Source organism: Conger conger, chromosome 5 (assembly GCF_963514075.1).
Source record: "Conger conger chromosome 5, fConCon1.1, whole genome shotgun sequence".
NCBI lineage: Eukaryota > Metazoa > Chordata > Actinopteri > Anguilliformes > Congridae > Conger > Conger conger.
Window position 1 is genome coordinate 52,759,091 of NC_083764.1, and position 143,747 is coordinate 52,902,837.

The 143,747-nt window shown below is 44.2% G+C and overlaps 4 protein-coding genes across 19 annotated transcripts; all 4 read left to right on the forward strand.

Annotated features, from left to right (window-relative positions):
• Positions 1-7,053: 7,053 nt before the first annotated feature.
• LOC133128189 (TRAF2 and NCK-interacting protein kinase-like) lies at positions 7,054-111,684 on the forward strand. 11 transcript variants are annotated; one of them, XM_061241521.1, is made up of 34 exons: positions 7,054-7,423; positions 24,355-24,420; positions 53,273-53,329; positions 55,785-55,910; positions 62,241-62,351; positions 62,800-62,890; positions 64,797-64,927; positions 68,430-68,484; positions 72,350-72,428; positions 72,830-73,005; positions 73,827-73,893; positions 74,554-74,752; positions 78,535-78,651; positions 81,971-82,057; positions 84,666-84,878; positions 85,302-85,577; positions 89,689-89,853; positions 90,897-91,142; positions 92,128-92,234; positions 92,729-92,955; positions 93,891-93,988; positions 96,725-96,748; positions 99,503-99,681; positions 99,794-99,905; positions 100,286-100,447; positions 100,910-101,015; positions 101,521-101,691; positions 102,068-102,211; positions 102,434-102,568; positions 103,485-103,585; positions 104,432-104,581; positions 104,951-105,110; positions 107,809-107,948; positions 108,354-111,684. In XM_061241521.1, the coding sequence occupies exons 1-34, from the start codon at positions 7,367-7,369 to the stop codon at positions 108,435-108,437; spliced, it is 4,419 nt and encodes a 1,472-aa protein (XP_061097505.1). In that variant the 5' UTR covers positions 7,054-7,366; the 3' UTR covers positions 108,438-111,684. The 11 variants fall into 11 exon arrangements, with proteins under 11 accessions (XP_061097505.1, XP_061097507.1, XP_061097506.1 ...); XM_061241523.1 differs by having other exon boundaries at positions 92,729-92,880; XM_061241522.1 differs by lacking the exon at positions 96,725-96,748.
• A 178-nt stretch (positions 111,685-111,862) lies between these two features.
• On the forward strand, positions 111,863-121,637 carry slc2a2 (solute carrier family 2 member 2). 2 transcript variants are annotated; one of them, XM_061241533.1, is made up of 12 exons: positions 111,875-111,973; positions 112,142-112,320; positions 113,645-113,740; positions 114,157-114,347; positions 116,233-116,357; positions 116,515-116,630; positions 117,265-117,427; positions 118,183-118,370; positions 118,481-118,585; positions 119,965-120,066; positions 120,503-120,706; positions 120,906-121,637. In XM_061241533.1, the coding sequence occupies exons 2-12, from the start codon at positions 112,306-112,308 to the stop codon at positions 121,098-121,100; spliced, it is 1,500 nt and encodes a 499-aa protein (XP_061097517.1). In that variant the 5' UTR covers positions 111,875-111,973; positions 112,142-112,305; the 3' UTR covers positions 121,101-121,637. The 2 variants fall into 2 exon arrangements, with proteins under 2 accessions (XP_061097516.1, XP_061097517.1); XM_061241532.1 differs by having other exon boundaries at positions 111,863-112,320.
• A 4,733-nt stretch (positions 121,638-126,370) lies between these two features.
• LOC133129793 (eukaryotic translation initiation factor 5A-1-like) lies at positions 126,371-136,869 on the forward strand. 5 transcript variants are annotated; one of them, XM_061244099.1, is made up of 5 exons: positions 126,371-126,567; positions 127,965-128,153; positions 128,296-128,400; positions 129,041-129,243; positions 129,481-130,131. In XM_061244099.1, exons 1-5 carry the CDS (start codon positions 126,559-126,561, stop codon positions 130,025-130,027), a joined length of 1,053 nt encoding a protein of 350 aa, XP_061100083.1. In that variant the 5' UTR covers positions 126,371-126,558; the 3' UTR covers positions 130,028-130,131. The 5 variants fall into 5 exon arrangements, with proteins under 5 accessions (XP_061100083.1, XP_061100086.1, XP_061100088.1 ...); XM_061244102.1 differs by lacking the exon at positions 129,481-130,131 and adding an exon at positions 130,153-130,287 and having other exon boundaries at positions 126,412-126,567; XM_061244104.1 differs by lacking the exons at positions 129,041-129,243; positions 129,481-130,131 and adding exons at positions 130,153-130,287; positions 131,872-136,869 and having other exon boundaries at positions 126,544-126,567.
• A 3,738-nt stretch (positions 136,870-140,607) lies between these two features.
• On the forward strand, positions 140,608-142,342 carry rpl22l1 (ribosomal protein L22-like 1). Its single transcript, XM_061244107.1, has 4 exons — positions 140,608-140,661; positions 141,359-141,463; positions 141,751-141,872; positions 142,090-142,342. The coding sequence occupies exons 1-4, from the start codon at positions 140,653-140,655 to the stop codon at positions 142,232-142,234; spliced, it is 381 nt and encodes a 126-aa protein (XP_061100091.1). The 5' UTR covers positions 140,608-140,652; the 3' UTR covers positions 142,235-142,342.
• The last annotated feature ends 1,405 nt before the right edge of the window (positions 142,343-143,747 follow it).

Here is a 143,747-nt window from a genome sequence, read left to right on the forward strand (position 1 = left end):
GTCAGAGAGAACTGAGCCACACTACCTTTGAAATGCTTTCAGCCCTATACCCTGCAAGTGACAACACAGCGCTAAATTTCTCTGCACAGTTCAGACATTCTCAGCACAAAGATACGCCTATGCTTATAATTACTGTACTGCCGGTTGCCAGAGAGATGGCAAATTCAGAGGGGAAATAAGGAAATTAATTAGGATTTGTAAAAAATATTGTGACTGCACATTTGCAAATATGAGAGTTTCGTCTGTGTGAAATTCATTACGACAAGAAACTTTCAGCTGAGGGATACTTTTTTTGTAAAGAAATCAACATATTACAACCCTACAAGCCTACGTTGGTCTTTAATTGCTAGGCACCAAAACTGACGCTGCTACCCTGAGTCCCAAAACAACTGACACCATTTCATGCTTCACGGCAGCAGGGGATGTTGTGTTTTGTACATTGTGCAAACGTCACCCCTCGAGAGAACAAGAGCCTCGCCGAGATGGCAGCCTTTTTTTAGAACGATCCCAGCCTAATTCAGCTTGCAAGACATGGAGGGCCGTTTGGGAATGTAACCGTTGTAGGTCAGATGGTGTTAATGGAGCCAAATAAATATGTTCAACCTAGACATTAAGGGGAAGTGTATGAACAGTACAAAAAAAATGTTTTTGCCCTAAGAGTGATGCAATTTTCACACCATCCCTTGAAACATGCCATGGTCACCCCAGTCTAGACAGATCTCCCATACAGTATCTCTACTGAGGCTGGCTCAGGCAGGGACCTTGGTGTCTGCTGCCTGGCCTCCATGTGTCCTACCGGGATGTACACAGGCGCACCCGAGGCTGGTCTGCAGCCATTCTTCTCTATCACCGAGGAATACACTGAGAGGCAAGCAAGGGTGGGGGCAGCTTGTCTGGGAAGAATAAATGCATTCATACTGTATGCTATGTACAGTGGCTGGCCTTCATGGAAATGACCTGAGGGCAATAGCCTGGAATTGCATGCTGTGTTGCAGTGCTGTGGAATTTGTGACTAGACTGCATATTGGACTGAAACAAATTAAACATAGAAATGGGCTGATTAAAATGAGGCAAATGAGACTGTGTAGTTTATTAAGAACTCGCTGTCAGTAGTTATTAGGTGGGTGCCTTCGTTGCAAGCAATGGTTGGGTTATTTTTCTATCGCCTGCGCATGGTATAACCATTCACCATTACAGTTATGTCAAAACAGAAGCTATGTGCCAGGTGATATTGCATCAGCTCTTCAATGACCGTTTACATTTTTTCAAGATTATAACACAGTACTTCATTATTAGGCTTATTTTGTCTGCATAACGCTATTGTAACAAGTTATTGAGTTACTGTCACCGTCCTGTCAGCTTAAACCAGTCTAACCATTCTCCTGTGACCTGTGTCATTACCAAGGCATTTTCACCAACAAAACTGCCTCTCACTGGATTTATTTTGCTCTGGAGAGTGTTGTGTATGAGAATACCAGGAGCTCAGTAATTTCTGAGATATACTCAAACCGTCCTGTCCGGCACCAACAATCATTCTACATTTAAGGACACTTGGGTCACATTTCTTCCCCATACTCACGTTTGTTCTGAACAACAAATGAACCATGTCAGCATGCATTTATGCATTGAGTTGCTGCCACATGATTTGGCTGATTAGACATTTGCATTAACAAGCTCTTCTGGTCTTCCAAATAAAGTAGTCACTGAGTATATATGCTAAGTTAGGACTTAACATATATACACTGGCACCGGCTTTATTTCATCACATTCCTTCCTTCGGCTATTGTTCGTAGAGAGCAGTTCCCTCTGGGAAGCAGAAAATGTGAAATCCGTGAGAAGAGGCTAGAGGGCATGCAGACAAGATGAATGCAAGCGAACACACTCACAGAGCTCTCCAGATAGCGGCTTCTTCCAAAATGAATCAATAAATAAAGGAATGCAGCACTTTGTAATCTATTTCAGTGGGGCAGAGAGAGAGACAGAGAGTGAGAGAGAGAGGGGGGGCAATAACATTAGATGGTGGGTAAAGACTGGGACAGAGCTGTTTAGTCTCACTCATAAGACTTTTTACACATTCCTACTGTCCTCAAGGGGTTTGAAAGGGAAACTGCCCCGTCCGGACACATGAAAACAAATCCTTATTCTGTCCCTGTGAAATGATGCATTGTGTATGCATGTTCATGTGCAGTGGTGCAGAGGTCTCACAGTGTATGTGTGTGTGTGTGTGTGTGCGTGCGTGTGTGTGCATGTTTAATTTATTATCATGGTCATTCCCATACTGAAAAGGCATTCTTGTTGCCACCACAAGTGCTATTTGTCTCTATCCTGTTCCCTGTTGATTCATCTCTCAAGTCTCATTTCTTTGACTGTATTCCACTCCCTCTGGCTTGCGGAATATTTTATGCCCCTCTGATGCATGCATTATAGAAGAGAGGCATTGCTGAAACCATTATGTAGGCTACTGTAGCACAAACTACATCTCGCCCAAGTCCTGCACTATTAAACCCCAGGCTCTGGTGACATTTGCTGGCACAGAACAGATGAATCGCATAAGGATGTTCTAACTGTTCTTTTTCTCGCATGTATTTTTAATAAGTTGCATTTGATTGTTTGTGAGAGCAGCAGGATCAGTAGCCAAGACGTGCTGGAATTCAGCCTGTGACACGTGTCGTCACGTTGCTTCCCTGGAATTAGGAAGCATTGAGCTCGTGGTTTGTTTTTCATAATCAGAGGAGAATCAGCCCTTCCCTCAGGTAACTTCCTTGGAACTTCAAACTTCGCTGGAAAGGATCCACCACCCACATAAGATCATTCCTTGGAAGGGTTTGTGTTGTGACAATGATAAAAATAATCCTTCCTCGTCCTGCAACCTTTTCAATTCAATTGAAATTTGAATTTGATTTGTCTTGTGCTTTTTACAGTGTTACAAAGGTGCTTCACAGACATAGAAAAAGGGAAAATATAGTAATGCTGAACTTGAAAACCCCAAAAATGCAGTGAGTGAGGCAAAAAATAAATAAATAAATAAAACTTCCCCAGTGGTATGAAATCTCAGGATGAATATACACTCAGTGAGCACTTTATTAGGTATTTATTAGACTTAATTTTTAGACTCATGAACTCTTCTGTTGCTGTAGCCTATCCACTTAGAGGTTTGACATGTTTTGGGTTCAGAGATTCTCTTCTGCATACCACTGTTATAATATGTGTTACTGTCAGCTTTGACCAGTCTAGCCTTTCTCCTCAGAACTCTCTCATTAACAATGCGTTTCTGCCTACAGAACTGTTGTGTGTGAAAATCCCAGAAGATCAGCACTTACAGATATACTCAAACCAGCCTGTCTGGCACCAATAATCATGCCACGGTCTAAATCACTGAGATCACATTTTTTCCCCATTCTGATGGTTGATTTAAACATTAACAGAAGCTCCTGACTGCCACATGATTGGCAGATGTGATAATCGCATAAATAAGTAGGCGTACAGGTGTTCCTAATAATGTGCTCAGTGAGTGTACAGTAAGGGGAGGCCCACCCTCCTCTGACCCGGTGTCAGTAGCTAAAGAAAAGCTAAGTAAGGTAATATCCAGGTATCAGTGGAGAATCAGTGCAAATTGACCATCGCTGCACAGGCTGTAGCTTGAAGTATGAACTAACTAGATAATAGATACAACCAATGGTTGGGTATTTACCATTGTCCGTGCTAGTATTAACTGCGGCTGGCAGCCCAGCCCAGAGAAGCACAGTTTTAGTTGGCAGATTTCTTCTCATTGCACAAGAACAACCTCTCTGGTGAAATGGACAGCTGCAGTGACTGCACAGCTTGACTGCACAGTGTCCAGAATGGATGTGATGGCTGTCAGCCTGCAGTCCGGAAGATAACATAAGCTTGTCCAAATTGACAGGACCCATTAGATGTGCCAGCAAATTTCATTGTTGGGCATTCCAAATTAGGAATTGAGAAGAAAAACAGGCTTTAAAAATGTTAGTCGTTATATTGGTTGTTTGAAAAATAAAACATGGTATACATTTTACTTTTTAAATAATATATATATTACCCTGGCCTGGATAGCAGGAGATAAGAGTCCTTCAGCTCAATGAAAGGATCTGACTTTACCTCTTCAGATTCTGCACTCCGCACCTTTGTAGTTTTGTTGTTGTTGCAGTCTTGCTTGATGGTAGCTATCGCTACTATTTTTGTGATGAATTATGAGTCTACAGTCAATTACTTTATTTCAATCCGCCAGCCATTTTGTATCACAGAAGGTAATCAGAGATCATCTGACCCATATTTTTTAATGAGATCCTTGGCTTGTTGTTGACTATATTGACTTGCTCTCACCAAATACAGTAGATTCACATATGCTCCTGACATCAACCAACCCCTGGGCGTTTATGCTCACACTGGCAACCCACACTCAGTCTCTGTGCTATGCACATCCCAGCTGTCGCAGCTGTTGGCAGCATGCTGACTCTGCTGGACCATTTGTACATGCTGAGGTCTGAGCTTTATACAAGATTCTGTCCTGCTTGAACAACAATGTATTGTGTAGGACCAAGAGCAGAGGGCCGTGCACACACACACACACACACACACACACACACACGCGCGCGCGCATCATGGATGTGCCTTTTGTTGTGAATGTTTGTCACCATTTAAAAAATCTTAAGTAGGGTACTGCATGCTTGTGTTTGAGCTTTGACTCCTCAGCTCTTCGTTAATTGGACTGAGCTCCCTGGGTTCTCATGTCAATTTCTGTGAAAACTGTGTAACTAAATAAAACCGTTGATAAGAAACACCTGACCTCAAATTACGTTAAAACCGCTTCATTGCGATCTAGAATCTCTCTGGTTTTTTGCGATTCTTTGCAGTCCATTCTTTTGCTGCTCCTTTACCCTTCACCACTAGATGGCGCTTGCCAATGTTTCGCAATTAAAAATTACTTTTTCTGTTGTTTTAACTATTTTGGACGGCTGCTTCCTTCGGAATTACATAACACGAACAGAATTTGCAGCTCCCTTGTTGCTTCACCTCATCATGGTGAGAATGAGGATCGTCATCTGTTCCCATGCCGTGGGACAGGTGTAGCGAACTGGAGGAAAGCTGCCAGACATGCACAGAAAAACAAGGCACTTAGTTTGAACAAAACAGGAGGAAGATTTTAACGGGAGTCTTACTGAACAGGTGCTTTTGCACGGCTGCTCCAAGGTTTACACTAGGCAATACATTGCATAAAGCCTTAAAATGTTTTCTGCTTCTTCTAGCTTCATCTAACACTATACATATAATACAAATGATGTGTTGAATGTGATGCACACAACAGTTAACTGGAAAACAAATTAACAGGTAACTCAAGTTCTGTTGATTTTGGTGAGGTTAAATTCACCATGGATAAAAAATGACTCATTAATAATGTCCCTTCAACTTCAAGTAATTATATGAGGGAGAGACCGGTTTAGTGGCACATTGTGTATCTTATACCTTGTGTCCTAAATAGCACTGTTGTTATTGAATAAAATAAATGCTTCATATTTCTGTTTTCCTGTTTATCACTGCATCTTTGCGGATCGACTTCATTAGGGCTTCAATTATGTATTTAGGTATGTGACACATGAAGCCCCAATATATTATTATATTGTATATGTTTTGTTTTACTGTTTCTTTCTGAAAAACAGTTATTTTTATGCAGCTATTGTACATTTTGGTTTGAGCTGAGTCAGAATCAGTGATTGCTGATTTAGATGACTGAAGCTAACCTAAGGCTTAATAAAGCCAAGCCTAATAATAGTTTAATAAAGTGCTGTCTTTGAGCTTATGTGGACAACCCCTCACTTAATTGTTAATCTTATGAGGATAGTGCTTTGGGATTTACCTGGAATAAATCACACTGGCACATGGTGAATGAATTGCATTTTGGATGAGAGAGAGATAGAGAGAGCGAGAGAGAGACTAAATGACCACATGACTCCAGTTGCTGTTCCTGTCAAAGCCACCTCCCGTGGGAGCAGTTATTAAACCTTACACTCTTTTCTTCTTCTGCGGGAGGGTTGAAAAGTGATAGTACATGTCACACTTAGCACTAAGCAGTGACAATCTGTCTATCTGGACTCATAATGAAAATGAATATGAATCAGAGGGGATCTATCATCCAATATTTCCACAATGGGCCTTAAAGAGAGTGCATACGACTAGAGGTGTAAACACACAAGCTCTGGGTTGATTCGTAGATTGTTTCTAAAAAACAGATTAATTCTAAAAAAGGGGAAATAATTTTGCAAATAAATACATTTCTCTCATCCGGATGTCAATGTCAGAATTTTGTATAAAACCACATCTGAGCATAAACAATCCCATATCATTTTGGAAGATTGTAAAATTAAGAGTAAGCCATTTTCATAGTCTCAAACATTATTGGCAGGTTGTTCTAGATTAAAAAAAAATGTCTATTTGATTTAATACCCTACGTTTAATATTTAATAATTACCCGACTTCAAGATCCTTTTTTGTCAAGTCGAGTCCTTGTTCCAACACGAAGATAATCTTCTTCTATTGATAAGTATTCTGAATCTTTGGCGTTTGATATGACTGGTCCTGTTGAACCTGTATAATGAGCAGGTAGGCTTCACAAATCTCTAAAGTTAATGATGGGAGAAAGATAGAAATCCATTGTCTCATTTTTAAAAATTGCATTCTATCGCAATCACATTTCCTGGGTAAAAATTGTTCAATATCTGTCCCAAGATAAAATTTAGTTTTTTGGAGGGGTTCACTTTGGAGAAATGTGTTCTTAGATTTTGTTCGTTTTTTAAGCGCCCATTACCTGACTAATCGAGAATATTAACGCTGAACGTTGAAATGTTTATTTATCGAGACTTAATATCACGCACAATGCCCAGCCTACAACTTCGTTCTCGGGAATTTCCACAAGGTCCCACCGTCTGAACGCACAGAGGCGAGGGTTATGGGAGTTTCTGTTGGCATGTGCCCGCCCCTCGCCATAACCACTCCCTGAAAACTCTGATTGACACTATTTTGCAGATCTGTTATGTGTGAGTGTGTGTGCTTGAGATGCCCTAAGTCATCCTAGCATACGCTTAGTCCAAGCGGGATGTATACGATGCAAAACATGTTCTTCCAACATGCATCAATGAAACACCGTTAGCATCGCAGTGCAGTTGCATTTTATTGACATTGTCAGATATCGAGAGGGATTTTCTTTTATTGTCTCTCAGACCTCACATACACCATTCGGTGGGATTTGTTACTACCGAGGAGATCCAGACCACTGGCCAAAGGGATTCTGGTCTGGTCTATCTTTTTTGTGTCTAGCTATTTCTTTTATACCGTATCTATTTGTAAACTAAACATGGCGAGCGACTCACCGGCTCGAAGTCTGGATGAAATAGACCTCTCTGCACTGAGGGTAAGTTGAGACGAGAAGCCGACAAAATAATTGTCCGTGATCTTTTTTGCCTGACTCTTAGTGAGGAGAAAGAAAATGGGGCTGATGTGTGAATGCTGTGCACCTGACCAAGCTCGTGCTACACACTCCGACCCAGATACACGCGCCGAACGAGCTGCTGGCAAAAAACGTAGCCTAGGCTAAATATAGGCTATCGATTAATTTGTGTTAATGATAAAAATAAATCACTGCACACTTTTTCAAAAAAAGTATTTTTGATTTTTTTTTTGCTTTCTAAGTCTGGTAATTTTATTATTTTATCCATTTAAGAACACAAACTCCGGCAACGAAATTTATGTTTATGTTCCTATCATAGCCAACATTAACAATCTATTGATCAATAGAAACTGTAGCTGTCTAATTGTATTGTAAGCGGTTGCTTCCTACGGGGCAGGTTTAAGTTATTTTTTTAACTGCTGAATTGAATTAAATTCGATGCCGTTAAAAAAGCTACAGTTTTTAATCTGTCAGTTCCCAAACCTGTATTAGAATATTATAATGGTTCCTGTTGTTTTCCCACTCTAAGGAGGTAATTGTCTGACCGGCTGTGCTACTGTTCGTGCATCAGCGCGGTCCGTCCAATGCGCTGGCAAGCAAAGTCGAATTGCAGGCTACGTTTGTTATCATACTCATTATTATTTTTTAAAACGAATTCCATGATGCATACTTGCAAATGAATGGAGCTACAGTAGTCATCTTGTGAATGTAATATGTGCTGTATTATTAACCCATTGTTAAGACTCATACTTTAAATTGTGATGAAATTTCACGTCGCAGTCCTCCGACCACGTTTTTGTATTTCTTTTTTATTTGAAATGTGAAATTTTGCACGTTTACACATACGGAGGATTTGTGTAACCTCTCTGCTTTTCCACATCACCGATGCCCGTACTGTACTGTACCAATCTGTTAGGAAGTGCGGTTCTTTTGTTTGCACAGTGTGAAAAGACTCCTCCGTATTGCTGTGCAATTCACTGTCAAATCTTTGATGGGATTCTGATCTGCAGCTTGATGCATAGCTCACCCCTGGCGGCAACGAGTGAGGTTTACTGTATGGCAGTTCTCTATGACAGACGGTCCTGGTAACTTATTGGTCTTATTCAGAACAGCAACATTAAGGCTAATGCAACAGTAGGCCAATCGCGTCTCGTTGATGTGGGTACATTGTGACGTGATGAGATTAAAAAAGTTCAATGTTTGATTCTTGTAATTGACACGCGCACACGATTTATTTACGAGATTTGGTTGAGTGCTGTATTTAATCAAATTAGAGTAAAAAATGTTTTCTGATGCAATAACGTTTTTTCATTTTATTCAATGTCACATGTATTGCAGTGTTTCCTTAGGCAGTAAGAACAATTTTAGACAATTTAAAGGATGGATTCAAGGATTTTAGTGGCTTTGATGTGGGATTGAAGAGGTGTAACATGTTTTGTTACTGTAGGTACATACTGCAGTCGTAATGGTGATTAAAGACATTACCATTCTAAGTATAAATTTAGGTTTGTTTATGTGTTCGTGTCTGTACAGACAAAGATAGAAAATCTGAAGATGTCTGATGGTGTTGTTTTCAGTATCGGGGAACCTGTGTGACTGGGTTTTCGGGGCTGTGTGTGGTTTCTGTAAGTTTGAGGGACAGTTGTGCTCATGCTACATCTACATGTACACATTTGGCAGTTGGGATTCTTACCCGACCACGTGAGTTAGGAGGAACGTCTGTCCCCTTGAGCGGTGTAGCCCTTTCTACGCCAATTACCTCTTAGTTGTGCAGTTTTCCTTAATAGGCTAAGGTGATCTAAGTGAGTGAAAATGATGTGACAAATCGAAGGAGGGCACAAGATTACCACTTGATAACCCTGCGGTTTTCTTCTTCTTATTTTTTGCAGCCTCTTTATTTTCTTTCTAGTGGAAACTGACGTTAAGGAACACGCTGTGTCCCTCCCAGGTCCCTTAACCTTCACTGAAATGTACTGCGGCAGATGTCTGCGATGTTGCCTGCGATTGGTGCTCGAGACATACTCGTCTAGGGAATGTAGGTGCACTGCACCGCCTGTCTTTGTCCCACCATGCACTTTACGCTCAGTCTCTCCTGTGAGCGGAGTACGTCTATTGACATCCGAAAGCCAATCCGACTTGCGATGAGGGAACAGAGATGTGCCCTGACCTTGCTCTGTTTTGCTTACATCACTGAGCCAACATAGATATCGGGACTTTTTGGATGCAGCACCTGATAACCCTCCAAGGAATCTTTCCATCAAGCAGGGCTTTGTGTGTATTATTCTCTCAGACAGAACTCTCGAGTTTGGGCACGACTGTTTTTGTGTCCCAATCTGCATTTGTAATTAGGGCCTCTGTCTGAATGTAGACCATGTTGTTTTTCATGTCGTACACGAGAAACAACACAGTAGTGCTGTACTACACAGTACATGGCTTCAGCAACAAGATGAGCTGTTCTGTAGATACCAGTTGTGTTACGGAACAGCTCCTTGTCCGCACCCTGAAATGGTTCCCACTAGTCCTACCTCAGTGACCAGCAAGTCAAGGCATTGGATGATTTGTCAAACTCTGGTCACTCAGGGGCATGGTAATGAAAGTGGGCTTCCAGGCTTTGTCTGATTCTTTTTAGAGGGAAATCCCAGTTTGGTTTTTTTAATTTGTGTTTTTGAATGGCCCATTATACATGTATATTAATCAGAGCTTTCATGTTCATGTCTGTTCCATTTTTCATGTTCTGTTTTCTATGAATTTCTGCCATAAATAATACATTCTGCTCTGGGGTGCATGCAGCCTGTTTCAGATTGCCTACATAAACATTGCCTCATGCTGGGCGAGTCTTCGTATATTTTTGTGTTTGCATGCTGGTTTTGTGTGGTTCTGTCCCTGGGAAGGTGTGTGCGTGTATGCGTGCGTGTGTGTGCGAGACCCTGTGCGTGCGTGTTTGTGTTTGCAAGTGCGTGCGTGCGTGCGTGCGTGTGTGTGCGTGCAACTGCCTGTGCGTATGTGTGCGTGTGCGTGCCTGTGCATGTGTACACGTGCGTGCGTGTGCATGCGTGCGAGTGCCTGTGTGTGTATGTGTGTGCGTGCAAGTGTGCGTGTCTGCGTTTGTGCATGTGCGTGCCTGTGCCCGTGCGTGTGCGTGTGTGTGCGTGTGCGTGTGTGTGTGCGCGTGTGTGTGCGTGGGTGTGCGTGTGCTTGTGCGTGTGTGTGTGTGCGCGCTTGTGGTCAGCCAACTGTGTTCCCAGTATCCTTAAACGCACACGGGGAAAATAGGTCACCCAGAAGCGGAGCGCGTACTCATGGCAGCATAGAGGGGCACACTGGCACAGCACACTCCCTGCCCACAGCGCAGATGCGTCATTTACGGACACACTGTCTGGTGCCTGCCTCTGGGGAGGCTGGGGCTCTGTCTGAGCTGGGACGTGCGCTTCAATGTTCGACCGTTCTGCCGTTCCAACATTGGATTTTATACTAATCAATCCGTGTTACATTTACTCCTTCTAAAACAAAGCATTGGATTAAGCTCATTCTGTTTCAGTGTAAAAATGACCTGAATTCACACTCTCAGCCTGGATAATTAATAATACCAATTAATTATCTATTATGTGCAGGGTACTTAGGCTGTACTTTATGAATATTGATGAGACAGAATTAAGAAAATGTAAGATTTTTGGAAAAAGAAATAATTTTCTGGCTCCAAGTAATAGACTGATCTTATGGCTGAATGGTCTGATAATCAGTGTGTTCTTTTTGGCTCACATTTTCACATACGGCTGGGGTATCATTGAGGACATCGTTTCGTTTTTCCGCAGTACAGCTAACGCTACTCTCCATCCAGTGCAGACTTTTAATTTGGGTCAAATTTGTGACTGTAGCATGATGTAATACAAATTACTCTGACTGTTGCCTCTCCAGCTGACCCTATGAATGACGTTTTGGCCACACCAACATGACAAAAGACATGTTTGTACAAGCCATTGGGTGATCAGCAAAAACGGTTCAGCAAAATGTGCCTCCAGACATAGGTTAGTGAAACTGCTGTCCCCTCGCTGAAATTGATATTTACAGGGATAAGCTGCTCATGTTGGAGTGGCAAAGACGCAGTGCAGAGTTTAGCAGTGTTTTGTTTATGGTTTATGGATATTAATGTCACGATAAGAGCAGAGCGAGGGCCTCGATTATGGTCTGTTGTGGGGAGGTTGACTTTTGTCCATTCTCAGAAATCCTAGAGCTGGGATTCACAACTCCGGTCCTTGAGGGCCGGTCTGCGTACTGGTTTTTGTTCAAACCAATTGCTTTGTTTTTACTTTGCTGACAGCTCTATAAATTACACTGGTTCAAGCCTGTATTTGAGTACAGTAAAGTCATTAGGATACACTTGCAGTCTGCAGCTGTAGCCAGTAGCTACTCATACACATGTCAGATAATATGATAGAGTCAACTACATAATTAAGACCAGAGATCTGAAATTCCTGAAACGGATTGGCCCTGTCCTAGAGGCTCGAAGTGTTCGCTTGGTGGTACGCGGTGGTCCACGGTGGTCTTGGCGGCTATTTCGAGCTTGGGCAGGTACCAGCGCAGAGCTGGGCAGAGACTGTAGGCACGGTCGTGGGAAAGAAAAAAAACAAATCCTCGAATCGATAAGAGGCGCGCCGCTTGATGAAATATGAAGTCGCTTCTCATCTCAGATGAGAGCGATTCTGATTTTCAGGGGTTAGCGAATGCAAGCTCAAGCAGCGTGTCCAATTGTTTAGTCAATTATCAGCTTGGTTGAAGAAGTGGTCTTGCGTGGTCGCCTAGTTATGTAACTGGGAAATTTAATGAAAATGGCAAGTTGCCCTGTGTGGAAAGGACAATTGTAGTTACACTGACTGGGCCCCTCTGCATTTTCTTTTGTTCTGTTTATCAATTTTGTAGAAAGCAGCTTGGATAAAACAGGTCAAGCAGAAGCAAAGAGGACAAGCATTTGGGAGCATGCATTTTTAGTGTCATTGCATAGGCTACTGTATGCTTGAGTTCACCTGTATAATGTGCATCAATGACTAGGTTATGTGTGAAATTGCATCGATAAGCTGTAGCTCTATGTCTGTGTGCATGTATATGGGAATGTATGTGTGTGTGTGTGCGCGTGTTTGCCCTTTTAGATTCTCTCAGGTCTGAACACCACTGCTGTAGGGCAAGAGAACATAAATGCATTTCTCTTAGAACCAAGGCCCTCAGCCCTATGCTTTGACCCTATACCATTGGCTGTATTGTGTGTGTGTCTGTGTGTGAACATACGTGTGTGTGTGTGTGTGTGTGTGTGTGTGTGTGTGTGTAGATTTGTGTCCATCCGCTACTCAGTATTCTGTATTTGTGATTGTTAGCTTGTGTGTGTCTGTTAGTCCTGCCTGACTCTGCATCCATAAGTGGATGTGTTTGTGCATGTATGATTGGACCTCTATCTTAACCTGTGTGTAGCCTGTGTCAGGGCAGTCCCTTGTGCGTGTTGTGTTGTGTTGTGTTGCGTGGGAGAGGGGTAGCGTGACTGGGGCAGGGCACGGGATTGGCACGAGCCTCGTCCAGGTTCTCTCTCCTCGCTGATAACAAGAGATCGGCCGTTAGCTTCCCCCGCTGATCCCATCTCCCATTCATCATCCTCGCGGGCCAGGGACCGGTGACAGCCTTTCAGCCGCGTCTGCCAGGGCCGAACCTGCGAGACGCAACAGCTCGTCGCTCTGCTTGGGGCCTCCCCTCCGCTCCGCGCCCTCGTTTCAGCCTATCGAGCGTGACCCACCCCCCCACCCCCCCAGCCTACCCACGTGTACCAGGCGTCTCCCCCGACTTTCACAGCAGACCAGCTGAGCGCTCGACACCTCCGCGCTAACGGACAGAAGGTCCGCACTGCGCTCCGGAGGAAGTCCCGGCGACCGCGTCGCCTGCCGCAGTCAGCTGAGGGACGTGTCACTTCCCTCGGCCGCTGCGGGTTATCTCCGACCCCGCTTGTTCTCCCTCCCCGCTCGTACGGCGCCTCTCCCACGGCGATGCCCTTCTGCGGATTCGGTCTCCTCTGAAGCTTAAGTGAGCGTGTAGTGGATTGGTGTTTGCAGCCCTGTTCTGAGGTGTGACTTCAGCAACGGTAACGCTCAAAACCCCCACATTTATTTAATTTATCCATGGATTAAATATTGCTGTCTTACGGTGAATGTAACATATCTTACAGTTTAGTCCTTGTGACGGTCTGTGCAAGGTTATTACAGCCATTTCATTGACTGAATTTGATTTCCTTTGATGACTGTTTTGTTGACCCTCTCTGAAAGATGTTCTAGTATATACAGGATCCCCTGATGCCTCAGTTGGGAAAAGAGATGAGGTCAAGTACTGCTGTTGAGCTATGAGATCGCTCATTTCTTGGGTCAGTTTTAAGAATACCTTCTTCATTTTAAAAAAACATGAAGAACAGCCAAGTTCTGTTCTTTTTGACAAGCACAAGAAGTGCGCAGAATCTATGAAAAATAACTTAAAACATGGAAGTAGCACATTATTTATCAACATGATTATTTTTCACCTGCCCCAGTGTGAGTGAATTCAGCGATTCTGTATTCACAGACTGAACTGGAGTTTCATTCAGTGCTTTGAGCTGAATGCAAAACAAAAACCCAAACTGAGCAATGAAAATATTTGATCTTGGGAGCCATTGAAAGAAACCCCCCAATAAATGAAGAGACGCTTAAGTGCAGTTTTCTATATTTTGCGCCTTGAAAATGTACTTTTGAAGCCACAGCCATTTCAGTTGTCAACTGAAAGATTGTCTTTACAGCTCCAATTACCGCACTTTCCAAAATCTCAGGCAGATATGATACGGGCAGAGCAAACTATAGCATTACAGATGCAGACGGGGTAGTGTTTTTTGTTCCAATCTTGTTGTTGGATGGATGGAGGGAGGGAGGGGAAGGAAGAGAGGGAGATAAAGGTTCTGTTGGTATCACCTTCTGAAGTATGGTCAGGGTCAGCTGTTATCAGGATTGTTTTGCATTAACAACAGGCATGCTGGTCATTGTATCATTAAACAAAAATGAGTCACCAGTTACCAGCTGACTGATCCTTTATTACTGGCTTGAATCTCTGATGTTTGTCTCATTAAAACAACTAAAGTGCAACTAATTTTAAGTTAATGCTCATCTGTCTTTTTTTGTTAAACTCTAATGAGAAATAATTTGTGTGAATGAATTATTTTATTGTTCTTGAAATTATTAAATGTGGAGTGCACTCGGGCACTGACATAAAGCAACACCATTAGGTGCCCGGAGCTGCTGGTTGTAAATAACCGTTGGCTTATTACGCTTGTTAATTGCGATTCAGGAGTCAGGAGCAGGTTCAGGAGAGTTATCGGTTTATCTGTGGCTGAGCAGTGAAGCGGGCCACACACTGCGCTCTGCAGCTCCACGAAGGAACGAAGGGAGGTACGGGAACGTTCTGTCACAGAAAGACACGCTGAAACCTATTTTGACCCATTTCCTGCTCCCGGGGGCTGCGTCTGGCAAGGCGGAGAAGGCGGACTGTACAGAACGGACTGAATTTGCCCCACAGTACTCCCGCACCCCCCCTCCTCCCATTTTGCCTGGGGCAGACAGTGATTGACCCACTTCCTGTGCATGGAAAAGAGTGCGGTTGAGATTTTGTCCTCGTCTGTCGCCTAATTTGATGAATGGAGAAGGGTAGCTGCCCCAAGCCTGAGTCGGCCTGTCCTTAAAGACCGCTTTGGAGCTTGTCCATCTAAGCCGCGTAGTGATACGTTTAAGTCCAGCCTCGTGTTATAAACTACTCCCCCGTCAGCAGCCATTTTGATTTTAATGCGCATACGATTGCAGGGACTGTCATAGTGAAAAAATGTCTTTCAGCCACAGAGGATTGTGGGTATCGGGTACCCGTCTCACAGGCTAGATTTTCCGAACATGGTGGTTCCTACTGAAGGCGAAACTGCAGTATGTTCTTCTGGCAAGTTCATCTTCAGACCTCTCATCTGACACAGTTTCACAATGACATTTATCAACTACAATAGTTGTGGTGACATCTTGTATGAAAGTGCATCTGCATACTTTTGATTGTGATATGTGTATATGGTAAATACTTCATTACAAATAAGTTCATCAGACAGGTGCACTCTATCTGCGGTAGACTGCGGTGGATGTTTCACTGTAGATTCTCTTCTCCAACTATAGCTGTCTATATTTTTTCAGTGGATATTGTAGAGGATTATATTAATTCTGTTTTGTTTTCTATTTCTTGGTGTCACCTTGGATGATAAAGTCTTGTCATTTTTTTGTAAATCCCTGGAGTCACATGATGGATAAAGCTATACGTCGTTCCTTATTTTTCAGATTATTGCATCAAAGAAGGAGGCATATCTTGGTGTCCTGGCAGGGAACATTGTCATTTTATCAGTCACCCCAGTGTGTGTGTGTGTGTGTGTGTGTGTGTGTGTGTGTGTGTGTGTGTGTGTGTGTGTGTGTGTGTGTGTGTGTGTGTGTGTGTGTGTGTGTGTGTGTGTGTGTGTGTGTGTGTGTGTGTGTGTGTGTGTGTGTGTGTGTGTGTGTGTGTACAGACTCAATAATGGAGAGGGTGTCTGCCAAAACGGAGTGAGACCAAACTGAATTTCAGAAATAGCTGCCTTGTACAACAGTGACACTTTTCCTTTGTCCATTAAAGTGAAACGCATAGGTTAATTCAAGTACTTCTGCCTCAGTGTCTATGCCTATATCTCTTTGTGTAAGATTGAATGCAGTACATTTCCAATGTACCCTAACCTTTGTGTGTCTGTTGATAGAATGATAAAGTAGGCCTACAGTGTATGGTGGTATACCTGAACTGTGGTACTTGAAATTAAATAAAGAGTAAGGAATATGTGAAAGGAACGTTGTTAGCGTTCACCTACACAATGACTCTGAGCTCTGCCTCTTGCCAGGGAAGACATACGGTAACCGCGCGGTTGCGTTGTAGAAACAGCTGCGGCTCTAATCAATCCCGGCTTTGATTTATTTACGGAGCCTCTTTCTGGAGGGGGGTCTGACTTCTTCCCCCTTTCGTTCTATTCTGTTGCTCGTTACCAGCGTTAACCAGTGTCTGCAGTCGCCTTGATACAGAGGGCGCTCTCCAAATATATGCGTGATTTTACATCGTGACGTCTGAGGGTCTGTTGCTTCACGCAGTACTATATGAACCCATGAACCCCCACCGCCCCCGTTCCCTGGTCCAGTCTTCCTAATAAGCCCAAACTCGTAGCCAGTGTTGGGGGGAAATCCCCTTTTATTGGGGAATTTTGTAAGTTTTGTGGAATAATGGGAGAAACCTGGCATGCATGAAATTTATTGAGGAACATAATTTTTATTAAGGATTCAGTTAATAAATAAGGGAAAATGAAGCACTCTTAAAATTGAAAATCTACTCGTTTATATTCCAAAAAATGAATTTCTGCCACTGACACAGATAGAGTGTATATTCCGGTACATATTTCTGCCAGATCCTTCCTGCACAGCGTATTTTACTACCGTAATAAAAATAATTGCTTGCTGCTTTCGCAGTGTGTCGAGCTACTGTGGAAAATCAGCTTCAGATATGGGGGTGTGCCAATAATGTTAACGAAAAGTTTAGGCCCACATTTCCCCAAATTATTTTTCATCACTCCAAACCCCCCAGCAATTACATGTCAGAAAATTGAATACTCTGTGTAGCCAGCAGACCTGGGTGAAATATGTAATTGTTTTGCATTCAAATACCTTTTCTACGTTGGCTCATTTGCTCCAGGCAAGATCAATGAAACACAGAAAAGTATTTGAATCCTGAACAATTCCGTATTTGACCCAGGTCTGGTAGCCAGTGCCATTTTAACTCCACTGACTTCAGCTGCTCCTGTTACGTATACTGTTACGTATACGGACTCATGGCAGCCCTGAGCTGAGGCAGTTATCACGGATGGCATGGAGCATTGACTGTACAGATCACACCTTCAATGGACAGCGGCCAGGTTGTTCTCAGTAGGTTTTATTGTGGACGGTTGAGGTGAGGGATGGTTCTCACCCGGTCATTCCTCTGACATCGTGTTGGGATGGTCCCCTCTTCTTATTCTAATTCAGGGGTCACCAAGCCTGTTCCTGGAGATCAACTGTCCACCAACCTCATTCGAGAAGTAAAGATTAGTAGAATCAGGTGTGCCAAATTTGGGTTGCCATGAAAACCTAGGACGGTGGATCTCCAGGAACAGGGCTGGTGACCACTGTTCTACTGGGAGCGAGGCAACATCAGAAACTGAGAACAAGACAAATTCAAAATCTTTCCAATCTGATCTGTTGGATTGGCCTGCTGTCCATTTAGAAGATGGAGCCAGGGCAAACCTTTTTGTAACTGCAAAAATAGCTGCATTCCAGAAAAATAATGCAAGGGCTTTGGACACCAGTCATTCTGGAGCAGGAACTGGCGAAGGTGTTTGCTCAAGACAGGCCATCATTAAAATGTGCCCCAGCTGGCAAATGGATAAATTCCTGTCCTGCCCGGCTGCCAGTAATCACAGTGCCGCTGTGGTCCTCCTGTGTTTGGCGCAGGCCTTGAAAGCATACCAAGGACTGAAGCTCATTACGAGGAGGCAGATAAAAGGCATGACGTTGCTTCCTTGTAACCAGATGAAAGGTGGTTTTGATACATGGGATTAAGTTGCTAAGTCCACTGTGGAATGTTATCGGAAACTAGACCCTGTCTCTGACTTGCTGTATACCGTGCTGTGTATGAGAAAGCATGCCCAGAAACGGTCGAGTCAGAAACGAAACGCGCATAATGTATTGCGCATTGCGCATTTATGCACTCATGCATTTATGCAGTCCTGTCGGTCTGTGTTTCTGTTTGCGTAAGACCGAAAGGAAAACCTTGCCGTCAGTATACTCTCCTTCTGTGAAAGAGGGATGGAGCCCTAATGTGCGCACATGCGCGCACACACACACACACACACACACACGCACACACGGACACACTCACACAAAGCCATCTCTATAAAATCCATTCTTCAATCCAGGCTATAAAGAATGAATGAGTATAGTGATATTTTTATCCCTGAGCCTTTGGGTCATTATTGGAACTAGGGCATCGCCAATGCCATTACGCCTCCTGTAATCCCGGCCTAGCCATGCCAGCTGAGCTCTGTGATTACTGACCCCCCCCCCCCCTCTCTCCAGCTCTGCTGTAATATTGGGGGACCTGGCCAGAGACCCGCCCCCCCCACACACGCAGGGAAACATCCAGCTGACATTAGTATTGGACGAAGGGTTCAGTTTGGGGTGCTGTAGTCTTTATTAGCAGGCTACCATTTTCTTTGTGTTTGGAGAAGCTCTCGTAGCTTTCGTAGGGATTAGTTTATGTCAGCTTTTATATTGGATCTTGAAGTGAAGACACAGCAGGAGTGGGGGCTGGAATGTCAGCGGAGGCAAATGTCATGCAAGGATGGCTAATGGTGGCTTCTTTTGAGCCTTCACTGTATTTGACCAGCTGATTCTGCTGAATATAGCGAGAAAGCCAATCACAGAGCATTTGTGACTGGGTAAGGAACAAAAAGGGTGTAGACCTTTTGAATATTTTGCCCAGAACACACACCAACCAGAACATATAACACGGCACCTTTAAAGGTACAATAGGTAAGATTTTCATGTTAAAGCATTGCTATATGACCATTGTAAATCCCTTCCTATCATTGAAAAAGGCTCACTGACATATTGACTCACCCTCTGCCTGTGTCTATAGTCCTTAAATTCGGGTTTCAAAATATACACTTGACGAACTGACACTCAAAACATTGTATAGCTGTACAATGATTCAGGCTTGTTGGTTGAAAATTGTTTCTAATTGACAAAGCCAATGGCGTGGAGGGGGGGTTTCAACGCCATCACGTTCACAGAGAAGGCGGAGGGAAAGACAGTGTTGTGTTTGTTGCTGCAATTCCTCTCTTGATCGTTAGAAGTCCTTTTAAAATTACCTATTGTACCTTCCGTTTCCCATGCTGAGGGCTAAGAAAAACACCACTACCCTCAGCTGCCCCAGGTTTGGCGAGGTCCCGCCTTGCACCAGCCGGTGAAGGTTGACACGGCAGGTCTCTGTCTTTGCGGCGTTTACCACGTCTGAGGCGTCGAGACACCAACGTGCATTTCTAAGCCTCCATTAGCCTGAGCGCGGTGGTGTTGTTCTGCCTGACAGCTGGAGCAGAGGGCCTCGCGCCAGGCAGCCCGCGTGCAGAGGACACGCATCACTCGCTCTCTTACAACAGCACGTCCCGTTAACACGGGGGGCCGCGGCGGAAAACACGGCTCCTCTGACAGCCCCGACAGACTCGACAAGAGAGAGGCACGACACGGCCAGGAGAGAGGCAGACGCAAGAGAAGAAGAGAGGGAAAGACAAGGGGCTCATTCCAACCTTTTCTTTTTTTCCTTTTTCTTGCTCCTGACCTGGAAATCGATCGATGTCGGCCATCTTTCAGGACATTCCAACACGTTAAATGTTTCTCCGAGGAGCTAGAAGTAGAAGAACTTAGGAATCTTTTTTTTCCTTTGAGCACAGAAACATCAGCGCATCCTTTGCGGACGTTTTTATTTTTTCGGAAAGCCCGACCTATGGATTCACCTCTCCCCATCTGTCATGCCTTTAACTGGCGTGGTATCGTCCTGATGTTTGAAGGAGCAAGGACATTCCATTTGCCTGATTCATGTTTTCTCTATTTATTTTTCTTGCCTTTTCCTAGCCTATCCTGATGGGTGGTGCTGGGAGTAGAAAAAAGAGCAAGAAAAAGAAAAGGAAGAGAAAAATAAGCGATTGGAATGGGGACCAGAGAGGACTGAGATTTATACATACTGCATTTATACACACACAGACTGCATATACGTGCATTGAAAGCGGGAATGAAGAGGTGGTGTGTACAAGATTAACAGAGATATGGACTCATGGAAAAAGGTACTTCAGTGTCTAAGCGTCCGCATGTCTGTTCTGCATGGGCAGCAGGTCTTTTGGAAGCATACCTGCCCTCACGGCCATTTTGTCCCGCCCGGCAGTCAAAGGCTGCAGGCCTGTCGCCTCAATGGCGTCAGGCCACGATGCTAACTTCAGCAGGGGAGCACCTGACGCGGCAGCTGGTTTTAAAGCCTGGTGTAGGACAAGCAGGCTGCACCATCCTCCTCGTTTACCATCGGCTCAGACAGCCGCCTAAACGCTTTTTACTTTCATTGACACTTTCCTGACTGTGCGATTGAATTTTGTAGTTCAATTCAAGTTAGAGTAGGAAGAATTTGCTACACTTCTGCCAGTGTTTTTTTTTTTTTTTTTTTCTTCCAGGCCCCAATAGCATCCTACATCATTTTTATTTAGTTTTTATTCTCTCAAAATAGGCCAGCCCCTCTTGTGAATCCTGGAGCACAGTCCATGAGAGTGGGGTTGAGTTTTATGAGGGCCAGTTTGACAATTGGACCAAAGGGAGAGTGAAAGTGACTCTGCTCCTTGGAGATGTGAATGGCAGCAACTGTTGGAACGTAGCAGTGCCTGAGGTGGCCGGAATCCAGAGAACTGTTTCCACCATATTGTCTCTGTGTGAGTGCTTTGGAACTTCAGTCATTTGGCACCTTGTACAGTATTCTGTGTTTCGGAATGGCATGCTGTGGTCCTGGTCCCTGTTTTGAAATGTTGCAGTGTTAAAGTGTTACTCCTAATCTTTTCTGCCTTGTCTTTATACATTAGTGTACATTCAAAAAATGTTGTTGCTCATTAACATTTGCATAAATGTGGGCTCTGAGCACTCGGCTACATGTGACCTGCTCTATCAAAATCAGTCGTATTGACCCAGAAACATATTTTAAGTTTTAGAAACAAATCAAAGGAGGAGAATGTAAGCTTTCTAATGATACCAAATCATATCATATATCTCTACTCCAGATGTCTTGGGAGTTCATTTTGAGTGCCACCAAACCTTGTTTTTGAGAAAAATGGCTTCAAAGTTTCTTTGTGAGAGGCTGGGACACTCAGCTAACAAAACTCTGGGGTTATAACTTGTTATCTTCTGTATTAACCTATATTAAAACTATATTTTCACTCTGAACATGTATTCTTTTGACATTAAGACATACAAACCATAAAAGCAAATACATTAACATGAAACCACGAACGCAGCTAATGTGGTTGTTTGTGACTGGTGAATGGTGACAACCTGTCTAGCCTCCAAACAATGCACAACTTGTTACTTTCACTTTGACGTTTTACGTTTCAAAGCTTAAAACTATATTTTTACTGCCATTAAGACATGCAGATTATAAAAGCCAAGATATAGTTCTACAAAAAAAAACCTAAAACTTCCCAAAATAAATTTGCCGTTGTGATAGAAAGGGTCAAATATTGTAGATACCTACGATGTCTCGGTTTCAACCATAGAATATGAATTTATTCCATTTTTAGCAGATTGCACAAATCTGATGCTAGCGAGTGATAGTGGCATAATGATGAGCTTCAAAATGAATCTGGGGACTGGAGGAACCAGGAACTGGGTCGAGTACACTTGGGTTCAACAAAAAGTTTTAACATGCCTCAATATTTCAGCAAAGTTTAAACGACTTTGATGCTTTGGTGACCACATGATAAGATGATTTGAAGGCAGACTGGGGTCGGAGGAGTACTTGGAGTACTTGGATTCATGGAGACACTTGAACTGGTCATAAGCTGGTCAAGCTGGATATGAGCTGGTCAACCAGCATGGCCACGCTGTCATAAGGCTGGTCTAGCTGGGTATGAGCTGGTCAACCAGCTAGTGCTGGTTGCTTGTCTGAGCTGGTAGCCTTTTCTAAACCTGTAGCTTGGGCTGTTTTTTTTCAGCATGGTGGTTCCCTGCTTGTCAATGAGTAAACCTACTAAGATGTAATGTAAAGAACATACTAAATGTCCACCTTTCATTACTTTTTCAGTCATTGCTGTTGTTGTGGAGCTAAACCCACTCCACTGAATAAATAGGCTATATTGTGTTCTTCTGTTCAGTCAGTAGGTCTGTAAATGTACTTAGCTCAAGAATAGAGACTGCGTGCATGTGAGCTCTGTCTCCGGAGCCTACAGGAGATAAGCTGGTGCATGTCTTTCAGCTGGATTCTGGGATATCCCATTTAGCAGAATACCGTGAGTGTTTAAAAACAGGAATCCCAGTGGCACTTAAGCTGCACTCTCATTTGCTTTAAAAATTGCTGCACTTTGCATTTCTCAGAGAGAAACATCAACCCAGGCCCCGTTTTGAATGTCACTGGAAATGTGCTGTTCCTCTTAGTTTGATTAAGCCAGTCTGATGAGTGTTCACTCGTCGTTTGATTACATTTTGGCTTACTTTGCTAGTTCTATTTCTCCATTTCTGCAGAATATTGTGGTACGGGGGTCTCCTGCTATGAATTTGAAATATGAATAAAATGTGGTGATATGACAAATGCTGCTTTATGGTTGAATGTATTTTAAGAAGGTTTATGGTCTTCAGTGCATGTTGTAGTATGTAGTTATAAATGAGTAATTAATATAAGATTAATGCTGTCTTACTTGATGTTTTGGGTTTAGAGAGCTTGTTTACAAAATGTGCCTGCAGTTGCACTTTTATTTATGTTAAAATGCTGCTTATACAATGCATATTGTAATGCACAAAATATTTCATAAATGTTTTGTTTTGTTTTCTCCAGTTAGCGTGTTTTGTGTGGTGTGGGTGTACCAAAACAACTTCTGGAATACTAAATTGTATTGACAGTAACTGCTGTCTTCATTGCACTGCTGCTGTGTACAGTTCAAGTTCACATGGTAGAATTCTGGACTCATATGCTGCTCTTACTTTATTCATGTTATGCATGAGCCATGAGCTCCTAGGAGATTTTATTCCAGTGAACTACAGATAAGATCAAACCTGCATGGAGACTGTTGATAAGGAGTTTGCTTTCCTCCATTCTGTGTCTCTCTAAGCGCTGATAAATCTCCTTCAGAAGGGGTTGATTAGGTTACAGTGGAGCACTGCAGTCCCCAGTAAGCGTGGCCTGTTGCCCCTTCGTGGAGATCTAGCTAATGGGCACACCTGAACGCATTTCATGACAAGACCCATTTTTGTGGAATGCGGTCAGACCGGAAATAGGCTACTAACGTTAAAACTATTTGACTAACTCTAATCTGGACAGACACAGCTGCCTGTCTTAACGTCCCAAGGGAAGTCTGAGAAGTGTTGAGCGACAAAAGGTAATTGTCAATAAGTGTTGCAAAACATTCAGAATGGCAGTTCATCTCGTTTATAATTGCAGCAACTCTGTTTAGATTGAATGTCAGGCCAACACTTGACAAATTTTGATGAGTGTATTGTGTGGAAAAAGTGAGGGAGTAGAGCACAATGTCTCAGCCTGCCGCTATCCTGTACATTTTAAACACAGTGTGGTTGGGTAGGCAACATATAATATGGTACTCTGCTTGGAACAATATATCTCAAGATAGTCTGGCAGTTGTACATTTTTCTAATCTAAGGTTTTCTACTGTAAGGCATTAGCTGTGACGACTTGGTGTAAACTCGGAGAAAGTAGGGCCCCCGGGATCTGTTTACAGTGAGCATAATCAAATCTTATTTTGCATGACATCGCTACCAAGCATTAGTCTAACATGCCAGTGGATTATCAGTGGAGCAAGGAACAGTTTGGACATTCATTTTAAACCCCCGCTCACCCCCACCCCACCGCTATGGTATCACATGAATGCTTTGAATTACTGTATGTGCTGTTATTATACTGAGTGCACTGTGCATTTTCATTTGGAGGAAGTTTACCCTGTTTTGCTTCTGTTGGTGTGTGATGCCCTGATGCCCTATTCTCACCACACATTTCCCTTTGTCCCTGTCTCTCAGGATCCTGCTGGGATATTTGAGCTGGTGGAGCTGGTGGGAAATGGGACATACGGACAGGTGTACAAGGTAAGCCGCCTCTCTCCCGCCGTTGTTCCTCTAGACCTCAAAACCGCATTCTGGCTAGAAGCTTAACAATGTCCTTCCAGGATGCTCTCCGCTCACTGGCGGTGTTCCTGGTCCCTCAGATCCGGGATCGCTGCCACTTTCAAAGTCAGCCCCCCCTTTGGAAATGAGCTGGGGGTTCTGGGCATCAAAGCTTCCGGAACATCCTAGGGTTTCTCACCACCTGCCCCTGCCTCCAAACCCCCCCCCCTTTCTAAACTATCCCATGCCCTAACACCACTGAAAAAGTTTACTCTGGGTAAATTTCCCTATCAAAGACGATGATTTTATCGAGTTGACATGCAAAGGGATTCTGACCATAAGCTTGAAACCGTTCACACCCAAGGGGGCTTCACTCCTCTTTGTTGTTCAAAAAGAAAAAAAAAGAAAAAGTTGTACTCCTCACCTCTGCTAGCCTGTCCTCATGGGGGCCCCACTTCAAAATTATCGTGCCGCAGTCGTCTTCAATATATTGACTCCTGCATCCCACACTGTGCGTTTTCCCCAAACAGCTGTACAGTTCTTAAATGCACACCGTTTTTATAATTTGTCCAGGGAAAGCTTATCAGATCCCTCCCATGAATAATAATATGTAAAAAAAAAAACGGGGAAAAAAAACCTGCCTAAATATTAGTTATTTGCCTTTTTAAATTTAAGTCACGATCGCCAAATGCTTAATAGACACTTTTTTTTTGTGCTTGCGTGTGATTAGAATCTGCCCATTATGAGGAGGCAGGCAGACACAATTAAAAAACCAGGGGGAATCCAGGGTGCTGGGTGCTCAGGCCGAAGGAGTGTTTAGCCGGGGTGAATTTACACGCCTTAATATGGGGAAGAGACTCGGTAGGTTTTTCCGTCCCCGTTTACGCAGCAGAGGCCTCAGAAGTCGCAAAGCAGCTTTTGTTCCGTTCCTGCGGGATCCAGACATTCTTCAATTTCATTTTGTTCAGACAAAACGGGAGGGGGGGGGGGGTGGGAGCGATGGGGGGGGGGGGGGGGCCCAAGCTGCCAGCCTGCCAGAGGAGCTGTTAGATAGGCTGAAAATGAACTCTTTAGTGTGAATAATGTGATAAGGGAGCCTCTGATGTCTTGTCCCTCTGTCTCAAAGCTTGTTGCGGTGGGGAGGGGTCAGATAGAGCGCTTTCAGTTATTCTGATTCCTGCTCTGCCACCTCACCCCCCGCCCCCTTCGCTCGTTATCACACTTTTCTCATTAAGACCCTTTGTCTCTGTTCTCTCTGTAGATACCGTAGCCACCAGTGGTGTCGCTGGTGGGAACAGGTTGTCTGGAACCTATTTATTTAGTCTACAAAAAGCGATACTGGTAATTGCATGCCTTTTGGTCGTTCCCCGAATAGGGTGTTAGCCTGGTGGCCCTGCTTGTCCAGTGAAATGGGACTAGTTAGTGCAGTCCTAGCGGTGTATGCCAGTTTGGGTAATTACATTTCTTCATCAATTAAGGTTATTAAAAACGTGTTAAAGTTTAACCGTAATTGTATTTCCTATCAACACATTGCGAGATTGTAAATTGTCCTTCAGTCGACATTAATAATCAAGAACAATCAGGGGCGTACTTTTAGTTTTAAAAGGTGGGGGGGCTTTATTTTAAGTTTACGGGGGGCAATGGCAGACAGGACATGTTGTTCCCCATTCCTCCCCCCTACAAATTGCTCCTATGAAAACAATTGCTAGCTTACAATTCAGGGCTTGCAACTGTGGTCGGACCAAGGTTGAAAATCCCTGTCCTGCAACTAACTGCTCCACGTCCTTGTCACCGTTGTTGTTCAGTTGGGGTTAACAGTGGCATCCAGCCAGCATTTAATAAGCCGGCGTTGTCTTGGCTGCATTGCTTTACCTCTCGGAGTATTCAGGAGACGTGGAGGGGCAGAGACACTGTAAGGAGGACACAACGCTGAAATACAGAGCGATCGGTCTCGCCACTTCACCTCAACCTTCAGCACAGCCTTGTCCCAGGGTGCCCTTCCCATTGACAGGACCCGCAGTGCGCCTTTTTAAGAAATTTATAATCTCCCAATCTTGCCTGATGTATCCCAGGCCGCTATTAACGAAACGAGGCGCTAACCGGTTCTGTAATTATTCATGACAGCCGGGACGTTGCGCGGCTCCGAGCGGGATTGATCGGGCGGGACGTACCGGATGATTAAGGGAAAGGGACGTTCTCAGGTTATTTACTGCCGGCCCGTAGCTCTGCAAGTGAAACACGGGGAGCGGGGCTGGCAGGGTGATGGGCGAGAAACTGACAGCAGAACAGCGGGTCCTTCCAGTCTGGTGTCAGGTCGGTTGAACGGGTCACCGATGCCGTCCTTCTGATCACACCTCTCTGAACGCGGCTGCCAATGAGATTTGCAGTTCACGGGCGAAGGGCCAGGGAAATGATAGGGTTTAGCAATGTAGTCACGACAGCCTTAGACCTGTGCTACCCACCTTGCGTAGTGGCCCAGTGGTATGACTTTGACTACACTCACTCCGTATTTGTGTCTAAGCCCTGTCCCTTAATTTGCTGTTGCTAGATTCAAATGATCCACAGAGCTCTAAGTGCATGTGGGGAGACTGGCTGAAGTAGATGCATGGTTTAATTGGCACCAGCTTTTGTGGACTTGTGGAACTGGCTAGAATGCACACATGGTTTGGTTAGCACTAGTGAACATGTGGAATGGTTCCTGCTGCCGGTAGTTAAGTCGTGCTAAGAGGAACAGCCTTTAATTTTGCCTTCAGTATCCACTCTGAGCAGGTATCATATGTTCCTTGAAAATCCCCAAATTTTTCATATTCAAACCAAGGACATTTTTGAAAGTCAAAGAATTCTGATAGAGGAACGTTTAGCTAAGTGTGAATGGTAATCCTCTTTAAATGCTTCATATCCATGCTTTAGGCTAAAGTATGCACTGACTAAGCTGACCCCAGATCAGAATATTCTATGCAATGACCATGAATTTGGGGGAATGACAAGATGGCAAGAATGGCAAGAGACACAGAGACAGAGATGCAGCGGAATGAGAATGGAGTCCTTCATCTCTCTTATCCAAGCAACAAAACCACCGTTAATCAAATTATACCTGGAGAATGAAAGGAGATCATCACAAATGTGGTTAATTTGACTCAAATAAAACAGAAATTTCAAAGGAACCTCAGGCTCGTCTCTGAAACAATTACCTTGATTTAACATAAATATCTTAATTGGAGTTTGTTTTTACGCATTTAGGAACAAAGCCTTGGGAAATTGGTTGGGTATGTTGTGTTCTCAAGTTCAAATAGTCTTATCGTCAAATAGTATGAGGTACACTGAACTAAATAATCTTACTGAGTGCTATTTTATAAAGGAACCACCCTCAAGGTGGTTTTTGATCACCTAATACAACCCCTCGCACTGAGATACATTGCTCCCTAAATCATTCACCTTATAAAATGTCTTTCTTTGTGATAACTCTGCGGGTTTTTTTACAAGGTCATGCTCGGTTTTTTCTTGTTACTAATGTTATTACAGTTCCCTCTCCAGCGAGGGCTTCAGAATAGGAGAGGGACGTGGTTTCTGTAGAAACTGCTCAGTGACGATATTGTGGTCCACAAAAGAGCGGTGTGGTTTTGAAGTTATTTTAGATGACATTGACCCATTTTCCTGCTGTGTCACTGAGCGAAAGTACTTCACATTCTGTGCACTGTGGGACAAATTGAGCTGCATAATGTGGACTTAATTCTGTCATTTCATCGCACCCCATCTCTTTTGTTGTTTAATATCACAATATTATTTCCTTTAGACCTTGTCAGATGTTTTCACCAATTCCACTATGATTAATTCATCAGAAATGTCATTTTTCATTTACATTCCCAAGCACATATACAGCCATTAAGAAAATCCTCTCTGGATGCTGGTTTAATTGTGGAGCGACTGACTGATGCATAGTATTTCCCCAGAAAGAAACTACACCAGTCAGTTGTAAAACCAATGTTGTTCAAATCACAGGATTATCTTGCAAGTGAATTAGGCCTACAGCTATTAGAACTCCCATAAAGTGGAACAGACTCCCAAATTCACATTTCTCTGTCTTGGTGGAGCCGCCACGGTGCCTGTGTGAGAGATGGCTTCCACGCAACATAGCCCCGAGTCTGCAGCAATGTTATCGCAGCATTGCATCGGAGCAGCAGGCTTTCGAGAATGGAATGTGTTCTGCCTCCCGCTGTTGTGCACAGAGATGCTTGAATGCACCAAGAGCGATACACTGGGCGGCCTGTAGCATAGTGGTTAAGGTAAATGACTGGGACACACAAGGTTGGTGGTTCGATCCCAGGCGTAGCCACAATAAGATCCGCACAGTCGTTGGGCCCTTGAGCAAGGCCCTTAACCCTGCATTGCCCCAGGGGAGGATTGTCTCCTGCTTAGTCTAATCAACTGTACATATACTGCCAAATGCCATAATGTAATGTAATGATACCGTTTGGCTAGACATGTTCACCTCGGCGAAGTGATAGAAAATGCTAGAAAGTCAGGCTCGTTCATACCTCACATCAGAAAAGGTGAAATTCATCATAAGTGATGTGTTTTAAGGCCCGGACACACCAAACCGACGGTCGGCCGAGTCTTTCCGGTGTGTCCCGCATGCCGACACTCCGTCGGCGTGTTTTGGAGGGCTCCGACGCCGATTCAACATGTTGAATCGGCGTCGGAGCCCCCGGAGCCGTCGATGAGAGAGAGCTCTCTGATTGGCTGTCCAGCTAGCGAATCAGTGCACGAGAAGAGAAACGGAAGCGACGAAAGCAAGCCATTCCAAAGTTACTATCACTACCAGACATAATTTTCGATTAGTATTACTAAATAGCGAGAGAACAAGGAAATTGCTGCAAACTGTTTGTTGCAAGCGAGACAATGGCTGCTTCTAGGTCCAACGCAATGCAAACGCATTTCCCGGTCTTCCGGTTTCCATTTTTTGAAAGACAAATACAGACTACCGCCACCTGCTGGTGTGGAGAGTTATTACCTCTCACGCAGGCACAGAACGTACGTGCAACTCGGCCGTCGGCGGACCGTCATTGCGGTGTGTTCGGCACAGCCAACATTAACGACGCGAGGCGATCTTTGTCGGCGCTCCGCGGCCGACCGTTGGTTTGGTGTGTCCGGGCCTTTAGGAGCAAGGATAGGCTACTTTGCATGCAGTGTCTATGAAATTTGAGGCTCATGTAATGGCAGTTTACCCATTGCACAAGCTGCACTATAGAAAACATGTAGAAAGGCCTAGGAAATACAATGCATTTCAACAGTCATGTGTCTTGAAAAACGGTCATATGATCAAGTACAATGCTGACATCGTGTCTGTCTGTTAAGGGAGATGTAACGTGCAGGCCGCCTTTGCCTATAAGGGGTTAAGACCACCACCACCCACCCACTCTTAATTATTCCTTTATTTGGGTGGAATGCGGAGCACGTGGTGCCGTGTAATGACTACCCACGGACGGCACAGCAGCGCCTCGTGTCCCCGCGGTTTCACATGAGCTTCACAACGTTTCCCAGATTCCACACGTGAGGTAATAATCACCTAGGATCTGCCCCACCTTGTGGCAACAGGGGAGTTGATCAAGTCTGAGCATGTCCTGGGCAAGAACAACATGCAAATACACCAGGGGTTCCCAAACTGTGGGTCGCTCGATTTCAGGATTGGGTCACCAGAAAAATGTGAGAGAGACGCACGTTCAACATTTTTTATATCGCCTTGATGATTTCATGGAAATTCTTAAAATAGAGAAACATTGTTCAACATAAATTATTGATCCTTTTTTCCTCTCTTTCTCTGAATATTTGATGCAGTCTCCACGTTGAAGGCCCCTTTTGCAAAAGTGATGCGATCATAGAGGGAGTGTCCCCTGGGATGTGACAGACCAAGGCCTTGTGGGCCCCCACTGTCTTACTGTAAAACGCCTACCACCAGAGCGTTTTACAAAGCTTCTTATTTTGCCATAGTATTTCACATATGACTGTTCAAGTTGACTAGTTGTTGCATTCATGTGTATTCAGAAAATGCATTCACATTTTGTGTACATGTACATGTGCGTGTGTGTACTGTAGGTGCACATATCTGTGTGTGTGTCTTCACAGCACTGCAGACGTTGGTTAAACAAAGCAGATAACCTGAATAGACTACACAACAAATCATCCCTGTTTGCGCTGCCACTAAAGCAATTAAATTGTCCCCTTGCTTCCCGCCTCCTGTTAAATTTACTTGCCTTTTGTTTGCTAAATCACTGAAATGTCTACCTGGCTGAAGTAACAGAAAGAAAATGCCTCGCCAAAGATTTCTCGAATGCTTGAGGAAGAGCAATTGTCCATAGGCCTACCGACTGGTTTTATCAACACTGTTTTTGAGCTGAGACAGTCACGCATGTATTCTGGTTCTTTCGGCAAGGCAAATCACCTACAGTGGCAGCAAAACAGACTGAAGCCAACATGGAAAGCCAGTCCCAAATTGGTTTGATATTATGGAGCCTACGACTGGGAGTACATTGAGTAGACACCGGTTGTCGTCGTACAGATTTGTATTTATTAGAACAGTTTTTAATTTCATCTGAGCCCCGGGCCCAAGAGTAACGATATTTGGGAGGGGAGTGGAATGGCAGGCAAGTTGACATTTTAATCGGTCACAACACCGCGGAGGAACAATGATTTCGGCTGTGCCCTTGAATCTGAAAAATGCGGCTCCCCAGCTTCTGAACTTTTGTGTCATGACGAATCCTTAGCATCATCATGGACAGAGCATTGCATTTAGTCAGCAGCATAATCAATTTTTCAAATTAGCTTGTTTACGTTTGCTCAGGGTTTAGGTATCTTGCCCTGCAGGAAAATCTGTTTTTTGGATCGGTGCGTCACAATTACAGTTGTTATGAAACACGAATAACAGCTTTAGCCTCAAAATCAGTTTCAGGTTTTCTGGCAAGAGCCAGTAATTGCTTGAAAACAAGCCTAAGGGACATGGGAATGTGGTGAATGTACAGTACACGTGGCCTTACATAACCTGACTTTATAATTTATCAAAATGTCAGACTTTTGACCTTTTGAGTTTTTATTGAATTTCTATCAGAGAATTGAAATAACACATTCTAGCAGCAGCAATAGGGACCAATATCTTGACATCAAAGGAAGATGTCTAATCTTTTTTTTTCTTTTTTTTTTTCTAAGCCCTGGTTTTCACTTGTAACAGTTTTGTGGATTGTATGCCGTAGATTTCAGATATGGAGCAAAATGTTGATCATGGGTCTAAGAGAGTAGCCCTGTGGTTCTCACACGGTGGGTGAGGAATCACCCTGGTGGACTATGGGAGGGGTGGAGGTGGCTCGTGAAATACACGACACAAATAACTAATGCCACTTTCCAATGACATTCACATTGGTGAAATTAGTCAGTGCACAGTCCACAGTCAGATATTTTAAAATCTGTTCAAAGCATTGTAGTCCTATATTTGAATCTATATGTTAGGCTGTATTTTGTCGAGTGGGTCACTGAAATTGTTGGGCCGGTTAGGGAACCACTAGTCTTAACTTGTGCCTTTGTAGAGTCGGTGTTGGCTTTATTAAGGCTGCTGTGTCCTCACTTGAGCCCAGGCTGAGGCATTTGGGAGAAAAAAAAAAATAGAACGTTCTGGAAAGTCGCCCATCCTCCATTCTTTTTTTTTCACGTCAGCCGCTTGGACTTTTTTAGCAGGTAAACGGCTGTCTGCACAAAAGCACAGCTTTTTGTGGGGAAAATGGCTCCCCCCCCTGCTGTGGTCTCTCAGTTGAGCTGCTGAGACGAAGATGACTTGCCGCCTCCATTTCAATGCCACCGAATACATTTGTGGGAGAAAGTATCTGTTCCACAGTAATAGCGTTCCTGCTCTTATTACAGCCAAGGGTTCTGTTGGTTACTGCAGCCATCTTGTTCGCCCCTGGATAAATATACCTGCGTCTCATGCATCTGTGACTGGCTCGCTCCTGCTGTTCCTGAGCTGAAGTGTAGCAGTGTTCCATGCCAGTATTGTAATCAATGATGAACCCCCTACCTGCCCAGTCTGTGCCTGTCATAAACAGTACTTATTTTCATCCTTTGGTGCCACATTTCTTTCTGTTAGATCTGTGATATGATAAGTCATGCAAACAGTTTATGCAGCATCATCGTTTGCACTATTTTCTTTTATCCGGCGTATTTATTGTACAGTAAAACCTTTCCAGTACGCATGCTTCTGTCTCTCGCATTTCACATTCTCGCCAGAAAGGTCAAACCCTAAAAACACAACGTTTTTGAAGCGTAATCATGGTACGTGTTAGATTAACTCTCAAAGCAGATTTATCTGCTAATCCAAAAGGTATGCAGGGTCGTTTGCATGCTTTCTTCGCAACACGTCCAGTTCATGTAAGCCTTTAAGCCCCCTAAAATGCCTGAAGTGTTGTTTTTTTCCCACGGAGCAACAAGCATCCCCTTCCTACCGGGCCAGTTCCCTTCTCTTGTGGGAACCAAAGCTTAGATCACAGTGTTTTGTCACTACGATCAATCTGCCAGGCTGTAGTAATCTCATTAGCACACGTTTTAGGAGCAGTCCATAAACAAAGCGGAGATTAAGACTGCTTTCTATCAACTCGTAATACTGTGTGTATATGTAGGAACTGGGGGCCTGGCCGACTGTTCCTCCTTTCTCCCTTTGGTGGGTGACAGTTGTGTAGTGTGACCAGCTGCGCCTGGCTTTGGTGAATGGTGAATCCATCCCATTTCAGTCTTTGTTGGGGAAAACAGTTCAGCTTTCTTCCACACTGCTCCATATTATTATCAGGGAAAACCTGTCCAAATTTAACTTTAGGAATGGCATGATTACCAGCTTATTTATGGCAAAAATTTTGTATGGATGTGGTTTTCCTCTTTAAGGTCACTGAACATCCAGCTCGTTTGAATCAATCATTTACAGTACAAACGTTCATTAGTCTCGATCTGTATATTGAGCTAAAGGTCTTTTGGTCACATTTGTGTTGTGCAACTAAATGGGCATGTGCAACACAGACTTTACATGTTTATTTAATATATTTTGAAGCAAGCACACGGAAGGACGCGGCAAGGAGGAAGAATACATTCATGTCACAGGTTGTAACTCACAAAGACGAACGACACGCTAGTTGACACGGTCGCCATGGTGACCGGACGATGAGCTGAAGGGACTGGAGGGACACAAGGCTTCTCGCTCCCGGTCCTTTTCCGGCCCCGGATTCCCTCCACGTGGCACGGCGTTTCCATGGTTTTTTGGCAGTGGCGCCCCGCCTGAATGATTCCTTGGGATCGAGTCCATTCGGTCTCCCTTAGCCGAGGGCGCTTTGCAAAGCTTTGTCCTGAAGCGGGGCAGAGGTGCCTCTGGGCTGGAATGTGCAGTAAATCAGTATTTTTTAATGGACTGCGCAGACTCGATTTATTCACTTTGAAAGGCCATAAAACACCCGGCCCTAGACTCCTCCCCTGGAAGATAATAATCCAGCCTGCACCAGCATAGTCCTGAGCCAGCCCACCGCTGTAGTTTTCTGCCAACCCGGAGATCACAGTGTGAAAAGGATCGCTGTAAAGATGATGCATGTGATCGATAGGTATTAATGATACGCTACTGAAAGGTGGTTGGGATGGTAGTGATGGTGATGATGTCACACTGATGATGATAGAGGTGGTGGTATAGGAGACTTGGGAAAATTGGGTTTTGCCATATTCCCTCAGGTCACTGGGTTTATGGTTGAACTGAATCCAGGGATTTGCTTGGCCTTTCATCAGCAGGTTGAGTCTGCTGGAAGACTGGGTCTGCCTCAGCACTTTCTGTCCCAAAATGGCTGTTGTTTTTACCCTGTCCAGCTAAGCCTTATCAATGCCTTCATGGACTGTACGGCGCCTTCAAAAGATCTTCAATCACCGGCTTTCTTATTTCACACCTATTTCGTATTTTTCCACCGTCATGGAAGCCATGATGAATTGGTGTCAGAATTTGCAAAATGAAACATTCAAGGTTCTGGAAATGAGAATGAGTGCAATATAAAGGAAGGAACTACACAGAGAGCCTTTTTGGAAAGGCGGCAGATATGGAAATTAGTCACCGTATGATTTCACTCAATTTATGGGTGATTTATATCCTCCTCTCAGTCGATCATTTGCACTTTTATCCTAAAAGGCTGTTTTCAGACTTGATATAGCTGTGCAGAAGTAAACAAGTTCATATTAGATGCATAGCCTACAGATTTGCACAAATCCCCCAGTTATCTGCCTGATTCACACAGTATCTGTATACAGTGTATAGGCTTGGGGTTTTTCAAGGTATTCAGGTTGCTTTCTTTTTCATTATATACCCAAAGGTGCAAATATAAGTAAAAGGCACTTTCCAGACACAATAGATATTTCTCACCTGGCCCAGCTTCACCCTGCTGTTTTGCTACAGAATGTGCTGAATGCTCTGTCCAGTCAATACCGAAGGAGGCTTATCTGTGATCCCTGTTTATAAGCCTATGCTTTACACCAGGTCTTTGTGCATTGTGTAGGAGGTAAATACATAAATGGGTCTAGCTAGTCCAGACAAAGGTTTAAGGCGTGAACAGTGAGAAATTTTTTTTTTTTTTTAAATACACATGCCACACACACATAGTGTACACACTTACTGTATACACACAAACACACACACATGTACTCACCACAAACAAAATCAAAGGCAGACAGTCACATGGACAGTGCCTCACTGGTACAAACTATGATCTCTGTCCTCGGGTTGACGACTGACCTATGTGAAAAACATTTCACGTCACCGTAGTAACAGCAGATGTGTCCCTGCAGGCCGCCAGACGCCTGTATGGCAGGAGTACTCCAATTAACCCGTTTCTGAGCCGGTCTCCCCTGCAGGCCTTCACCCCACTTAGGCACGATGCCTAAAAATATCCTCACACTGTGATCGCCTCCACAGGGTCAATTACCCCACGCCTGATGTCAATAGTTCAATACGGGCTGTCTATAAAGACCCACTGTATTTAGAAATCAGCTGAAGAGTCTTGAAATAACTGCCTAGCATGTGTAAAGAGGCACCAGTCAATTGATGAAGCCCCCCCCCCACCTCTGTCACCCTCTGTTTCCCCTAACTGTGAGTAAATCTGGCAAAATGCGTGCGTTGCCTTCCCTTCCTGTGCTGTAAGGTACGAGCCGTGGCGGTGTGAGCTATCAGCTTTCCAGCACAATGCAGAACGTCGATGGTGCTTGTGCTCCCATTGCTGTGACTTTGTTTATTTGACCTTAAAGTGTAACTGAGCGCCCACCCGTGAGGTGAGGTTCACTTACGCAGCTGCAAAAATGAGTATGAAGTATGAAGATCTGATCTGGAATAGAAGTGAGCGGCTAACATCGTGGGGAGAACACAACGGCTCAAGTTTAAATTGCTTTTGTCGAGGCATTTCTCTGTCTCCGCTCCTTCTGGTGTCCTTTAAAAGAAAGCTATTAAGTGCTTTCTTTTTATTCCATCCCACTCCACCTCTCATTCCTGTGTGTTTTTCTGGACGAGTCTTCTTGAAAGGAACTGACACACTTACAGCTCATTTTCCACTTTCTCACTTTCCGTCCTGCCATCTGATGCTCTGTGTCCTGCTAACGTGGGCCATTGGATTATAGCACACCCGCTCACAGCCCCCCCACCCCCGGGCAGGCCTGAGCTCGGCTGCAGAAGGTGAAATTTACCCAGAGGCCCACGGGCTGCCGCTTCATTCTGTCTCAGGGATTAGGGGCGTGTGCCATACGGCCGGATTCATCAATGCCGTCTCCTGACCAGAAAAGAGGACTGGGCTAAAATGGTGGGGGGTAGTAGGGTGGGAGGGGCATCCATCACACTGACATGCTATTTTTTGTTTGTTTTTGTATTTAGGTCCTATCTACAGTGTTCCCTTTTCTGTTCCTGTGGTGCGTTTTCTTTTTCTTTTTTACAATTTATTATTTATTCCTTATTTAGACATTTTAAAACCGTTGGCGGTGGTTTGGGGGGTGGGGGGCGGGATAGGAAACGCCGGGGTGACCTCAAAGCATTGCTGTAGTCTGCCTAGCAACCGAGAGATCCTGCTGGAGCACAGCACCAGGAGCAGGACAGAATGCATGCCTGCTGCAGCAGAAGAAACGGGGTATGGAGTCCTGCTGCTAGGCAAAAAAAGTGAAAGAGAGGGTGTGAATTCAATCCTGCTGGAGCCTGCTGTTTGTGTTGTTCTGTTTGTTTGTGGCTTGGGAGTGATTGACAAATAATTATTTTTTGTCTTTCTAATGATAACAATAATAATTGCTTGAATATGCATTGTAAAATTAATAATAATAACAATAACAATAATAATAATAATAACAATCACACAGCCATATTGTTATTATTATTATTATTATGATGACTATTGTTGTTATTATAATAATAATAATGATCATCATCATAATACTGAATAATAATTCATAATAATAATTCATAATTGATCAGTGATAATTGGTCATAAATAATACTTCTACTACTAATATCCAGTTGGTAAAATCTGAAAGGATTTTTGTTAGACATGAACATTTCAACATAGTGCATGTGGTTTATTTCTGTCAGGCAAGTGGTGGTGGCTGTAAGGCAGAGGTAGAAAGCGCATTATAGGCGTGTTATACCGGCCTGTTATACCGTTACCCGCCACATCGGCTCTGGCCATCCAGACACTCTTCAGACAGGATTCGGCGGGATGAATAAACCAAGAAAAAAAGCCCAAAGGACCAGACAGTCTTTGTCATGCCTCACCTACACCAGGCCCAGCCGCAAATCGATGCAAACGTGACTGTTGCCAGGGAAACGCGTTCCAGCAAGGAGCCACCGTGAGGATTGTTTATTCCCGCCAGCGTCTGAATCGATTCACGCCTCTTTATGGTATCATTTCGCATCGTCCATTTGTGCTGCAGCATGATTTGGCGAGACTCGCGCCATGAAAATAATCTGTTATTTTAGCGCTTATCAGTTTTGGTGAGACGCCTTCCCATTATGGTTTGAGGAGGCAAAAATACAAAGTATGATAATATCATGCTCAATCTTTAGTGATAAGATGGGCTATTGTATTTTTTTTTCCCTCCCTTCTGATTCAAATTGAATTCCTTCATCTGATTAGCCCATTTTGACTCCAGTGAAACCTAAGAGGATGATGGTGCCTGGGTGAATAATGGCTGTTGAGCTGAGCGCTGAGCAAAAGGCATTATGGGTACTGCAGCTGGTCTGAGATGTGGCTGGGGAGGGGATCCAGCTTCCTGTATGAGACTACAAATCCCATAATTACCCTTTCTTCTCGGGAGACGGAGTGACAGAGCTGCTTCCTCAAGGCGTGAGGAATGGGTAGAGAAGAAAAGGACAGAGCAACAGGAGAGAGGAGTATTGCTGAGAGAGAATGAGAAGGAGAGAAGGGTAATGGGAGAAAGGGAAGTGATCAAGAGAATGGGATGAAGACAGAATTTGATCGTGAAAGTCAGAAAATGAAAAAAGAATGGACAGAAAGAAGGGTGGAGCAGGTGGGAAAGGCAGTAGAAAAGGGCAGGAGCAAAGGTGAAAATCATTGAGGGCTGAATCCTTCCTCCAGGTTCTCTGCTTCACAGTTGGCCCAGGCAGTTTGTGAAGAGAGACGTGTACTCTGTGGACCAGCTGGTCCACACAGCCTCTGAGGGACCTGCTCTCTACTCCACTACTCCATATCCATACCCAAGTCCTCTGCATAGCAGAAGCTATTGTTAGGAATCCCTCTAGTGCTGAGAAGTATATCTATCAAATTGCGCCTGTAATGTGCTGCCCAAACAGTGATGCACCTGACTAGACTCAATGAGAAAGAAGTTTCCTAACCTAAGGTGTGTGCTGTGTGCCTAATGGAAAAAGGAAAACAAAATGGCGCAGGGCAACATCCTCCATTTCCACCAGTGACTCACCTTTTATTCTCGCCAGGGCCAGCTCAGTTCTGCCTTCTGCGGCAGCGTGTTCTCTTGGGGCTTCCACGGATGGTTTCATTTAATTGTTTTAGTGGATATAAAAGAAACAAAAGAAAAACTGAGCAAAACAAAATATCTGGCATGTCGGACAGCCCTCTACTTCTAAAACTCCCCAGGCTGGGAAGAACGTAGCAGATAGCCGAAAAGCGGAGGAAGAACTAATTAAAAGAACTCTTCTCCTCGAAAGCGGTGGCCGATTGTGACAGGGTAATGCGACGTGCGGTAACCTTCCCTCTAAGCCGAGCTTACCGCGAAACAACACGCGGCAAAAATAAACTTATCTCTGACTGTCGTATCTCTACAAATTTCTTTTTTTTTAATGTCAGAAATGAAATTGAAACCAAATATTCAATATATTAAAATGTCTTTGTTTTTTTTTCCATTAGGGAAATGGCATTACATTCACAATCAAATTTAGTACAGTATGTGCAGGAAACCATGCATCCATAATGCTAATTAGACATGAAGTACAGTTAATGGAATTTAAAACATATGCATTAATCAGCAGAAATATGCACAATGTCAATTTCATGTTAAATATAAAATATGCTGCACATGTCAGTACTGGGGTGATTTAAAAAAATCATATGGCTATAATATGGAATGTTAAATATAACATGCTGTACATCCAAAATGGATAAATCAGGGAGGCTCTAGATTTGAAGAAAAAAATGGAGATTGTAACAGTCATTAAAAAAATCTGCAGTAGTATGAAAAACAGCTAATTATAACTGCTTTGTTTGCAATTACTTTTAATGACCTTTTTGAACAAGCAGTTTCAACTGCTGATATGCGGCAGGTGTTTCCATTTCCACTGCAGTAGCTTCAGGCGCTTGGCTTTATTCTTGCTTTTCTCTGAGGATTCTGCTTTTGTTTTTTAGGCTATATAAAGATGCACGCAGCTTTCACGTCAAGGTTTTTCAACAGTCGTCTGCCGAGCCAGATGTCTTTGCACCTTGCGTTTAATCTCTCTTTCCAGGGAAGGGCGTGCGTGGCATCTCTCTGTGAAGATACACCAGAGTACTACACTGTCCATCTTTAGCCAGGGAAGTGTACTGTACGACTGTGACAGTCATTGTGATGATCAAGCTGCATCTCTGTTCGTCACACTGTGTTTATTGTTTTCCAGGGAGTCTGTGTCCGGGGACTGTTTTCCTTTTTCAGAAACTGAGAAACGGTGCTTTGGTTGACTTTGGATGCAGCTCGGTTATAAAAAGCTTTGGATGTGAACTTGGCCACACCGACATTGACCATGCAAAACCCAGAGCAGCGTTGTTCAGAGCAGTGTTTCTCAACTCCAGTCCTCAGGACCCACTTGCCAGAAGGTCTTTGTTGTAACCAGGAACTCACACACCTGATTTCATGACTGAACCAATCAAACCACCAATAATGCCCATGATTAGTTAAATCTGGTGTGAGCTCCTGAGTACAACAAAAACCATCTGATAAGTGGGTCATGAGGACTGGAGTTGAGAAACACTGGCTTAGAGTTCCCAGATCTGATGGGAAAGAGTGTCAGAAAAGAGAAATCGAGCCACTGAGATCGCTGGTGGATTTTAATCTGTCAGTGCTGTGGGACTTTGTCAGTATAATTTTGGGGAAGCTTGTAGTGTAGTGGCTAAGGTTCATGACTGAGACCCGGACGGTTTGTGGTTCAAGCCCTGTTGTAGCCACGATATGATCTGCACAGTTGTTTGGCCCATGAGCAAGGCACTTAACCCCGCATTTTCCTCTGAGTGCTACATGGGGGCTGCTTACTGCTCCTAAGTAACTAGGAATCCCACAGGGTTCAGTAAAGTTATATCTTTATTAAATCTTGTTTGGGTATGCTCCAGCAAATCAGACCCTTGAGGGTGGAGACCAAAAGGAGCCCCCATAGGCTCACAGCATTCAGTGCCAAAATGAATTCAATGTGTCATCAATTCCATTTGACTGCAATGCATGGATATGTCACACCCTGATTTATGAGCATGAACCTGCCCAGGCAGTTGCTGGGTAGGTTTGATTCCCAGGAAGGAATAATAGTCCACAGTTCATATCTTTACGATGGTTACGCCTTTGCGGTCATGCGGTATTTGTTAGTTAATCTGTTTTTTGCCTGGTTAAATTCTAAAGAACTGCACTGTGGCATTGGAAACAACATGTTGTATTGCCAAAAAATGTACAACGCCCAAAATTATGGTGAACTATGATTCTGTTTCAGTAACAATGATCAAGCAATGAAGGAGAGTTAATTTCCTGGATGCTTCATATTCCGTGTCCCCGTCCTGTAAGCTCAGCGGGTTTCCACCATCCCACTGTTTCCACAAACGTGCCTCCCTCTCAGGGACTTCCTGTCTCATGATGACTTCCTGTCCTGCAGTGACTTCCTGTGTGACTGCCCTTAAAGTGCTGTGTCACTGGTTTGGTCCCCATGTCCTTTCCGCCTCTACAGTAATTACTTTGCAAGCTTGACTGCTCCAGTTCCATTAAATCGAGAAGCACTGCAGGTGGTAATGAATCACACTATCAATACTCGCTTGTGTTGATTTTTGAAACCGCAGCACACAGCAGCTGATTGGAAATGAGAAGCGATGGAATGGGTTTTTTATCTTTTTTTCTCTCTGACCCTGATGTCAAGACTGGCACAGAGACAGCCCTCCCTTCAGACAGGTTTCTGGGTCCTATCTTGGAAATGGGACATTTGGTAGGGTGTTTGTTCGTTCTTTGCTCAAACCCCACCAGGTTGCATTCACCCAGAAACCTCCTTTTAGCTAATTAAGGCCGTCAAACAAAAGCGAACATGCCACTTCTTGTGTATTCCAATTAAGACCCATCTCATGCCCTCTCTCTATTGGAAATGACAAGTTCACACACAAACCCAGTTACCAGGCCTTGCTTTTGCTTGAGAGAAAAATCTCAGTTTCTAAGCTCAGTTTACAAGCAGGGAATAATAGTGATATTGCTGCACTCCTATCGAAAAAAAAAGGTAATATTCAATTCGATATTTTCAAATCCGTTTTAACTGGTATTTCTTGAAAGAATGAGTTTTTCATTTTTGCCTTTGGTTCAGGTAGTAGAGATACTTTAACACAGAATATTCTAGACCTTTTCACAACTCGGAGAGCAGTGGAGTCGGATTCAGTGCAGACAGAAAAGGCGAGAGGCTCATTTTGCCACTTCATCTTGTGAGAAGGTGTGAATATCATTTTGATTTCCCTGCTGAAAAATGTGAAAATATCCCTCGGCATGAAAAAGCCTGAGCGCTGCGGCGGAAAAGGACAGGGACGATTCGACAATACAGTTAGACTCAGACAATGCACTTCTGGGGAATATTTATGTAGGCTCAGCATTGTATAATAACACTTTACCTGTGTCTGTCTCACTAATTCAGTTTGGCGGCAGCAAAGATTCCGAATATATTTCTGAAAGAAGTGTGCTCTCTCTCGCACACACACATGCACACACACTGGGTATTCTCTACCCAGACATCCCAGGTCACATGGTGTATATGGTCGCTTGCTAACTTGGCTGTCCCTATTGAAATGAAAGAACTGGGTCCTGTAAGGAATTGATGAGATCAACTAGGCAGGAAACCAAGGCTCTCGCTGGTCAGCTCTCTCCCTTGTGCAAATTTAAAAGCCCATGGGGGTTTTTTACCCCCGAACCGAAGCATTCCCTGGTGGGGGCAGCCATGGCTGGATGTCACTCTCAGATGCGCGATACTCGTCACCGTCCCTGTGAGGAGCGCGGTTGAGGGAGTTGGAGAAAGGCAGGTTTCTGGGTCAGCAGTTCCGGGGCGAGGCTCAGAGCCCTCTCTGTCAGACGCGGTTCTGGGTAGGACACACTGCTGCTGGCTGACCGGCTGGCTCTCAGCCCCGCATCCGGGGCTGTCGGCTTTTCTGACGCAACCCTTTGAAACAGCGAAGCCACATCATCAGCTTCGGCGCCTACGTCACACAGGTAGAGTAAGGGCCAGATGCTCTTCAAATAACTTCAGCTGGCTGATTTCCTTGGTCAGTCAGCGCAGAGCCCGTTATGCAGCGCTGTACGCAGTGAATTAAGCAGGAACTTTGTGTTCCTCTATCACGCACACACATACACACGCACACACACACGCACACACATACACACGCACACACACACGCACACACACACACACACACTCATGCGCACACACACACACACACACACTCATGCGCACATGCACACACACACACACACGTACACATGCACACACACACACACACACATGTACACATGCACACACATACACACACGCGCACACACACACACACACACACACACACACACACACACACACCCTCTCACACACAAGCACACTCATGCGCACACGCACACACACACACACACACACACATGTACACATGCACACACACACTAACATCCTTTTGGTAAAACACAAGTGCATATACTGTATGATAGGAAACACTCAAGCACACAGACCCACTTCTGTGTATTCCCATAAGTGTTCTGGTGAAGTAGGATGAGCAGGCAAGCCGAGGCTTATTTTCCTTTGTATTATGACATTTCCTCAATGCATAGTGTGAATGTTGGAAGCCCTCTAATTTTAATTAAAATGAAGTTGCAAATTACATATTTGAGTCTGAATGATTAATAAGGCACTTTATGACAGGTTTGCGTTTTAACTACCTCCAGGACTGTGCTCTTTCACATAGTCCTTTCAATCCACTCTTGAAATGGGGGATTAAAGGTCATTTTCTTTCTACAACCTTCACCGTTCTGTTTGGTGTGGGTAATGATATTAAATAATGGGATTCAGGAGAAGCAGTGACAAATTAGGCTTTGGCACAGGCTTCTGTGATGAGATCTGAGATTTGAACCAAAAATCTGATTGGGGCAAGTTGTTGTTGAGAAGAGTATATACACTGTATACTTGGCACAACAGTTTTTCAGTAATGCATGCTATTGCTAGGATTGAACAAATTCAAAAAGAGATTTGGGGGAAATTACATCATGCATATTGATTGATAATCAATGTAGTGTTTTTTGTTTGGGCTTTAAAATGTCCGTGGTACAAATATTCAGACATTGATTTAAATGTGAGGTCCTTGGCTCACGTTGTAAACAGTCAGGCTCAGGGTTCAATTTCAGGCCTGATCAAAGCTACTCTGAAACTGATTGGGTAATTATGATCTCACCTTGACCATGGAGAATTCAGAAACCACTGCAACTGCAGTTCACAAACAAAACAACTACCATTGTTTTGTTTGTGAATCTTGCGAGGCTTTACAAATACATGTTCAACTGCAGAGTTGGTACAGAAGGTTGAAATGGGGGATAAATGCCTTAGAAGCAATTGATCAGTCAAGAGCAAGAAAGACATGCAAAGGCATCTGTATCACTGTATCACTGTAAAAGTATCACTGTAAACAAAAACCCCAGCTACAACTGTTGCTAGGCTACTGTAAGGAAGTGCCGTTCATTGTAATGTTCTACGCTCTACTCAATTAAATTGGTATGCAGGCAAGATTTGGCTTTCTCAGACTGGCCTCCCCATTATTATCTGATAGCTGGAGAAAATGTTTTTATTTATCTTGCTTGGCTTTTCTCACCTTTCTTGAATATCAGCATTAACAATCAACTGTTGTTTAGCTTGCTGAATTTAAATAACATGTTTATCCAATTTTCCTTTTCAAGTGTATTTCAAAATTAAATTGTCTTCGACGTCCTTGCTCAGTTTTACTGGCTTGTCTTTGTGTAGGTGCAAATTGACCCCTTAAACCTTACCAGACCATGCCGATCCCAATTCCAGCCTGTTATCAAAATCGTTTATTTCACATTTGCCTGGAAATGGGGGAAAGAGCCAGACAGACATGTGTGGGTGGTGACATGACCTTCTCACCTGCGGGGCTTGTAACACTGGTAATGAAGGACTTTTTCGGCTCAGGACTTTTATGTGACGTGGATTATAAGCGGAGTGTCTCCTTTGCAACCCCACATCACATGCAGTAGGGGTGGCCTGTAGCGTAGTGGTTAAGGTAAATGACTGGGACAGGCAAGGTCAGGGGTTCGAATCCCAGTGTAGCCACAATAAGATCCGCACAGCCGTTGGGCCCTTGAGCAAGGCCCTTAACCCTGCATTGCTCCAGGGGAGGATTGTCACCTGCTTGGTCTAATCAACTGTACTCTGGATAAGAGCGTCTGCCAAATGCCAATAATGTAATATAATGTAATGTAATGCAGCAATAAAATGAAGAAAGTCCACAGGCATGGCGGAACTGCATTTCGCTGGGCTTTCTCGAATCGTCACCGAAGAGCGGAGCATGGCAGTGACATTGAGAACTGTCCCGTCTGCGGGGGAAAGAAATGTCCTCACCCCAGCTCACAGGTCCAGTCACGCAGTCCAATAACATAATGACAAGAACAGGCCATTCAGCCCAGCAATACTCGCCTTTTCCTACCCCTGAAGTGTGTCTACTGCTTAGTTTGCAGAAAAGCTACATAGTATCTAGCACCTTATCCGCCAATAGCAACCGGCAGTAGGGTGAATCCTGTGATTGGATGGGGGTCTGGGCGTGAGCCAGCCCCCTTGAGGACCGAGCTGCATCACAGGGACATGGCACAGCAGGCTCCCAGACTGCACAGTCACCGAGGAAAGGCACAAATAGCACCGACACTTTTAGCTCTGCCCCTCGTTTGGGGGGGTGGGCCCCCGATATCTGGGTCACGCGTCCCGTTCCCACTGCAAGGAGTTTTGGACGGTCTGCATCCCCCTTGGCCCCCGGCCTGGTTGTTTCCAGCTGGGCTGGCATTTTCCACCAGGTCGAGGCTCCCGTCGACCCACGCTCCTGCCTGACCTACTTTGGGGGGTCTGTGGAGCTCCTGAAGCGCTAATGGCCCGGGCCTGCTGCCTGGGTTTTAATTATGCAGAGATGCAAGCCTTAATGCTGGTGCTCCATGAATGCTAACGCTAATTTAGCCCCCTGCTGTAGCATGCACAGCTTGCTGCTGGAGCCCATTCGTTCTGACTCGCTTGGGTACTCTTTGGGACCGCCATTACAAACGGCTGTTTATGGCAGTTACCGAGCAGAATCCACTGCAGAATGTCAATGTGGTGTAGTGCTTTCCACTGGACAGTTTCACTTGGGCATTGAGCAAGTTGCAGTGTATGCTCTGGTTTGGTCTCACTGGAATATGGGAGCACAATGGAGGCAGCCTGTAGCCTAGTGGTAAAGCTGCATGACTGGGACCCAGAAGGTTGGTGGTTCAAGCCCCGGTGTAGCCATGTTCTGCACAGCTGTTCTGCCCTTGACCAAGGCCCTTAACCCAGCATTGCTCCAGGGGGAATTGTCCCCTGTTTAGTCTAATCAACTTTCGTTTGAATAAAAGCATCAGCTGAATAACTAATTATAAATGATAAAATGATAAATTATAAGTCCATCCAGCTGTAAAAATGGACAGTGTGGGGAATTCCAGCCGTGGAGGTCAACCAGGATTTGGGAATTCATTAAGTGAGAAATTCTATCGTGCTCGTCTAACCCAGTGGGTTCCGCTCATGGGGGCAGATGTGATGATGGCAGAAACATCTGTGTATCAGGGGGGCAGAATGCCTCCCCCTTCAAGCTTACCCGGCATCCACAGTGCCGCCCGGAAAAGTACTGGAGGGTGCTCGCTCAGCCGATCTGCTGTTGACTCAGCCTCATTCTGCTTATGAAGTTGTGTAGTGAACCATCAGCATGCGGCAACAGTTGCTTGCTTGAAGTCAAAAACCCGACAGCTGGGAGAAAAACTACAAGTCCACGCTCTTCATTAGTGTCATGTCTCCCTAGTTACACATTCTTGACAAATGTAAAAATGTATTCTACAAGAGATGCCAGCAATAGAATATATTAACATATATTATGTTTTGGAAGTGTTAAAATTTGCCCCCATAAAATCCATCCAAATAAAATCTCCAGCTTGAGGGCTGACAGGTGCAGCTGTGCAGCCACTGCATATGTGTATATATGTGTGTGTGTGTGTGTGTTTATGTGTGTATGTTAGGGGTCTGCAACTGGCAGGAATGCTAAAATTGCGAGCAAAGCAGCTCGCAAGATATTTCTCCATGTCAGCAATAATAGGTAGCTGCCATATTTGGAGGCGGCGCTGCTACCTGTACCCCTAGTAATCCTGCAAGTGTCCATGTCATTATTCTGTACTGTGTCTCTATATTGTTTATGTCCTTTATTGTCACTGGTATGTGGACATGAATAAAAGTATTCAATGTGTGTGTGTGTGTGTGTGTGTGTGTGTGTGTGTGTGTGTGTGTGTGTGTGTGTGTGTGTGTGTGTGTGTGTGTGTGTGTGTGTGTGTGTGTGTGTGTGTGTGTGTGAGAGACAGCATGTCCTTGTGTCCTGCTACAGACAATCACACTTTCAACAGCCAACCCAGGTCAGTTTTCCATCATTCTTTCAACGGGAAACCCACTGCATTGCCAATGCACAGCATTGAAATGAATGTTTCAGGTCACAATGATGAAAATGAAAGACAGAAGACCGTTACATTAATTGGCACCAGTTTTTAGCCCGCGTCAAGGCTTATTGATGAACTGAACATTGATTCTGAATATTTAGAGGTGACTTAAACGTAGAAGAAAACTGAGGACTTTTACATTTTCAACTCGAGCGTAACCCGATGTTACTTTTTAATCACAGCATCGGATTGTGAATCACCAGAGGTAGTTGAAAGAAAATCACCTCCATTGTATTTTAATCAGAAGTTTGCTTGGATGTCATTAATCACCCATTGCTTGATCCGCTGCTGTACAGCACTAATTTCAGAAAGGCTGTCTATATAAAACTTGCATCTCTTTCTCCATCTTAGTGTTTTACCAATTCCCTCAATTGAATGGTTACTTTCTGATATGTCCATTTATTATATTTGCATTGTGCTCAGGGGAAGAGAAATCGCTTTACTGATATGGACCTTAGGATTGAAATGCACTGCCAAACCAGTTAAAACCAGCTTCCTTAATTTAAGCTGTGTTCTCTTGGAAGGCGTTTTCTCTTTTCTTTGGCAGTGTAATCAAACTGATCTGAGTGATGATAGCCTTTAGCGTACCTCTCTGGCCTTTGCTCCCAGCATGCTGTGCATTTTGTTCCTTTCGTGCCTCTTTCTTGCCTTTGCTCTGTTGGAAAGACCGAAAAGGTACTTCGTTTTTATCATTGTGTAATCCCAATCCCAATATAGATATACCTGATATTTCTCTTCCCTGTAGACCACGTAGCAGGTGCCTTCCTGGCTTGTCCATCTTTCCCTGGATGTTTTTCAAATGCATATGCAAATACTTTCACACCCTGGTTTGGGGATCTGCATGCTAAATGATAACTGGGGCAAATCGCTACAGATTTGCCCCATATTTTTAGAGCTACAGATTTCTGGCGAGTTACAGATTTTTGGAGTGCAGCCCACTGGGTGTTCATGTAAAAGCTTGTTGCGTAACATGAGCGCTTGAAAATAGATTTGGTGACAAAAGAGCCTAAATTCACAGGATGCTCACCAGCTTTCCTGCTCTGCTGCCAAGCTGTACAAATCTGCTGCCCCTGAAATGAGCTGAGTTTCAGCCTCGTCTCCCTCAGAAGGGCACATTTTAAGCAGGCCTCTTACCGTTCCTCAGTACAGTGTCACCATGTTTGCTGATAAGTGTGTAATGGATGAAGGCTTTGGCGTTCCTCAGTCTGCAGAAAAGCCCTTTATTTTCTTGCGCTCAGCACTTTCACCTGCAGGTAAATCTTGAAAACTCACACATCAAGGTGATTCTCTCAACAGGATCCTTGTTCTTAAGTGGCAGAGTTTACAGCACAAGCTTTCTAATTCCTCTTTTATTCGCTGTTTTTATGCGGCATTTCTTCCTTTTTTTGGCCTTCCAGCTCTGTGACTTGTAGCTTTACGGGTCTGCAGAGAAGCAACATTACATAACTGTAATCTGCACCCTGGCGGGCAGCCTTCTTGTGGTCGCCTCAACACTACGCTTCCAGGGCAAGGGGGTGGCCGTTCACAGACGGCTACAAAAGGACGGTTATCTTGAAGGTCCACCTTGCGTCCCGCACCTTGAAGCCACACGCGCGACTCCTGTTCACTGCCGTACCAGGCTGGCGGTACGCCGTAGCGAGTGGTGCAGCTACCTCCATGACGCAGGCAGTTTTTCCACCAAGTCGTTCCCTGTCACCTGAAGCGAAGGCTGCTGAGGCAAGATAGCCTTCGATCTGACACTTAGCGTGTCGCGTGGGAGTCACAGGCCTGGGCTAAAACGGCAGAGTTTAGTGAAGAGAACCCAGAGGGGAGTCTCCCCACCTTTTGAAGGTTAACCAGCTTCAAAAGTGGGCTTTTTTTCCACAGAGGTAGAGTTGAAATTTCTGCCCTTTGTTAGTAATCAGTCAGCAGATGTCAGATACGCGTCGGAGGTTTTGGGTAACACTTCCATTGATTTAAGTGCGTCTGGCGGGAAGCCAGGCTCAGGAGTGCTTGCTCAGCCTGTTTGTGCTCGTCGCTGTGTGGTCTAATTTGGTGCAGTCCCTACCCGGCCCTGCTCTCCTCTCCTGGCTTCCCTCGCTTAGTTCAGACTTTCCCAGGCCCAGAAGCCAGCCCTTTATGTGGCCAAATATGGCCATGTCATAAAAAGAAAAGGACACAATCCAGAATCCTCACCTCTGACCATCCTGCCGTCGTGTATCGTATAGCTACCATCAAGAAATTGGCAGGGTTTATGGAAACATGCTCGGGTGTATTAATAAAGGAGGCTTCCTGATGTGCACTTTAGGAATCTGCCAAAAACAAAACTCAACCTAACAAAAAAAATAGCCTTTATTGAAGAGGTCCATTAAATTGCTCGGTAAACAAAATCTGCGAGTTTCCAGGACAGTGATTGGCTTGACGGCGGCTCTTCTCTGCCCATGTCTGGCGCAGTGCCCTTGAATGGGGTTATTTACCTGTAACGGTCCAGTGAATCTTCAGCTGCACGAACGCGTCACAAAATAAACACGGTGCGGCATTTGCGAAAGGATCGCACAGCACAGTGCTTCTCCCCCCGGATAAAGGGGAGGTAAATAATGCTAATGAAAATAAGAGAGTCTGCATTCTTATCTGCTCTCTCTCTCTGAAGGTAGTGTGAAGAGGAAGGAGCATATATTACAGGAAACTGGAAGATGGTGCCATTAATCTTACCCTCTGTTCATTGTTTTGGCATTGCCAGAGTTATGGACTTGTGGAGATTACGTTCGCCGGATGCAGTCTGCTCCCGTTCCGGTATCTCAAGGACTGCTTTGACTCGGGCAGAAGTCCTCTCAATCAGAACATTCACATGTCTTGAAGGATGAAGAAACAATATCCTTCATTTATGAAGATCCTTCTCTGCAAGACAGGGGCTTATCACAGGCAGGGCTTGTGATCCACAGCGGGACTGTGGGATATCAGTGCCTGGCTTGTGTTTGGATGAATATATCCAGTCACTGTTCAGACACTGTTCTAGTGACACTAATAGGCACATCTGTTGTTTCTTCTAAATCACCACCGTGCTCTCTTAAAGGGGCATTATCCAGCGGGTTACAGTATTTTGTGTCTTCAGATGTTAATTCAAGGACATTAAAAGGCAGCTGTCAAATAACCGAGCCTACGTCTTGAATCAGTGTGTTTACAGTTTGATTACAGAGTGGCTTTGACATGTGGGAGCCTTATGGGACCCAAGAAACTGCTTTAGAAGCACCGCCGTTAAGAACCAATAAAAGGTTCCGAGTTGAATTTGTAACTTAAAGTTAAAGGAAAGCACCAACGTTTTGGCAAGTATACCTTTTTTCCGAATTACCCAGACTTAGACGAGATGTTCGATTTCATTTTCATTTTTGTGCATTCACTGGCTCAATTTCCGTGTTAGCAAAACGTGTTAGCTTAGCATAAAGACTTGAAGCCTATAGGAGTCAGTAGCCTACCTCCTTTAAAGTGAATAAATACACCTTTCAGCAATGCCGAAGCTGCCTTATTTACACAAGGTATTTGAAATACATGAAAGCCCAAAATGTTGATGTTTTCCTTCCTAAACTACTGAACAGATCCCAGATCCTACTTTTGGTGGATCACAGTAGCACAATTCTCAGGCCTCTTTACCTGTCACAGTTTTAATGAATTGTATTGTAGCATTGGGCAGGTGGATTTTCCCACTGTAGAAATAAAAATGATCCGAATAATCCATTCAGGCGCAGTACTGAATGATGGGGGGTGGTTAGCGGTAATAATCGGGATGAATCTGTCCATCGCTGTGCTGACAAGCTCTTCCGAGACCTACAACAGCGTAAGGATAATGCCGTTTTTCTTTGTGACACCAGGCATGTCTGAGGACACAATTACACAAGGGGCGATTTGCTGGTTTGCATTAAACTGTCAGGATTTCTCCTCTCCGAAGAGGGGCGAAGAGGTGTGGAGCTGACATGCGTCTGATGGGGCCGAGGTCGGGGCCCACCAGCGGCTGGGTTTAATTAATCCGAGTGCTTTTGGGCGGCGTGGAGGTCTGAGCGCCGAGCCGCTGGTTATTCATCTCGCAGTGACCCGGCTCTTGGCAGGGGCCTTGCTTGAGCGGGTGAAATGAGAGGACAGGATGTGATGTCAGCAAGGACGTTGTGCCACGGGTCGAAGCGGGGGGAGGGAGGGAGGCACATAAAAGGAGAAGCCGTGGCTCATTCTTGTTCGCGTGGTGGTATCAGAGAGAGAGAATCGTCTGCATTTATTAGCGCCGTTTGTCCAAAGTGCTGTACAATTGATGCTTGTCATTCACCGAATCACACTTACACTCACACACCAACAGCGATTGGCTGCCATGCAAGGTTCCAAACCGCTCGTCAGGAGCAATTGGGGGTTAGGTGTCTTGCTCAGGGATACCCAGGGCGGGATCGAACCGACTGCCAGACGACCGCTCTAACTTCCTGAGCCAGTGTCACACTAGAGAGAGGGAAGGGCGTACAGGGCAAGCTGCGGTCAGCCCAGTGGTGTCACATGATCAGCGAGGCCTGGCTGTCATCGCTGCCCCGTATCGCCAGTGACACGCCGCTCTGCGTCAAAGGGCTCTATTCTTCCAGACAAAAGCTGGGGTTTGGAGCTTCTGTGGGTTTTGCTGGTCTTCTGATTCCATTGCTGACCGAGACTAAAGAGAAAGAAGCGGGTCTTGTGACTTGTGCTTAAGCGCTGATTCATGACAAATCCCTGCCAAAAGGAGCTCCAGTCTACCCGGATGAGTTTTTTTTTTTTTTTCATCAGCGTATGATGGAATTGGCCCTCTAAATGGGAATCGACTCTCTGATCTCCCTGTAATTAATATGCTTCAAATGCATAAATGAAGACATTAAAAAAGGCACCAGCTGTCTCTCTGTTTGGCGCGTAGCATTAATACTGGTTGTAGGTTATGGCCTTGTGACAGATTGGCATTCTGTCCAGGGAGGGGTTGCTTCCTCTTTTAATTTCCAAATTAGCAGCTCTACTGCACAAAATAAACATTTAAATCACCTTTTCATAAAACCTTGCCCTGCCGAATGCATATAATGTGTGTAATTCAGGTTCAGTTCTCCTGTTAACTCCAGTACGATAGGTGCAGTGTGATAGGTGCAGTATTTTCTGTGTTTAAAACTGTATATAGTATGTGAATTTGCAGAGTAATTCTTGTTTCTGGTTCTTTTGTGAATCTTAAGGGTTATCATTTCATTCTCTTTTGTTCTCTTTGCGCGATATGCAATGAGTTGTCCTCTGCGGCTGTTCTATGTGAATGGTTTTTTTTCTCTCTCTCTCTCTCTCTCTCTCTCTCTCTCTCCCTCTCTTTCCCTCTCTTTCGCTCTCACAATCATTAGTCATCACACACAGACTGGCTGCCTACAGCGCTAGATTTTCAATGGGCTCTTTTTAGACTCTATTCTTTCACAATGAGCTTTTTAAAACGCTGCCAAGAAGCTCACGGTCAAAGAACCAAAGCGCTACATGCAGTGAGTTTTCATGGCACAAACCTGCCAAGGATGGGCAGCTAAATTGGAGAAGCCTGCATTAAAGAAGCAGCTCTGTCAACCCGAAAGCCCTCTTCCCCCTTTCTGTTCTGTAATGGCCCTTCTGAAATGTGGCTATGCTGCTGGAAGGTTGCAGTAGCATTTTAATCATTTTCTGTGTAAGCTTGGCCACTCATTCCTGTCAGAACAACCTGTTGTATCTGATCATGCTTAGTGCTGCCAGTTGTGTCGGGTGAAACAAATCCGCGTACGTATTTAAAAGTGATCTGTACTGCTGTATTTTGTAGACCTTAACTCTCACTAAGACCAAGGATATCGGTCTTATCTGGCAGGGGCTTCAGTTTTTCCCTTGGTGTGGGAATCATTTATTTTATTTATATTAGATAGTTATTCTGATCTGCCCTTTCACCATTTTCTAACTGATGGACTAGACTGACAGGACCATTCCTGTGCGCATGAGTGAGAACATTGCATTTACTCAGCACATTTATATTAGTTTGTTGTGTGTTTCAGTGATTTTTCAAGCTCAGAATGACTTTTATTTAAGCCATTGAGGACAGGCTTGAGAGCCAGGTGTAATCAGCTCAAAGTCGTTGTACAATGCAGTTTGGTTTGAGGAGGATGGGTGCTGCCTTAGTAAAGTACAGTATGTTATACAGGTCCTGGAATGGCTCTGTTTCTCATAATAAGTTGTTTCTTCCTTTCAACAGTCGGGTCAGTCAATCATGGAATTATTTTGTCTGAGCGAGTGTGAGCGCGCGGCGAGTGTGAGCGAGTGTGTGTGAGCGATGAGTGTGAGTTGACTATGTTCTCTTTTCTCCGTCTCTCTTCAGGGCCGCCATGTCAAGACAGGCCAGCTCGCCGCCATCAAGGTCATGGATGTCACTGGGGTGAGGAGGTTTCTTCTTTCTCTTCTGATGTTTACAGACACATACACTGCTGTATGTATGAGGAATACAGTCACGGTTAAAGGGTGTGGTTAGGCACTCCTGGGGTTAAACCTGTAGCTGAATGCTGTGGTTCAAATGTGCTAAGCTGTTTCAAATGTGTAACTATTTAATATTGAAAATAATATCTTGAAGTTTTTTCAAAATAAATTAAAACCAGGGAAGAATCATAACAATGCAAATGCAATTCACAGCGTTAATATGACATGGTATCAACTTTTGCTCAGATTAAAGGAAAGATTATAATGCTCAAGTCCATCAATAATTCGCAACAATGGCTTACTTAAACTAAACTGAACTGAGCTCATTTAGAGGGAATAAAGTGTGAGCCTTTGATGGCTTGGAGGGCTGTTGCCGCTTGCATGCATTGCAGGAGACTTTCTTGTTTATTATTATTTCATGTCTAACTCGTAATATTTACAAATGGCACTCCTGAGGAGCAGTGGAATGTATAGCCTACATGCCACATGGATACCATGACCTGTACGTGAACTGTACTTTTAGGCTACCTAACAGACAAAACAAAAAACATGGCTTGTTGTTTATCGGTGTTTTTGATATTGAGTGCTACGAGACGATGAATTTGCTTGGGAGGAGATCATTAATGCAGTTAATGCATGTAACTTACGTACAGTATAGGTGTCATGTTAACTACAGTCGCATAATCAAAATGAAAAGGTTGTTTTATTTCAAGTTGCGTTCATTGTCATTCTCCTTACAGTCGGGTGTAAGAAAAAGACTGGAATACAGTACCACTGGGACCACAGTGCAGTATAAGCACAGCCATAAACAATTAAAAACCGAAATAAATACAGGAATTATAACCTGTATTTGCAATAAATGCAAAGTCTGCATTTTTTCTGCTTGGAGGATATTATCAAAGTCGACTTGGACAGCATACGATCCGTGAAAATGGTTGATTGGCTTTTGAATAGGTTACGATCTATTACACATGCACGCCCGCACAAATGCATAAAATATACAGGTGGTCACGTGTGCTGCACATACACATATTATAGTCCCCCACACCACACCACAGACCCACATATTACGTTCTACCGCATCTTGTGTTGAATATGTACGTTCCACAGCACTGTGGTCTCAGCCCAGCTTTTGCGAGTCCCTGGCAGTCTGAACGGGTTTAGCGCACTCAGACGAATCGGCGATAACATTGCTGCAGCCATCCCGCTTCCTACAGCCACAGATGACACATACACCGCATACACGCTTCTCTCCTTCAACCCTACAACTGCGCAAGGCTCACCGGCTGTAAAGAATATCAGTGTGTGAGGTTATAATACTGTATGGCGTATTGCATTGGTATTGCAATGTACAGCACACTGAACACCCTCGCAGTTTGTTTTCAATTAAAGCTTTCTTCAGTGTACAAGAGGGATGAGTCTGCTCGGTGCCTGCACGGGGGCCCTGCTTGTTTATCCGCCCTCGCTGGGCTTTACGGAATCCCGCCGCCTGTTTTGTGCACATCTCCCTGCAGATAATCGTTCAAATCCAAATCCTCTTTTGGGAGCCAAGTGCCGTGCCCTGCCGAAAATATTACAGTCCCCCCAGCTTATAGTGACTAATAGTTCCCCTGCTTTTTCGAGACGGCTTGGCGTGAGCCGAGGGTTTTCCGGGTGGGGAATGGGGGTAATTTGGCAGGGGGGGTGACGTTTGGTGACCCTCGAACAGTTGGGAGTGCTGACGCAGAGGAAGAACTGGGTATCGATCGGGGTGCGATCGTCGAGCGTCACGGCATCCCTCTGTCTTCGCAGCGGATCACGCTAATTGCATCTGTCTGCTCCGGGGATGTCAGCCCCTTCCGGTGGCAGGCTTGTCAAATCTTTGGAGAAAGGGGGGCGGGGGGCGGGGGGGGTGGGCGGCTAGGGGTGCTGGGGGTGGTGGTGGGTTTAAGATTGATCCCACCCATTTTCAAGAAGCTCGAGAGAACGCATTAATTTGGCAGGAGGTGAATTTAACAGTTGCATGCAAAATTTTTCAGAGGCCTCTCACTGCACCGTTAAACCAGTTGGGTGGGGGAGTGATGGGGAACTCGGAAATGAAGGGTTAAAATGTGTGTTAAATCCTGTACTTCAAGGGGCCCTCCACCGGTGGCTCTGCACTGTGGCAGGCTCCCTGTCAGGGCTGCGATGGAAAACTAGGCGGAGGTTAAAGTTGTGCTCGGCAGATCGCTGCGATGTCCTTTATAGCTCCCTCGAGACTCGCTGAATCGCATTCCCGGGTTGCCCATCATTACCGTCCCAGCGAGAGGTCTCTGGAGACCCGCAGCACTGAGAGGGGCAGCGGGTGGTTCAGTCGCAAGAGAGAGGGAGGCTGGAATCTCGGGGGAAGGGGCTGTTAATTATGCCCCCATGCATCTGACACCCTTGTCCCTCCACAGGATGAAGAGGAGGAGATCAAACAGGAGATTAACATGCTGAAGAAGTACTCTCACCACTCCAACATCGCCACCTACTACGGCGCTTTCATCAAGAAGAACCCCCCGGGAATCGACGACCAGCTCTGGGTGAGTCCCCCCCCCCCCCCCCTGTGCACTCTTTTTCAGCGCCTCTCCCGCCATTAAAACTGGACGCACCGCAGTATTCTCCGCACCACGGAGCAGGCGGGAAGCGTGACTCCTCCGGAGTCGTAAATTCTCCGCTCGTTCCTCTCCATGAGCTCGCCGGATACTTCCCGGACTCGCTTGCGTGGAGGTCTCGTATGACTTTCGGAGGAGAATACGCAAGCGGCATGGCTGATGAGCCGATCCCAAAATCCCCCTCAATAAGGAGGGGAAACCTATAGCCTAGTGCAGCGCTACTCAACTCCACGTCCTGCGGGCCGCAGTGTCTGCAGGTATTTGCTACTACCGTGCACTACACCACCTTTAATACTTTCATCGTGTTTCTGCAATGCCCTCTTGTGCAAGTTGCATATAAAAACCTAGAGAGTGTGACCAGCCATGTTACTCCTTTGACACCGCATTGGTCCAGGGGGGATTGTCCCCTGTTTAGTCTAATCAACTGTGAGTCTCTTTGGATAAAAGTGTCAGCTAAATAACAAATTAAGGAGCCTGTCCATTTTCAGCGGTGAGGTGTTATGAGAGCGCCCAGGCGGTGTCTGTAAGGGTTCATTAAGGCCGTTGTCCTGTAATATCCCGCATTGGTGGCGGGCCCCTTCTGGCACCGTCCACAGGGTGTGAACCGCCAAACGTGATGGAAGGGCCGCTGTTCTGTGTGCACCTGCGCCCGCGCCTTTCCGTTTCTCACTCCATCTCACCTATCCCATCATTCACGCTGCCGCTCTCTTTCTTGCTATTTTCCAGCTTGCCGCTCGTCTACCTCTCTCTCTCGCTCTCTCTCTCTCTCACGCTCTTTCCATCATCCCCGGTCTAATTTTACATCTGTTCTCCCCTCCCCGCTGTTTTGTTTATCAGCCCTTGGAGCGTGGCTGATGGTGGTTCGTGTGGAGGGGGAGTAGAGGCTGTAGGAAGGTTCATTCGTGGCATTTCAGCGGGTCGCCGCTGCCGCTGTGTGTCGGAACCTTTCTGATGAAGGGCGCTGTTGTTGATTACCTATTCAGCTGTGTTACTCCCTCTTTCTTTCTCTCTCTGTCTCATTCATGCTCTCTCTCTCTCTCTCTGTCTCCATCTTGCTCTCCATCCCTTTCTCTCTCTCTCTGTCTCGCTCTTGCTCTCCCTCTTTCTCACCCCCTCCCTCTCTCTCTTTCTGTTTCTCTCTTGCTCTCCATCCCTCTCTCTCTGTCTCGCTCTTTCTCTGTGGCGCACACACGCACGGAGCAGACAGTTACTCACCGGCAATCTACCGTTGTTTCGTTTACCTTGCAATTCTCATTTGTAGCGCTTGTGTGATTTTCTGTTTTTTTGCATTACTCGAAATGAACCCCAGGGAATGCTAGTCATTGACCTGTACAATGCGGTTTCACAAGCACGTCCAACCAAAGCCTTCGCCTGGTCTGTTTGTCCCTCAGGACAGCCCAAGGTGGCCTTTAATACAGTACAACAAGTATATGCAGGTACTAAAATGCATACAGAGCTCTCCTTAATGCCTGTGCATTTCTGTTTGCTTAATTAAGCGTAAGGACTGCAGTAGGATCGGAGGCGAATCAGAGATTGGGTTGGTGCAGACGGGGGCACTTAGAGCCTGTCCCATCTTTGGGGATAATTACATCTGTGTGATTGAGGGCCCGTAAGTGGCTTCAGGCTCAAGGACTGGCAGAGGCATTTATCCTGTGTTTGGAGTATTAATGGGAGAATCACCATGGCGGCACTTGGTCAGAACAGTAGCCCTCGCAGCGCCTGGGATCAGCGCTTTCTTTACGGCCCCCCGTTTAAAAGCTTGCTTAAAACAATGTCCGGATTTGGATCCCGCTGTAAAGTTTAATTAAGCTCCGGGAGATTTATTCTGCGCACTCCGGTGCCGTTCTGGCGGACTGTAGATTTGGGAAGGGTTCGGCTTTGTGGGTCTCGCGACAGCCCCTCCTCGCTGAGAGAAACGGCGAGGAGATGGAGAGGGAACGACTCTAATGGATAACCGTTAGCAACGCTCTCTACCCTCAAATCACCTTCCTGCTGAGGAGTGTGTGTGTGTAATGTGTGTGTAATGTGTGTGTGAATGTGTAAGTGTGTGTGTGTGTGAGCGAGAGTGCGTGTGCATGTACCTTATGTGTACAGTATGCCTGTGCACGTGTCCATGTATATACGTGTGTGTGTGTGTGTGTGTGTGTGTGTGTGTGTGTGAGAGAGAATGTGTGTGTGTGAGCAGTTTAGTTGGTGAATTCCCACTCTTCTCTCAATGGCGCTGGTGTGAGTGGTGATAAAGGATCTGCAGAAGTAATCAGAAGGCAGCAGATTTAATTGCCTACTTTGGTCCTTCTAATGTGGCCATATAAAGGGATATTATGCAAAATGTAAATTATACTGCTTAAGCCACCCAGGGAAAGGGCATCTGCTTAGATTAATAATAATGCAATGTAATGATAACTGTAACAGCCACAGAAAGAGCTGACAGGACGCAAAAACACACACACACCTCCTTTTCCTGACCTCGACTGCTCCCGGCCTCAGCGGTCCTGTTCTATGAGGTGTTCCGAAGTGCATCATGGGACCACCCCACCCCCCCCTCACACACGACAGGGCCCCTCCAAGAAAATGAGACACTTGCTGAGATTAGCCCCTCAGAGGAGAACAACAATAGGACAGAAAGGACTCGCAGTAGATTGCCCCGGCCGATTCTACAATCCCTCTCTTGTGCTCCAGTGGGTAGAGGAGCAGGCAGCTTAGTGAGTAATGCGCAGGGATGTCTGACCGGACAGCGATGGACCACCAGATCGACCCTCTCCCAGGACCACCCCTCCTTGGCGCCATGGGTTTCACCCGTCTAGGCAGCCAAACTCTAGCGGTTCTAGCAAATTCCACGCCATTTGTCAGGAATATAAACAACTGATTCAGAAAGAGGTCGATGTAATATGCTTCCCTCAACTCCCTCTTCCCCCCCACCCCATTTTACAGACAAACATCCGTTATGATTGTGGGACACAGGACTACAAAGCTTCTTACCAAGAGCAGCGATCCTGTGCTGTTGGGGTCATTCATACAGGCCCATTCATATGTTAATTCAAAAGCTGTGCATCACAGAATTCTACATCCCTGTTCAAAACACAGAGGGGTAAAAAAAGTCTGTCTTCAGACAGCACCATCTGGCGCCAGGACACATAAGCTTAGTGGACCTCTCGATGCCAGTTCTGACCACAACAGAAAGACATTGCCTGCCTCTGATTGGTCCTCAGCGTCCTGGTAGCCTTGAGCGTCCTGCTGTGGCCAATGAAAAAGCAATACCAGCCCTAGTCCCCCACTAAAGAGAGAGAGACTAACCCTGGTATAGTGTGCCTTCAGAGAGCTGTTGGTGGTGTTCTACAGCAGTGTGCTGCAGTACTGTTGTGTGACATGAACCAGGGCCTGTTTGATTACATCCGCAGTCATTTTGGTAATGCATACATGGATAAAAGAAACGTACTAGACAGTCAACACCGGTTTATTTATCACAATTCACATTTTCAACGTTCGTTACGTGTGTACTGCCCTCTCCCTGGTCTGTCTTAGATTGTCACAGTGCTGCTGTGACACGGTGCTGAATCATGTTAGGGCACGTTTCAATGCCTCCCCGGTTTCTCAGTGGCCGCCTCGAAAAACGGCTTTCTTTCTTGTAATTTATTTTCATTACGTGCCAAAAATCCGTCTGCCCATGCCCCCAATTACACATTTTCCACGGCACTTTTCTGCTTCAAGTGCATCCGGCGTCGCCGAGGCAAATGGATTTTAATAATGAAGTATCCCTGGGTTATTTATCAGTGGCCATTTTTCACCAAAAGACTCCCAGGCTGAAGATGGAAGCGGGGGGCAACAAAATTACTCAATTACATATTAACCACTAAAATGGCTCCATCACCCACTCTCTGCCCCTCTCTACATTGTTAGTAGTATCAAGAGTCTAACCTTGAAAGAGCAGGAAGTGACTCGGATGGAGGTAGATTGGTGAGAGAGTGCGAAGGCAGCCGTCTGTGGTATAGTAGAATCCGACATGGCAGCGCCACAGGAATAGCACGGTTCCACAAAACATTATCTGAGAGAACTTTCTGGCAGTGTGGCTGGCAGTTGGCATGATAACGGACAAGACAGACAGGTTGCAGGGTGGGAGTTAAGACTTGGGGCGTTGGGTGGTGGTTCTTCTTAGGCCTGGACAAAATGTACTGTGATAGCCCTGGACATTAATCCAAAAGACAGAGCTAAATTACATCCTAATTATAGTTTTCAGCCTGGTTATTCCAGTCATTCTAAGGAAGCGACAGCTATATGACAAAAGTTTATATAAACAAATGGAGAGACTTGATTTCAGTCATGGTTCCGCAATGTTACCACCAAAGCAAAACAAACAAAAAATGAATTGTCAGAGACAAACACACTTTATTTATATTGCAACCGAGATTTGTTTATGTTATATTACCTTACTGTCGGAATTCCCGCACAAAGCGTTGACAGGTGAATAATTATTCTACTATTACACTGCCATTTCAAAGAGTAATATGTTTTCAGCCCTTCAGCAAAATAATGTGATTACCATTTTAATACGTACAAGTGATTATATCGATGAGAAAAGGCGTATTTATATGCAAAATGAATTTGTGTAATGTTCCTTATAGGCTTTAATTCATTTTGATAACCTTCAGGCGGACATGGCTGTCACAATATTTTTGGGCTTGTTTCATTTAAATTTAATTTACTGCGCGTCACGTGGTGGACGGGGGCAATAAGATTTTGGCCTTTCAGTCATTTCTCGCCCGGCGTCAGACGGACGCCGTTTATGACATGGCCGACCTTTTTCGCGAAAGGGTAAGTGGATTAATTTATTTCCCCGTGATTGTTTTGGATGACGGGGACCTCGTCCGTCACGCTTATTCAATTACGCGACATCACAGGTGACTAGCATTTGCTGGAAGGCCGTCTCCGAAGAGGAGCGGAAATCTTCAAAACTTTCCCCTTGAAAATCTGCCCACCGCAAGATTCATGCTCTGCTCCAGGATCCTACTGAAAAAACTCACATCTCATGTTTTTATGTATCAAGCAAATTCATCCATACATCCTTGCGTATATGTAAATATACACAGCTGTCGATGCGCTTCTGTAGAGCTCTGCTCGGATAAGAGATTTATTTTCCCTGTAGATTTATCTACTCTCCCCCCATTATCCCCCACCCCCCATGTGTGGGGACAGTGTGGAACACTAAAATTTTTTCATCTTTTAACAACTCCTTGATCTACTTCCGAATAATGAATAATACTCAGGTATGCGATGCGTTTCCCTGTGTAGATATTCCACGTAGATATATATATATATTTTTTTTCTTTCTGAGAAACTAGGCTGCACTTTAAATTGGTTGTGAAACGGCTTTCATTGAAACTGAGCCATGAGAGAAGATGCCTTCGTTTTGAGTTTGGTTATTGTCCATTTTCATTGTCCCTTTTTTTTTGGAATGAATTCCACTTTTGACCCTTTTTTCCCCTCTCTGACACAAATTCTAAGGTGCAAATTTCTGAGTACTGACCCGGCCTGCATATTTTTACTTTTCTGTGAGATAGGAAATTAGGGAGAGGTGAGGTCAGATTGGGTGCTGGGTACTGTACTGTGGAGCTTTTAATGTGTCCTGACAACACATGATGCTCAAAGCAGGTTCCTGCCTCATGGAGAACCCACGGTGGTTCTCAGTGACGATAAAAGAACTGAGTGAAAGTGATTGGATGGACAGACTCAGCCTCTGTGAATCACCTTGTTTCTGTGTCCAAGTCACTGACATTGACTTTGTTTTGAGCTAACTTTATGACCGTAGGGAACTGTTACTGGCCCTGATCTTATTTTGGACAGGCAGCCTAAGGCGGCTTGACCAAAGGCAGCCATTGAGCATGTCACTGCGTCATCGGCTAATGCTTTACCTGGACACACCACTGAGGATGAGACCATGGCCGTGTCCAAAATGGCTCATTGCGGTTTGCATCAACTTCTAGTGAACACTGTTGTTTACGGTGCATTATGGGATATTTCTAGTGCCCTGAAAATGTGAGTAAAATTTGATTTCGGAATTCAGACACTAGAATAAGATGGCCGACGGCCAATCTAGTTCACTATTTAGTGAATAGGGAGCCATTTCGGACACTGCACAAGATGGCTGTCTGTCTTCTTGTGTTCTCTCTTAGATCTCTCTCTCTCTCACACACACACACACACACACACACACACACTCACATTGGCATGCAGACTGATGCTGTCCCTTCCCTCTCCATACAGCTGGTGATGGAGTTCTGTGGCGCTGGCTCGGTGACAGATCTGATCAAGAACACCAAGGGGAACTCACTGAAGGAGGAGTGGACGGCCTACATCTGCCGGGAGATACTCAAGGTAGGTCTGGACTTGCAGCTCCCTTACTTAGTTACTCTCTCTGTGTCCACTGCCTGACTCATTTCACTTAGTCTCCTTACAGATTCTGGGCTCATTCCAATCCATTATTTTTCTCCACATTTTTCCTTTTCTTGCTGCTGACTCAGAAATTGAGCGCCATCATCTTTAGGGACATTTCAACCCATTAAATGCCTTCTAGGAGATAGAATTAGAAGTTAGGAACTGGGGAGGTCACCTCTCCCCATCTGCCACGCATTGGTCACGTCTGTAGCTGACATGGCGTCGAAATTACATTTGAAGGAGCAAGGACATTCCATTTGCCTAATTCCTTTACTTACTTTTCCTGCCCCCTCCCGATGGGTAGAGCTAGCGCAAGAAAAGGAGGAAAAATTTGGGATTGGAATGAGCCCTCTGCCTGTCCTCTTACTGAAATTGTCCTCTCCTGCAGGGTCTGACGCACCTCCACCATCACAAAGTTATCCACCGGGACATCAAGGGCCAGAATGTCCTGCTTACAGAAAATGCAGAAGTCAAATTAGGTGAGTGTGTGGCCTTCTGGGACAGGTGGCCCAGTAAGAAAATGGGACAGATTCTCTGGTTACATTTTTTCATGAAGCCAGTAACTGTAATGCATTATGAACATATTCATTGTATGTCTGATGCACTGTAATCATAGTTCTTAACATATTCATGTGTAATGACCTTTATCAACACTCATGTATTCAGATATTAATGTAATTACCTACAGTATAAGGTCAGGGAGTATAATACTTCCGATATGTTCCTTTGCAATTATTTTGTGCCAAGGTTTTACGGTGACATGTATGACATGTATAGCATTCATAATCCCTGTTATGATGCTGTATGTGATTATAAGCCCCTTACTATGGCTTGATATACTACAGCTACTTAGCAGTTCGAGAAGGACCCACAATATCATATTCTGTCCTCAAAAGAAAGGAATAAACCTTGATAAAAAGCCCAGTTTTTTTTTTTTTTTTAAACCGGCCACATTGGCCACCTGCAGAGAATAGCTAAATTCCCCCTTGGAAAACCTCCAGGCCTAACCCTTGCAACTTCCTTCTGTTAAAAAGCAACTTTCTGAGAACGATCTGGTAATTTTCTTCTGCAGTATATTTTACAGCTATTTTTTACTGCTTATACAGTTATATAGTTAGTTTTCCTTTCATTACTGAGCAGATAAATCACCCTTGAGGGAGAAGGGAAGGAGTGATCCAGTCGAGAGAGAGAGTCCTTTTTTTAATTGGAGTATGTATGGTCAAGGTAAAAGATTAATGTAATATATTAATACTGGCTTTGTTACCAGAATGCAGGCAGTATCAACTAATATTGATGGGCAGCACTAAACGAAAGAGACTGAAGTCTTCACCTGCTGCAGTACTGATCTTTTGTTGGTTTCATGTGATGAAGGGGTTTTTTCAGTTTCTGCTGAAACTCGCCCTTTTCCACCGAGCAATTGGCAATTTCTGGGAGACGGTAGGGTCTGTGATTTTTCCTTCATGAAGACACTGGGGAAGCTGCGTCTTCATCTCGGTGCTCCTGCAGCAGTCTGCGAGAAGAGGCTTCGCTTACGATAACAAGCGGCTGCACTGCGTTGTTCTACACAGAAATGTAGAAAATGGAATGAAGCCGTCATTGCCTCACCACTTGAGGTTCAGCCCTTGACAGATTTTAGAAGCGTGATTATTGATGATATCTCTGGCGAATGCTTTGGCTTCAGTACTAAAGCCAAGAAGTTTTGTACTAAAGAAAACCTGTTCGACAGACTGAACTTCATTTGATACTATTTATTGCCTTGCGGGCCATTGTTGGGCTTTCTATTTGTGGTGGATTGTAGTGTTTTATGTTCCCCTTGGAAAAGAGGCCTTTATTTTTTACTGGGATTAGCGTTTTAACTGAAGAATAAAATAAATCCCGGTTGGCCCAGGTTCTAGCTTTATTTTGATACTCATTTTAAACAATTTTGCTTTTCTTATCTTGGGGGAAAGTACATGAAGGTTTGCTCAGTAAGTGTCTGTATCTTACAATATGAAAGCCATAGATCTATAGAAAAATGTATAATAAAATGTAATCATAAAGGTTTAGTATACGGTTCAATACTGAGTATACTCAGTCATCATTACCCACACATTCTAGAACAAGCACAAGTGTTCAATACTGCAGGATTGTGCTGTTAATTGTTCAAAGCTCAGCTAGTCCCTAACTGAATGTGAATGTGTGCACTAATTGCTGGTTTTGTTTACTTTTTTTGTCGTTGCTATGGTAACCTCCAGGAAAAAAAAAGTCAGACAGCCTACTTGAATGCTTAAATAATAACTTCCTCCCTCATCACTGCTTACTGTATATTAATCTTCCATCTCCAGCTATCGCAGAATGAGGAGATAAGTGTTCTGTCAATCCGCATTTGCCTTTTTTGGTCTGCAGTGGATTTTGGGGTGAGCGCCCAGCTGGACCGCACCGTCGGCCGCAGGAACACGTTCATCGGCACGCCGTACTGGATGGCGCCCGAAGTCATCGCCTGCGACGAAAACCCAGATGCCACGTACGACTTCAAGGTGAACATCTGCTCCCAAATGGCACCGGTCCTTTTAGAGGTTACTGAAATACGCACCTGACCGAGCCTCGCCCCTGCACTGCGGTCCTCAGACCTGCGGGCTAGCCGCTGGCTCCAATGAAACGCGGCCACTCGGAAAAAATGAAACTCGCGAATCAAGCGTTTCCCAAAATTAGCACAATTAACCGACCCCTCAAACCTCACAATGCCTCCTGGCAGAAACCCCACTTCAAAATTTGATTGCAGGCTTCGGTGGTATGGATTTTTGTGCTTGAAATACAACCACTCCCAACATAACAATGCAGTGTACGTTTCTCTCTCCAAGCACTTTGCCTAAGTGGTGGCTCCTGGGCGAAACACTCGTCTCTCTCTCTCTCTCTCTGCGACTTTCATAAACCCACCGCCCCCCCCCCCCCTCATCATAACTGCGCATTTGTCTCTCAGTGACCGGATGCTTCAGCCTTTTCGAGTGGCTTGCTGATAGAAGTGTCCTTGTGCTCTCAAGAGGGGCTATCACAGGCAGCGGTCACAAAGGAGAGTCTAAGCACACTTCTCGTCAAACAGCCCTTCACATCGAACCGTTTTCCCCTGGGAAAGCGCAAAGTGCAAAGCCCTGGGCGTTACTGTTAGACAACACGGTTGTGTAGTAATAATAGTAATGAATGGGAGTGGGTCGCACAGCTTTCAGATGTGGACCGTACCAAGTGGAGGTAGGGGAGAAAGGTGTAAATATCTGATGTGCTCGGGTAGCATTAGGAAGGTGAAAGCAGCCAAGGACATCTCCATAGGACATAGGTTTTTTTGTATGGTAAACCAGCAGTGAGCACCTTGTCATTAATATGGACTGGAGTATAGCGATTGGAAAGTGACCATATGGTGGTAATGTTGTACCTTTGAGCTAAATGGACGTTTTTTTAAATGGCTGACATGTCACATGCAGGGCTCCTTGGATAAGGACACATTCTATTAATTGGTTTTGTGTGACATCACTTCCTGTATTGGCTGCCGTGTTCTAATGAGGACTTTTCGCATCACGTTTGATGTTATTGACATTTAACATACTCACTTGGGATCCCGATTTGCTGCAAGGGCATTAAGATGCTGGTCGCGAAGGGGTGCACTTGAAAATTCACTTGATAATTTCCTCAAGCACATTACTGTTGTATTATGTTTGACAGACAAACATGTGTAGCAGTTCCACCCCACCCCCCACCACTTACAACCAAACTGTACCATACTCATGAAACCCCCCGCCCTCCCCTCCACCACACTGAAAGACGGCCCATTCCCTCCCCAGCTCTTTAAATATTAATACCCCCCAAAGTCTAGAGTCAGATCCCGCAACTACATTTTTAATGGTGAAAGCTGTTATTGTCGCGCTGAGCTCACCGCATTCTGTTCATTTTCCTCCAAGTGTTCCTTCTGGTTTCATGTCTCAAATATATGAGGCTGTCGACACAGAGGGTAGAGGCAACTGTTCATGTTAATATGGTGAGACAAAATTGTTTAGGTGCCCCCCCTTCCCCCCTCCCCCCCTTCACATGCTATGAATTTCCCATCATCCAGTATTTTATTCAGGAGATTTGGTTATACCAAAAACTGTGATAAAATCTAAAAGAAATCTATTTCTATCCTCACGTCTTGTCTCCAACCCATTAGAGTGAAAAGCTTGGCCGCTTGGGGGTTTCATCCTTGGGGTCACACCAGTAACTTTCCCATTTCTGTTTCGCCAGTCAAACCGGCTTTGCGCTCACCCACGCTCTGTGAAATATAGAACTGGAGAATCCGAATCTCTGAATGGCGAGTCGGTGCCGTAACCTCGTTAGCTGTAGTTTATGGCGCAGTAATGCAAAAACCGATAACTCTGAAAAGGGCGTCGGCCACGTATACGTCCAGCCCAAGCTATCGACCGACCTTTACAGAATGTCAGCCAGCTACTGGGTTCCATCACAATTATTTCATGTACTGCAATGTGCTGTGCGTCGAATGACTGATGGCCAGATTTGCTTGGTGATTGGCTGACGTGGTTTTCCTCGTTCAGTTCGATGTTCTGGTTTATTTTTTTTGTCCTTTCAACACCACGCCGCACCACACCACAACGCCCAACAACGCCCAACAACGCCCAACAACGCCCAACAACGCCCAACAACGCCCAACACAAGAACAGACCATTCAGCCCAGCAATGCTTTTCCTACCACTGAAGTATACCTAATGCTTAGTTTTCATAAAAGCTAGATACTCTCTAGCAGCATATCAACCCTGGTCTTGAAAACCCACATTTCTGCCTCCACTGCATGACCTTTTCATAAATAGTCTGCAGTGATCATTGTGAAATATGCGCTTGATTATCTTCTTTGCTTGCAAAGATCACGTTGATTGGCGGTTTTTGCTCTGGCAGTTTTCATCTTACATTTCTTTTGAGGCATTGGCGGAAATAGCATTGGCAGGAATGGAGTCTAATTCAGTGGAATAACCCTAAGGCTTCATAGTGATGGACAGGAGGCGGGGCAAGGATTGATGGCACTGTGCTAGTTTCCTGCTTAATGGACCTGCCGTTGAGAGAAACACTGAGAGGAATCATGACAGATCCATGTCGTCGCTCAAGGGTCACGCCCAGGCCACTCACACGTTGCTCCTGAGACATATTTGTGAGGACTTGCTTTCTCCTGGCTCATTAATAAATCAGTCAATCCATTTTTATTTGTATAGCACTTTTAAGAAAGGGCCTTTGTCACAAAGCAGCTTTACAGAGAAACTGGTCCCCAAGAGTACTCCAAGGGCAACACTGGCAAGGAAAAACTCCCTGGCTAACAGGAAGAAACCTTGAGCAGAAACTGACTCAGTAGGGGAACCCATCTGCCACTGGTTGACACCATTCTGAGTCAAACTGGCTTTGCCATTCCATGGAGGGAGTGCCACAGAGAGAGAGAGCGCCATGCTTTGGAGAGTTGACTGAACTCTGTAGCATGCTAAGGCACCGTGTAGCAGGACGTTGGGTTTATAGCACTAATGAGCAGGCTCCTGTTAGCACCGCAGGGATTGAACCGCATTAGTCGAGGAGCGATCGTCTCTTTCTCTCAAAGAGCACTTTGGGGCAGCTGGCTCAGATCTCCTGAGAATCAAATTAGCACGATGGCGGCGTTTAGCCCTCCATCAAGGTGCTAAAGTAATTGGAGTGGGCTTTGGCGCAGGCCAGCCCTGTATCCGCGCGGCTTTTAACGAGGCCCGTCACGCGGCCCAGCCCTATTACAGGACGGCACAGGTGTCAAGTGGAGATCTGACGCTCTGCAGAGATGGCGAAACGCTCCTTGTGAATCCTCGAGGCCTGCTTGAATGAGGTCACTGCCCTGCGCTAGGCGGACTTCATGATGTTGCCTTTCCGCGAGTGTGTGTTTGTCTGTGTCTGTATCTGTGTGTGCACGTGTGTGTGAAGCCATTCTCCTGTGTTAGGTGAATGACTCCTGCCCCTCTGACTGCCTTCCCTCCCTGTCTGGTGTTTCAGAGTGATCTGTGGTCCTTGGGAATCACTGCCATTGAAATGGCCGAAGGAGCCCCACGTGAGTAGTGATGTTTCTCTATGGACTTTTTACGTTGGTATCAGTATAAATATTTCATTGGATGGGCAGCACCTAGCATTCAAAAATACTGTCTTAGAAAGACCCATTGATTGTGTACTACTACTTATTTGGCTCAGGCGGTAAGAGCAGTCGATCCCACACTGGGTGTGTCAAAGTGTCCCTGAGCCAGATACCTAACCACCAATTGCTCCTGACCAGCTGGTTGGTGCCTTGCATGGCAGCCAATCGCCGTTGGTGTGTGAGTGCGTGTGTGAATGGGTGAACGAGAAGCATCAATTGTACAGCGCTTGGGATAAAGGCGCTATATAAATGCAGACATTTCCCATTTTACAATTTACTGTAGAAAAAGTCCTAGGTGTCTTTGAGAGGTCAGAGTCTGAGATGAATGGGGAGAGAGTCTGTGTCTGTGTCTGTGTCTGTGTCTGTCTGTCTGTCTGTCTGCCTGTAAGTATGTCTGTGGGGGACACCAAATTAGACACCTGTTCTCAGTAGGTTACAGACTGAAGTGGAGATGAAAGCAGCTGTTGTCATGGCAGCCGTTGCAGGATGAATGACAGCTGTGGCCATCTGCACTGCATGGTCCAGGGAGGTGCAAGTTCTGAAAATGTCCACCTGTCCAGTGGCTATGCCACCCAGCCTGCCCATAGGAGAAAGACTGAGATTGTTAGACATACACAGCCTAATAGATGGACGATGGATCTGTTTATGCTTGTGTGTGTGTGTGTGTGTGTGTTTGTATGCTTGTGTGTCTGTCCTTTTCTGTGCGTGTTCATGTGACCTTTTTGATGCACCCAAAATGTAAGGGCAGAGGCAGAACTGAATTGCCACTGATTTAGTGTCGTGAAATGTCATATTACATGTTCTTATTGCAGAAGGTGATGTTCTGTAATGCACAGCTTTAAGGTTTTCTCTGTCTGTCCAGCCTGTATAAGGGCACATTGACATTTCAGCATGTAACCTATTGCAATGTACACAAAGGCCACAGGAGTAAAAGCCTCTCGGGCGGTGTGAGACATTATTTTTTCAGTCTGGATTATTTGTCTCTGTTCTATTAAATTAAGTCAGAAACTGTACGTGCTACTATACATAGAACTACACGCGCCAGTCAGTTTGCCTTATCCATTGGAGAAGTTATTTATTGATCACAGTCCTGGCTGTTTTGAGTATGCTATTTTATTTTCCTTCTTTTCAGTATCCAGGCTGATGTGTTTAGGTTTTATCTCTGACTGAATTTTTTATGAAACCGATGGGGGGAACGACTGTTTCAGGACTTGTGTGTGTGTCTGAATTGCGTGTGTGTGTGTGTGTGTGTGTGTCTGTGTTGCTTCTGTCTGTGTGCGTGTGCGTGTGTGTCTGAATTGCACGTGTTTGTGTGAAGCTCGTGTCATAGCAGGGGTGTCACCATGGTTCGTTGATTTTTAAATTGCTTTCTGTGCCCATTTCCCCATCCAAATTAATCTCCAAAGCAGAACTGCTGATTAAATAAACGGGGCGTATGTCGCTCGTTCTGAGAGCTGGCTGTCCACTGCCAAGCCTCAAAACCCACACTCCATCCCTCCCTCCTGAGAGTTTCTGTGGAACCTGTCTGCCCTCAGGGGCCTTACACCCCTCCCACTAGCCCTGGCTGGCCTCCAGGGGGAGCCTTCGTGTCTTAACAGCCGGCTGGCTCTCTCAGAACGCATACCTGTGAGCTCCTGTAGCGTGCAATCGCAGCTTTTCCCTGGAACAGTCAGAGAGCACACAAAGTAAGACGTGAGGCTCGGAGACGAGAACCAGTGCAGAATACGTGCATCCCCTTCTTCACCAGCCGACGGTGTGGGAGGGGAGACGCCGCTTTTCCAACGGCTTTCCGTTGAGAGTCAGGTGTGTCCTGTCGCAGTGTTCCCGTAGAAACGGACCCTGCCAGAAAAAATTCCCCTCGTGCGGCGTGAGTTCTGATCGGGGCCTGCTGTTTCCAATAGTTGGTCTAAATAATATTTGGTGTCGCAGTTTGGTCTCTGTGTCGAGACAGGACAAGGTAATAAATTCTAAACGCAGCAAGAGCCTCTGCCATGAGTCACAGCCACAGCTACTTCAGCCACAGCTACCTCCGCCGCTGAAATGAAGCTGGAATGTCCCTCTGTGACCACAAATATTCTATGACTCATAAGCAAGATGTTAGATCAGTGCTACTCAACCCCTCATCCTGCGGGCCGCAGTGCCTGCAGGTATTCACTCTGACCATGCGCTACAGCACCTGATTTCACTCATTCTTTTACCTGCTCGGTTCAGATAATAAGCTAATTAGTGAAATCAGGTGGTGTAGCGCACGGTTGAAGCAAATGCCTGCAGACACTGTGGCCCGCTGGACGTGGAGTTGAGTAGCGCTGTGTTAGACTAAGCGAGACACATTTGTCACTTAGACAATTCTGAACCCTGCATTTTTGAATCCTGAAGTTCTATCAGGAACTCTTCACCTAAAACAGTGAATAGCCCAGTCGGCGGGAAGGAATACAGTGTGGTCTCGATACAGATTATCAGCCTCTGGGGTGGTGAAATCTCTTCCACCAGTTCACCTATCCAATCACAGGCAGACTTTGTCAACTGCCATCCCGCATATCCCCACCTCCTGGCTTTTAAATAGGTTTTCCTCATTTAATAAATGCATCGATTTAAGATAAGATATGCTTATTTGAACGCCGTGGGGCAATTTGTCCTCTGTATTTGACCCATCCTAGTGAGGCTGGTGCCTTGGTCAAAGACTGGAGCACACCGAACCTAACATGCGTGAGAATGGGAGGAAGCTGGAGGACCCAGAGTAAACCCACGCGAACACAGGGAGAGCATGAGAACTCATGCTGGCATTCTGACCCAGAACCACCTCCCTGCGAGGCAACACTGCGAACACCACCATGCCACCCCAAATGATTAGCATACTGAGAAAAACGGTGGTGATGCCAGAACAAGCATAGTTTGTTGCATGAATGCAAAACTATGTGCTGCACCCAAATCGCTGGCTTTGTCAGCTCAGTGTACCCAAATGTGAAAACAAAGAGTCAGTGTTCAGAAAGTTGGAAGGTATTGAACCTCTGCTGTTGTTCCACCACTTGCCAATCCTTGCTCCTACCCTAGTGACGCTCCAGGCACCTGTAACTCTCCTATTATGTTTGGGGTCAATTTGACCCCATTCAGTGTATGTCATTTCTTAAAAACCAGTTAACCATTTTTATATTATATTCAAATTTTCTCATTTGGTGGGATTAAATGATAAAAATGCAATAAACATAAAGTCCTGTACCAACTTGGCATACAAATGTGCTTTGCAGTGTTATTTTGACCCTCTGTAGCTGTATAAAATGTAAGAAAATACAGGCTCTAAAATGAAATGTTTCAGTACAATAAGAAGGCGACACACTACGTGTTAAAATCTTTCTATGACAATATGTTTCTGTTTGTTGTTGGGCTTATTTGAACAATTTGACCCAAAATGTAAAACTGGTCATAATATATTAACATAATAGGAAGGTTAACCTGTTTCTTCAGGATATACAGATCATTTTTCCTCCTTTCAAAGGCCTAAACTGGGCAGCTGGCTCCAATCACCTGGGAATCAAAAAGTTAAATGGTAGCCATTTAAAACAGTTTCCCAGCAAGTGTGTCTCCTCTCGTCCTGACATTGGGGCGCCATTGACTCAGGAGGTAAGAGCAGTCGATCCTGCCCTGACTGTGTTGTAGCATCCCTGAGCAAGACACCAAATCCCTGATTACTCCTGACTAGCTGGTTGGTGCCTTGCGTGTGTATGAATGGGTGAATGAGAAGCATATATAAATGCAGACATTTACCGTTTACCATTTTTCCCTTTAGCCCTCTGTGATATGCATCCAATGAGGGCCCTGTTTCTGATCCCCCGAAACCCAGCGCCCAGACTAAAGTCCAAGAAATGGTGAGCCCCAATACTGCCCGTATCTTATAGATGTAGGGTTTGTGCAGGATTACAGGTACTGTCCGTCCTGGCACAGTGAAGGTTTCGTGTTTTGAGGAAGCTGCGATTGGTATCGCTGTGACGCACCTCTTCCAGAGAATTTGGCTGTCATACCCATCAGACAGATTGCTGAGCATCTTGTGAAAGATAATAATAATCCTGTGACTTGTTGTGTTATTATAGGAGGGCACTCCTGTGTACAAAAGAAAAACATTCCGCTGGAATCTGTTCAACTGCATTGAAAAGTATGTGGTTTAGACAGATGGCAGGATAAAAACAAAGGCAAGGGTGACTGAGTGACTGCGTGGGTGTGTTAAGTGTGTTTCTGAGTTCAGAGCTGCAACCCCTCCTACACCTGATAGGTCCAAGAAGTTCCAGTCCTTCATCGAGAGCTGCCTCGTGAAGAACCATGGACAGAGGCCCAGCACCGAGCAGCTCCTCAAACACCCCTTCATCCGGGACCAGACCAATGACAGGCAGGTCCGCATCCAGCTCAAGGACCACATCGACCGCACCAAGAAGAGGAGGGGGGAGAAGGGTGAGTATTACAAACAGCTTTGAGACCACTTAGATCATACCAAAAAGAAGAGGGGGGATATAGGTGAGTGTGTCACAGTTTTGAGACCACTTGGATCATACCAAGAAAAAGAGCGGGGGAGAACAGTGAGTGTGTCACACAGCTTTGAAACTATTCACGCCATACCAAGAATTGGGGGGGGGGGTTGCATTTCACACACCTGAAAAATTAAGGCTGGACTCAGGCCTACAAGAAACAAGGCAGAAAGGTAAAAATCAGCAACAAATAAATACACCGTCAACTGTTGTGCCAAAACTTTCACCCACCCCATAAGCCTTTCACTTAGCTTTCTGCAGTAGTTGCACTGCTGTTAGCGTCCATGTTCAATTTAACCGGTACTGACAGGCTGTTCTGTGGTTTGTGTCGAGACAAGATAAATGCAGCTTTAAAACGGCATGGTTCTGTATTTTTAGTGTACTCTCGGAGTGTAATGGACAGTTGGAAAACTTCCAATAAAACTCTTATTGAAGCAGATGTGTTTTTTTCGCTCTTTCGTTACCCTCTGCATTGTTAATGGCCGTACCCACAGCCAAGAAGGCCGGTAATGATTAATGTGGTTCGCTGACACATTTCATCCCAAAAGACGACTGGCATAAGGCAGTTTAAATACAGTTGCCTCTGTGACTTGGTATTTGCACATTAATTTGTTGATATTTCCGAGTCGCCTATGTGTTTGCGCTGACGTGAAGCTCTTTCTCTGATGAACAGCTGACGAGCTGGTTGGTAAAGGACAGAACCGCTCTGGGCTCGGGTTCACAGGGTGCTTCCCTTTTCCGTTGCAGATGAGACCGAGTACGAGTACAGCGGAAGTGAGGAAGAGGACGAGAGGGGCGATGTTGGGGAGCCCAGGTACGACTCCGTCCCCAGTTCATGTCATCGACCCGAGACAAACATGAGTATTAGTGTAAGGGGCACTGGAGTCATAGTGTTTTGCCCTGCACCCATATCAAAAATGTTTATGTCCAATTAGAATTAGTTTACATCTGCCTTTCATTTTGGATAATTTAGTTAATTTCCCGAACTATACTTTGGAGGCAACCAACCTCATCGGCCGAGAATGGACTTTAGGTGACTCTGCCCTCATCCCTGACTGGCAGGGTGACCCAACAGCTTTGAGCACAGCGGCTCAGGAGATGTTAGCATGGTAAAGCAGGTTGAGGTGTTAAGGTGGAGGTTTCTGCTCCAGTTTCAGAACAACATGCAACATTCACCCCCTGGTTCCAATAGTCTGACCAGAAAGGTAACATCACAGCAGGCTGGACAATGTCACAAAACAACGTACTCCAATTTAGCATTTTCTTATTTTTGCGGGAAATGTTATCATTCCGGTATTGTGTTCCAGCCGGTTCAATGATTCTATCCAGGCCTTAGAGCAAGGGGATGAGAGTGAGGTTTTGGTAGAATGTTAAAATTGTGAATGAGAGTGAGCGTGAGGCTCTGCCATCGGGTTATGAAGGGACAGGTAGCTTGCGCTGTGAGCCCTGGCTGAGCCGTCCTGCCCTCCCGCAGTTCCCTGATCAACATCCCTGGGGAGTCCACCCTGAGGCGGGACTTCCTGCGCCTGCAGCTGGCCAATAAGGAGCGGTCGGAGGCGCTGCGCAGACAGCAGCTGGAGCAGCAGCAGAACGAGGAGCACAAGCGCCAACTGCTGGCCGAGAGGCAGAAGCGCATCGAGGAGCAGAAGGAGCAGAGGAGGCGGCTGGAGGAGGTGAGTAACCCCGCTGCTGCTGATCGTTACTCTCTCCTCTAATGTCTGAACATTTCTAGAACCATAAGACTCACAAGCCAGGATATTGTGCGTACGTGTATGTGCATGTGTGTGTGCGAGTGTGCTCATGTGCACGTGTCCGCGTGTTCATGTGCGTGTATGTGTTTGTGAATATATGTATGGGTCTGTGTCTGTGGAACATTCCGTGTATACCCTGTATGTCAGGGATCGTCAAATCACTGCTGATTTTCCACACTCCCTTCACCTGGGAGTCTGGTGTGAAGACAGTCTGGCCAATCAGTTGCGCTAATTGTTCAGCTAATTCCCTGGGAGAAAAGAAAACCAGGTCCAGATTTGACAATAGTTGCCTTATGTACTCATTAGTGTGTGTGTGTGTGTGTGTGTGTGTGTGTGTTTGAGTGCGTTTGTTTATGCTGTGGTCTTTGAATAAACCAAACAAACCACATTTTTTGAAACCTCTCTGACCATCTCGCATCCATTTTGATTACATCCAGATTCTTCTCACAGACCACAGCTTTAGTAATGTGGAACAAATGTCTTTTATATTTTTTCAATTATAAAGGCAAACTGACTTTCCACTATTAAAGATTTTCTGTGCCTATTGCAACTGGCGATAGTGCACATAAAGCCATAATAGTTGTGTTATTTTATGGGAAAAGACAAGTTGCATGGCTTATTTATTCTCAGCTTGTTATTCTCAAGTTGTTGCCAGTGGTCACAAAGACTCTTCTTTTACATATAAAACTGATTTTTTCACAAAGTGAAACATTATTCCTTTGCCTTGTGGCAAACGGCTGCAAACAGAGGGCTTAAATGGGGAAAATTCTGATTAGGACAACAACAACAAATCCGGCCGGCTGTTTTCTCAGGGTTGCAAAGTGCATTCTGATATGCTTCAGATGTGGATGGGATGTTACTTCCTAATGCTTGTAGTGGGCATGATAATTATTAAACTTTTTCACAAAATATGTGGGATTTTTGAATTGTCAGTCCAGATTTGCAGTGCAGTAATACTGTACCCTGTTTGTAAAACACACAATTACATTTTGACAGAATTAGACCAAAGGAGTGAAACGTATTCCCATGGATTTTATTAAGTACACTTAGCCAGTTTAAGGTCATATGCAATTTAATCAAGCCAGACTGAAGTTGTTTCATATTCTGCACAGCAAGCATAAAACTGAAAATTCACAATGTGAATTTTAATGCAATTAATAAAATATAATCAGAGAAAGAAGTTATTCAACAGTGAAATATCATCAACTGAATTAATGCACAATTTTAGGAACAGATGTATTGAATTATATATTTTGTGGATATGGTTTGTATAAAATCGTTTTCATGTAATAATAAAGCAGTGGGAAACAAATTCTTAAAAGTTATTCAGAGTAAATTCCATTTCAACTGCTAACAGTAGAAGTAACCATTCAAATGTTATTGGGTTAGACCGTATTCCAAACAGTACAGTATATTAATCACGTGTTCAGTGTTGAATTATGATTAAAGGATTTAACTTTTTCTTATACGGTATATGCTCTGACGCATATGGCTGGTTAAGATGGTTAATTATGAAATGAATTTGCACAAACATTTTTGTTCTGGTCACCATATCTCAATGTGACATGCAAAGTAGTCCATGGCTCTGGATTAATCTGGAAGTTTGATTGTTCAAGGGCATATGCAATTTAATCTAAGTACATTTGATTGAATCTAGCCTACTGAGTGCTACCTGTTAGTAAGCCAAGTCAATTAGCCACTTCTGAGGAATAGGGAAAAGGAATTATGGAATCAGATTTAAACGATTAACAACACAAACACACATGCAATCATATTCCTCTGTACAATTTGTCTGATTGGATTGTGTAGATGCTTTAGCTTAAGTGTAATTGGCAGGAGAAAGCCAAAATATCCTCACTCTGACAACTGCATGTGTACACATGCGCACACACACACACATCCCTGGCCTGATTTAGACAGGAAAAACCTCAAATTGCTAACTGGCCAGTCTCCTGGAGGAGAGAGTAAAGGTGGAATATTTCTGAAGTTTGAGACCCCAGAACGCAACCGTGTGGCCCTCTGGGCAAAAGCGGCCTTCAGAAGGACTAAGTGAGAACATGACTGTTGTGCCTTTGCAAGATTTGCTACTGCTTCACGCATCCCCCTCTGAGCCAGAAAACTCTTACCAAAAAAAAAAAAGCAAAACGACCTCTGTCACCGAGACGATCGAAGGGAACAAAACAAAGGGATTCAAGGCACCGCCCGCATACGGCCGTGTTTATGCCCACAGCCGTGTGCCGCTGTCCTTATATGTTCTTGGAGAGATGGTGGTTGTTTATGAATTGTAGCCTCATCTGACCCCGATGCAGGCTGCCACTGAAAATTACTTCCCCAGTTCAGTCTTTTACCCGACTCCCGACCTTGGCACTAAAACTATAATTGCCTTCATTTTTGCATCATATAGAAATGGGTTGTTACTGGATTTGTTCTTTACTGAACCAAAATACAGAATAAGTGGCAAAGCGGAGACATTTTTCCTGGTGGACCTGATAATTATGTACTTTTGTCTGCAGTTCCAGGGGGGAAAAAAACATTGGCTGGATTCAGTCAAGCGTTTAAGGATACATATGCAGTTTATATCTCAGTAAAGTCTACTTTGTTCACTGTATTAAGGTTTCAGGTCTGTGACAATGGACACAAGTTTTCATCAAAAGTCACTGACCACAGTTTAAAATACACTACTATTTTGTGCTGGAAGCTCTGCTTGTGTCACAATAACTTGAAGTACTTGTCCGGTGTAACACTAATTGTGGCCAATTATAGCAGTTATAGTGTGGCGAATCATTTTTTACCAGACGTATGCTTAAATAATAACTTTTGAATGGTTAATTCTACTGTTAACAGTGGAAGCTTTTACTCTAAAGAAATTATTTTTAATTGTCAGTGTTTTCTTCCATCTCCAGCAAAACTGGAAAAGCCACTTTATAGCTTGTATCTCATAAGATGCTGAATGAATGAAGTACGTTGGTATTCATTCAATGATTTAAATAAATATTTATTTGACATTTCTGAGGTAACTTTGGCTTGTCAGTCATAGCATCAGTAGCGGGTATGGCTCAGTCACTTTAAGCACTGCGTACCCTTCAGCCATTGGTATTCTGCTCTGCACAAGGGAGACTGAGGACACGCCTGTCCTTTACTCATCTCCCATGCCCCTCTCCTCTGCTCACTACACCTCCCAGCCTGGATGTGTCTTCCCTGGGCTTCCAAGTCATTTCTCTATGTGCCGGTATCCATATTGCTCCTGTCAATGACCGGTCCAGCAGTCAAATGGTCCTGTGTGTGTTTGTGTGTGTGTGTGTGTGTGTGTGTGTGTGTGTGTGTGTGCCCGCCCTGCTGAAGAAAACAGATCAAGCTAGGCTTTGAAACAGCTGGTAGCTCATTGACCAGTTTAGACCAGCTCCATGCGCAGCATGGTTTTGACCAGCTGAAGATGTGCTTTTAAACATATAGTAGCTGGTCATTTGAAGCTGGTGGTCATAGCTGGATTTTTCACCAGGTTATGTATGTGCACATTTGTGCTTCATTTAGTGGTGTGGGAGGGAGCACATCTACATGCCGCCATGCTGTTCCCTTCCCAGAGAGGCCATTTTGTAGCTCTTGGTCACACTTGCACCAGAGTGCTCCTGAGTGGTGCAGCAGATGCAGAGGGTGTGGAATGTCTGTATGAACTCCCTCCTCCTCCTCCTCCTCCTCTCCCGCAGCAACAGCGACGGGAGCGGGAGCTGAGGAAGCAGCAGGAGCGGGAGCAGCGCCGGCGGTATGAAGAGATGGAGCAGCTCAGGAGGGAGGAGGAGAGGAGGCAGGCCGAACGAGAGCAGGTACAGCTGCAGTCTCTCACACACACGCACACACACACACACACACACACGCTGACACAGACACACACGCCCACACGCACACACACACACACACGCACTGACACAGACACACACACACACGCTGACACGCACGCACGCACACACACACACACACACACACACAAACGCACGCACGCGCACACGCGCACACACACACACACTGACACAAACACACACACGCGCACACACGCACACGCGCACACACGCTGACACACACACACACATGCGCACACGCACACACACACATGCACACACACACACACACACAGCCCAGGATCCTCTTGTTTGTGATGTCATCTGCCCTGGTGCTGAACTTTAGTCACACCCTTGAATTCACTGCTCTATTACAAGTCTGTAACAGCCAATAAAGCGCTCCGCACTGCTGAACAGAGTGTCCCACGGTAACTCATTCCAGTTTTTATAAAGCACAGACATTACTGCATCTCCCCTGAGTGTCAGTCCACATGCTCTCGGGAGTAAACATGAAAAGCAAAACACAGCTCCGTTTTTAATCTTATGACATTGGCATGTTGAGTTTGATTACTCTTTGAAGACAAATATTCAGTTTATAATTTGTTATTTATTGTCAGATTGTCTGAATTTCAAGGCTACTGGGAAACCGTGGTGCTCCCTTTGAGACCATTGAAAATGACATGCTGCTGTTGGAAAAATACATTACAATTGTACAACAATTCAGGCCAAGTTTTTCTTTTTTTGAACAGTTATTAATATAAGGTTAATAATTTCACCACGCAACCCGGAGGCATTCCAGGACGTGTCCTTGATGTCGTAATCGGCAGATGCCAGTTGCAACCACGCCGAGTGCGGTCGTAGCTCCCGCCGGGGGAGATGAGACCCTCGGCCCGGTCGCTTGTGGAGTGGAGACGACGGAAGTCGGGCAAAGGCCTTTGGAGATAGGCCGCTGCTATCTGCCCTCCCAGCGCAGTTGGCCACATAAGCCCTTTACGTAGTCCATTTCCTGTGATAAGCCCCTTGGCTGTGGACGGGGTTTATTGGCGCAGCCTCCCACCTTGTGCCGAGTCACTGGGCTTTAATAACCCGCTGCTTCCATGAGGTCAGGAACGGCACGAGGGAAGAAGGGACGGAGGGTAGAGAAAACAAAATGAAGCGAAAAATGGAATATGCTGTTACTGCGAGTGTGTCAGCTTTGCTCTGCAGCAGCTTAATGTGTTTCAATATCTGAAAGCCGTTATAATTTCTTTGCTTGCCCATATATTGTGACGTGTTGTGTCATATCGTGGTGTTCAGTAATATATTTAATTTCAGAACCTTTTCAGGATATTCCATTTCTGCGAGGGGATTGTTGAGAATGGTAGAGAGGAATAGAGGAAGTTAAAGGGAGGGAACGGGGTTGAGTGTATGGTAGGATTAAAGGGACATGAGCTTTGTAGTCCATATCCTTGCAGCGTCTGGGCCTTCGAACAGCATTATGGTGTGAAGTATTGGTAGGCGTGGCCCATCTGATGTCCCAGCACTATCACGTCAACGTCCAGCCACAGTACAGATGGCCTGGGAACAAAGATTTGATTTGGAAGATCCATGGTCACTTAGTGTGCGTGTGTGCCTATGTGTGGCGCATCTGCTTGTGTGTGTGTGTGTGTGTGTGCGTGTGTTTGTCTCTGTGTGTTACACGCACTCACCCAAACAGAGTGAGCGGCCATGGACCTTCTGAAACAAAATTAGTGCATGGTGCACTCACATTTCAGATTGGATATTCACATTATACTGTACGGGTTCAAATGCAGTGGTCATACTAGCCAAGGGGAAGCTCAGTCTTTGGAAAGGGGGACATTTCAAAATCAATTCACATCCATTCTGATAAACATTATTATTTTTGCCATAATTTGCCGATTCACAATTACATGACAATAAATGTATGTCGTTCATGATTTTATAATGACACAGAATCAGGATGAAATGAGGATGAATTAGGCTACAAATAATGTTTTGCCCTTCTGATCAAAAGTAATTTTTAAAGCACAGGCTAATAATAATTTCAAAAAATAAGCTCTTGTTTTTTACTTTTCGTCCAAATTAAGTGCTTCATTTTTTAATCTGACAATGCTACCAAGGGCTGCATAAATATTATGATTAATAATATTCATTCATCATAACTAATCAAATGTCAGTCACTGAAAGACAATTGGCTCAAAGAAACGGGAGTAATTATTTTATTGTGGTTCAAGTCTGGGTAATCAGCCATTGTAATCTTAAAAAATGACCACCATGAGAGCGCAGTTTATTTTTCCTTTATTTTGGCTCATTCTGTCTGTTGATGACAGCCTAGCTTTCTCATCTTTGTCCTTCTTCTTCTAAGTCCTTCGGTTTTCTCTCTTTCACTCCCTCTCTCTTTCACTCCCTCTCTCTTTCTCTCTCTTTTTCTCTCTCTCTCTCTCTCTCTCTCTCTCTCTTTCAGGTATACCCCTCCCTCAGAAAAAGGTTGCTTAGCACTTTGTACTTCAGCATAGAGCTGTGAATAGGTTTTTAAAAATAGCTGTAGCGGCCTCAGACTGTCTCAGTTAATACAGATCCCTTCCATCCCAGAATAAATATATGCACAGAAATGGCACAACTGCCACGGCACTGTATGGTTGACTAATTATAAGGAGCCCGGGGTCATTACATGCTTTAACACTGTGGACTGCAATGACTCCCACTGAGAAATGGTCAAAATGTCTTCTGCAACCCCTCCCACCTCCCCAGTAGCACTGCCATAGCAGTGAGACGGCCAAAGGATTGAAGGTCCTTGTCTTTCCCAAAGTCTCAGTTACTGGCTCGCAACTCTCTCATTTGGCGTAGCCTTCAGGAAAGAGGCAACAGGAGCGTCGCTGGCCTGGTCTGGTTGTCCTTGACTACTTCTTGCTTTCCTTGCCCATTGAGGCAAATACCTTGCTGTATGCTAGTAGTCACCTCTCTCTGTCTGCCTCTCTCTCCCTCTCTCCCTCCCTCTCTCTCCTCTCTCGCCTCATGCTCTCTCACGGTCCGCCCTTCCCCAGACTATCTTCCTAAGATGCCATAAAAGGAAGTGGTGGAAAAAGGCTTTTAAACTGCACCTCCCTCTCCTCTGCCTGACTTCACCTCCACACTTAACTGCTTCTCTTGGCGCTCTGATGGAAAGGGGGAAAAGTCTGTCGAGATGTGCCTCCTGTTTTCCTCCTTCCTTCTCTCTCTCTCTCTCTCCCTCTCTCTTCTGGGTTGTTCTGTCGGTGTGAATCACCGCCGTCTCTCTCCCTCTCCCTCACGCTGGCCGGGGCTGCAGGAGTATATCAGGCGGCAGTTGGAGGAGGAGCAGAGGCAGTTAGAGATCCTGCAGCAGCAGCTCCTCCAGGAGCAGGCTCTCCTTCTGGTAAAGGAGCGGGGCCGCGGCTCCCTCGACCTCATGACCTTGCAGTTTCACCCATTTTGTGTTGCGCATGTTCCCCCCGTGCCCGTGTGACCACCCCACTAGAACGAGGTGTAAGCAACAGATATAAAGTTAGCAAAGCTGTAAGGACAATAATGTGTGTCTGTGTGTCGTCAATAATGTGTCAGTGGTGGCTGGTGATCCCAAAATGGAGGAGGCTGAATCCTAACATCAACTTGTCATTGCCCTCAAACTGCTTCTGTTTGTTTTCCTTGATTAACAATCAGGCAATTCATGATGTGAAGTCAAGTCAAATAGGTATAGCTAATGCTTCTCAATTTCATTCTACGGTACAATTATTTTTCTTTGCATTATTAAATTGTACAGTGTTTGCCCATGTCCAGAGCAACAGCTTTTGCATTTTTTCCTAGACCAGGTATCCGTTTATACGGCAGGATATGGACTGTACCTTGCTCAAGGGTAGAATAGCATTGTCCTACCTGTAAATTGAACCTGTAACCTTTTGGTTATAAGCCTAGTTCCCCAGCCATTTTAGTACACTGCTGTACGACTTCATTTGGAAAGTGCATTCTTTGAATTGCTATTTAGATTCTTTGAATGCTACAGTGTAAGTGGCCATTTTTGTACTTGGCAATGGATTATTCAGATAATTGGCGCACTTGTTAATCAAGCAGAATAAATACATATATATTAATATATGTATAGTATATACATGTGTGATATGTTTGTATGTGTGTGTGTGTGTGTGTGTGTAACCGTTCCCTTTCAGTCTGCGATCAAAATCTCACCTTCACCTTCGATTCCAGTTTAGAAGCACTAGGCCTCTGATCTCATGCAATGTTAGAAAGACCCCTCCATTTCTCCATTGGACACATGCTTAAAATGTAGCTGAAGTGCTACATGTACCGGGTACGCTTTGGTAACAAGTGTCAAACATACTCACCTCTACATCTATTTACCACTCTCGCAGAAGCACAGAATCGCCATTTAAAGGCTTCGACGGGGTCCATCTATACTTCCATGCGGCCGGCGGCATTAAGACGGAGAGAGCTGATTTATTCCGCCGTTACGTCTCGGGTTCAGTGGGAGTACGACTCCTAGGTGATTTACAGCCAAAACTTTGCCGCCGGCACTTCGGGTGCCAGGACGACGCGAGGGCGCTTTCCCCCCACCAATTCGCTCAATAACCGGCAGCCTGGCGGGCTCGGAGCGGTTTGAGGTCCGTCGGCAGCAGGGTTATAAAACTCTTCTTTAATTAAGCCGGTGTCAGGTGAGAATGACAAAAGGGGCCCTTCTCAGGTAGTGTATTAGCGCACTGCCTGTGTCAGCCCCCAGGACACCCTGCCCCTTTGTTTAGTTTTACTAAATACTGCATAGCCTGTTCCTGAGAGGTCTCTGCCACATTTCGCCCCTTTCCCCCTAGGCCTTGTTTTCCACGCGCAGATGCTTTTTTTTTACCGAAAAATGCCGTACCGGCTGTCGGGGTAGAATGTCGGCGTGTCAGTTTCTGATTTGCACAGTAATACGGTCCGCGTTAAATTCAGCCGGGGCGGTTTATTTGCCCGGTCTTGGCTTGCTCGCTTGCAGTCTGACCCGCGTGCTCAGATTGCATTCTCTACGTTTCCCTTCCCGTGGGAATTTCGGGAGAACGGCACCTCCTCCTCCTCTCCCTTCATCTCTGAAGCCCATATGCTGCTGCCACCCTTCTTCCTCCTCTCGTGCCTTAGATGTGCTTATTCGGCTGACATGGCACGGATGTAAATGTTAGCCGCTCTGAGTGTGTTCAGATCAGCCTCCGGCTTTACTTCCTGTCCAGGGCAGGGTTTTATCGCTGCAGCTCGCTGTCCACTAGCCCCATTTCGGCACTTCAGAAGGGGGGGATTCATTTTACTTAGCAGGACTGCCAAAAACCTTCTTCAGAGCTCTCGTTTAATTTCCAGTCACAGTGAATGGACTCTCTGTGCCCTGTTTCCAGTCTGGGCCAGCACAGACATCAGAGCCAAATCCTGTGAGACTGGACCTGTATTCCAGTGTACCCTGCCCCCCCGCCCCTGTACCCAACAGGGGGAACAGAAACAGCAACACAAAAGGACCTGCCTCTCTTTAATGGAGGCTTTGGTGGGAATCTTTTTACTTTCCTAGATCTTAGTCTGGAGAGCCCTCCGTGTTGGTTAGTCAGTTTCACATGACCCGGAGACCCCTCTGCTTTTGGTGCTGCCTGTCACATGACCCAAATATCCCTCTGCTATTGGTTCTGTGCATGTCTTGTGCCCAAGCGCATGTTCCAGTGCATGCCCCCCCCCCTTCTGTTGTGCCTTCTATATGCCCATGTGTTTTGTAGCAAGAGTTTTACTGATTGCCCTCTACTCCGTGTGTGTTTGTGTGTGGTTGTGTGCGTGGTCGTTTGTGTGTTTGTGTTTGTGTGTGTGTTTGTGTGTGTTTGTGTTTGTGTGTGTTTGTGTGGGTGTGTGTTTGTGTGTGTGTGTGTGTTTGCGTGTGTGTTTGCTTGTGTGTGTGTTTGCGTGTGTGTTTGCGTGTGTGTTTGCGTGTCTGTTTGTGTGTGTGTTTGTGTGTGTGTGTGTGTGTACAGGAGTACAAGCGGAAGCAGCTGGAGGAGCAGAGGCAGGCGGAGCGGCTCCAGAGACAGCTCCAGCAGGAGCGGGCATACCTGGTGTCTCTCCAGCAGCAACAGCAGCAGCAGCAGCAGCAACAGCAGCAGGACTGTCGTCCGACAGACAAGAAGCAGCTGTACCACTACAAGGACGCTGTCAACCCCAATGACAAGCCGGCCTGGGCCAAGGAGGTAGGAGGCAACGCCCTGACGCTACTATCTGTTCCCGCAATTTCGTTCATGAAGGACTGGGTGTCTGGCAGGCAACGACTTCTGAGACAGAGTGGGTGGAGCACGTCAGTGGAACATCTGTCACCGATTAATAGGAGTCAATTAATGGAAACTTTTCTCCAACAGTGCTGCATAGACCCATTTCATGTGCACAATGTATGGTGGTGGATTGTGTCTTTGGCTTTGAAGAACTAGAAACTTGAATTTGCTTGACGAGAAAAACAAGTTCGCTGGAATGAGTTACAAAACTGCACTGCATCTTCTACTCTGTGTGTCACGTATGCCAGTGTGTTCACTTTGTGCATTGCGGGTACTGTCGGATGTATGTTTGCTGCCATCTTGTCTGGCCCATGTTTTTAACAACCTCTGTGATCCCCATTTCAGGTGACGGGGCAGCCCCAAAGTAACCCCCCTCGCCCTTCGCTGCCGAAGCACCACTCCTTCCAGGAGCCCAGACAGGCCCCCCCATCCCAGCTCTCCCCCTGCCAGCCTGCCCGTCTCAGGGCCCTCTCCCAGCCCATTAAATTTCCTTCCGCCAACAGGCCACCCCTGCCAGACAACATCCCAAAAATACACGTCTCCACCGAGGTGCAAGATCTGGCCCGCAAGATCAACGACCACGTCCTAGAGTTGAAGGCCCAGCGGGCCAAGGCCGAATCGGTTAGTCCCCAGCAGTCCCACGTCAGGCGGAGTAGATCCCACTCGCCCAGCTGTAGGATAGATGTGGTCGTGGACGAGGACGAGGGCGCAGGCAGGACCTTCCGTCCGTCGGCCCCAAAAGCTGCGTTGAGCTTTGAGAACCTGGCCGAGCCATGGGACCTGGGACCCTTTGGGTCCTTCCAGTTTGGACTCTCCAAATCGGCCCCTGAGCACGCCCTGAGGCTGATGATCCCGGCTGAGAGGCGCTCGTACTCCGAGTCGTCTGAGAACTCCATAAGCTCGCCATCGTTCCGTCCCAATCAGTATAGGGACTCGTTTGTCCTGTCTCAGAAATGCGCTAGCCTCTCATCCATCGAGAACTTTGACTGTGGGCAGGAGGCATTTTTGAATGTCCCTCAGGTAGACTTGAGGGGGAGGCCCATTAGTATGTGTGGCAAAGAACTGCGCGATGCGTCCTGTATTGGTCTGTCTCCCAGGGGCTCTTGTGCACTGTCGGCAAGTTCAGATTCCCTCTCATCCTCTGGCACCCGCTTCTACTCCCAGATAGACCTCACTATTCGTCCTACTAGAAAATAATCCCCCTTCCCCATACACCGCCCGCATTGTACATAGATCTTTCTGCTTCCTTCTTGCACAGTAGTTTGAGAAATACAAAACCTGATAATGACATTTACATTTCCATTGCACTACTTTTCACTTCCTTTAAAGTATTTTCCGAGTGCCCACAAACGTACAAGTTCATGTGTCCCCATTGTCTTTTTAGCCAGGATTGAGCAGGACTGTCCTGCAAGTAAAGGACGACTGTTTGTCCTTTATCCTTCTGCAGATTTGTTTCAAGTCTTCACAACCCATTTGACCCAAATTTGACAAAATATAAGAAAATGACCGCAGCGCTCATTCTGTTTGCTGTAGAAAGAAACCCTTTGTGACTCACAACTAAAAAGTAGTATGTTAAGAAAAACCCACTGTTTAGCCTCATAAGTTTTAAAAAAAATTTGTCAGATTTGTCAGCAGCTCAACAAGCTTGACAAGTGTACCAAAGGAATTTCAAACATCCGCTAAGGACATTAATTGGTTAATCCATAATTTGCCTCAGGATTTAAATGTAATTAAGTGTCCTTTTTTCCAGTTTACAACAATTGAAAAAGAAGCTGCAGTTGAATTTACGTTGAACGTTATGAAAAAGAGAAAAGGCATGGAGCATTTGTCCGTTCCGTGTGAATTCATTGCAAATAGAAAAACAACCTTCAGGTATATTCTCGTTTTCAAGCATCAGCCAATGCCAGATGCCACGTAGTATATGTGATATATAATATTCCAAAATGGCTTGTTTTGAAATGTAAGGTCTATACACTACACTATACACAGTAGGCATGCTTAATTTTGCCATTCCATAAGCCAGTGTACATGCTATTTCTTATAACCAATGCTGATGCTACCCCACTACTTGTAGCTTAATTGTTTAATACATTTACGAATAAATATGTAAATATTGTACAGTATGTCTGCAGTCACCCCATCCTGCCCACCACATGGATGATTCCTTCCCAGCCCAGCCCCTTTTCATTTGCCCCTCAGCATTTACACTGTCAAACTATCAAGTGCACGACTGAGATCCTCCCCCAATCCCCCAAATGCCCCCAACGCCCCCAATGCCCCAGTCCCCCCAATGCCCCAGTCCCCCCAATGCCCCAGTCCCCCCAATGCCTCAATCCCCCCAATGCCCCAATCCCCCAATGCCCCTTTCTGAAATCCTTGTGTCCCATGGATGAACTCCCCCTGCCTTTGCCCACCTCATCAACTACCTGCCATCTCCAGGATAGATTGTCTCCGAGTCTGATGACAGACCAGATCCCTTCTGCCCGGCTCCTGTAAGGTTGTCATTTATGCGGTTAATTCCATCCCATTGCTGGTGGAGGAGCTTCCTGTGGGTCTCATGTGGCAGCAAGCAGTTAGGGGGAAGGTGGTGGGGGCAGATCAGCACACATTCCGTTATCATTATCCCTGAGCTCTACCCAACTAACAGCAAATTAGCTCCAGATATCTAATTGGCCCCCTGATGTGAGAAGGTGGGACCCTAGCAAATGGACACATGTACAAGCAATGAGCATTGTCTTCCAATCAAAGAGTTATGAGTTGACATGATGAATCTAACTGAACCCCAATAGGGATGTACAAAACTTTTTTTGTACAACTATTTATGTACAACCAAACACTTTTTCCTTTTTATCTTGGTACCGTTTTCTCTTGGTACCGTTTAAGGGAGCATCTTTTGTCATGCCCATGTGTCAGTGTAGAATCAAGACTGAAGCAGATATAACAGTGGAGATGTCCTCCAAGGTCTAAGAGACATTTATCCAAAATATTCACTGTGATGTGGCTGTTTGGTTTGCTGGGGTCCCAGTCAGTGATGTATTCTCCCCCCAAGTAGACTTTGCCGAACCCAAGTAGAGTTACATTACACACTATAGCAGCTATGTATCTTACCATTAATCAGAGATGGCTCTGCATTTGTAGGCAAATGTAGGACTATCTTCTTACACAGTTTGGGGGGTGTTAGCAGTCCTCAGGATTGCATCTACACTCTAACCCCCTGATTGTGTCCCTCTTGCTGCCATGTTTATACTAATCAGCAAGTCCCGGCGGGGCCTGGGGATAATCACATATTTTTCCCTTTTTGATTCCTGCTTTAGCTGTCAGATTTAACCTCATCCCTCATGAGAAACGGAGCCTTAACATCCTCTCTGTCTGTTGATTCCATTTTTTTGTTGGGAGGGGTTGGGGTCTTTTTCCAGGTCACGTCTGTCCCTTTTTTCTCCTTGCTTGTGCATGAGTGAGCGCCTCCTTCAGTGGAAAGGGTTTTGGGTGTGCAGGTTGGCCAAAGGACATCTTTCAGCAGGAGGGGTGGATTTTGCATGTGTCACTGACTGTAGACAACCAGAGCAAGCAGGAGTGGCATAGCCAGCCGGCAGCTCATTCATTTGGAGATTAGTTATGGCAACAAAACCAGTGAAAATGGGATCTTGTTTCCCATGAATATGCATAAATGCATCACGGCCTATTGGATAGGAATTGATGACATCAATCAAAACAAGTCTTTAAAAAATACAAAGTGCTTTTCTCAGAAAAGACCTGAAACATCAGAGCTGTTTAGGAGCACTCTTAACTGCAGTAGCCTGCTCCAGTGTCTGTTCAGTTCAGGCTTGACAGTGGTTGGTCCACCCACATCCTTTTCCATGTTAAAGGGAGGCACTTTCTCAAAAACACTTAACCGCAGTTTTCTCTCCTTCTCAGTAGGTACTGGGCCTCACTCTGCATAAATATGAGTCTGTTTTCATTGGTAGCTTCTAAATGAGCCACAGTATATTCTCATTGGAAGCTGCATGAAGCACAGACAGCATCATCATGCAATTACAGGCTTGGTGCAGCAGTAGAGCAGCACTGTAGAGAAAAATGAAATGCTCGCAATTGCTGTCGTTTGCTGAAATCGCTGCTATCGATTCTTCTTTTTCATAACATAGATCCATCTTTCTGTTTTCAAAACACGGGTGCCTTTTGATGTTTCCTAGGGAGGCTGATGTTTGGCTGAGCATTGACTGGAGGAGTAATTAAGAGCCATATCATTCAGTGCCGCATAAATCAGCACTTTCTACAGATGTAGGTTTGTCTCTACCAAGTGGCGTCAGTCTGAAAGTCCCTATCTGGCTCTCCAATTATGATGCCATGCAGTTCTGGAGCATGAAATGGCCCCTTTGTCCCTGTCTCTGAACGGGAGCTCATTGAAGAGAGGGTGGTCTGCGGTCTTCCTGGTGTTTGGTCTGAGCTGATTGATCTGATTAAAAGTTTCCTCTCGCTGACTTTCTGGGGATTCTGGGATTAATGCATTGTGGGGCACAGCAGACAGCTTTTCCAGCTCAATGTGGACAGCCTTTTCAAATTTGGGAGAAAATAGTGAGAAAGCATTGAAAATGTAAAAATACTGTGCTGTGCCCTTGGGCCTAACCAAAAGTGTTTTTCTGCACTGGCTCTGGAGAAGCTGTCTCTGTGGGAATGTGGAACGAAGGGTATAAGGGTTCACGGATCTGGTTCTGATGCCTGTTTACCTGGCCAGGTGGAGGAGCGTTCCAAACTGAACCGGCAGAGCTCCCCGGCGCTCCAGCTCAAAGTTGCCAACCGGATATCGGACCCGTCCCTACCGCCCCGGTCCGAGTCTTTCAGCAGCGGCGGGATCCAGCCAGCCCGCACCCCGCCCATGCATCGTCCTGTGGAGCCACAGGTACCGCCCGCCCTGGGCTCCACCATCCTCGCTTCCTCCCCCACTCCAACCCCTCCCCCTGCTCTCCCTCCACTGGCATACGTGGCTTTCCACACTGTTTTTCGATGCAAAGCACCTCATGGACCTGGCTTGTAACTCACTCACACACTCACTCAAGTTTAGAAGATTCTCCACAAGGGGGTGCTATTAGCACTAAAGTAGTTGAAATTAGTGATGCAAGTATTTTTGGTGTATCGCTTGGTTGTAGTTGGTTAGTTAGTAAGTTGTGGAGATGACCACAGGCAAAGTACTGGTGGTGCTATTTACGAGTGGTGCTTTGCATCAATGGCACTGTCTTATTTATTATGTAATGCTGTATTTTTCCCTCAGTAGCACCACTCATAAGACCTTTCCTACCCATACTTGCTTAGATGATAATGCTCAATTATTTGTCAGGACCCTCCTGTACTTACTCTTCTGGACCTCAAGGGTTCCTCTGTCCCTATATTGGAGCCTCTTGCGCCAGGATAGGTTATGTTTGAGACCAAAATAAAAGAATACAGCTACTGTCTTTTGGTACCCTGTGTTCCATCCTGGTGAGGTTGGACAGCAGCAGTGCATCTGGCAACCGGTCAAAAGGGGGACAGCATCACTCAGGGGCGAGGGGGTAATCAGGCAGCTGGGACGACAGCATCACACTGTGCGCCAGCGACCCCCCCACTGGTCGATCAGGCACCTGCAAGCCCACCTGCAGAGCTGCACGTGATGACTCAGGACCCTCCAAGCCCATCTTGTGAACTGCAGTGTGTTACGCAGTGGTTCTGTGGGGGACGCATGTTGGTCTGTGCTCTCCATTAGAGACAAACAAGGTTACTATGAGCAACATGAGATGATTGGGCCTTCTGGGGGAAAAAGAGGAGAAATCTAATGTTAATGTTAGTGTAGTGCGGCTCACAAAATAATTTGTGACCCACCCGCATTAATGTGTGATTGTTCTGAGATCAAGGTATCCAACATAACAGGTGACCAAGCCCCCCTCCCATGTTGTTTTTGTCCCTGTTCAGATGGCTCATCTGGTCCCAGTGAAATCTCACAGCCCCTCCATGTCAGGGTCCCAGTCCCTCCATGACCAGTCCGCCAAGGGCGTGTCTGCCTTCCAGGAGGGCCTGGTGTCCCATCGGCCGGAGATGCCGCGGCAAAACTCGGATCCCACCTCAGAGACGCCCACACCGCCCCCCCGCGTGACCAGCCGCGAGGAGAAGTTTGAGCGCAGCTCCTGGCTGAGACAGGAGGATGACATTCCTCCCAAGGTGAGAATTGGGCAGGTTGGCCCAAACCAGGGGCTGTCTAACTCTAGAGGGAACAAGGTACTTCTCTGAAAAATAAACACTTTCCCTATCATTTAACTTGGGCTTAGAGGAGCTAGAGCAGCACTACTCAATTCCACATCCTGCGGGCCGTAGTGTCTGTAGGTATTTACTTCTACTGTGCTCTACACCACCTGATTTCAATGATTATTTCACCTGCCCGGTTCAGATAAGCTAATTTGTGAAGTCAGGTGGTGTAGTGTGCAGTTGAAGCAAATGCCTGCAGACAATGCGGCCCGCAGGTCATGGAGCTGAGTAGTGCTCAGCTAGAGGCATTTCATGAAGTTTCTCTAGAATAGGGATCTCAAACTCAGATCCTGTAAAGTTGCTGTGTCTGCTGGTTTTGTGATGTGTTCCTGCACTTAATGCTTAATTTCAGTCACTTATTGGCTAAAGAGTCTGGAATTGGCTGTGGATTGAAAGGAAATTACAAACTATGGGCCTCCAGGAGTCTGAGGCCCCTGCTCTACAATTGGATTATTTATTTTTTTTTATAATACCAAGGGAAGCATTTCTTGAGATGTACCTGTTACCCACTAAGCTGACCTGCTCTTCCCAAAGCAGATTTTCAAAGGCTCTGAATGTCAGACCATTATGGAGTCTGCACTGCACTCCCCTTGCCCATCCCTTGCCCACCATCCCTTGTATTATTTGCCTTAACCTAGGACTTTTTGAATTTGTATTTCTCGTACTGTCATTTCTCAAATTGTAGTTGTCTTGGTATGGTAGTTACAGACTTGGCCTTTCTATCTTGTGTTCGAGACATACGTTCATAGCCTAACAACCAGTCTTATATGAAGTGTAGCTTAACTGCCATGTTCGGCTGTTTGTTGTATGGCCTTGATATGCAGTTTTGTACGTCGCTTTGGATAAGTGTCTGCTAAATTTAATTTAATTTAATGTAATGATGGAGCGTTTCTCTTCTCAGGTACCCCAGCGGACCACCTCCATCTCCCCAGCCCTAGTGAGGAAGAACTCTCCCGGGAATGGTGGAGGCTTGGGGGCCATGCTAGGCCCCCAGCTCATCCGGGCCAGGTGGGAACTCTAACCAGCCCAGATCTCCTACCCTGTGTATGGCTGGAGGTCCACTGATAAGTGCAGTGAACCTGCCTCTGATTTTCAGGCACAGATTTTATTATTTTATTTAGGCTCTATTTCTTAGGACTGTATCTATCTTCTGTGGTCTGGAAAGGTTGAAGCTGAGGGACAGGATTATATATTAATAAAACGTTTTAAGTGAAATGTTTGCATTTGTTGAAAGACAGGACATTAAATTGTATCGGCCTCCTCTCCAATTGGGTGTTTCAGCACAGATCTTTTACAACTGCTACAGCCCTTGAAGCAGTAGAGAAATCTGAGTTCACTGTTCTGCATGGGAGAGCTGACAGAGTGTAATGCTTTATACTGACCAGCGGCTGCAGTTTATAACATGACTCAGAAGTCGGAGACGGAGAGCATTCTCCCGCTGACCTCTGCTCCCTCATTTGCGCGTTCACCGTGTGCTTCCCTGTGCGCTTGCGTTGCCGCAGTAACCCGGACCTACGGAAGACTGAGGTCTCCATGGAGACGGCGCTCCAGAGGACGAGCAGCGGAGGGTCCTCCAGCTCCAGCACGCCCAGCTCCCAAGGGGGGTCCCAGCCCAGCTCACACGCGGGGTCTAGTGAGAGGACACGGGTCCGAGGTGAGGCACCTCAAACCCATCACCACTGGCAACAACCAGCCTGTGTGCCAGACCCCAACTCCGAGTCCGAAACTGGTATGCAGGCAGGGATAGGGGGGTTATTATGCTTTATTATTATAAAACTGCATAATATATTATTATTAATATATTGTGTGTGTGTGTGTTGGCATTTAGAATATGTATGAACTGAAAAAACGTATGTAAAGACATGCTACTTTACCCACACCAAGATAGACCCGAGTTCTCTGGCCCAGAAGATGCACCGAGACAAACAACATCGCAAGCAGCATCCTGTCTCCTTTATTCAGCTGGGAGATCCGCAGAGAGGTTTCCTTTTTCCATCTCGGCCCGTCTCTTCGGGAGTCAAATTTCATTCCCCTGCACGCGTGTTCAGATTTCATCAGGGCCCCCATGTGACGGCTGAGATGTTGCCAATTCGCAGCTGCTCTCCTGCATTAGTGAGTCTGACAGACTGACAACGGCCCCCCTCGCCGCCCGCCGCATCGCGTCGTAGCCGCCACGCGCTGTCGGGGGCTTTCCATTTTCGCCGAGCCGCAGGAGCGCAGCACGTCGCCTTCAGGCGAGCTAGTGCCATTTCATCACCCCTCGACCTCTCAGAACCTCCCCAATGAGCGGAGAGAAAACAATGCGTCTTTAAATGTACCTACGCTGTCTGTATGAAAACGAGGATCCGGCTGGGTTTTTTTTTTTTTTGCGGTTTGGACGTGTATCATTGCGGATTCATGGACGCCATTGCTCCCACTCCCGTTGTCGCTGTAGCACGTTTGCTAACGAGCACGGCGGCTCCCGGAGCGAATTTAACCGCAGTGCACTGTGTCACGCTAAGTTTATATGGAAATTGCAATGCATTTTTAATCACTTGTGACCGTGTGGAGAAATCTAATGGAAGAGCGTGTTTTGTTTTTGGAAATAGCAGGCCAGCAGCCTCCTTGTGTTTTTGGCGCATGGATAACCCCCCCCCCCCTCCCCCCCCTTTTTGTCATTGGCAGGGTCCAGTAAGGCTGAGGGGTCCCCCACAGTGCCTCCGGAGCTCCCGAAACCCAAGCAGGAGGAGGGCAGAGAGGCCCCACGACCCAGCCGGCCTGCAGTGAGTAACCCCCTCCACAAAATCCATGTTCTTCTCCCCCAATTTAACGGAGCACCAGAGGTGGAAAATCCATGGGTCAGAAAGTTTCTTCCATCAACTTACTAGTTTCACTAATTCATTCTACCTCCTAATTGTGCTAATTAGCAAATCCAGGTGATCAGAACAAAATACCAGGGAGGCCTATCTGAACTAAGCACACACCCCTACCCCCTTCTCCCAGCTGGTCTCCTCTGGCCCCCACCCCCACCTACACCTATACCGAAATCGCCTATGTTCAACTGGCACACACTCTTCCCAGTCAAGAACCATCCATCCATCATCACTGTCTTGCCAGTGTGGCCTTGCCTTGTACCGCAGTGAGCCTGCCCTGTTGTGTTTCATGTGCAATGATAGTGAAGCTGTAGTCCTGTTTGATACACACTGAAGCTTTAGCCCTGTTTAGCAAACAGTGAAGTCTCCTGTGTTGTTGCGGAAGCAATGAAGTTCTGTGATACACTGAAGCTGTAGTCCTATTTAAGTTACAGTCCCCCTGTGGTGTCACAGACAAATGCATTTCAACCATGCCTTCATCAGCGTGTGATAAACGGATATTCAGTAGACAATATAAATGCATAATGTCACGATTCGTTAGTCACAGACAGATACCTATAAATAGACAATGACTTTCCAAGTTCGAGTGATCTGAGGCTAGACTGCCTTCTACAGGCATTGAACTGAGAAACCATGGATACAAATACAATGATTTTTTAATACAAAAAATATCCTATTTGATTTACAACAACATGCCTTTTTTGGTTTAGAAGAATGTTATTTCAGGAATTTTTCATTGAATAAAAATTAAATAGTGGGATTAACAGGATGAAAAAAAGCTGTTTTGGTTACTGATGAAAACAAAATCTTTCACAGACCGCCTAATAGGCTATTTACAATAAGCCAGGGGTGATTTATGTTTTAATTCAGCCATGTTCATCTCATTTTTAAATTTTCATCCAAATTAAGTGCTTTCTCTTTAAATCTTGCAATGTTACCAATGGCTGTGTAATTATTGTGATCAATAAAAACTTTTGGACACCGAAAGTTGATTGGCTCAAAGAAGCAGGAGTAGTTCTGTTGCGTTTCAAGTCTGGGTCATTGCCTGTTGTAATCTTAAATAATTTGAGATACAGTTACAGTGTGATACAGTCCCCTTGCTTTACCACCTTTAGAGAAGAATTGCGGGAAGCAATCACCTTCAGGCCAATCAAAATTTCCTCAGTCAGGCGCTGTGCTGTCAGCTGTGCGCCGTCTCATTGTGTGGTGAACAGTGTCCTGATTTGGTTGCATTAGAAACCATTATGTTTTGCACAGAATAATTTCAGTTTCTCTCAACATTTTATGAAAAGGCAGTGCCCTTAGAGGAAAATAGTCTGTAGAAATAGACAAAAGGATTTGCTCCAGTTCTCTGTTATTACCATTTGAACTCTAATGTATCATACGGAGTCAACACTAGGCAACAGCACTCTCATATGTTTCTGGGTTGTGTTTTCTGTTATTATTATAATACCTCTGCATGAGTGTGAAATGATGACCTCAAAACAGACAAGGTTTTTCTGAATCAGGTTAATTTAAAAGTAGCTTGAGGGCTAGACACCAAGGACAAGAGGAACGTGACAAAGTGCAGAAGTCCTCTGAGAACTGGGGGTGAGGCAGGGACATGAACTAGCTTGACTGCAAGCCCCCCCTCACTCTCCCACATCCCTGGATTCTGTGCTCCAAGCCAAGGGTGACTCACTCAGTACTCAGCCTCCTCCATTTTGGGTCCTAGGATGTCTGGGTCAGCAATGCTCTGAGGTTACTGCAGGAACGTAGATCGTGACAGCAGGCTTTTAGGGACTGATGGAACAGCTGCTTTTACTGCAGAGGAACTGTCACTTCCCTGCGTGTTTGAAGATGGCTACTTGACAAGGAATTGTGGATATTTTTAACAACATTTACTGACTTGCTGCTGGTGTGAGCTTTGAAGGGTGACATGAAGAACTGATGCATCCTTGTACAGAGGGCACAAAGTAGATTCCTCTCAACAGAAACATTTGGCCAGTTTAGCTTAGATTAGATTTAGCTTCTCTTGACCAAAAATCACCTATGAACAGATCACAAGATTCTGTGAATGTGCATGTGTTTAGAATTTTATAATAAAATCACATATTGTCGAGGCAGAGCTCCTCAGCGGCTAGCTAACAGCACCTCTGGGGTGTACGGCTGAGGTCACTTCAGCATGAGTATGACTGGCTTAACCACTATTCTCTGTCATTCTAATAGTCTGAATCACCTGTCCGTTTCTCCTGTTGAAGACTCGACGGCAGTATGTTTTTTTGCAAATTAAAAACCTAGTGATATTGACTCTAGCTGACAGAGTCTCAGAATCAGAGTCAAGTACTTACCTGGCATAATAAAAATATTCCCCCTCTCCCATCTGTGCCAAATATTGATCCTTATACTCTCTATACGCATAATTTGTAATATTCATAAGATGGAAAATCCACCTGCGAGGCTAGGATTGAAGTGTGTCCAAGCTTGTCCTGTGGGCTTGTTAAGCATTTGAACAAAGAAGCAGTACTTTACACTTCAACGGTCCACTGCAATAATCTGACCTAGCGTTCTGAACTAACCATTTCTCATTTCTCTAACTTTCTCTTCTCCTTCCTCTGGCTTTCTTCTCCTCCATTCCTTCTGCTGTTGACTCCCACCCTCCCTCAGAGCTATAAGAAAGCCATAGATGAGGTTAGTAGTGATATTGTCCGTTTATCTCGGTCTCTTGCTCTCCCCACTCTTTTAATTTGCTTTTTTATATTTTTCTGCATTTTTTGTTTTGTATGCGTTTAAATTATTTTGGGAAGGGGAAGGGGTTGTTTCTGCTTTTAGCTGTTTTACAATCTTTGTTTTTTTCTGGGCTCTGAGTTGTCTTTGACATCTGTGATCGTAGAGACTCAAATAACGGGACCTTAAAAGTGATAGGTCTCCATCTCGCGATCTCTCAGTCTGTCACTCCCTGACCTTGCTGTGGCTGCTTTGCTGGGCGGAATGCTGTTGGGTCCTTGAAAGGCAGTCCTGCTCTCTGGGCTGGCTGGAGAAATGCCGGTCTCTCTGGGCTGGCTGGAGAAATGCCGGTCTCTCTGGGCTGGCTGGAGAAATGCCGGTCTCTCTGGGCTGGCTGGAGAAATGCCGGTCTCTCTGGGCTGGCTGGAGAAATGCCGGTTTTCATCCCCCTCTCCCTCTTTTGTGCTGGCCTGTCACTTGAATGGCTCCCATTTGACACGGCCAGCACAGTTTTCTCTCACATTATTTGCCTCGCCAACATTTGGAGGCCTCGCTGTTGCAGTGGCTTAGGCCTTCATGGCTGGGGGGGGGGGGCTGTCCGCATCCTACTGCTCTTTTCAAAAGCTTTAAACATGTGAAAACGTCTCTTATATTGATCATAGTTTTGAAAAAATAAAAACACTCTAAAAAATATTCAAAACACTATTAAAAATATTAAAGACACTTATGCTCAGATTTGCAACCTACAATTCTTGTGTACCAAAATTATTACTTTGGATACCTTAAATATTTATTTTGATTTAATAATGTGCAACTGTCAATGCAGAAGTACAGTACTGTGCAAAGGTCTACACTACATTTTTAGTAATTTGGCAGAATAGTTCAAAACTGAATCAAATCAGTATTTTTTGTGACCACCCTTCGGCGTTAAAACTGCATCACTTCCCTGAGATAGCCAACGCTGTCCTGCAGTTCTATAAGACAATCAGCAGGGAGGATTTTCCAAGCATGTTGGAGAACTTGCCACAGTTCTTCTGCAGACTTTGGTTGGCTCCTTGCTTCTGATCTCATACTGCCTTGATCAAGTTTTGAAGTACAAGTACTTGAAAAAGTAGTCAATTGCTTACAGTAATATGATACTTTTTTAAATTAAATATACAAATGTCTCTGTAAAATAAAACATTTTGGAAAATGAATATTTGGAAATCTTAAATGTGTTATTTTATACTAACACACACACACACACACACAAATAAACATATATATATAATAAAGTCTAGGGTGCCTAAGACTTCTGCACAGTACATTATGTTAACAAGTAGTATGAGCAGAATATTAGAGCAAATGGCATAATGCAAGATGCACAGTCAAATTTATTTTCAAGATCTGTATAAGGGTGACTGCTCTGTTTTCTCAATGGGTTTCTCTCTCCCTGGCCACTGCTTCTCTGCTGGCTGCACTGGTCGCTGTGATAGGAGGAACTGGTAAGAGAGTCCACCCTCCCTTCCCCCTCCTCCAATCCTAGCATGCCGTGTTGTAGTGGGGCGAGCTCTTAGAGCTCAGGTCTGCTCTCCCACATGACCCGAACTTCCCCCTGCCCAGGTGTGGGCTAGTACCTTGTTTGTTTGTTTTTATTCATCTTTTATTCTAAAGAATCCCTGAGAAACATCCCTGGTCATGGTCATGGTTGATAGGATGGCTGGAGGTCTTGTGGGATTAGTCAGGTCCTCCTGCAGCAAAGGAGTTATACAGTGCTGTATTGTCACTGCTACATATTCAAACAAGCAGTGCATTTCCACAAATGATGGAGAGATGCAATTTTCAAAGATGTGTCAAAGTCTTTGCAATGTAGTTTATTGTAGTGTACTAATTTGTATACAAATCTTTCACTAGGAGTAGATGGGTTTTATTGGTTGTGGACGCTTGAATCATCTCTTATTAAGAGCTCAAAACTGCATAAGCGTTTGTGCATTTCTGAACATAAGAAAGCAGAGAGTATGAGTCATTTACAGTTAACGGAACTCCAGAATTAATTGCAGCTCTGGAACTAACACTTACCGTACCATAAATTTACATCACATATTTTATTTTTCCATTGTTCAATGGAAAGAATGTTTCAGTGGAAGAGTAAATAAAGCAAGTAATTTGTATACAGTAGTGTGTTTTTGCTCTAGCCTCTTTTCCCCACCAAAATAAAAGTCTCATGTTAAATATTTATCAGTGGAGATGGTAAAGTAAAGCACATTGCTAAAATTCTACTGAAATTACAGAACCATGAAAACATACAGCAAAATACTACAATAATTACCATAGTTTTGACTGTGACTGTCCTCTTTCTACCTCCTCTGAGTGAGTCTGCCAGCCACAGTGCTGTAGACTTGGACCTGGTATTTCCTGGTCTTCACTGATGGCAGTACCAGTGGTTTCTTATCCTTACCAGCTGTTGCTGTTTGCTGGTCTCTGTTTTAGCTGTTCAGGCACAGAAATGAAGGACTTTCAGGCATCAGGTGTCCATACTGTTGCTCCTGTTAATCTAACAGCATGTCTCTCTTTCTTTTTATCTCTCCTTTTTCTCAATATCTTCCACTCCCTGTCTACTTTTCTTGCCATTCTGCCAATCTTTTATCACTCCCTCTCCTTGCTTTTCTGTCTTTCTCTTTTATATTTGTCTCTGTCCCTCTCTCTCTCTCTCTCTCTCTCGCTCTGTCTCTTTCTCAGGACCTGACCGCCTTAGCCAAAGAGCTGAGGGAGTTGCGGATCGACGAGACGAACCGGCCGCCCATCAAGGTGACGGACTACTCCTCCTCCAGCGATGAGTCGGAGAGCAGCGAGGACGACGACGGCGAGAATGAGGCGCAGGACGGCACGGTGCCCGTCAGCGACATCCCGCGAATCATGTGAGCACGCCAGCCTCCTTCTCACCTTTGGGTTTCGCGAACACATGAAGTTAATCCGCGTCCTCACCACAAGGACAGGGCTAACTGATTTTTGTTTTTAAACCTCACACAGGCCCTCTATCCAGGGGGGCAACGAGTCGTATGGCTTGATAGGTAGCCATGACGACTCCCCCGGCGACTCGTATGGGAAGGGATCCAAGGACGGCACCCTGATGATGAGAGAGGTATGGTCACTGTTGCTGCTGTGGCCGTGATGATGGTCTGGGTGTGGCCCAAGTTATTGTGTTATTTGGACAATATGAAAACATTTTGTGGATGACTCAGGAGCAGTTTGCGTCACTGCTGAGTCGCTCTATCTCACAAGCTTAGTGGATGAGCTACACTCGGCAGACTTCAAGCCCATATTTAGGGCTTCCTGTTTCTCTGCTGCATAGTCTCTGGCTCCAAATTGTACAACATTGTGGTGCCCAAAAACTTCACTTCCACGGTTTTAAAATAATTTTCATAAGCCCACGGGTTGTTGGTGGGTGACATAACAGGTACATCATGTATGTGGCGTGGTTGCGGTTGCCGTGAAAAGCCCTTTCCTGTGTTCACCCTGCAGGGGCTCTCTGAGAGAAAGCGCTCTGGCCATTCAGAGAGCAACGGCTTTGCCGGGCACGGCAACCTGCCGGACCTGGTTCAGCAGAGCCATTCCCCCTCTGGCACACCCACCGAGGGCCTGGGACGGCTCCCCAGCCTGCACACGCAGGACATGGACTCCGAGGTTGGTAGCTACACAACTTTTTTTTTCTTTCTTTTTCACACCGCTGTGCCCACAGCCAAGCTTGCATAGAACTGCACCAGAGGAAGACTGTGCATTTGGGGCAGCCTGTAGTGTAGTGGGACCTGGAAGTTTGGTGGTTCAAGCCGCGGTGTCGCCGCAGTAAGATCTGGACAAATTACCCCGCAGGGTTCAATGTATTTATAGTATATGTTCTCCATGCAGTTCTTTGGCATCAAGTCGACCAGTAGGGGTCGCTAGGGAGCAATGAAATGTGGACCATGGGGCCCACCCAAGCACCGTATCAAATGAGCCATCCAGCAGCCTCAGCCACACAGCTTTCTGAATGACCAACTAACCTCTATTAAGTCCCTATGTTGCAAGAACCTTTCTGTAAGATCAGAAGAGGTGCACTGGGTTTGTTGGCAGAATCAACTCATGTGTTTGCCTTGTCTTGTCTGACAGTTTGGCATGGGGAGTGGCTCGAAAGCTTCCTTCACACCATTCGTAGACCCACGAGTGTACCAAACGTCTCCTACGGACGAAGATGATGATGATAACTCAGCCGCAGGTGAGGGAGGAGGCCAGGGATAACACCAGAGCTCTGCCATCACACCAGTTACCTCACACACTCCAGTGCAGCTTGGAAGCAAGTCTCTGTCACACCCTGTGTGTCTGGAGGACTGTTCTGTAAGATGCACACTATCTTAGCTCTTAAGACCTTGATTAAGGCGTGCTTATGCCCTGAACAGTGAAGCCACCAAAAGGTCAAGAATCAAGGCCTTTAATTGGCTTTGTGCATGGTTCACTTCATAATAGCCATTTTGCTTAAAATGAGACTTACGTATTGTAGGCATACCACAGACAACATTATCAGTCTTGCTCCTGGAGGGCTGCAGAGTCTGTTTGTTTTTGTAATTTATCAGCAGTTTAATAACGTAGTTAATGAAATGGTTTGTTTTAGGTCTGCAGTAGGGTGTTGCTTTTCATAGAGCGACCCAGGGCTTTCAGAAAACAGTGGATACAGTGAACACGCTGAACACCTCTCACCCCCCCCCCCCCCCCCCCCCCCCCAGCCCTTTTTACCAATGAGTTGCTGAGGCAGGAGCAAGCCAAGCTGAACGAGGCACGCAAGATCTCAGTGGTCAACGTCAACCCCACCAACATCCGGCCACACAGCGACACACCAGAGATCCGCAAGTACAAGAAGCGTTTCAATTCGGAGATCCTCTGCGCTGCCCTCTGGGGTGAGTCTTGCTTCCTGTTACCCGTTTCCTGTTCACTCTCTGGCCAAAAGTACTGTGTTCCCTCGGAAATTAAACAAAAATGTTATTACATGAAACACGGCAAATGTGAAAACTACAAGTAACAACCATGGTGCATATACCGAATGGATACATCAGTTATCTTTAAGTAAACTATTCTTAGTCCAGGTAGCTTTTTTTTTCTGCTTCATAGGAGGCAATGTTTTCAACGTTAACCATTTGAGATCTCACTCTCTCAGTGGAGTAATCCTGAAGAAAATAGTTCTGACTGATCAACCATCAGAAATTAGTGTGAGTTGCTCCACCTGGTGGAGACTTGCAGTAATGTTTTCATGGTTTCTCACTCCTGAACATTTAGGGGTGAACCTGTTGGTGGGGACTGAAAACGGGCTGATGCTGCTGGACCGCAGCGGTCAGGGGAAGGTCTACAACCTCATTACCAGGAGGCGCTTCCAGCAGATGGACGTCTTGGAGGGCCTTAATGTCCTGGTCACCATATCAGGTGGGTCTGACAGTGCAACCTTGTAAGTGCTTACCAATGAATACAAGTCATGTAGAAAAAAAGACCTGGAGGAAGATGATGTGGTCCTGATAAAAATCCACCCCAAGATTTACCCACAACCCCTGAACAATGAAACCCACATTGAGAAGAGACCATGTCATTCTTCTCATTTTGGTTTCCCTATCTCATTACTGATTTGTTACTGAAACTGTTTCTTCCCAGGAAAGAAAAACAAACTGAGGGTGTACTACCTGTCCTGGTTACGGAACAGGATATTGCACAATGACCCAGAGGTGGAGAAGAAGCAAGGCTGGATCACTGTGGGAGAGCTGGAAGGCTGCGTCCACTACAAAGTCGGTATGTCCCCCAGGGCAATGCCTACCTGTGCAATCCATAGCCAAATGTTTAATATATAGTGATTAATTAATATATACACTCACCAAGGACTTTATTAGGAACATTTTACTTTATTATACCTACTTATTTGTACAATTATCTAATCAGCCAATTGTGTGGCAGCACTGCAATGCATACAGTCATGTAGATACGGGTCAGGGGATAGGGAAAAAATGTGATCAAAGTGACTTTGACCGTCAAATGATTGTTTGTGGCAGACAGGGTGGTTTGAGTATCTCATAAACTGTTGATCTCCTGGGATTTTCACACACAATGGTGCAACTAAAAATCCAGTGAGCAGCAGTTGTGCACACAGAAACGCCTTGTTAATGAGGGATATCAGAGGAGAATGGCTAGACTGGTCAAAGCTGACAGGAAGGTGACAGTAACACAAATAACCACACATTACAACTGTGGTTTGCAGAAGAGCATCTCTGAACACACAATGCCTCAAACCTCTAAGTGGATAGGCTACAGTGGTAGAAGTCTAACAAATAGGTCAGTGTACAATATATAATGACTGAACCACTCAAATGCCCCAGCATATACCTGTATATGTTCTGTAATCTGAGTTTGAAACCCGTCTGAAAAGATCTATAAGCATTCCAGGTGGCATGTTTAGTTGGAAAGAATGAGCACTCACCAAGTAAATAGGCTTTACAGGACTGATATTACACATGCCTGCCCTCTCCTGCCAAACGCATTCCCTGGGTGTTGCATTCTCATGGATTTAAGAGAGAGACAAAGAGAGAGGACTAAAAGCATCCAGCAAAGTATTCGAGGGTGGGGTGGGGGGGTGACAAAGCAAATGAATTGTGTTTATAAATCCTCGCCTTGCATTCCAGGTAACAGAAATATTGATTCACTTTTGTTCCAGTGAAATACGAGAGAATCAAATTCTTGGTGATTGCCCTGAAGAACTCGGTGGAGATTTACGCGTGGGCGCCAAAGCCATACCACAAATTCATGGCTTTCAAGGTATGAGACTATAGCTTGAGGTTTATGCTGTCTGTTCCAATAACTGCTTGCGGATGTCAAGGTTTATTTTCTTTGCGCGCCGTAATTTATTTGACTGTGATCCTAAAAATATTAATATGTGCAATATTTATTGCTGGAATGGTTTCAAGACACATTTATGACAATTGGACTGATCTTTCATGTCATCTCTGACTTTGATTGCTCTCACTAAACTAATTTCTAGCTACTTATGCATTTATAAAAAAGACTAGAGCAAGGCCAAATGTGCTTCCTCTTTTCAGACCTTAACACTTGTTCAGACCACCTCGCTCTCTCTGTTCACATAGAGTTTAGTGCTTTATAATTGGCAGGGAACTGCTCTTTTATGAGATAATTATGCCAGATATTCTCAACAGTGGAATGCTGTTTCTGAGGAGATAAAGCTCTAATCAGTAGGACGGGATGGTGTGTTTCTGTAAAGTTCATGAACTGTAGTGCAAGACAAGAAGCCTTTAGTCATAAATAATTTGAGATAGTGGCCAGATTAAAGCCTTGTTTCACATATGAACATGTTATCAAAAAATAGCTAATATTTATTAGCACCGAGGAAAGCTAATTGTGCTGAAATGCAGGGTGCTTAAATGGTCTTTTTAAATATCTTGATAATAATATGTGAAACAAAGTCTTTGTCACCCATTTATCTTTGGGAGTACTGCCTGGTATCACATTTGCAGCACATCGAAATTGAAAAAAAGTTGGCAATACAAATGACATTTGGAGGTTGTGTAACACTCAGGAAGTTAGGGGGTGTGTGTGGAAGTTTCTGGCGTTGTTTGGGAACTCAATGTGCCAGCTTGTTCTCTCAAGTCTTTTACAGATCTCCAACACAGACCCCAGCTGGTAGACCTGACAGTAGAGGAAGGCCAAAGGTTAAAGGTTATCTACGGGTCCAGCATCGGTTTTCACGTGATTGACGTGGATTCCGGAAACCCATACGATATCTACATCCCATCCCATGTGAGTAGCAAAAAATGAAATCGATTTCAAAGCACAGTCCTAGCTGGCTGGCTCACTGCTACCAACCTGTGGGTTTGAGATACATTCGGCTACAGTCAGAAACCGAGAAAAAGGCCCAATGGAAAAGGTTTCATCCCAATACTGTATATGACGTTTGGCAAGCCCATATCACTGAAACATTCTCAAAGGTGGGAGGTAGAAAAAAAGGCAAAATGCAACAAGGCAACTGGAATGTTCTCAGTTCTCTGGCTTGAGAACTGGGTAGACTGGGAGATGATTGTTGCTACATTTTACTGAAAAAAAGTGCTGGTGGGGGCGGGGGAGTGCTTTGGGTATTCATAGTACGTGTTTCCCTCCTCCTCCCCCCAGATTCAGAGCAATATCATCCCGCACGCCATTGTGGTGCTCCCCAAGACCGATGGGATGGAGATGCTCCTGTGCTACGAAGACGAGGGGGTCTACGTGAACACGTACGGCAGAATCACCAAAGACGTGGTGCTCCAGTGGGGGGAGATGCCCACCTCCGTCGGTAGGTTTGACGATGTTCCTTCCACTCCTTTCAGACCCTGTTCCTTTTTGCACAGTGTGACTCTGCACCTCACCCTGCCCTCCACTCCCTGCCTCCTGCCGAAATACTCTCAAACCCCACCCACTGTCGCTCATCCCTTCACCAAGCAAAACTCATCCTCACACCTCATCCCAGTCAACCTTAAAGGAAAACACCAATATTTTGGGTAATATACTTTTTTTCCGACTTACCCAGACTTAGACAAGATTCATTGTCATTTTTGTATATTCACTGGCTCAATTTCCATGTTAGTAAAACGTGGTAGCTTAGCATAAAGACTTGAAGCCTATCGGAGCCAGTAGCCTACCTCCTTCAAAGTGAAGAAATACATCTTACAGCAACTCCAAAGCTGTCTTATTTACATGAGGCATTGTGTATTTCAAATACACGTGCGGGAAACAAAGTTAGACGGTTGGAACTATAACTGCTGAACACACATGTATCCTCTTGTGCAGTGATCCGATATTTTCCAATATGTTGGGAAGTGTTTTCCTTCAACCCTGTACAGGACATTCATATTCTGTTCTTGTGAATGAGCATTTTTCTAAAGTAGCTTCCCTCCCTCACCATGGGGCGGCCTGTAGCGTAGTGGTTAAGCTAAATGACTGGGACACGCAAGGTCGGTGGTTCTAATCCCGGTGTAGCCACAATAAGATCCGCACAACCGTTGAGGATTGCCTGCTGCTTAATCTAATCAACTGTACGTCCCTCTGGATAAGACCGTCTGCCAAATGCCAATAATGTGATGTAATATAATGTAATGTAATGGAGAATGCTTCCATTCTACGTAATTTTCCCCTGTTATGTATGGTCCTTTATTTGTACCCATTTTACTGTGATTAATTTTCAAGCACATACCACACAAAGCCGTTGAAACCATCAATTTCCCTCTGCATGTGAGCATCCTATGGAGTCTCTATACCTCATAAAGATTGCAAGCTCAAGAATATACAGCTAGTGGAAGGAAAGTGCAAATAGGAATAATAAATGATGCCATGAGGAATACTGATTCTCAGGTTCAGGGAGAGTTTAATAGTATTCAAGCTGGAACATTTTCAAGGGGAGAGATCCATCCGGGATGCACGGGTGCACTTTTAGAAATGAAAAAGAGTATGTTGCAAGGCTTGTGTTGCTGGAGGCCGTAGATTTGATTCTTTGAGGGTTCCTTTGACACGGTCACGTTCTTCAGAGCAACGGCGGAGCCTTGTTACCCGGGCCGGTGGATTCGCATCTCTCCGGGATTGGGGGGTCATTCCATTTTTGGGAATCCCCCTGGGAGTTTGGGTAATTAGCTGACTCATTAATGATTTAAGCCGCCCTGCCGTTAGCCTTTGATAGATGGACATGGAGATATATGGAGTGTAGCAGGCCTCTGTCCTTCATCCTCGTGCTAATTTAACATCCCCTTTGCAATTAATTCTCAAACCGGTTTGAGCCCCCATCTCTGCATACCCAATTAAAGGCCTTAATGTACTGCCAAGTTTTGAAGGCAAGCAGATTCTACTGGACCCTGAAGCCTGCAAGTAAGATATAGGGGATTAGAGGAGTATTGGGGGAATTTGCTTTGCACATTACGACAGGCTATCAAGGATGCTTGATTCTTTGCCTCTCCTATTCTCAGTTCAAGACCGGGATTCTGTCGCTATTCCTCCTTAAGTTTAACCCTTTAAGCTTTCAGGTAAATATGTGATTAGAATGTTCTAATGACAATGTAACAATGGTGCTAATAGAGTTCTAGAACACTGACTTAGAAATAAAAACATTTTAAAAAGCCTAATCTTCAAAGGGTTAATTCACTTTGCTGTAGTTTGGAGAGTCTACTGCTTAGCATTATTAACAAGGCAAGATCTCATGCTTGAAGAATATACATTTCACTTGCATTATTTTCAAGTTAAGGCTAAATGTTTATTGAATGATGGTCATCGTTTAATGTACCTTATTTTGGTTGTTTTCATTTTGCCTGTATTTCTTTTCCATTTTCTTAAAGAAAAGGGACCCTATTGCAAAATGTTAACTTATCTTACCTTTGGGAATAAAATGGCCCTATAGCCTGTGCCTTTTGTTATCTCTTCTGGTACATTAAACCAGCCAAGGTGAAGTAATCTTACTCATGTGTTTGACAAAGACCAGGAGCGGCCAAGTAAAACACAGTATCCCCCATGGTCATGTCCGACACTAAAGGCTCAGACCGTATTGATTCATTACCTAAAACAAATACAGTAATCTATTGCCACCTCATGGCATAGTTGCATACTGCACCTGAAAATTGCTGAAGGATCCAGTTTATCGCCTGGATCTTGGTACCTTGGTACCTGGTACTTTTGGCATTATTTCTTGCATTTTATTGCGCTATTGTAGCTGTTGATGAAGGTCTTAGAATGTACTGTCCATCTCTCTTGTGCAGTCCCAGAAGGAAAGCGAGCAAAGAACTATGGTTGCCTATTGAATAATTCTCAGCTCTTTCTCCTGATTCAAATCGCAGAATGACCCTGTCTGGGTTGGAAAAAAAAGTATTTTCTGCTGCAGCAATTACCCCCTTTTACAAGTTACTTGCTTTGCTGGGCCAGTTTTCAGGGTGCTGTTGGATGGCAGAAGTGATTGAGGAGAGGTAGTCCTCGTGTCTTTGGGCACCATAGTCAGGGTTCCACTTCTTTTGCAGCTTACATCCACTCCAACCAGATCATGGGGTGGGGCGAGAAGGCCATTGAGATCCGGTCTGTGGAGACGGGACACCTGGACGGAGTTTTTATGCACAAGCGGGCTCAGCGCCTGAAGTTCCTCTGTGAGAGGAACGACAAGGTAGGACAGAATGGGACCAGCGCCTCCTGACCTCTTTCCACTGACAACACCTTCCTCTGGCCTGCACTGAGCTCCACATTTCTGAGGAACCACCACCTTTACGAAGGCTGGTGCGGGGTCATGATTGGGCATGGGGTCTAAAGCAAGGAAGTAACTCCAAAGCAGCTTCTACAGTCACATTATGTTTCTTATGGCACATGCAACCTAACACCAGTGCTTTAAAGGAAAGCAGTACTGACCTGAAATAAAAAAACAGATCTTTTCGGTCATAATTGTGAATACATGCTAATGCTACAGCTTCTAGAAACATAGCTTCACTGTACAAGCTGCTAGTTCTCTGTGAGAAATCTCTCTTGGTTGAAAGGAGAAGGCCACTAACCCCACCAATGCTCTCTGTCCCTCCAGGTCTTCTTTGCCTCTGTCCGATCCGGGGGCAGCAGTCAAGTCTTCTTTATGACCCTCAACCGGAACTCCATGATGAACTGGTAACATCCCAGGCCGACTCATCCCATGCGTGGTCCTTTCAACATCATGTAAACCTATGGTACAATTTAACACTGATTAAAAAAAACAAGGAGGGAAAAAATGAAAATGGTACGAAAGGAGCGCTAAGGACCGCCCGGAGGGGAGGTCGCCACCCTCCACCATCTGGAGAGCCGGGCGTCAGCCAGGTGGGATGACACGCCATTCTGCACTGTGGAAACGCTCCTTAGTTAGGGGAGGTTTGGGCGGAGGGGCAAGAGAGCAGCCACGCCCTTCACCATGGGCCTGGGCTTTTCACAAGGGCTTCTGAAGAGGTGGTTCACTTTTGTTCTTTTTCGCCTCATGGTGTCCGTTATGGCGGCCAGGCTTCGAGAAGACAACACCTTTTCGTGGAATTGCCCACCCGAGATCCCACCGACTGCCCGCGAACGTGGCTGCAGTCACAAACCACAGACGCCATCCAGTGGGACCTAATAAAGACTGCACAACACCGCTGATACGATCTGTGAAAGGGCAACCTGTACTTTTTTTTGTCCCTCTTTCTCACTGAGCCTGACCTCACCATCACCGACATCATAGATGTCTTTAGACTGTTATGGAGATCCCAGTCATCCAGACTGAAATCCATAGCCATTACAGCCATGGGCTCAGTGGTTTCACTCACAGCATCACGTCTTACCAGCAAAACGTCTTTGTTTCGTTGAGAGGTATTTTAGGTTCAGTCATGCCCTTTGGTTTAATGAGAGGACAGATCATTACCAATGCATAAAGGTCAACATGGAGCCTTCGAGTTCAGTGGCTTTGGTGCTGGGTGCTCAGTCTTTGTTGTGAACAGCAGCCAGGTTGGTCACTGCTGACAGTAATTTTGGCTAAACACCCCCCCCCCCCCCCCGTCTTCCCTAGCGTCACCAGTAGATTTCTACTGGTCTGTACGAAATGGTAATTTTTAACTCTGGTTTATATACAGTAAACCTGCTAGAAAATATAAGTAACATTCACATCTTTTTCACATCCTGTCAGTTTTTTCTGAAGATTCAATTTGTTGCCTTTATTTTTTCTAAAATTAGCTGTGGATGTGGCCACCTGGTTGTTGCCGCAGCAAGAACAAATTCTGTGTCGCTCTTCCTATTATTATTAACCTACCTCGTTTTTTTTTTCTTTTCCAGGTTAAATTGAATCATGCTTTGCATTATTTAGTAAATGTGTGCCTCAGTTTCATGAGATAATGTCACTTTAGCCAGACCCCCATGCATGTTAGATGAATTTGGGTCACTTTCAGACTAGCAAGTCATGGAAACTGGACAACCCGAAAGTCTTGCGTAGCCTAAGGCTACCTTTTAAAGCAAGAGCCAAAATCAGAGCTTAGGCAGGCCAATTTTACTGTGAACAGCGTCAATCCCTTCTTCACTGTTAAGCCTTTAAACACTGAGGGTGCTGTATCAGTTCAACTGGAATAATTCTAAAACAATTCTAAAAATACCTGGAATTGTCCTGAATAAAACTTCTGCACCTTTGTGGTCTGTCAAAATCATTATTTTGTGAGAAATACTTGGTTTTCGTAGTCTCAAAAAGAATCTGATTTGTACAATATTTTGAAAGCTTAAGAGAGGTGATGGTATGCCTGATTGGGATTCTTGGATTATGTGACAAGGAGGTCTGCTCTGTTTTTTATATGGAGCGACTGAAGCCAGGATGTCTAATGGGACGAATGTCCAGATCTTGAACTTCAGATACTTTTTGTACAGATTCGATAAATGTAAAATTCCATTGTACAGTTTTAAGAATAACACTTAGGTTTGGTTATTTTATTTTGTTCTATTTCCACCCATTTTCCAGTCTCCTAACAGTTAAGGATGCTTCTTGTACAGAGTATAGCATGTTGTAAACAAAGATGAGATGGAGGCCAATTGATATTCAATTATTAATTCAGCTGCTTTGAGTATTTTGTTTTATTATCATTGGATGTCAACACTGTGTTACGCCATATCTCTCTTCTGTGAGATGCAGCATTTTACTGCAAACTACTGAAAAAATGGAGTCTCTTGATGAGCTAAAATGATGTTCTCTGGTGAGAAATTTATGAACAAAAATTGCCTGTGTATTTCTCCCTATGTGTTTGTCTTGTACTGAATGTTACATTTTCTTCAATTTGTGACACTGACACAAATCAGTTGCTTGATTATGGAATTCCTTTATGCAGAGGGGGCAGGAGGTTCAAACTGTTTTTTGTGTGTGTGTAAGGTTTCAGTTTATTGGAAACGCAACAGAACATTTGATTTGTGCCTTGTATACAAAACACTAAACATCTACCAGTGTTTGCACCTGTGGATAAAAATACTCATACATACCCAGGATCAATTGGGAGGCAATGAGGATCCACTCTTACACCCCCTAAAAAGATAATGTGCATCTACTGTATTTAAGGCCTACAAATCCCAGAATCCTTTGTTGCCAAAACAAATTGGATTCCATGAGACCTGCTGCCAGTGGTTTTATTCACACCTTTGATTTTGTCATTGTGTAATTCTAAAAAAAAAAAAAGATAAGAAACCCAAGCACAGTGTTTGGTTTACAAAAGCACTCTCGTTGGACCTCCAGGGGTTTGAAAGTTCCTGAATGCTAAATGTAGAGAACTTCATGGTTGTCTGAAGATAAGTGCTGTGCCATAACTATGTATCATGATTTTTATTAATTTTAGGGGGTTCTGCATAGTTTTATTTCCTGTCGCCATTTGTAGTAACAGTTTTGGAGGGGAAAATAATTTTAATGCTAATAGAGGCATTTTATGATGGGTCACTGGTAATGTTTGCACAGTATAGATATTTATATTTGAGGCATAAATAAATAAATAAACAAATTAATACAGATATTGTTCTCTCGGGGAAGGGAGGGTGCGGGCGGGTTGGAGCTTCAAAACAGGGTTTTAGCAATAAATTGTACTGCTGAATGAATTGATTTATTTGTTTGTTTTTTGTCCTGGTGGGAATACTATGTCAGTCAGAGAAAGCCAGTGGAGAAAATCAAGGGGCACTTCAAAATCCACTGCCGTGTGGCAATGATACTTTTACGAAGACAACGCAGGCTTTAAAGTAGAACATGGTCAATGGCTGTAGCTTACTTTGCACTTGGACTCTCATCTCTTTTGACTTCCAAGTGGTGTCACAATTTGTTTTCAGATGACAAGCATTAGTATTGTCCTGTTTTTGTTTTGTTTTAAAAAAAATAATAATAAAAAACTGCTGTAGTACCTGAATTTGTTCAGTTTTTCCTTTAATAATGTGGATCCTCTTTTCCTCTATTCTCATCTGATGCTCTGATGTCATAAGAGCTCTGGGCTAGGTTGTTGTTCTGAATTATGCTGATGACAGAAAAGGACCCTAGGACTTTGGCCCCACAGTGTATTATTAACAATCCCTATCTGCAGTGCGGCTTCACTAACTGCATTTGTTTAGCTTTTTAAAATTTTGCCTCTAGACCTTTTGGGGAAATAAAATGCTGATTTGATAAAAGAAATTCACTGTGAATTTTGGTGCAGTAGTACAGTAAGTTTTCTTTTCTATTTATCTGCTATAATGCCAGGCATTCTCAGTTTTCCCACAAGGTGCAACGGTGCAACTTAAAATCAGATAAGTGACAGTGATTTAACAGTGAACTGGGGTGTAGGTACTTCATTGTTGGTGTTCTCTTCTGAGTGCAATCTGTGCATGAAGGTGAAGCCTGAGCAGGCAGCCAGGAGCACATGGCCATAACGTGGATGCGGCGTGATTTATTGGATTGATCATTATCCAAAGAAAAGGGCCTGTGATCAGTCCCTTCAGAGAACATTGGAACTGCCATTAGCCTGTCAGGAGGATCCAAGCACCTAGCCACAGAAATGGAGTCCGGAAAGGTAATCGATTTCTTTATTTCCTTGCAGAAAACTTTACTGATCAACAAAGCCAGAAAAGTACTTATTTTCTGTAACTAGCTGGTGTGGTGGTTAAACTCATTAGAATAAAAAAGTGTACTCAGCCAAATTAATATCTTGAAGTGCAATATGTGAGCTCTTGATATTTGATATAGTACAGAGAAGAATTGATATTTTAACAAATACGTGGTTGTAAAAGGCACTGATTTACATTTGCTGTTGAAATGAAATGAAAATGAAATTAAATATGTCCACTGTTCCAACAGCATGAGTTTCAACAGCAGCTATTCTTTTTACTGGTGGATTTTAATCAACCAATGAAACAAAGTGTGTGTGCTTTCAATAAAATATGTCTATTGGCTAAATAATAATAATGGAAAATATTGTAGGGTTGCCTATACCTGATGGGATAGCTACATTTTCAAATCCAAAGCCTTTTGAACGGCAATGCTATATCCTAGTGAACATTGCATAGTGCCTGGGATATTTTTTAGACCACGGACAATTGAACATATAGCTAAATGCTTGTAAAGAGGACACCCCATTCCCGGTGCAACAGAAGAACACAGAACCAGCTATTTGCTCATTCTGTCCACCCACAGCCCCCCTAGCTAAAATCATTATCTCTGAGGCCCTGGTTAGTTACTGTACAGTATATCATATACAGTCACTGAGCACTTTATTAAGGACATCTCTACACCTACTCATTCATGTGATTATCTAATCAGCCAATTGTGTGGCAGCAGTGCAATGCATACAGTCATGTAGATACGGGTCAGGAGCTTCGGTTAGTATTCACATCAACCATTAGAATGGGTAATGTGATCTAAGTGACTGTGGACTGATTTGGTGCTAGACAGGGTGGTTTGAGTATCTCAGAGACTGCTGATCTCCTGGGATTTCCACGCACAGCAGTCTCTAGAGTTTGCAGAGAATGGTGTGGAAAATCCAAAAACATACAGTGAGCGGCAGTTTTATGGGCAGAAACGCCTTGCTAATGAGAGAGGTCTGAGGAGAACGGCCATACTGGTCAAAGCTGACAGGAAGGTAACATTAACACAAATAACCATTGATTACAACAGTGGTATGCAGAAGAGCATCACTGAACACACAACATATTAAACCTCTAAAGCTACAGCAGCAGAAGAACTTAATATGCCTAAAAAATAAGTCTAATAAATACCGAATAAAGTGCTCACTGAGTGTATACCACTATTTACATAGCTAGTTATTGGGAGCTGACCTGTAGCACAATGCTGTATCATATTCTCCATTGACAGACTTGTGTTGTGCTTGTGTCATGTAGAAGATTTCCGGAACCCTTGTGTTGGCGGTGTTCACCGTCACACTCGGGTCCTTGCAGTATGGATACAGCCTTGGTGTCATCAATGCGCCCCAGAAAGTAAGCAATCACCTGTGTAGTCACAAGAAATTTGAAAGTTATGGGGGTAGAGAATTTCAATTAGTGCATGTGCGTAAAATGTATCAGAGAATGTATAAAATGTATTTCATTGAATTTGGAATTGTATTCTCCAAGTGTAATACCATGAATTTAATTCCCAGAAGAGTAAATCTCCTGTGAAAGCACATTAGCTTTGAGAATTGTGACAGACTAAGCATATTTGATCAGTATTTGAGTTGACAAACACATAGTTGAATAATATTGAGAGTAACAGTTGTGTCAACAAATGTGCGGAGTAGCAAATGACTACTATTTTTTTTGTTACAATAGAACATGGGTATATACATGGGATTTATATTTAAATATAAGCAATACTGAGTATTCTTCAAGCATTTCCATTTGCCTTTGCTTTACAGGTTATAGAGAGGCATTATGGGCGCTCACTTGGGGTTCTCCCACAGAACCTGACTCGCTCCCTCAATACCACTGATGATGTGGAGCCACATCCTTCAGTCGTAATGTATTGGTCCCTCTCTGTGGCAATCTTCTCCATTGGTGGTGTGTTCTCTTCCTTCCTGGTGGGTTTTGTGGGAGACCTACGGGGCAGGTAAGGATGGCAGTGCCATTGTCAGAGAAGCTGAATGAGAGCTTCAAACTACTAGGACAGGGATGGCCAACCCTGGTCCTGAAGAGCTGCAGGGTGTGTTGCTGGCTTTTGTTTTCACCCCAAAATCAGCAACCAATTCAGGCCCAAGAACCAGGTGACGTGAGTTAACTGTAATCAACTGCTTTAATTGTTCGATTAACTGCTGAGTAACAACAAAAGCCAGCCCACCTTGTGGCTCTCCAGGACCAGGGCTGACCACCCCTGTTCTAGGGGAAAGACTTTACAGATTTAAGAAAGGATTTGTTGAATAGTTAATATCTTAGATACCTTGTATTGTCTGTTCACAACATGAAATAATTGTAATGGCCCAGTAGGGTGGTACATTATGTTAAACTACTTGTTTTCAAATGTAGTGGCTCACTCAACAGCAGGTAACCCCATTCTTATCCAAAAAGGGCCAGTGTGGGTGTCGGATTTTGTATTAGCCCAGCACTATGACCCCTGATTCAACAAATTAACTACTCATGGTCAGTGGAATCAAGTATCTAGCTGTGCTAATACAAAAACACACTGGCCCTTTTCGGATGAGATTGGGGACCCATGCTCTATAGTCACTATCAGCTGTCAACTGTGGCCGACGGACTTGCAGCGCACTGGCTAATTGGCCATGGCATTGCTCATGGAGGGAGAGGTTCAGTCAGTAGGATATGCCCACCTTCACCTTCAAGCCTGATTGGTTGATATAGCGTCTGCAGTGTGCCTGTGCCATCGGTAAATGTATACTCCATCAGTGCTGCCCAGTCCCGTTCCTGGAAATCAACTGTCCTGTATTTTTTTCACTCCAACCCAAACAAAGCACACCTCATTCAACAGCTAGAGATCTTGTTGAGCTGCAAATTAGGAGAATCAAGTGTGCTAAATTAACACTGAAATGAAAACCTAATGGCAGATTTCCAGGAACAGGATTGGGCAGCCCTTCCTTAGATACGATGACTGCACAGCTAAAGTGATGGACTGCAGATAACTTTTTTTTTCAATTCATTTTCAAAGCACCTGCACCATATTTTATCAGGCTAAAGACTCCCTGGGGCTTTTTTCATGTCCATTTTGGCTTTTTCAGATTTCAAGCATGAATGGTCCAATGGTAGGGGCCCTGCAAGGTCTCCAGTGAAGGCATATCATTTGTGCCTTGAGGCACTGTGTGTAGAGGCATTCAACACAATGGAATAAAGAATAGCTTATACTCTTCATCTTCTGTTCCATGTAGATTAATTACCGTTTAGCTTCTTTTTTGAACGGTCTGAGCTGAGCCCACGACATACAGTATTCAAATTATGTACATTGGTTACTGCTTTATACTTATGTATATCACCCTATGTCTAGTTATTGCTAATTGAATGTTTGATGTGGAATACAATGTACGTGTATATATTGTATAATCGATTGTACACAGTGACAGAATATTTGGTTATTTTGTTTTGCATACAACCTAAAATATGTGAACATATTTAATGCTGCCTGTTTTGTACTTCTTTGTTTCTTGTATTTTAAAGGAAGATATACATTCAGATACACAGGGAAGGGAATATACAACAGTACGTGGTTAGAACAGATGCTATGTATGTACAATAACATGGGTAGACAAGGGGATAGCAATACCAGTGTGAGAACAGTTATTTTACAATCAGAAGCACTAATCAAATGGAAAGAAATTATCAAACGTTAATGTTGAATTATGGGTGATGGTTTTATGTAGTTATATTTCATGACTAGTTTATAATGTGTGGGTAGGCCATAGGTTCACAGGGGAAGAACTGCATTAGACTGTGGTGTGCTGTATATAGCAGCCAGTGAGGGAGCGCTGACTTGGGCTTTGCCTTGGCAGGGTAAAGGGGATGCTGATGGTAAATGTGTTGGCCATTGCTGGAGGCCTGCTTATGGGCCTGGCCAGAATGGGCAAGCCTCACCTGATGGTGATCTCAGGCCGTGCCGTGATGGGATTTTACTGCGGTAAGGAGGCTCCGGACAGATTTGCACATAATTCATGAACTCTTCCCTTTATTAAAAAGTCCATGGTTGAAATTGAAATATTCCATGGTTTTCTGCTCTTAGACTTGTGAATTTAGCTTTAGTTTCCACAAGTACATCTTGCACCTTACTGTCCCAGGCCTGTCCTCTGGGCTGGTGCCCATGTACATTGGGGAGATTGCGCCCATAGAGTATCGAGGTGCATTGGGAACGTTCCACCAGCTGGCCATCGTCACGGGCATCCTAATCAGTCAGGTGAGTGCTGACAAAATCTCCCTGGATCCAACCGAAAAGGTTTGTGAGCACCATGTCTGCCTTCCTTTGAAAAGGAAAAAATTCAAGTTTCCGAATAAACCTTGTGTAATATTTATGACCGCCGATTGCATAGTACATAGGAATTCTGGGTCCAAGGTGCGTGAGTGGGTGTGTCTGAATGGATAGTGATTTTATCTGCAAGCCTTCTTCAGCCAACCCTGATTGCTCCATTTCTGTGTCGTTGTCTGCTGTCCCGAGAGGGCTGCTTGTCTGTCTCATCTTGCCAGTTGGTTGTGAGTGTGGTTTCTATGTTATGACAGTGCAGAACGGCAATGAGCAGCAAGATCGCATGACGAACTGATTTTCTTTGAGATGCCCTCAGACCGTGGTCTGTTTGCTGGGATTCACACACACACACACACACACACACACACACACACACATCATGATTGCAAATAATTTTGGTAATACTGTACATGGCTCGACAATTTTAGTGTGTGAGAACTGCTGACGGTTAAATGAAATCACATGCCTGACCACTTCTACAAAGGTTCGTTAGCATCCCACCCTCTGTCTGCACCGGGTGGATGGGCAACACTTCATCCATCAGCGATCTCCTCTTCCTGTGCATCAGGTCATCGGGCTAGACTTCCTGTTGGGCAATGACGACATGTGGCCCTTGCTGCTGGGCCTGTCCGGGGCGCCTGCCATCCTCCAGAGCCTCCTGCTGCCCCTGTGTCCCGAGAGCCCCCGCTTCCTCTACATCACACTGGGCAAAGAGGAGGAGGCCCGCAAGAGTGAGCAAGCCACCTGACCAGCGCACCCCTTCACTACCGACACACAATGGGTTAGAGAAATCGGGGGTGCTTTGCAGGAGGGATGTTGCTTCTGTGGGATGTTGTAGGTTGTATTGTATTCTGTTTCAACATTGGTTAAATGCACTCCCACAGAAGAGCAGTCCTATAGGCTTTCAATAGGTGCACCTGCAACACATTTAGACAGCAAGCCTTCTTCGGGTATGGCCGCAAACTGAAAAGGTTGCTCTCCTGTTGTTTGATATATTTTACAGAGCCCATACAGTAGGTACAGAATAATGTATTCTTCTGCACCAACTATATTGGCTCCATAAAATAGTATCAAACAGCAGGAAAACAACTTTTGCAGTCTGAGGAAGGCTTGCTGGACAGTAGAATTAATTCTACTGTATAGGCAGTATGTACATGTGAACAGTGCAGTATATAACAAAAAAAACATAAATTGGATTTTAACATGCAGCCAACTGCATGTTAGTTTCCTGCAAGGATGAACTAGTTCCATAATTGTTTATATCTCTTTACTGAACAACTTGTATTCCTGTTCTCTTTTGTTGTGGCTCCCGTTTCTTTGGTATTATCCTTTCAAGGAATACTCTCTCTCCCTCTCTCCCTCTGTGAATATCTACTGAAGCTCACTTCAGTACAATCAGTGTCCCAATGCAAACGCAGAGTAGCACTAACCTCACTCCTGAGTAGCAGTAACCATCACACTCTCTCTCTAATGATGGCCCCTGCAGGTCTGAAGAGGTTAAAGGGGGAGTACGACCCCTCCAAAGACATAGCGGGAATGCAGAAAGAGAAAGAGGAGTCCATGAAGGAGGAGCAGGTGTCCATCTTGAGCCTGGTGCGCTCCTCTTTGTACCGCCAGCAGCTCCTCGTGGCCCTGATGATGCACCTGTCCCAGCAGTTCTCTGGGATCAATGCTGTGAGGCTCCTCCCCCCTTTCATTCCGCTTCGTGTCAAAGTTAAGCCGCACTTCTATTGCCCGTGCTGTATTTGACAAAACAATAATATTTGCTTTCCTTTCGACCCCAGATATTTTACTACTCTACTGCCATCTTCAGTACGGCGGGCATCGCCCAACCAGTGTACGCAACCATTGGGGTGGGCGTCATAAACACCATTTTCACCATGGTTTCTGTGAGTACACGCTTAACATTAAAGCCAAGCTCCTGCCACCATCTTGTCACTCTCGTCGCTTAGCAACACAAACAAGCTCATCCTTTTCAGTCCATGGAGGAGGGGGGATAGGAACAAACCTGGGGTTGTTGTTACTATTACTAGAGGAGACTATATGTATTGCTTCTGAACCACTTTATCTTATTTAATTAATGAACTAATTAACTAATCTATTTATTTTCATTTTATTTAGTTAGTATTTAGTTGATAGGTAAAGTGCTCAGATAGTAATCAATATATATGGTTCTTAATTGCATCTGTGCACTTCCCAATTATGTTATCATACAAGAAAACATTGTTTTTAAGTTAAAGATGATACCAGATCTCTTATATAATTAGAATTACTTCATATAATTGAATGACTGCATCACAGTTAGCAAATTTAATGTGACATAAAGGTGATGCTACTGCATAAAAAACCTGAATAATGAAGGAATTAGCTGCTGTTGGATGAATCTTGTGTTCTGTAACTGAGGTACTCTGTAACGGGCATTTTATTGAGGATTTTCAGGACCAGTGTTGGGGTCATGCCCCTTTTAGTTCAGTCAATTGAAGAACTGAATTTAAATTAAATTCATGAATCAATGCCCTGCATGTTCTTCAAGGATATTTGAATTCATTTATTGAAATTCAGTTTATTTCCTAAATTAACTGGGTTGAAATGGAATTGAGTCCATCTCAGTTTGTTACTGAGGTTGTTTGTTGAGACATTCTGGGAGTGAGCTCTCTCTGACTGTTCTTTTACTGAGGTGTTTTGTTGAAACATTTTGTGACTGAGTGTTCTTTTACTGAGGTGTTTTGAATCGGTTATGGATACCAACTTAAAGGGATATGGGCAGCCTGTAGTGGGTGTAGCCGGGAGTGTGTTCTGTTCATGGGTAGACTGGAGACAGATCTTATCAGCTGGGCACTGTTCAAGGACAGATTTGGCTGCATAAACAGTTCTGGATAATTATAGGAGAAAGATCAGCTCACAACAGCAGCTACTGATTAACATGGGCACTGAACACCAGAACACCCAGTAATGAATATCACATCCAGAGAAACCACAATGCTGGTGTGGTGTTGGCAACCTCAATTCCTGTGGTGTTACTATTGATTAAAATAATATCAATGATAGTGTACCACAAATTACATTTGTAAGAATTTTTTTTTTGTTTCCCTGAAATCCCCAAAGCGGTACCAAAGTACATGTGAATCCCCCTGCAGCTGTGGAGTGACTCACTGTGTGCGTGTTAACATGCTCGTGTCCCCTACCTATGTCCTGGTCACCTAATGCCTGTCTGTGTGTGTGTGTGTGTGTGTGTGTGTGTGTGTGTGTGTGTGTGTGTGTGTTTCAGGTGGCGTTGGTGGACCGTGCAGGCAGACGGACATTGATTCTGATTGGATTAGCAGGGATGTGCTGCTGTGCAGTCACCATGTCTGTTGGGCTGGTCTTACTGGTACGCAAGCACCACACCTCGCTTCCTCAGCAAGCGGGATTAGAGTGGTTTCTAACTGAAACTGAAATTTGCACATTTCATTTCAGGTGCCTCGGAGGACAAGTATTTTGGTAGTACTACATGACGCCCCAGCTTTGCGTTCTTACAAAGCTGCTCAGCATGCCAATGTTTCAGTCAAAGAACACAGCAGTCGGGCTTCTGAAACACATTCATTTTTTAACACAGCAGAGCGTTTAACTTTTGATGCCAAATCTGAGGCACTTGCGAAAAGACAGTCGGTTGGACCATGATACTGTATGCTGGCTGTAAGTGGGATCTCAAATATTGTTCAAAGGCTCCTGAGTGTGCCAGCAAATCTATTGCCAGCACTGACGGCTGTAAGTTAGATCTGAACCCAGGAGAATTTCAGTAATTCCTTGCCATATTCTTCCTGCAGCCGACCTACCCCTGGATGAGCTACGTCAGCATGACGGCCATCTTCCTTTTCGTCTGCTTCTTCGAAATTGGCCCGGGGCCGATCCCATGGTTCATTGTGGCAGAGCTCTTCAGTCAGGGCCCCCGTCCGGCTGCCATCGCCCTGGCCGGCTTCTGCAACTGGAGCAGCAACTTCGTCATCGGGATGTTCTTCCCTTACATTCAGGTAAGGGGGCTCTGCTCTCAACAGGCCTTCCCTTATTAAACAAATGCTAAATAAGTAGATGCGTAACGCGTATAACATAGAAGGTGTTACTTCGCAGCGATATTACAGCACACACAATCTCTTCCACTTGTGGATTCTTATGAGTCCATTGCTCTTACAATTAACACTGCATTGCATTCTCTCTATCTCTCTCTCGCAGGCTCTGTGTGGAAGCTATGTCTTTATCATCTTCGCTGGGTTCCTGTTCGGTTTCACCATCTTCACATACTGCCGTGTCCCTGAGACCAAGGGCAAGACTTTCGCACAGATTGCGGCTGACTTCCACGACCGACCACCTCCTGTTCCTAGTGCTGCCACAGAGCTGGAGCACCTGAAGTCTGCCACAGATGCTTGAAGACTATTACAACCATGAGGCAGCGCTGCTTTTCATAGCTAGACTCGTCTGTTACAACTTTGCCAGTGTTCATTTCAATAACCCTTTCTGAATCTTTCATCAATTATCAGTTCGACAAAGGATAGCGATTGCATCATTTGAATTCTTTGAATTCTTAATGACAGTATCCAAATCTTGGTCCACCAGCTCATGGATTTCGGAGTCAAGAAGACATGCCGGTTGGTTGTATGTGTTTCAAAAGTGTGCTTGAGTCTGCCCATTCAAATTAAAGGAGGATGTAGCATTGGGACATGCCTATAATTGCCATTGGACATTCCAAATTGCGAAAAATAATAAATGGGATTATGGGTAGTTACCAAAATATTTAAAGGCATATTTTTGATGTTTTGTGTATAGACATTGATGTAGCTTGTACATGGTATGTTAATGTTTATTTCTGTTTCTGTAGGCTATTTACATTAACCTTGCTGTGGAATATCACCTCTAGTCTGCTGTCCATAAATATTTCTCTGTATCAATAAAAAATGTTAAGTATTATTTCATTTTTTAATATCAATATTAAGTCATTCAAAGTTAAGGAACTGCCCCCTTAAACATAATAACTGGTTCTATAACCCAATTACACTTCAGCTCACGGACAGATGATTGGACATTCTCCTTCAAATCACCACCATGATGGTGACTGTTGATGACTGTTAGTACTGTATGCCAAATACATTATTTGCCTTACGCCAGACATAATGGGACCCATCCATCCATCCATCCATTATCTGAACCCGCTTATCCTGAACAGGGTCGCAGGGGGGCTGGAGCCTATCCCAGCATACATTGGGCGAAAGGCAGGAATACACCCTGGACAGGTCGCCAGTCCATCACAGGGCACACACACCATTCACTCACACACTCATACCTATGGCCAATTTAGACTCTCCAATCAGCCTAACATGCATGTCTTTGGACTGTGGGAGGAAACCGGAGTACCCGGAGGAAACCCACGCAGACACGGGGAGAACATGCAAACTCCGCACAGAGAGGCCCCGGCCAACGGGGATTCGAACCCAGGACCTCCTTGCTGTGAGGCGGCAGTGCTACCCACTGCACCATCCATGCCGCCGCCCATGTCATCCAAAATGTTCCACATGTTCCACATGTTTTTCTGAGCTGTGTTTTCCATTCTCCCATGAATCCTATTTTAGCACTCTTTCTTATTGTGGAGTCATGAACACTGACCTTAGCTGAGGCTAGAGAGAATTGTGATTCCTGGATGAGTTGTCGCTGCACCCTTGGAGAATTTTTTGGGAAGTCATCTCCATTTGGAGAATTGTTCTTACTGTGGTGTTCTTGGTGGAGTCCCTGAGACCTATAAATGGCTTTGGAGTGGGCTAGTCAGAAGCTTTATTTTGAACCCAACAGATGCTGCTTGGAATGCTTGGAAACCTACAAATTTGTCTGAATTAAAGCATTTCTTCAAAGAAGAAATAAAAATCCTCCATAGTGTTGTGATATGAACTTATATGAAGCATTTGGTTGTAATTATTTCTGCTAAAGGTGGTGCAACTAGGTCACATGGATGATATGGATGTTTGATAACTTTATTCGAATCACATCACATTGTGTCTAAAGATCTGAAACAATTCAGTGACCAATATGCAAAACAGAGGAAATACGGAAGGGTGCAAATACTTTTTCATGGAACTGTATGTCTGTTTCACAATTTATCTTTCTGCAACGCATGTTGGGTTGAACTAGCAATGAATTCAGAGGTGATGCATTGTCTCCCATCATGGAACAATAAGCTATTTGGAAAGATTTAAAGGGGCAATCAGAATATAAATTGGTAATAAAAGGAAAAGCCCATGCAAGTGCAGTTTTAAATGTTATGTTTACCCTCCAATCAGATTATTTTTGGTTGTTTTTTTATCTTTCTTTTTTTTAAATAATACTTTTTTCTGAATTCTTACTGAAGGGATGTTCACAGTTTCTCCTGCTATGAATCTGCTGCTGAAGTATTCTGGAATATTTAGTGCAGAGGAAAATAAGGATATCAGTATATTTCATAATATTTGGGCTACTTAATGATCCATAATAAAGTTGTTGTTTTTTTATCCTAAAATGTGTGTGCACTTACATAAACTAAACATACATTTTAATTTGCACAATCATTTCAAAACATTTTATGAATTTTGACTGGAACAATTAACTGAGTTTTCTCAGTTGAAAGCACGACTTGAACAGGTGTGTGTTAATTTTTAACTAAGACAAAATTGCATGTTCATCAACTAGGCACTCAAATTCCATGTCTAAAAAGGCAGCAGTGTGTTATTAACGTTAATGGGAGCACCTTATGTCAACTTGAGTTTTACTTCCATTTGAACTGACACTGTGGTAAGATGGTACAAAACAAAAATAGTTTAGAGTAACAGAACCTGTACAAAATAAGTACAGAATTAAATATAATTTAAATAGTTACATATGCAGTGAGTGTGTGATAATATCGACAGTGACACAGTTTTTGTTGTTTTTGGATCAGTAATCCATCATACTGGATTTGAGACAATGAAAAATTGAATCTTTCCAATTGCTTATGTTTACCCCATTGTTTCCTTTTCTTGCATTCTTTCCTCGCTTCTGACTTCACCCATCAGAGAAAGCAAGGAAAGGATGTGAGGGCAGAGGAATCAAGAAAATTTGACTTAGGCAAATGGAATGTCCTTACTCTTTCAAATGTCAATTTGAAGCCTTGTCAATTACAAACATGGCATGTGGATCCACAGGTCCATCATTTTAAGTATGTCAAGTATTCCAAAAAGATATTCCTCCAAAGGCTGTGCTTGTGTTTCCTTGGTCAATAATTCTTTGGGAGCCTCCTAGCTCCTTCACAGAACATTTGCAATTTGGAATAATTGGAATGTTCTTAAAGATAGCAGACCTTTATCTATTTCTGGGTCAGGCGAGTTAAAGTGCAGACTGTCTCTGACTTTCATTTGAGGTATGCATCCATATCAGGTAATTACAGCCTTCTTTATGCTTCTCCATTTTAGGGGACCGAAAGTAATTGGACAAATTAATATAATCATAAATATAGTCATCACATTTAGTACATGGTTGCAAATATTTTGCATGCAATGACTGCCTGAACTCTGCAACACATAGACATCACCAGATACTGGGTATCATCCCTGGTAATGCTCTGCCTGACCTGAATAGCCATCTTCAGCTGCTGTTTGTTTCAGGGGATTATTGCCTTCAGAGTTGTCTTAAGCAAGTGAAATTCATGTTCAGTTGGATCCAGGTTGGATGATTGATTTGGTCAGCCAAGAACTAAGGCTTGACGATTTAGGTCTGAAAAATTCATTGGTTGCTTTAGCATTATGCTTGGCCTCAAACTCTAACCACGCCAGAGACGTGCACACATTTGTGCTACCGTTGCCTGGGCAACAGCCCATTTGCCCTTTTTTGGCTGTGCTGCCCCTCTGAAGGATTTGGATAGCTGGGATTATCCATTAGTAGCACTAGTACATCATTGCTGAAGTTAGACCTAATGAAATCGGAATATTATTTTAGGTAACCCCCTGTGCAAGTCACTGAACCAGGCTATTCTGTTTTTGAAGCTTACTGGTGGTTCGCATTTTGCGGTGAACCCTCTGAGGTTATGCTTGTTAGTGTTCTCTTCATGGTAGTCTTTGAAACATCTATGCCAACATCCTGGAGAGTGTTTTTCATCTGCGTGACAGCTAAAAAAAGTTTTTTTCTTCACAATTGAAAGTATTCTTCAGTTATCCACTACAGTGGTCTTCTGTGGGCTCATGATTTTGGCTGTATCGCTGATGGATTAATTTAGATTTTTCAGCCTCCTGATAACCTGCTTTATTGGAATCGACACTTCTTTGGTCCTCATGTTGAGACAACAGCAACATACTCCAAATGCAAATGCCATATATAGAATCAACTCTAGACCTTTTGTTAGCTTTCTTACCCATTAACTAATGCTGCAGTGACACTCAGCTTGCCAAGAAACAGCTCAGCAGTGTATTTCCCAATTACATTTGGTCCCCTACAATGGGGAGCCTGTGGGTAGGTTCCAAAAGCCCAACGGCTAGCAAACCAGTGCTACTGGGTGGGCATGGTTTTCAATCCATTTAAATCTGGTGCATCAAACGGTGGCTATAATTTCCTTTTAAATTATTTCCTCCACCCTTGCCGGTATGCAGCAAGCAGCAAGCCAGCACACCTAAATCCAACCCTATATATTAAAAGGGCTCCTACATGGATCACCCTGCATGGATGTAAATACCCTCAAAAAGCAGTCTCCACATTAACGTAATATTCATTGTCTCATTTCAAATTGAATGTGATGGAGTACAGAGCCAAATTCTTAAGGACTACACTATATATGTCATTTTACATGCATGCAATTTAAGATTGAGCCGTATAAAATGTTGTGTCAACAATTATAAAACCAAATGTTCAAATATTTCTGGCAAACTGATAACCCAGCTCATGAAAACACCTGATATATATTTTCCTTGCAACAGATTTCTAGGTAAACAGAACTGAAGGTAAATGTTTAGTTTGGCTTTTGACTTAACATTTGTCCTATTATGCAACTTTTCTGGGAGTCTAATTCTGTTGTAAAGTGGTGCATATGGGTCATATTTTTTTGTCAAAATTTTTATGAACCAATCTCTGTAGATGTTACCTCTTATTCGGCCACTAGTGCAGATCAATTTGACAACAATGTTTGATGCATCTGAATAAATAAATACAATTCTAAAGGATGGAAGTTCCACATGTGGCCCACTCGATTAATCGCTCTGATATAGTATATGGCAACAATATTCAGGAATCAAGTGATGCTTCTGATACATTTTAAGAACATTATTCAGTGCCTCAAATCATAGATTATAGAAAATATAAGCCTACCAACATTTTACAAGTTACAGTATTTTGGATACTGTGTTGCACTGTATTTTTATATTTATATATGTGTGTTATTTCAGGTGTCGTAAAGCCATATACTGCGCGAGTGTTTGTTCTTCTGAATATGATACCACTTAATTAGCATTCCTGGCGAGATTTATTTAATCAAAAAACCAACCCTCCCTTAATCCGCCTACAGTCCATATCTTCATTACGTCACGGTTTGCACAAAACCGGAAACTGCAGGGTGCCTTTTCTGACCCCGCCCCTCTGCAAAGACTGCTGCAGTATATTTCTGCGCGCCTGCGCATTAACGATCCCTTTTTGTTGGAAGGTAAGGGTTGGCATGGCGCGTGCTTCTCTCCGCAGTAAAAAAAAATAGATACTTTTTAACTATTTGTTCACGAGTTTTGTTACACGTATATGCTTAATTTCGTTTGAGGATGGCTGAAGTAGGGTGAAAAGTGTGATAAGTGCTGTATATCTTAGCGGCGCGACTGGGTGTGGGTTCGTTATTCGCTCCCTGTCCTACGGCTGGATGATAACGGTAACGTTAGAGTGTTATAATTAAAATCATGATTAGGCCAAACACGCCCTCTTCGCGAAGGCTTTGGATATTTGATAACATCCGTTGTCTGGCTTTTCTTTCGGTTTCTAAGTGTTTAAATGTGAACGGGTGGTTGGTCTGATGTGAGAATAAGGTGATGTTTTTTTAGTTTTTTTTTAGTTTTTAGCTTGCTAAAGTTAGCTTGTAAACGGTGGTTGCGTTACGGAATGCAGCTAGCTTATCGGAAAGCTCGTTGGCTAGCTGACTTTAGCGTATGGCAAGTACTTAGCGATGTATGTTAGCGAACTAACTTGGCTATTAAAACACGAGTTTATAATTATTTTTGTACTAATGCTGTTTGGGCGCCTATTTATATCGGAGTTTATAAGATACGTATGGCTAATTAACATGCTAACGTTACAACAGCTGTGTTCTAGTGGGACGAATCATCGAGCGAACGAACTAGCTTTTGCTAACGTGTGAGCTAATGTTAGCTTCATGTAGCTACCGTTCCCCATTAATTAGTTGGCAAACTTTACAAGGCCTAAGCTACAATCGGCTACATAGCAGTTTTTGCGATTAACATTAAAGCTTACGTAATTGTCCAATGTTCGCGTGTCGTTTTATATTTTGCTACTTTATGCCACTTGGTTTATTTCTCTCTCTCCCGTCCCAAATTGAATGAAATGGAGACTAGTGATAAGATGCTTTCTTTTCTGGCGTAGCTAGACTGGCTAGCTTTCATTCAGGAATGGTTCCGTTAGCTGGCTGATTACCTTATCCAATGGCTAATACAGCTTGATAGCCGACAGGCTTGGATGCGATGTATTTGAATTAATATTTATTAATATTATAGCTAGCCATTTGTTAATCTTGTGCGGAATATGGCTGGTAACGTTTTACGTTTGCTTGATTGGTCACGAGTGAAATCAGTATAGCGCTGCATGCCGCGTACCAACGCTCTTCGCTAGCTCGTTTCTGCTCCCCATCATAGAAGACTGGCACCAAGGCCACGTGGACAGTGTATGGGAATCGGGAAAAGTGTAGCACTAGCAGTTTTTGCTATGAGATGCCCAGCACTTGAGACATTGAACACATGGTAGAGATGAAGCCTTTAAGTTTTAAGTAACTTGAAGACTAAACAATTGCCATGATTAAGCAGGTTATCTATTGTTAATCTTGATGTTTCGAAAGCACTAACAAGTGTGATGCGTTTTTAAATGGCGAACGCTACTATTTGTTGTATTGAACAATGTATACACCAATTTGCCTATTCGTTCCAACTAATGGTATTCAATACAAAACTGGCTGAAGGTTTTTGTTTACACTGCGTGACAAGTAGCAGGAAACTTGGTAAAGGTTAACCAGCAGCTGACTAGTCCTGTTTTGTTTTGCAGAACCCCGAGAATCGATCCATCATGGCAGATCCCGACACCGATTTCACCTCTGGGGATGCTGGGGCTTCCTCAACTTTCCCCATGCAATGCAGCGCTCTGCGCAAAAACGGCCATGTGGTTCTGAAGGGACGTCCTTGCAAGATTGTGGAAATGTCAACTTCCAAAACTGGCAAGCACGGCCACGCCAAGGTAACTTGCGTCAAATGTTACTTAGTTGTTGTTTTTTTTTTTTTTTAATTTATTTTAAAAGGGAAGGAGGCATGAATGAAGCGGGGAGATTTGCAGTTATGCTTTAATGGGTGACTAAATCAATGACTACCCTCCTCTGTAGGTTCACTTGGTTGGAATTGATATTTTCACCGGTAAGAAAAATGAGGATATCTGCCCTTCCACCCACAACATGGATGTCCCTAACATCAAGAGAAATGACTATCAGGTGAGCCACACCAACTTTGGAATTGTTTGGATCATTTTGTCTCCTAATACCTGAAAGTGGGTTTGCAGTGACCATGTGCTTTTGAGGTACTTTGTTTTGGTCACAGAACTCCTGCTAATTCACACTACTCTTCTTTATGGATTAGTTTGTCATTTCTACGCACTTGCTATTTTTAAATTGAGCAAGTGATTGCGGAGCGAACGCAAAATAAAAACCAATCTGCTTGACAATTTAAATGGCCTTTAGTGTAGTCTTATCAGCTTTAAAGTAGCAACCTGTAATTTCATTTAAAAAAAAAAAAAAAAAAAAGTTGATTAAGTGTCTGCTTTTCTTAAATTGGTCAGCTCTGCCTTTTTCCTCCGTCGGACGGTACATTCCTGCCATGTATTTGAATCAGATGAGGCATGCACAGGAACTTGCCGGATGCAAAAGGGCAAGCACCTAAAATCCGAAAGCGTCTTGACTATTCATTTGTTGCTCAATGTTACCGTATCAGGAGACATGTTGGTGCACGCCACATGCTCCTTTCGTAGCGCGTCAAAACTCAGCTCCAGGTTTTAATTCTTCCCGATTTATCTTTTTTCTCCAAATTTGGTTGCCAATTGTACCCTGTCTGTTCCAATCACCCATGTTTGCCAAGGAGACACTGCGACATCCCCCGGTCACCAGAAAGAGAACATGCCTTCTGCAAGCAGTCTCCATGCCCCAGACCGTGATTCTGATGCGATGTGGCGACCCTCCCTGCCGAGTACCTCGGCCCACCCTCGGAGGGGCGGGCCAATTATGCCGCTCCCTCGTGTGCCGGTCAAACTCGGTTTTGGCAGGACCGGGACCTGATCCTCGGTGAGCAGCTGCATTGAACTGATGCCTGCGGCGAGGTCCGAAGCCTTGGCTGTGTCCACTACTGCGGCACTAGTGTATTGAGTGTGAAAATGAATTTGTGACCCCCAGTCACCACAGATATTGGCAGATCCACCTAAACTGAAAAAATTGCCACGAAGACCGTGGTGTTTATGCATCACCCCAGACAGCTTTTTTTAATCTTATTTTTTTTTACCCCTTCCATTTTGTCCTGAGCAGTTGGATTTGTAGTCCTGTACCATCATTAACATCCTACATCACTCCGGGAGGGCACAGGAGCATCAAAGTTCTACCAGCTCTTGTTTTTTCACTGCACTGTCCATCTGCGGAGCTGCCTGCCGGGGGAGAACCCAGCATTATGGCATTTGGAGTCGTATGCAAGCAATATTTTACTCGGCCTGCCATATTTGATGCTACTCTTAATGGGAAGGGCATTTGGATTGCTTTCTCAAGTTTCCCAGGGTTCATGCACTTTCTGCTGAATTATTTATGGCCTCTGACCTTAACTCAACTGCAGAACAGGCGCAAATGCGATAGGATTGTTGCCTCTAAAGAGCCCGCTCTTGCAAGTGACCGTAGCCGTCACACCTGTCTGCGGACTGTGAAACGACGCTTGCAAAGAGTAACTGCTGGGACCTTTTGGGCTTTGACAAAGCGCACGCGTCCTTCGCCTAGCAGACCAACTGACATCAGGCTTATTAAAGTGTGCATTTGCCATAGCGCCAGCTGTTGCTGTTGTATGTACAACATTGGCATCTCGGTGTAGTAAAATCGCATCACGCAATGCATTTTGGCTCCGTATTAATTTGTGGCCTCTGGCAAGGCCAGTCGTGTGCAGTCAGGATTCATTTCTAATAAGATGTTAACCGTCTCCTGCCTTTTGCCCGACAGCTGATTGACATTAAAGATGGTTACCTCTCCCTGTTGACGGACAGCGGCGATGTCAGAGAGGACCTCCGTGTGCCTGAAGGCCCACTGGGCAAGGACATCATAGCCAAAACCGATGCTGGGGAAGAGATGATGATTGTAAGTGCACCCCGATTAGGTCTTTGATTGGAAACGAGTAACTACCCATTCATAATGCTTTCCCATTTGACAGCAGAATTTAGTAAACTGATTTGCAATTGCGTAGTACTGTAAACCTACTTGGTCTACTGTAAAACTTGGGGCATTGTATTGCTAACCTTCTTCCAAAGATTGATTTATACGTTAAGTGGAAGCAGCAGCTGTGCTTTGTGCTTCATCTTAATATGCAAGTGGAGACTTTTCTAAGCACAGCATGGCAGGGCTTGGGTCAGTAAATTGTGTATAGTTACAGCAGCAGCCAATACGTGGATTTTCTGGGCTTGATAGGGGCTAGGTGTCATCTTGAAGTGAAAGTGCATCTGGCAACTGGGTTTGAAGTCTTTCAAAGCCTCATTGCTTTTGCATTTGGAAAGTTATTTCAGGCGCTGTTAATTGTTCAGTAACTGCGTCGATACAGTTCACAAACTTGGTTATATTGTATGCAAGCTCATTTTACAAATGTGTCCTTTTGAGAAGGATGGATTCTGCAGAAGCTGTAGCGCTCAGGAAAATAGACTTTATTCAATAAGGATTTTCATGGTATCTTTATAATGTAATCTGAATCTACAGTTATTAGGCTGTGTTTGATGTAATTCTGTATTCATATTTTAGTCTGATACAAGTTGGGATGCAATATGTTAAGTAACTTGATTGCAAAATGGTGAACACAGAAAAATTGAGGGACAATCTTTCTGGGTTCAACTGCGCAGTAAGTGTTTGGGTAACTAGGGACACTCTTGCCACTTAACTTGTGGGTTGTCATAGTGGTCGTTAAGTATCTGCAACTTGAAACTCAAACCATACTGATCACATGGTTCTACACAAAAACGTGGTCTCGTTTGTTGTCACGTGGCTTCTGAAAACAATGCAAGCCTCGAAGTTGGGCATCAGGGAGAACTGACACGGAGCCTTGGTATCATTCGGTTCATGGCAAAGAAATAACTGGTAGCTATGCATTTGTGTTTCTATCACATGGTTATGAGATTTATTATATTGTTAAACTTATTTGTTTGAATTGATTTCAATTTCATGAAAATAAACTTTCAGTTCTGAGCATTTTTCCGCCAACTACTCTGCTGGTAGTTATGCATTTATACAGTTTTCCTTTTCAATCAACTAGACTCAACAGAATGCTCTTATCAAAATTGCTCATTAGACAAGCCTAGTTCAGTGTTGGTTGTCAGTGACTGCAATGTCGGTGAACAGTTGCCAGCCGCTCAGTCTTGCATGAATAAAGTTGAATATCATTAGTAAATTTGACTAAGGCCAATGAATGCTGGTGTGTTTTTGCTCGGTACTTGCTCAGATGTCAACGGGGATGAGTTCACCCTACAGCGGCAGCCACAGGCCCCTCCACTCCACTTGTGTGAACCGGTGTGATTTTGGGATTGTTGGGTGTCCCGTTTTGAACATTTCCAGTGTAGTCATGAATCTATTGTATTTTTAATGCCTGCTGCAGCATGTTGCACTGTCTAGTTCTAAACTGTTCCATTTTGGGAAAAATGACTAATGCTTTCTGTCTTCCTCCCTCCCCTTCTCCCACAGATCTCTGTGCTGTCTGCCATGGGGGAGGAGTGTGCAGTCGCTATCAAGGCCATGGGCAAGTAAACGGGGATGGACTGGCTGCTCAGGCTGAAGCCTATACTACAGATCTTAACATATTGGTTCCAATTGTCACCAAAGCTATGGCCTTCACAAGCAACCTCAAAATGGTTTCCGTTTCTATTCCAAAACTGTGCTGGACTCCTACAGCTGTTGTGTTGGCTGATTGGCATTCTTCCAAATGACTGAAGTGTTTGTTGACTTTTTTTGTTTTGTTTGTTTTTTCTTTGTATTTTTTACCTTAGCGATCACTTGCTGCGTAACATTCCTGAATGTTTAAAATTACAGGATCCCGTAGTTTTTGGGAATACTCGCATGCATTCCTTTTGTCGAAACATGCATTGTTGTACAGAGCCTGTCGATCGGAGACTGAAATTGTCCCATTTCCCTGCCTCAATTTTTTTTTTTTGGCCCCAGAATGGAGTTTTTAACACTAACTTTAGTATCATGCAATGCCCTGAAACAATCAGCTCTTTTTGAAAGGCTCAATGCAGATAGTTGGCACTTCAGAACAAATAGTACAACAAAACCCTAAAAGAACTTCAGTGATTTATATCAATGCCAGTCTGCCGCTAACAATGACAAAAGTAAAAATTTGCAGCCAAGTAAGACCTGGTGGCCAAGCACGATTACCTCTGAACGTGATGCCAACTTGTTGGCCGTCATTGGCAACCTTACCACCGTGTCAAAGCCTGTACGTGTGTGAACTGAGTGTTCTGAAGCATTGCAGTGTGCTGTTGAGGGGCTCGGTCTGGGGAAGGATGTTAAGGAAAAAAAAAAAAAAAAGGAAAAAAACAAAAACATTTTTTTTTCTCACTCGAGGCCTTTGTCATTAGACAGAAGATTTAAAAAATAAAACGAAAAAATGGAAAACCTTTTCGATGGCTTTTTTTTCTTTAAATGCATTTACCATGCAGTGATTAAGATGAGTGATGGGACTTTCCAGCAAATGTCTGTCTTTCCCTCCCCTCGTGAGCCTGCTGATTGTTTTGTTTGGCTACTATATGGGGCCTGGTTTTGGATGTTATGGAATATAATAAGCTGGGCAGGTGACCTTGTTGAAATCAGGGTGTGTGGGGAGGGGGAGCAATTTTGACTGGGATGGGGCTAGAATTTCTTACTCAAACTGGATTCTTCATATTCATGATTCCGATATTAATGTAGCTTGTTGGGATTGAGTCCTCTATCGAAATCAAGGACTGTCTGCCATTTTGGTGAGAATTTAAATATTTGTCACCAATGCCGAATTGTCATCAGTCTTCCTAGCTTACTGATGTAATCTAAGGGGGTGATTCAGTCTGACCAGACCAACAGTGTTTACCATTTTGAGTGACCTGTGATCTATGTATTGTAACCAGATAATGTTTTAGACCCAGAATTAGTCTTAATGGTGTTCTGTCCTTAAGGAAATTTGAGCAAGTTTTGATAATTTGGGTATTTTAGAGTGAGCAGTCTTCTACAAGCCAGGTTTCATTAGTTCCATTCATCCCGATGACTGTTGGTGCATTGCTGTTCGTTCATTTACATGTATTTAATCTAACTTCTGTTTTCTTCATTACTGAAAATGAGTTTATATGCGCTGCCATTGACAGTACCTTGTTAAACCATCTCACGTTTTCACAACCTCTTTAGCATAGGTCAGGCCAATGCAATTAGCAGGTTGTATACATTTTCATCTTAATGTGCAGGCTGTCAGAATTGGATGCTTGCTTTGTAGTGCGTGTAGTTTTTATCTTGCAAGATTTTTATTTGATACAGCTTTCAAGGCTTATGAATGGTAATGGGAGATAGGATTCATAATTTGATTTGGTGAGCAGAGGTTTAATTTGTTCATACATGATCATCTACTGGTATCTCCTCCCATAGATGTCCATTGACCTTCATGCAGATCACTGCCCATAATTTGCATTGCTTTTCACCTGTCCCAGCTATATCTTAACGTGAATTTCATTCCATAATGAGTTAAGCTTTTATTGCAGAATTGAATGTTGATCCTGCATTTGTTCTCTGAAATTCAGTCCTCAGTCTAATTTAGCATTTTGTTAAATCGGATTTCCCGTGTGTAGTTGTCGTTCAAGTAATTTGACATCAGATTTCAGTAGTTCAAATTTTTATGCTGATTTCCAGTGAAGTGCTGGGGAGTTCAGGTGAAGTTTGCTGTGTATTTGCATTGAGTATTCAGTCTCTGGAAGATTTAATGTATCCTGATGTCTGAATTATTTTCTTTGTTTGGTTTATCTTTTGGTTTCAATAAATTGTTCTCCACTTGATGCATTACTTGGTGTTCTATGTCTAGCTCATTATAGACTTTACAGTTTTGTCAATTTTGAAGTGAATTTAACTGTCTGGCTTGCTATTGAGTATTTAATTTGATAAGCTAGGAGTCCCACCTCTAACTTAACAACTGAATCTCAATAGCAAGGCAGTAATGTGTAAGCAAGATTTCTGATCGTTTCCACTTTTGGTGAAGACCAACTTTGAGGCTATGCGTTTTCAAAGTGCAAAGCACAAGCTTACAACTTTTTAGCCATGTCTTATCAAATTTAACCATCTCCCCTGTTGCATATCCGAGATGTATTTTAGAGAATGACGTGGCAGAAATGTTCTTATGACCAATTTGCAGGTTTGAAACAGGCAGTTTGTATCTTTGAGTAAGGAATATAATCAGAATTTTACAGCAAATACACAGCTGTTCTACAATGTCATGCAAGTCACCCTTTGTAGAAGTGACTGAGCAAAGGTGTATGGTCTTGCTGTATACATTTTGATTTGAGCTAGAGCTTTTTCTTTTGTTTGTTTTTTGGGTGGCCGAGGGGTCTTCTGCTTAATTGGACTTGTTCTTAATTATTGTGGACTTGGTATCCATTCCCAGTCATTGTTGGTCATAAAAATGCATTGGAAACCATTCGATTGGCATGTCCACTGCCCTTAATTGGCTAACGTAGTGATAAGAATTGCTTCTGCAGCCCTTTTTGGGAAGAGTTTCCAACTGTTTTTGCCTGGAGTCCCCCTGCCTTTAATGTATGAATATTTAGGCATGTAAACGTGCATTGGCCCTTGGCTCTAGCCTGAAAAGAAACCAAACATTTACTATTGAATAGTCCAGAACTGACTATTTGAAATGCGATTGGCTGCTTTCAGAAAGCAAAGTCTTCAAAGGTCTGAGTGACACCTTAAAGTGTTGGGTAACATTTGTTGCACTATACAATGAAATAGTCATGGGTCTTACTGATAAATTGCCTGTTTGACAATGTAGCTTGCAACATTGGATTTTCCCCACCTAATACATTTTTTAAAGGCTGTTGAAAGCATGTCACTTAAACCCCAAATCTCAGTCTTCTGGGACTGCTTGCTTGTGTTGAATGCAACTAAAATGTAGCTTCTCAAGGATTTGTTTTCCTAGATGGAGAATCAGAACCGTTTCCCTTGTAAACTGTCTGGGATTGCTTTGTTCCCTTTTCTGTTGTGTTAATGAGGAACTTTGTGGGCAGGCTATTTTCCCTCACCTGAGCATTCTGTGATGACCATGTACCTTTTGACTGACCAGGTCACTCTCCAAAATGAACAAAAGGTGCATTGATACCTTTGCTACCGAAGAGTGAAGATTAGGTCGAAATGCAGTACTGTGACCAATCAAAAGATGAATTTAACCATTTTGGGAACAAAATAATTTCAAATGATTCCACCCCATGGAAATAATTCTTCATTTGACTGGGATTTGTCACTACCAACTTATTATTTCCATTTTCACAACTAGGGTGAGAGAAACTGCTCTGTCCCAGCTGTTCCTCACCGGTTTGTCAATGCCACAGTGTATTTGCAACTAACTATGTAAGCCAGATCTGTTCAAAGTTTGAAACAACCTGCCTTATCTTTGTAAATGTAATTATACTTACACACATTTATGTTTGTTATAGAAAGTTGTCTAAAAGTTGTATTGTGACAAAAGGAGAAATGACCTGCAGCTTGCGTAGCTTAATGTGCAGAATTTGTTTAAAAATGATTCAGAAGTAAAGCAAACTGGTTTACTGGTTGTCGATACTCTTCCAAGTCCAACAGTATTTCAGATGGCTTATTAAACTGTAATATGGGAAAACATTGACTGAATACGGTGGCTTTAATTCCGAAAGTGTGGGTTGTCTCAGGTTAACCGTGTCGAATTAGTTGTAAATATGGCAGTAGAGAACTAGAAAATGCATTCCCAATAACAGCCATTTGAATTTATTCGCAGTTGGCAGTAAGTGGCTGAAATTACCAATATTGGGTGATCTGGGTTGGAATGATTTCAACTTCAAAACTGTGCTTTCTGGGCCCCCACAAAGTAAGTTTGGTCAAGGCGCAATCCCAGCTAACAAAATATTTCAAGATTCCTGTGTTGATATACTGAGGACAAAACATCTACATTGTATGTGGGATGGTGACATTTTAAACTGGCATCAGGATCCATGTGGACCAGGGTTATCTTATGGCCCTAATTTTATAGTGTACATCTCAGTGATACTACAAACACACCTGAAGCGCGTGTAGACCAACATTGACTGACTGAAACGTGGCCCCAGAAAGCTTGTCACCAGTACTGATTTGCTTGTCTGCTATACTGTGTAATGAGGGGGAACATCACAATTTATGCTCAGGCTTACAGGGCCTGGTTGGGCATTTGAATCATTTGGAAATTTTTGAGATGGTTTGCATCTACAAGATTTATTTTAAGAAAAAAAATGGGGATCATTATTACACAAACCCAGATGGGCTAGGAGTTAAGAGAAATAATTAGCAATAAAAAATGGGGGGCAAAAAATCAGCATGTACACTCTTTGGGTTAATGTTAACAATACATACAAGGTGTATGACTTTGAAGCTGGAACGTTTGCCTGCGTTGCAATAACCAGGACATGTTTCACTAATGAGAGCCATTCAAATATTAAAATGCATTCAACTGGCTACCTGTTGTGGGTCTGTTATTTGTGTTTTATCTATGAATTAAGTCTTTATTCCCATATTGTGCTGTGATGAATGCGAGCCAAAGTGATTGTGGTGTGATTTTGACAGGAGAAAGTCAATTGGTAAAGGAAATTAGGCTCCTGTATTTCAGTTACACTTAGCAGAATGCTAGGTTCTGTTTGGATTCATGTTGATATCATCCTGCTCCCAAAGTTGGCATACTCAGAACTACATCATCTTACGGTGCAGCTAGCTGTGTTGGCACTTTTGAGTCTTGCAATTCCTTTTATTTTCATTTATTTTCACTTGGGTCATGCGTTTGACCAGAGCTTTTGGTTGGAGTGAATGTAAACCTCAGCACATCTTTGTGGGGGTTTCAGTTACTTTGAAAGTCTGTTTAAAGAACCATTTGAATGGTGGTGCAGGGCAAAAACTAATGGGGGCAGAGGTGCAACGGGGGACTGAAAATCTGACACAAGGGACTACCTTGAAGTGAGTAACATTTGCCAACAGAGACAAAATGGAGTGCCCGCACATTTGAAATGCCTAGAAGTTGAGGGCCACCTCACACACACACACACACACACACACAAATGCTTGTTCATATAAGTGTATGATTAAAAGGGTGTAAACTTGTTTCTCAAAAGACTGTGTGGGCCAAAACCCAGTTCAGGGGGAAACATGAAAGGGGCTGGGGTAGGGAAGAGCCTTCTCTCTGCCTGCTGAGCAGCAGCGAGAGTGGAGTCCGTGCGACACTACGGAGGGTTTGGAGTCGGTCAGCTGTGCTACCTAAAAAGGGTACTATTGTGCAGGGAGAGGGGAGGCAGGCGCGGCCTCTGCATCCAGGCCTCGGCTCCAGCCTCATTCCTGTCCTTAGTCTCGCAGCCGGCCGCTGGCCGACAGCCCAGAACGTGCGATGAGTGATTGTGCACATTAGTCCTGACGGGAGTCCAGAGCAGTGAGCAGTTATGATGGGAGAGGGGGGGTGGAGGCCTACTCTGGCTGACTGGTTCACTCTGCAGTCCTTTCACTCAAACAAAGAAAAGCATTGTTTTGCTTTTTTAGATATTTCGTTTTTTCTTTTTTGGTTCTTTATGAATTCCCTGAGAGTAGTGACCATGTCATTCTTTCATTCACTGAATATGTAAACTGAAACCTTTATTTTGCAGAACCGACGGTTTTTGAAGCTCAGCCGTGGTCCTGACCAGACATTTCTGCTTAAGTTGCACAGTAGGGACTCTAGAAGTGAACACGTTTACCGGCATGTTCTTTTCCAACTTGTTTTCTGGGCTGAAAGGCTTACATTTTACAGGGTTATTTCAGAATGTTCGCTGCAAATGTATTCAGAAAAAATTCTGAAAACAGTACTGTATGTGGTATACACTAGGATTAATTCTTTGTAAGTAGCTTACTCAATCTAGAAGAATCTCATTTGCAAATGTAATGTATTTCTTTGAAGCACACTGAACACACTGGATCCTCGAGTGATTGGGAAGTCATCTTTTGCATTCGTCCAGGGACCTCGCCCAACAGGCAGCTGACATAATGGTGTGAAAATTAGTGAACCGGACACGTAGGTCCAGCTGTACAAAAACAGCTTGCTGCACTGACCCCCTTCCCTGGTCTGTCATCACCTGTGTGTGTTTCGCAAAGGAATGGGTACCTTGTGGATGTTCAGGAGAAAGCACAATGGCCATAATAATAAGGGGAAAAGGGCGCATAATAATGGGAAAAAGTACAATCAATGGGAAATAGTGAATTTGAACATGCTCTCAAAACTCAATGGATATAACACATTTATTATGCTTGAAATGACTATTTTATCATTAACAATAATAATATAAATTAACAACCACTAGCCGTCTCCTCACAACACGCAGTACCAGACCTGGTTCACATACTGTACATGAGTATTGTAAATTTGAAATATTTCCAAATACAGATGCCCATTTAAAATACTTAAGTATTTCATATATGAATATTAATATTAAAGGCATACTATGCAGGATTTTCACCTTGAAAATATTATAAAACAAACATGCTCTGTCATTACTATGATACACTGGCAACCTGTGTCTGTTCACTTCAGCCCATACCTTGTGTACTTGTATTTGTTATTCTAACAACTGTTCAGGGCGTTTCTGGGCGTGGCCTTTTTTCTTTTGCAAATCATATTAGACGGTGCTTTTCTTAGCTCATTGCTATCACAGCTATCACACCATTCTGCAAAACAGCTAACCAGAATCATCTTGGGGTATAGGCGGGGTTGAGAATGAGAGCATTGGCATTTTCTTTCAATAAACACAGGACGGGTATCAAGGAAAGAAATCCTGCATAGTATACCTTGAAGTTTTTTTCATTATTTTCTTAACATTTTGAACATGATGATCTACAATGAGCACAATTTCAAATAGGCTACATTTCAATTACTTTGATCAAGTACTATTCCCAAAGATGCAGCCCAGTGGCAGCAATGGACATTCTCGATAAATGATAGAATATAGGCACAATAGTATCAATTTATGAGACTTTTGTGACCTATTTTTCATTCAAAACCTGCTTTTAAGTACATCCAAATAATCCATCCATTCATTATCTGAACCCGCTTATCCTGAACAGGGTCGCAGGGGGGCTGGAGCCTATCCCAGCATACATTGGGCGAAAGGCAGGAATACACCCTGGACAGGTCGCCAGTCCATCGCAGGGCACACACACCATTCACTCACACACTCATACCTATGGCCAATTTAGACTCTCCAATCAGCTTAACCTGCATGTCTTTGGACTGTGGGAGGAAACCGGAGTACCCGGAGGAAACCCACGCAGACACAGGGAGAACATGCAAACTCCGCACAGAGAGGCCCCGGCCGACGGGGATTCGAACCCAGGACCTCCTTGCTGTGAGGCGGCAGTGCTACCTACTGCACCATCCGTGCCGCCTCCACATCCAAATAATGATTACTGTAAATGCATTTCCAGCAAACACATTCAAATACTCTTTGCAAGTAATTCATTTTTTAAATAAATTTTTAATTACATGACACATTACATTTTATTGTAGTTGAAATTGTAGTTCCCACGAGGGTCTTTCAGCGCACTTATCCCTGGTTATGGGTATGCACTTTACACTTTGTTGTACATCGCTTTGGATAAGATCGTCTGCCAAATGCGATTAATGTAATGTAATGTAATGTCAAAAACAAAGCAAATTATATTGTGTCAAAATGACATTATATTCAGAAGAAAATATTAAAGAATGAAAACAGGTATTCAACAACCTAATTAGGAGCCCATTGATTCACCTCAGTCTTTAATCACTTAAATTGTTACCTTTAAATTAAATTCTTAACTTTTTATGTAATTGTTTTCAATCAACACAATGAGCACGATGTGAACGTGGATTTTTATTATTCGTGGCATGTGTAGCTATTTCTGATATACTGTGCCTAAAGAGGGTAAATAATCGCTATAAAAATATTTTTTCTAATTAAGAAAATTTTAAAGCGTGTCAAAATTCTGGGATTGCAACAGGTTTGAACAAACACGAGTACCCAGGCCGGCTGGATGTGAAGCACAACTACGGTTCCAGCTCTACTTTTCATATTATAAACGTAGTTTAATAACATTCACAGCATTGTCTTCATACGATAGACTGACGAAGAAGCTAGCATTCTGCTTCAGCTCTTTTTTTAGTCTACGATTTTAACACGTGGCGATGACATCACTTTGCCTACAAATGACTTGCGCAGAAGAACCGACTTCCTCTTTCACCACAAGCTGAACATGGCGCCAGTATGTATCACTAAACGAGAGGATTATCATGCGTAATTGTTGTATTCTTGGCAATAGTGTGAAAATGTCGTGGGTAGAAACTAACTTGCCCAATACAATGTTTAATTATTGTGTTTGTGTCGTCGGCTGTTATCATAAAATGAATGAAAATCGGAACAAAGCCGTACCAGCTCTCGCGGATGGCTGTCTTGCACGTGTCGGCTATCCTGGTCGCCCAGTCGAATCCAGCGAAATCTCTCTAGCTAGTTAGCATAGGCACATTCATACGATGTATTATGGGTTTTTTTCCGAAATAAAGTCGTGTAATGACTATTTTGAGTTCTGCCCAGTTTGTCATTTCCAATGTAAAGTGTCTTTGTGACCGTGTCAGTTAACTGCGCTATACAAATATAATATTTGTATAGTATATCGGTCTTGCCGATTATGCTATACAAGTGACCGTCCTATCGTTAAATTGGTATACGATTTTATAACTCATAACTCATTGACGACTAACGTTATGGATTTAATGAGCAACATGTATGGTGTAGCTATTTAGGTGTACACGGGAGCATTTGGGACTTTTGTTTGGTGTAAAGTTATTTGCTTCTGAATAAATTGTCATGCAGTACAGCAATTGTGCCAGTTACTATATGGGTTGTTTAAAGCTGTTCTAACTTGTACTTAAATCTCGCCCCCCCCCCTATTTTTTCTTCAGAAAAGGCAAACCATTGTAAAGAAGGACAAAAGGAAGGCTTCTTTGAAGTTCACTCTTGACCTTACTCACCCTGTTGAGGATGGAATCCTGGACTCTGGGAACTTTGTAAGTTTAAATGAGTATTGTAGCTCGTAACTACAGTGCCCCAAAGTCAGATCTGAGCACTGTCCATTGTCTGCACCACGGTCTGTCCAGTCCCTTTGGAATAGCTGGTTGTGCTTATAAGAGTGGTGCAATCCCTGCTGACCAGTGAACATGTAGATGTACATTTTTTGCATGTGTTGCCCTGTAGTTATGCTTCATGGCTAACGGTGTGATCTGACTAGGGTTCTCTTCCCTAGTTTGTCTAGGGTTACCTTCCCTAGAATTGTGATTCTATTTCATTCATATAGGAGACCTTTCTGAAGGAGAAGGTAAAGGTCAATGGAAAAACAGGGAATCTGGGCAACACTGTCCAGATTGCTCGCTTGAAGAACAAGATCACAGTCACTTCAGAAAAGCAGTTCTCCAAGAGGTATTATTTATTTGTGTTTTGTATAGGAAGGCTTGTTGCTATATCCTATATGTGGGATATAGTCTCAACTCCGCTGAATTATGAGCCGCACGGTCACCTCACAGCAAGAAGGTCCTGTGTTTGAATTCTGGCCAGGGCTTTATATACTTTAAATAATATTAATATTTGTTTTTGACCATGGTACACATGTTCAAGCTGCTTTTGTGTTCCTCCTCAGGTACCTGAAGTACCTCACGAAGAAGTATCTGAAGAAGAATAACTTGCGGGACTGGTTGAGAGTGGTGGCCTCAGACAAGGAGAGCTATGAGCTGCGCTACTTCCAGATCAGCCAGGAAGATGAGGAATCGGAGACTGACGAGTAAACGTCCAGCGCTGTGGAGGACTCCTGGGTGTTTGCAAAATGACAGCAGTATCCAGCTGCAATGCCTGGATGGGTAGTGGAAGTACAAATAAATGCATTTTGTAAACCAGATATGGTCAGTTGTCAGTTTTTCCCTTGCATTACATTTCTTCATTGAAATAAATTCAAGGCAGGGTTTAAATCCATATTTGGCCCTGCATTTTCAAGAGAAGAGGCATATTGGATATAGCTTGAAATATGCTAATAAAGCTGGATTTTTGGCAATGCTAAAGTACTGGATTTAGTAAAGTTGACCTTTCAGCACTTGAAGCAAGGGAAGGGAACAGATGTATAGCATAAAATTCAGATTCAAAGCCTTGTCCCTGCCCCCTTTTAAACCCAGGTTCAGGGCACCACTAATGAGACTAGTAAATGGGCCCAGCAGCTTTCACTTTACCACTGTCCTGACTCATAAAACTAACATTCCACATTCCATTCCACTTTGTGTGACAATGTCCATTAGAGACCTGTGCAGTATCTGAAATTGTTCTCCAGCATAATGACCATTTGGTGAGAATGGTTGACTGATATTCTCCATGGTCAAAAATGACAAGGCAAGTTTTATTTATTTATATATACATAGTTTATGGTTGGTAGATTCAAGTAGATCAGAGGAGTAATTTATATGGTGAGATGAGTGATGTCTTTCAGCCATGTTGTCTCTGCAAATAGTACTTGCGATATAGGTTCATATTTCTATAAACAAACTGCATTACAAAACTAGGCAATTTACAAAGTCCTCTTCCTACTGTCTAAGGTGTTATGTATTTCAACATAATGCAAGCTTCCTGAGGCAATATGCGTGCGGTGTGCGTCTAGATTTATTCAACAATTGGGGAAAATAATTTTGGTAAGTTTCCTGAGGGAATTAACCAGTTATTCACCTTCGAAATAACCAATTTAAAAAGTCAATTAAAGCTGAACGTATGACCTACGACCTGTAAATAATTAGGGTAAAAATGAGTTCAGTTATGACCCACAAATCCCGATAAAAAATGGACATACTCTTGGATACAAATGGACATGGTGTTACACTTACCTCCGCCAGGTGTCAGCAAAACTACATTTAATACCACGCGGGAGAGCGCGTTCCAACTAGAAATCGTAGGCCAAACATTTTAGGCGATAATTGTTGCTTGTTTGTTAACAATCCCTTCATTTCAAATGAACTTATTTTGTAAAACGCTCATCTTAATTATTATTATTACTATTTAAAGTTTAACGCGCCTGTTTTTCCTGCATTCAGTCACAACCGTAGCCTTTTCCATTACAGAATTTGATGAATAACCTAAACCCTTACGTGGAATATCCACATATACACTTCAGCACAACAAAGCTATGTGTAAATGCATTTATTTTCAAAATATGTAGTATGAAACCCAATTTAGTTAGATGACGTGCAGGGTAATCAAATTTTCGTCGCCACTAATAAAAAAAGGTTAAATGTCGTTCTTGTGGTGTTACTTTGTATGCAG

Coding starts and splice junctions, on each gene's coding strand:
- LOC133128189 (XM_061241521.1), top strand. CDS start 7,367: ATGGCGAGCGACTCACCGGCTCGAAGTCTGGATGAAATAGACCTCTCT. Junction 62,891..64,796: donor AAATGCAGAAGTCAAATTAG/GTGAGTGTGTGG, acceptor TTTGGTCTGCAG/TGGATTTTGGGGTGAGCGCC. Junction 64,928..68,429: donor ATGCCACGTACGACTTCAAG/GTGAACATCTGC, acceptor CTGGTGTTTCAG/AGTGATCTGTGGTCCTTGGG.
- slc2a2 (XM_061241532.1), top strand. Junction 116,358..116,514: donor CGTGATGGGATTTTACTGCG/GTAAGGAGGCTC, acceptor TTACTGTCCCAG/GCCTGTCCTCTGGGCTGGTG. Junction 118,371..118,480: donor AGTTCTCTGGGATCAATGCT/GTGAGGCTCCTC, acceptor TTTCGACCCCAG/ATATTTTACTACTCTACTGC.
- LOC133129793 (XM_061244099.1), top strand. Junction 128,401..129,040: donor TCAAGAGAAATGACTATCAG/GTGAGCCACACC, acceptor ATGTTTGCCAAG/GAGACACTGCGACATCCCCC. Junction 129,244..129,480: donor GGACCGGGACCTGATCCTCG/GTGAGCAGCTGC, acceptor TGTCCTGAGCAG/TTGGATTTGTAGTCCTGTAC.
- rpl22l1 (XM_061244107.1), top strand. Junction 141,464..141,750: donor TCCTGGACTCTGGGAACTTT/GTAAGTTTAAAT, acceptor TCATTCATATAG/GAGACCTTTCTGAAGGAGAA. Junction 141,873..142,089: donor GAAAAGCAGTTCTCCAAGAG/GTATTATTTATT, acceptor GTTCCTCCTCAG/GTACCTGAAGTACCTCACGA.